Raw genomic sequence first — 127,417 nt, 5'->3', positions numbered from 1 at the left:
CCAATTATGGTTAAGTTGTCATTATTTATAATATCTTTATCATTAAAATCATAATTATAATAAATCATATATAAAATATATTTTGACCTATTTTCATTAAGAAATTTTGATATACATTTTTTAAGATGACGACATTCGTTACTCTTCTGAATTACATTATCATAAAATTATGCTAAATTATATTTAAATTATTTATTTTTACCTATTTTCATTATATAACGCTTAAAAATTTCCAAAATGACTAAGACAAATGGTCTCTTATAATTGAATTTAAATTGCTTAAGCAAACATAATGGTTATCCTTAGCCATAAAGTAAAATAATTAGTAAAGTCTAACCTTATTCTAAAAAATTAATTAAGGCTTATCTTTAGAAGGTTTAAATCGATTGATTATGTTGAAACATTCACATCTTTGTAATAAAATGATAATCCATTTTAATAAAAATGAATGAGGCATGGGCCAGGTTAATAAGCAAAATGGAAGCTAGAAATACAAATAGACGACTTAGCCATAGCCAAAAAATTAGCTAAGCCTTAGCCAAAAATAAATGGGGTAAACCTAAAAATAAATGAGCTTCTAGGCCTAAGCTGAAAAAGCTAATTCAGCCGAATACCCAACTATACAAAAAGACATAAAAATAACGAATCGAATCTAATTCGTGATAATAACATCAATAAAATATACTTTAATGCCAGGAGGACCTTTTAAACCATCTTTTCCATTGGTTCCAGGTGAACCATCTTTACCTGATTTTCCCTTTTTCCCCCGTTTACCGGGCTTTCCGTCGAATCCGGTTAATCCTGGGTCACCCTATAAAAGATAAAAATCAATCATTTATTATGCTATGCTACTTTTTTGACTTTTAAAAAATTAAAACTAATTAAATGAGAAAATGGACTCCGAGTATATTTAAATAACGCGATTTACGTCATTTCATATAATATAATTTATTTATAATAATGATAATTTTTTTCATGATTTACGGTTATAAAATTATCCATTCCGTTAAGGCCAAGGTTTCCTGGTCTTCCGACCTTTCCATCTTGCCCAGGAAGCCCATCTAATCCAGGCGCTCCTGGATAACTATCGTAACCAGATTTTCCTTGATAACCCTTATAAATATATATTGAAAAGGGGGTTTAAATATAGTTATAAATACTTTTAAAAAATTAATTAAGTTTCATAAAATAAATTGAATCTATGTAACATTTTTATAATTATCACAATTTATCGCTATTATCAGGGATATATTGAATAGGGAACTATGAGGGGCTAAGACTTTTTCAAAGTTTGAGAACCCCTTTATATTATACAGGTGACGAACAACCAAGGCCTTTTGCACTGCTTTACATTACTAAACTTAATAGGCTTGTTGTTTGGAAATAAAATATCAAAGCCTCATAGAATTTTCTTTTTAAATGGCATCCATTTTGGACTTACTTTGCATTTAAGGTTTTTGTGTGAAATTTATTAAGTTATAACTGAAGAAATAAACAAACATTATTTATTATCTCAATTAATAATTTTAATTCAAAAATTACGATTTACAAATATATTTATATTAATTTATATGAAATATATGTCAATTACTATTAAAGCAATATTTATTTTAATTTTTTTTATGACAAACGCAAATGGAAAACATCAATGCCACCATTCTAGGATCTTTATCCTCAAACGGTTTTACTACCTATATTTTTACAACAAACAGGGATAAGTCTGATTACAGATAGAGCAAATAAGATGACGGAAAAATATTCTGAAGTAGCTAAACGCTAAAGCACTATGTACCTCATTCTATTAAAAATCCATTTGCTTAAATCACATGTTAAGTTTTATGCCAAAAATATAAAAATTCATTTTAAATGAACTAGGGGTATTTGTTATGTTTGTATACTTCTGATTCTAAATGAATATTATAAAAAAAATTAATAAATTTTATTATAAAATTCGAACTTATATTGGCATTTAGAGTTCCTATAAAAAAATATCTATGTGGAAAATCATTTCAAGTCGTCATCGGAAAGGTTTATGACGTTTACAGAAAATCGTATAAAAATAATTTCGAAATTAGGGAAATTATTTAAAATACAGAGAATTATATATAATTATTGATGAGTAGGCCTAAAACGAATTATTTGTTATTTGATATTCGATGAATTTAAATAATGAGGAAAATTATTCGTATTATTCGAAATTATTCGAAATTATTTATATATAAATATTCGTAATTATTCGCAAATATTTTATTGCAAGTAAAATAAAAAAAAATTAAATTTTCCTAGTGGATATTATTTTGTTTTATTTTATTTCCTATTATCAAATAATCAAATCATAACAAGTTATATTTGCTGAAAAAGTTTAATGGAAGAAAAGGAAAAGCTTCAAAGTAAAATATAATTATTTTATTTTGATTGTTTCTCTTTAATCATTTTTGATGTTATGAACAAGTCAAAACATTTTTATAGAGTGTGCCTCTTTCCCATATTCTCGAGCTCCTGACAGATAAATAACTAAATTTTTTTTGACTAGTTCTTATTATTTGATTAGGAAAATCCTTTTCCCATTTAGTAACCTTATTTTTGGCAAATTTTAAAGACAATCTAATTCAGATTGTGCATTATAATATCTTCATCCTCTATTACATTGTCATAATCACCTCTAAAAATTATATTAATAATTAAATAAAGGAAATTTATGCTACTAAATTATTTTTATATATTAAATAAAATCTATAATGAAATACTTTCTAAAATTTTGTTATATTTTATATGCAAATATTTAAAATGTAGATATTTTAAATAGATTATAATTTTAAAAATTTTATTTTGTCATAATCACCTTCACCTCTAACTAATAAAATGATATTAATAATAAAAATAAATTTATGCTACTAAAGTATTTTTAATAAATAAAATCTATAATGAAATACTTTCTAAAATTTTGTTATATTTTATATGCAAATATTTAAAATGTAGATATTTTAAATAGATTATAATTTAAAAAATTTTATTATATCATAATCACCTTCACCTCTAATAAAATGATATTGATAATAAAAATAAATACATGATTAAATAAAGGAAATTTATGCTACTAAAGTATTTTTAATAAATAAAATCTATAATGAAATACTTTCTAAAATTTTGTTATATTTTATATGCAAATATTTAAAATGTAGATATTTTATATAGATTAAAAATTTTATTTTGTCATAATCCCTTCACCTCTAATAAAATGATATTAATAATAAAAATCAATACATTATTAAATAAAGGAAATTTATGCTACTAAAGTATTTTTGATAAATAAAATCTATAATGAAATATTTTCTAAAATTTTGTTATATTTTATATGTAAATATTTAAAATAAATTTTAAAATGTAGATATTTTATATAGATTATAATTTTAAAAATTTTATTTTTTCATTATCACCTTCACCTCTAATAAAATGATATTAATAATAAAAATAAATACATGATTAAATAAAGGAAATTTATGCTACTAAAGTATTTTTATATAATAAATAAAATCTATAATGAAATACTCTCTAAAATTTGTTATATATTATGCAAATATTTAAAATAAATTTTAAAATGTAGATATTTTAAAATTTTTATTGTATAAAAACTATTTTAAAAAATGTAATTTAACAATTACATAAAATATAAATTTAAAAAAATATATAAATAATACACTGTACTTTGATTAAAATAGTATTTCCATAAATTTTAAGAATTAATACAAAAATTATATAAAAATTATAACTAAGAATTTATTTTACAAAAATAAATATTATTTAAAACTAATATTATCATATTGCTATTTTTGATTTGAATTTATAAAGAAAGTTCTAATTTTCTCTAAGGTTTTGCTAATTCATAATGGGAATAAAAATAGTAAATTAAAATAATTTTATTTTTTAAAAAAGACCCCCCCCCCCCATGCCTATGCCACTGTTTAATTAATTTACTGTTTTTTTCTTTCAGCTTCTAATGTGTCATTAATATGGAATTTCAGGAAGGATGGTAAACTTAGATTTTATATGATATAATGTTAAAATATATTCAAAGATCAATTAGAAAATCTTGATGGAAGAAGATATGGTGAAGGACATAGTCAATCCTCAAATAGTTCAAGATCTATATCAATCTCTGATCAAACTGAACCTTTTAATGCTAGGCGGAAAAATTCTTTAATATGGAATCATTATTTCTATGATGCTAAAAAAGAAACAGCTAAATGTAAAATATGCAATGTAGAGATAATGTGCAAGAAAAAAACTACGTCAGCACTAATTAATCATAACAAAAGATTTCATCAAAAACTAAATAATACTATTAGAAACTATTTAAATGATATACCCTAAACAAATGATGATGATGTTAAGCATTATTTATTAAAATTTTTGCTAAAGTCAAATATACCTTTTAAAATTCTCGCCACTCAGGAATTCAAGTCCTTCGTTAGAGCTTTAAATCCTGAAATAAATATATGCTCAATACCGTCAATTAAACTATATATGAATGAAATTTTTAATAAAGAATTCAATAAAGTTAAAATAATTATAAATAATTTAAAATGCCAAATTAACTTTACAACTGATATAAGCCCTACTAATGTACCATTTTTAGGGTTGACCTGCCACTTTATTGATGAAAAATGAGAGATGAAATCATTGTTATTGGATATAGTTCCATTTACTGATTCGCATTCTGGTGAAAATATTTATAGAGAGTTTTCTCAAATTATAAAAAATTATAATATCGACATAAGAAAGATAGCAATTACTTGCGATAATGCTAGCTCTAACTCTACTTTCATAAAAATTCTTCGTATAAAACACCCAAATTGTGGAATTTTACATGTGCGATGTTTTGCACATGTACTCAATTTAGTAGTACAGGAAATATTTAAGAAAGTAGACAGGCAAGTATCAAAATTAACAATCATAAAGATTATTCGCAATTCTTTTACAAAGACAAATATTATGCAAGATGTGTGCTCCTCCCTACTTCCCCCTATGAAATATTTAAAATTAAAATTAGACACATCCATCAGATGGAATAGTTCTTGGTCGAAAGAGCTATTAAAATGAGAAGGGCTATTGATGAAGTTGTGACTCAGATATATGATGATATATCTGATATCGAAGAAAGAAAACTTATCGAAGTAATTTAATTTAATTTACTAATTATTATTTTTTATCAGGATGATTGGACTACTTTAATAAACATACAAAACAAATTAAAACTTTTTTTGATTTTACCGAAGATATATGTGGTGATACATATCCTACCCTAAATCTTGTCATCCCTTTCTATGTTTCTTTAATCAAACATTTAAATTCATTTGATCTCGATTTTATAAACTCTATCAGTGCGATTGAGAAAATAGAAACTTATTATAACTTAACAAATATTCACACTATAATATTAACAATACTGGATCCTAGACTAAAAATGGAATTTTTTGAGCAACTACCAACTATATATAACATAGACACGACAAATCTGTTAGAAAAATTTAAAGATGTACATAATGATTACAAAATAAAATATAATATCAAATCAAATCAACATCAGTTAACCCAATAGTACAGTCGAACATGGATAGAATTTTTAAACAAAATAACATCGCATCAGTATGTGAGGTGGAGACATATCTTAACGAAATAAGAATCAGTTCAAATAAGAGTCCCTTAGAATGGTGGAGATTGCATGGGGATCGTTTTCCTGTGTTGTCGAAAATGGCAACTGATATATTGTCAATTCAGGGATCGGCTTCATGTGAGCGGTTGTTCTCAATAGGAACAAATATGATAATGAAAAATAGAATGTCTTTGAAGGAGGAAACTATTAGAAAGACTTTATGCTTAAAAAATTGGATATTATCAAATTCGGATTTACTATAATTTTATATTTTTGTGTATTATTTTCTATTTTTATAAAATAAGATTATTGTACATTTTTAGAAAATTTTAATAAGATTTGAATATTAGATTGAAGAAATAGTTTAAATATTTTTTTATAAGCAATTCTAATTCTAAAAATCGGATATTTTGGTCAATTTGTTTGGTTAACGTTATATGAAATCATTGGGTTTTATTTCGTTTATTTTCTATAAATTTTTATATTGTAATGACAATTAGTTTAGAGAATCCTTAAAAGTGTCATCTTTAAACATCTGTAAAATTTTTTTTGCAAAATATTTTATAAGCTTTAGAAAAATTTTTGAATCGAATCGAATATTCGATGAATCGAAACGAATAATGATTTTACGAATCAATTATTCGATTCGTTTTTTTGTAGGCCTATTGATGAGTAGCTGTATGAAAGACTATGAAGTATTATTCAAACTTAAATGATATATCAACTAGAATTAATGACTAAAAATAACACGTGTAAAGGTGTTTCAAAAATGTAAAACTAATACAAAATAAAAATTCTAGTACTCAACTAACAAGTCCTTAATTCGGCATTGATCTAGAGTTAACTGATCTTATTATCTTTGAAATTTCAATGCAAAAGTACAAAAAGTGACTTTTAATAATATTAATCACAAGTTATTATTATATAAAACAGTTAAAATAATTATATAAAAATATCAATAAAGCGATAGTTTAATGAGGTTTTCCAACATGCGTAGTAAGTTTCAATTCAAAAATATTTTTTTCCAAACAATTTCTATTTCATACGAATTTATAAATATAAAATTTTATAACCTTGAGCCCTTTGGGGCCCTTTTTTCCTGGTTTACCTGGAGCTCCTCGTGGACCTTTAATACCTGGGTTTCCTTTATATCCAATAGGTCCAGGATATCCATTTTTGCCTGGCTTTCCCTGAGCTCCCGGACTGCCCCATGGACATAAATGGCAGGACCCTTAATAATTTAATTAAAAAACTTTTTTCAAAACTCCTTTTTTAAAAACGTAACAGTTATTAAAAGGAGAAAATACATTAACTAATAAAATGATTATTATTGCCATGCAAAATATAATTCATTTTCTAATTTTTGAATAAAATTACTTTTAGAAGGAACATGTGTTTGTATAATAATTACAATTATAAATATAGGAGAGGAGTTATAATGCTGTAAGCGATTTAATTCGCACAATATTTTTATCAAAAAACCTTTAAATATAAAAAATCTAAAGTTTTTATTGTTATTTAGATAAAACTGCGATAATTAATTCTAAAAAAAGGTTCAAAAAATTGCTCAAGAGAATGACTAATTAGGCTTAAAATTGATATATTATTAAATTTACTTTTATATTTATGGGAGATTGTGGAAACGTTTATTTCATTTATGCTTTTTTCCAAATATAATGTTGGGTTACTGGCATCAACGTTAAGATTATAATGATAAAAATTTTCCCTAACGTTATTGTTCTTTGCTATGTCGCGTTTTCGAATTTTATGTACAGATTCATATTCTAGTTTCGCTATTCCCTCCTTAAAATATATAAGTTTTACTTCAAAAGACTATTTATATAATTAGTACATGTAAATAATAATTGATATAATATAAATATATGTCCATAGGTGTGGCCAAGATCTTCCTGGGGGAAGGGATACTAAATTCTGCGGGGCTTCGCCCCCGAAAGCCTGACCCTAAATTATAATAAAAATTGACCACACGGTTCGGCCCCAATTTATTTAAATAGAGAAATATTTAATTTGTTTTGATTGTAAAAAAATATTCTACAAATAAAAAATATTAGCATCTTGTTTCATACAAGAATTTTAAAATATATTAATTTATTTGACAAAATGTGATGGGGCCAAGTACAAGCCGGGTGATTGGTAATTTGCAGATCATTAATAAGCATACATTTTTGGGGGACAAAAGGGGGGGGGGTAAGGAGAATATTTTTTATTAGCTTAAAATGATATTTCCAAAATTATAATAATCCGATGATAACATATGATCAAGTTTTAACGAAATTAAAATGCCTATTAAAGTAATTGGCAAAAAGTTTTTCTTATTTTGTCTTCTTTATAAGAATGCGATTTCTTAACAGCAAATACGTTCTAACCTAGTAAAGATATAAGCAGTTGATGTATACCTTGTAAATCACATCACATGCCGGATTGATAGGTTATCAACAGTAATGACAAATGATTAAATTATTAAAATAAAATTAATTTTCGAATCAAAAATTCGATTAAATTATTCGCATAATTTGATTTGAATAAAGCGAATCAGCCGCGTACGCAGGAGGGGATGACAGGGGAACAAATCTCCTCGCCCCCTCCCTCCTTAGCGAATGCCTGTGTGCCCTGAAATGGATTATTCAAATAATTCGTTGAATATTTGAATTATTACTATTATTTAAATTTATAATTTTATTCAAATCGAATAATTTACTAGCATTAGAAACAGGGACCCGAAACTAAAGTATTTTTGTGTTCCCGTTACGTTCCAGTTCCGGTCAAAAAATTGTTCCATTCCAGTTTCGTTCCACCTTTCGAAACGTTCCGGAACGTTCCTAGAAAAATATCTAAATATTTTTTAAATCTACACATTATAATTAATTTTTATTTAATCATTAAATGAATCAATTATTAAATTGAAGTAATAATATATTTTCTAAAAGATTATTGGTGTCGAAAAATAACGTTCAATACTTACCTGGTTACATGGAGTTGCTGGACAATTCATACAGGATATAATTTTTTATTTTATAGGATTCCCAGCATTCTAGCAAATTTTTTGATTTATCTAGACGATAGAAATGTTTTTATAGTTGATAGAATATACTGCTTTTTGTAAATTTTTGTTTTTCCTTTTTATAGCTGAACCTTAGAAACGTTTCCAATTCTTCATATACTTGTCCTTCTTCAGAAGATTTATCCGAATTACTTATTATAATTAAATCTTCATCCTTAAGATTTTTAATGCCCATGTCGCCAATAAATGATATAGATATATTATTTTCCTCTAGGTTCAAAGGAGATTTAAACCTAGGATCTAGATATAAGGAACAAAGTAATTAATTCATTAGCATTGTTTCTCTTTTGTTGAGAGCTGAAATCAAGTCTTGAGATAACAGGGAATAAATTTTTTGAAGTCTTATTTCACATTGATCCATTGACTTATAAAGTCATTTCGGAAAATGCTCTATTTTTGGAACTTTAAGCTTGCTTCCTTTAACAGATCTAATGAGTCCACCATTTTTCATTTTAATCTTCACCGGAGAAAAAAATTTCAGGATGTAACATTTGTAAGGATATAGAAAATAAAAAGAACTTAATATATGCACCCGTTAGATGGATTAAAAAATTTTTTAATTATAAAATAAATAAGAATTTATATATAATTTCAGGAACGTTCTGGCGAGGTTCCAGAATAACGTTCTGATTCCTTTTCATAAATTAAAGTTCTGTTCCTGGAACCTTCCGGTTTATGCCTGATTAGAACAATTCATACTTGAACAAATTATTTGAGACGAATCAATTATTCGATTCATTTTTGAATAGTACTTAACTAACCATATATGTTTTATACACATCGTATGAGGAAATCTATGGGGATTCGGATCTCTCAATTTCTAATCTTTCAATTTTAATTATTTTACTGAGGGATTTAAATTTAAAAATATCTCTTTGCCTGGAAATGTATTTTAGCATGTATAGAGTATGCCTGTTTTTTAAATAAATATCAAACTATTTTGAACTATTCTTTTTATATTTACATTTTCATATAAACAAAAAAAAATATGAAACTTTCATTTTATGACAAAATTGTCTGACATGCTGTAATATTCTATCCATTATAAATTGCTCTTTGACTATTTATTAGTTAACAAATCATAAAATAAGCAGCATATAAATATTTAGAAAATAATAATGAAGAGAATTTTACTATATCAAATATGTTGTTCACTTATATTCGATACTTTTTACACAATATGAATAGGACATTTCGCCGGACTTTTAAATTGAAAGTTTCCGCCTTTTTGTAAAAATGCTTTGTATTTGATAAGATTCTTTTAATTTTATACGTAGAAATATATTTAGAACTTATAGCAATGACATCCATCAAACATTTTATTTTATATTGTCTCAAATAATGTTTTATGTAAAAAGAGAATCAAATTTAAAATAAATTTATTATGGTTGAGAATATGAGTAATTTTTATTTGTAGGTTTGACTTAGTTTTGTAAAACGGCTCGTTTTGAGCCGATTTTAAAAAGCGGCTAACTCAATATTTCATCCAGAGAAATATTACGCAAGCCTGAAGATTTTGCTCATAGAAGAAACAAAGGTCTAAACATATAATATCGAAATCTTGAGGCTTAGGAAATATTATTCTTGATAAAATGTTGAGTTAGCCGTTTTAAAAATTCTGCTCAAAACGAGCCGTTTAACAACACTAGTTTGACCTTAAAATTAATATTTATTTTAGATTTATATTGACATATTATTTGAAGAATTTAGGAGTAAAATAAGTGATTTATTTGTAGTTTATAATTAAAATTTATAGTGTTATATTTACGTTAACACATACTTGAAGTCTCTTCATTTCTTTATAATACCATTCCAAAAATTTTAATGTATTGAGACTTTGAATTTTATGCTCATGATAGATGTCACCATATATAATACCGTTTTTCAATGCTTTAATATAGATATAGAAGCTTGATCCTGATTTCGGAATTACCCAGAGATAAAATATGAATACTTGAATTAATACTCCTAAAAGTACTCCTAAAACATTAATTATTTTCATTGTTTAATTTATTAATTGAAAAAAAATTGAAAAAAAAGAAATAGATATTTTATTTTTCACTTATTCTACCGATCAAAAACATGTTTTGAATATATAATGACCCATATAATAAAAGTATGTGCTATACTATATTTTTTTTGTGAACAAATTTTATGAAATATAATATTTGGACAATTATTTTCACCTAATTATTTTGGAGAATACATAATAAGATGACCTACAATTTTTTTTTAAATAAATATATCAGAAAACAAAAGCTGTTCTGGCTATCTGGGATGCTAAAAGTGATAATTATTAGAAAATAACCTCGATTGAGCTAAAGCATGAATTAGCACAAGTGATTATTATTTATTTTATTTTTAAAAAATATTCATAAAAGTTTAATAATTTTTATATTTAATTATCACTAACCACCCTATCCTTTATAATTTAAATACCCTTAAATTTTTAGAGACATAATTGCCGCTTTAATATATAACAAATTAATCAACGAAATTTTGTTAATATATTAAATTATTTATCCGATTATGATAAATTTTAAAATGTTTGAAAATTTTTGTGTAAAAATTCCTCTCTCTAAATATTTCAAAAAAAAATTAAATTGGGGTATTTTTATCCAGTGTCTTTTTGTCCGAGAGCATTTTCCTCTGGAGTCTTTTTGTTCAAGTGTATTTATGTCGTGGTGTAATTTTGTCCAGTCACTTTTTTCCTGGTGATTTTTTGCAGGATATTTATGTCCTTGATTCAATTTGGAAAATCTTTAACACTGAATCTGGAGGTACTTTTTACCATATTCTCCCTCGAGAATCATATTTTGATTATTGAAATGGATCTTTACCAGGTTGCGAATAAAAAAAACTATCGGTTAGGGTTTAAGGTTAGATAAAAAAAAATAGTTTATGGTTTAGGTTCATTAGCCTGATAAAGAACTGAAACCGAAAAAATATGGATTAAACAATTAGATTTACTAATATTAATTAAATCACTGAAATTAAATTAACTAAATGTGTTGCTTAAGCACTGACAACTTTTGATTCAATCTTAAACAGTTTTGAAAATGTTAATTAGAATTTTGCACTTACATTTTCAAAAATTCTGAAGAACATTCACCAAAATAAAATTATTATTTGAATCACCCGAACAAAAATGTCCAGGATAAAAAGACCCGGCTAAAAGAGTTACTAAATTTTAATAGAAATATAATCATTTGTTAAAATATTATGCGAAATCAATAAAAAAAATTAATCCCATTCTCCATTTTCTAAATTATTCACTACAGTCATAATATAAAATATTAATAATATAAATCATGCACATGTTAAAAAAAAGGAAGTAAAAGAAAAAGAAATATGGCACTTGTAGTCACTTTTTTAATTTTTATCATTGAAATCTTAATAACATGTTTGCAATATATTTCCCAATATCTTAAAAAAATAAAAATATTGCAATTGATAGTTTTCTAAATGTTATCTTCACTTAAATTTAAAATTTAGCATGTTTGCAATTTATATTTTACTCATTTGCTTCAAAAAAAACTTCAAAAAGGTTTAAAAAAGACAAATGTGACAATTATTACTTTTCTATGGTTCATCGTCACTGAAATCGTAATTAGTTCGCTATATATATTTTAATCCATTATTTCAAGAATAAAAATTTAGTAAATAATAATTTACTACAATACAAAATATAATATATTATTTAACCTAATTAAAAAAATATAATTTTAGTAAAATGATAATTTAAATTACTACTATAAGAATGTGATCCCATTTAAATTCTTTTATTTGAAAAATAATAAAAAAATTTCTTTCAAATTATGCTCTGTGCTCAACGCCTATTTTTAAATATCCTATCCCACTTAGAATTTATGAAAAAGAAATAAAAGATAATGGCAATCTTCTCTCCACAGACCTTCGCTAAATTCAGTTTTCTTCCTTATTCCTATCATTTTACATTATATTACCCTATATATTATTTAATATGGAATTTTTTTTTCTTATATAAATTTTGTGCTAACTTATAATAAATGAATCAATCAGATCTTCAAATTTTGTGATCTTCAAGGATCAATATTTTTTGTTAATAGATACCTTTGCTGTGTATATGTAATATTTTTAAGAAAATCTTTGTATATCAAATTTTATAAAACCTTTAATTTTTTTATATATAGTTTCAGATTAGAAAATGGGTCATTTTTCCTAAATACGTAATTCTTATAAATTTATATACATTTTGAATCAAATTCATATTTATGTATTTATTTTCAGCCAGGTGTTACATGCTGGTTGTGTGTATTTAATAATGCATCAGAATTTTTCTCCATAAAAATATATTTAGCAGAATTATTTTTAACTTTTAATTAAATGTAATTAAATCCCCGGCTACACGACTTATTGGTTTAGAATCCGAATCCGTTCAGGGGATTCCTGATTAACTCATATTCCAGATTAACATACCACATAATCATATACATAGGAAAATATTTTTTGAATAAAATTTAACAATATATTTTTTTTGTACCTCCCATGACCTTTTTTTAGCTATTTCAAAATTTTAGGGGGTTTGAACTCCTGCTCCCCCTAGTAAGGCTACTAGCGATGCCCATTATACGAGAACAAGTTAAGTGCCGTAATTAAGGTCAGAGATATAATTAAATTGAATCCCATCAAAGTTTTACTAGCCTATCAAAAATATTATAATAATATTATAATCTTTTCATAAAAAATATAATTATATAATTTAAAAAAAAATTTTCAAAGAGCAACCCCAGTTTTGAGATTGATCACTAGTGTTGTTAAAAAGCCTTCTGATCGAATTTTGACCTAATTAAAGTATTAGCCAAAATAATATTCTGTAAGCCTCAAGATTTATAAAATATATATGCAATCCTATATTATCTTAATAAGAATTGGTTTTTAATATCTCTGTTTTAATATCCTATTAGTTTGGAAATTGAAAATCTATATAGTACTTGTTTATAAATGCTAGAGGATGTATATATTATTTTAAATAAAGCCAAATTTTTTATTTTGCAGATGGGAACATGAAACTCCTTTTCATTAATAATGTTAAATTTCTATGGAAGCGATAGGAGATTTCGAATATAACAAAAAGGATTTGATTGGACATGGGGCCTTTGCTGTGGTTTTTAAAGGGAAAAGAAAAGTAAAATTTTTTCTCTACTCAGCATAAATATACATTTTTGATATATTAGAAAGATGAGGCTATAGTTGCAATTAAATCCATAACGAAGAAAAATTTGTCCAGATCTCATAGCTTACTCGGAAAAGAAATAAAAATATTAAAAGTTTAATTTAATATAATTATGATTATTTAATGTATTTTTTTAGCCAAACTATTTTATCATTTAACCTGACATCGAATACTTTTATGATTTATTTGTTTCTTATTTTTTTTCTTTGGTATAACTTTAAATATTTGCTAATTTAAGGGTTATTCATCATATTAAATTAAAATACTATATATTTTATTTAGTTTAAATGTTTTAGATTTGAATTTTTAAATAATTTTTAATTATATATTTATAAATTACCTTGCTTAAATTTATATATAAAAAATTGAATATACAATGGATATTTATAAAATTTAATCATAATATTTTTATATTTATCAGACCTGAGTGGTCATTCTCAAAACTGGCTCAGATTTTTTTTAGATAATTTTTTTTGGCCCAGCTTGGAATTCTTAAAATTTTCTTATCTTGAAATTTTTTTTTCAAATTATTTCTAATGGAATTTGAAAATATAATATTAAATATATTTTAAAAAAGTTAATTGACTCAGCCCAGATTTTTAATTTTTAAAATAATATGTTTTATTATCTGATCTAGGCTATGTTTCTATTTGCTTGCAGATTTCTAATTTCTATTCTACAAATTAATTATATATTTATTCACAAATGTTAAGGAATTGTCACAATTGAAGCATGAAAATGTTGTTCAGTTATTGGATTGTAAAGTATTATTATATATTTTATAAAGGAATATCTTGGTAATTTAGGAAACATCAACTCAAGTTTATTTGATAATGGAGGTATTTTTTTTTTTTTTTAAAAATAAGATTTTAATTTCTTTATCTTTTAGTTTTGCAATGGAGGGGATCTAGCAGATTATTTACAAAGTTAAATAAAAATATATTTTAAATAAAATGTTATTTATATATTTTTTCAGATAAAGGTTCACTTAGTGAAGATACTATATCTTTGTTTTTCCGTCAAGTTGGTTAGTTTTTTTTTAATATCTTTGAATTTATATTGTTGCTCTATAATTTTTTAAACCCAAATTAAGTCAATTTTATAAATCATTTTAATATAGAGCTGTGCCAATATATTGAATTGGATTAGGGCCTAATATTTACCATTTAAAAAAAATTATATGGGGCTGATATTTTCAATAAAACAATCCAATATTATCATTGCCTTTCAATATTTTATGATTACATATATTACTATATTTATTTAGCATTTTAAAAAAAAATTATAGACTGATATGTTTTAAAAAACTGATCTGATATTTTTTATTTTAATTGGTTATTTTATGATTGTATATATATTAGTGATCTGCATCGGGCCTAATTTTTCAAGCCTGGCCCTGCCCAAAATTTTTTTAAAAAAAGTTTTGACGGCCCGCCCCGAACCGAAATTTTTTAAAAATGTTTTCTGGCCTGGTCCGAACCCGAAATTTATTTTAAAAAAATTTACCAGCCAGGCCCGAATTTATTTTAATATAGAAATTAATTTTTATAATTACTTAAAATAAAAAACATATGTTATATAGCGTTTAGTTTCAATAAATTGAATCAAAAATTTTTATTTAACATAAAAAATTCAATATAAAATTGATAAATTTAAGATATATTTAATAAAATTTCCAAGGTCCAACCTGACCCGGCCCAAAATTTTTTTAAAAATATTTGGCCCGGCCCGAACCCTATTATTTTAAATAGAATTAGGCCCAAGCCTGGCCCGGGCCTAACTTTACAGATCTCTAATATATATAACCTATATTTTTTTTTATTTTATAAATAATTTCATAATAATTATATTTTTTGTAAAATGGTTAAAAAAATACTTAAAAATTATTATAATATTTTTTGTTAAATTATCGGCAGCAAGAAAAATTTTTTAAAATATCTAACAAGTCACATTAAGTTATGTTGTTAAATGGCTTGATTCAGCCAATTTTTAAAATTAGCTCAAGATTTTGGTCAAAAGTAAGGCATATTGATTTTGCCCACAGATGGCGTAAAGGTTTGGATTTATCGAAATTTAGAGACTTGGCAATAATATTTTGGTGAATATCTTGATTTGGCCATTTTTAAAAATTAGCTAAATGGAGTTGTTTAACAGCAACACATTCACTATAAACTTTGCAAATACTTTAAATGAGATTATTAATTTTTGGAAAATAAAAAAAATACAAATGATTTGTGAAAGTTAGTTGGTTTTTTAAATAAAAAATATTGATATTTTTATGATATTGATACAAAGATAGATGATAAACATAGGATCGGTATCGGGTTTATAGTAATCGGAAAATATCGGATCTGTTCTTTTGTAATCGGAAAATATCGGATTGTTTGGGGGAAAATTTGTGGATCGGCACAGCCCTAATATATAAAATTATATAATATTTTTAATTTTATTCATAATTTTTCTTAATGTTTAAAGTAACTTTTCAAAATTAACTATAATTAGTTACAAGTTACATCCTAAAGTTAACTAGTAATAATAATTATATTTTTTGAAAAAAGTAAATATAAAATTAGTTACATTTGCATTGAAAATATAATTATTGCAAGTTATTTTATAAATCATTTTATATAACTCATCATTTTAATATAATCTTATTATACAAAATAATTTTATATTTAAAAATTGTTATCAAAGGAACTTAAATAAAATACTATTTAAATGAAGAAATAAGTATGCTGAAAAAATATCACAATCAAATAAAGTGTCTATTTGTGCTGAAAAAATATAATTAACACATTATAATATATATTTTTCATAAAAATTTAAGCCTAATAAATTACCTTTTTAAAATTAAACTATTTTCAAAATTTTATTAGAACAGGTAGGCTTGTTTTTCCTCAAAGATAGGCTTCCCTACTAAGCGTTAGGAAGGCTTGATCTGATATAAATGATTTATTATAATTAATAAACATTCATTTTAAATTTAATAAACATTCATTTTAAATTTATTAAACAGTAATTTTAAATTTAGATCATATAAAGTTAATGATTATATATCAGAGACCTGCAGAGGTACCATTTGCACAGCCCGGCCTGGATTTTTTTTCTAAAGTTTTTTGCGACCTGGCTCAAGTTTTATATTTAGGCCCACTCGGATTTTTTTATAAAAATATTGAATTTTGGTATATTCATTATTAGGAAATTATTAGTGGAGTGAAAGAAATTAGTTACCGATTTTTGTGAAAAATAATGGTAACTAGTTCTTTAAAAAAGTTAAATGTATATCAGAGACCTGCAGGCTAGCCCTAAGCTCGGGTACACGGGCCCATCTAAATTTTAATTTTTTTAAATATACCCGAGCCGGGCGGGCTGTATATTTTAAAATCAAATAATCGCCATATTAGTTATAAAAATTAAAAATAAATATCATAAATTTTAAATTAGTGGTGTAACGATACCCCTTTTTGGAGGCCGATCCGATATTCCTGAATGGGTTTAATTTTTAATATACTTTTTATTAGTATAACATCTATAATTTTACTATGCCATAACATATGTCATTTAGTTATAGTTTATATTCAATTCAATTGCTATTATTGATATAATAAGTAATAACATTATAATTACTGATAAACAAATATATTATGAAATTTGAAATTAATAGTTAAAATATATATATCGAAGATTTCTTTTTAGAAATTCCAAAATTTCTAATTTATCAGAGATCAGTCTTCGGTGTCTGTCAATATCACTAGCATCACTAAAAACAGATTCTGAAGAGATTATTGAACACTTTTTAAACAGAATGCAAAAAAAATAACTATTGCAGAATGTTTATTAACTAAAAAAATTAAACATAAAAATACATTTCAATTTTATTTATAAAAATAAATGGTTTTTTAGATATAACTTTTTTAAAATTTTGTTAAAAGCACTATTTTATACCGGATCGGAAAATTTTATAATATTTGCCGATAACCGATATTTTAAAATGGGCAAAATATCGTCCCGATCCGATATAAAATATCGGTACATCCCTATTTTAAATAAATCTTATGTTCATAAAGTAGCGATTTAAAATATTAGGTTATATAGCATATGGCCCTGCCTGGATATTTTTTTAAAAAAAAATTTCAGACCTGGCCCTGTCCGGGGATTTTTTAAAAAATCTTAAGGCCCGGCCCGGCTCGGGTATGTTTAATAAAATTAAAATACGCCCCGGCCTGTGTACCCGAGCTTAGGGCCAGCCTACAGGTCTCTGATATATATTAAATTTTTGAAAAGTAATTAGTTACCATTATTTTTCACAAAATCGGTAACTAGTTTCTTTAACTGCACTAATAATAAATATACCAAAATTCAATATTTGTAATGTAAAAGAAATCGAATTATTTTAAAAAAATAATGTCTAAAAACATATTATATTTTTGTTATATTATTTGCCACGAGGAAAAAGATTTAAAATATTTAATTAGTCATCATTAACATTATACATATTTTATAGAATTTTTAAACTTTTGGGAATAAAAAACAAAAAAATACACTTAATTCTTCATAATATGTACCAAACCTTGACCATGAGAAACGGACAATTTGAAGTGTTTCTTGTTATGTCCCATGATTTCAGTTTTTTTCCATTGGTTATTTATATAGTTCAAAGGTATGTGGTAAAAAATCATCTAAATTTTGTATGAATACCAGAGAATATTGAACAGTAAAAAATTTATAGATTGGTACAGTCCTATAATTTTTTTTTCCAGGTCATGAGTTACTTTATTGAATATTTACTGATTTTATAGTAATTAAGCAAAAACCATGATTTCTGGTTTAGTTCTTGATAATATAAAGTCACTTTTTTTATAAATATTTATTTAATTATAACCAATAATTTAATTATTTTATATTTTTTAAATATATATATTTAGCTGCAGCACTAAAAGCTCTTAATGCCAAAGGAATTGTTCATAGAGATTTGAAACCACAGAACATATTATTATGTTATCAAATTGGTACCTCCAAAATGTGTCCTCATCATGCTATATTAAAAATTGGTAATAAAGTTGGGTATTTGTTAATTTCTATACAATGTTAAATGAATTTAGTCAACAAATGATTGATTTTATCACTAATATAATTGTCTCTAAAATAAAGCCTGAATAATATACAAAATAGATGTTTAATTTAATTTTTATTAAAAAAACAGTTTTGGCTTCAACACTTCTTGAAATTCTATTTACGATTATAATATTGAATAAAGGCTAATTCGACGAGATAATTGTTTTCATTATTGGTATTTGATTTGAATATCAAATTAAATGAAGATTCAACTCACCCTCTTCGCTTTAAAATTTGTATGACGGTAGTATATACACTAACTAGTAAAAATATAAAAATTTTAATTTTCAACTTAGCTTACTTCATGAAATATGGCCATCTTTAGAAACGCGGAAATTCCAAAATACACTATATTTAATTTTAAATATATCAAAATGTAATTAAGCTAAAGACATAATTTAAATTTTATTAAATAGCTCTCGAATAGCCCTTTAATTTGATATGAAATATATTATATTAAAAATAGATCTATTACTAAAAACCGGAAATGACTATAAAATTATAATTGCTCTTTTTTTCTTTCAAATTTTTTTACATACAGACATTATATTTCTTAATATAAATACAAAATTCTAGATTGGGACGAGTACTGGGCCAATAGTTATTACACTTTAAATATAATTAGTATGGCTTAAATCATATTATACTAAATATAGAGATATGTGAATAATAGCATTAATACTAAAATCCTGATTATTTTGTTTTTTTAAATATTAAAGCATTTACCAAATTGTATTGTATTATTTTAAATATAACGCAAAACGTTTTTAAACATTTTAAGGAATAAATAATAAAATTTTGTAATAAGTAATAAAGTAACAACTATGATGAGCTTAATAATCTCTTCATCCAATTTAAAAATCTATATTCGCAAAAATTTTTCTTAAATTCGAGATTTTTGACCTGGCAACTCTGTGAGTGAATGATGTAGTTTATTTTTCATTGCCGGATATTTAATTAGCTTTGTGATCGTCAGAAATATATTTTCATTTTAAATATTATTTTAATAAACAAAATAATTATATTTTTTAGCAGGCATGCCTGGAACGCATACAATGTGCATCTGCACATTTCATCAAAATTTTAAATTAATTATAATTAATTAGTTATAAATTATATAAGTTAATTGCAAACCAGCATAACTATCCATTTCCTCTCATAAAAGATTATAAACACTACGCACAAAGTCTATGCAATTCAGGTAGGCCTTGCTGTTACTTAAGGAAATGCCAAATGTGTCCCGGCACTTTGGAACTTAAAGAAAGACTAGATTTATTGCTTGATAATAATGCCATAGATTATATAACATTTAAACAATGGATGGCGGCAGACCGTACTACCCTCGAAACGTTAACTAAGTCCGCCAGCGAATTTATAGAGTATTTGATTGAAAAATTAAATATTTTAATTCCTCATGCATTTATTTTTTCGGAACAATCTTCATTTTTTAAGTCATTAATAAATTTGAAGGATGGGGAATATCTAATAATATCCGATTTTGCAGAGAACTACGCTTTTGTAGTTCAAGATTACGCTCAAGGTTTCCATTGGACTAATAATCAGGCTACACTCACCCATTTATGATTTATTACCGCAAAAGAGTTTCATCAAACATATAAGTTATAGTTACGTGGTTATATCAAATTGTCTAAAACACAATACATGTTTTTTTTTATTTATTTTAAATAAAATTAATTCTATTCTTGAAAGAAAAATTTGATAAGATTTCATTAATTTTTTATTTTTCTGATGGAGCTGTTACCTAGTATAAAAACAAAAAAAAACTTTGTATACCTCTACAACCATTATAATGATTTTAGGATCAAAGCAGAATGGCATTTTTTGCAACTCATGGCAAAACTCCTTGCGATAGTTTAGGGGGAATTGCTAAGAGGTTGGCGGCTAGAGCAAGCCTGCAACGTCCTTATGAAAATCATATACTAATTCTAGTGTTGTTAAACGGCTCATTTTGAGTCGATTTTTGAGAACGGCTAACTCGATATTTTAGCCTGAAAAATATAGCCTAAGCCTTGAGATTTCTCTAATAGATGTCCTAACCTTGGTTCCTTCTACAAGCAAAATCCTCAGGCTTAATTTATATTATTCTGGGTGAAATAGTGAGTTAAGAGCCGTTTAACAACACTAACTAATTCCTATGAATTTAGATAATTATGCGAGAATTAATATCCCGGGGATTAATTACATATTCGTCAGCAACCTTGAATATTTAAGAATGAAAACCAATCTCGAAAATGCCAAACGAATTTCGGGACACAATAATATCATTAATTTATTCCAATGGAAGGAAAAGTGAATGTGTAATTTTATTCTAATTCATTAGATTATTTAATGTATGATATTATTTTTTTAATAAATATGTTTATTACAATATTAATTTCCCATTGATATTCATGTAATATAAATAATTAGCTAAATAAAGTTATAAATATTTTTACAATTATTTTCTTTCTAAAAAAAAATAGCAAAATTTATGTGTTAAATATGACACAATGTTTACTAGTGATCTGCATAGGTTTTAGTTTTTCTAATTCGGCCCGAAAAATTTATAAAAAATATATCCGGCCCGATCCCAAACGAATTTTCCTTTTATTTGTTTCATAAATTACTATACATTTGGTATAATATAGGATTTAAGCCATACCACTTATATTTAAAGTGTAATAACTATTGGCCCAATACTCGACCCAATCTAGGATTTTGTACAAATATTAAAAAATATAATGTATCTGTAAAAAAAATTTGAAAGAAAAAAAGAGCAATTTATATTTTATAGCCAATTCCGGTTTTTGGTAATAGACTTATTTTCAATAAAATAAATTTTGTATCATATTGAAAAGCTATTCTAGAGCTATTTAATAAGATTTAAATCGTGTTTTTAGCTTAATTACTTTTTGAGTTATTTAAAATTAAATACAATGTATTTTGAAATTTTCGCGTTTCTAAAGATGACCATATCTCATGAAATAAGCCGATTTGAAAAGTAAAATTTTACATTTTAATAGTTAGTGTATAAACAAATTTTTAAAAAATCGAAGGGGGTCTGGTTGAAAATCGACTTTTTTTGTTATATGGAATGCAACTTATATAAAATAGCTATGGTTATATTATTCATGTAGAAATAATTAGTGGCGTAGCCAGGATTTATCCATGGAGTGGGTTTAAAAAAATTTTAAAATTATTCGTAATAAAAAACAATTTTTTAAATTTTTTTCGGAGGTTATGGGGGGTGGGGAGATTAACCCCAAACCCTCCCCTCCCTCTTGTCTATGCCACTGGGAAAAATTATATTTATGCTTAATTTTTATTAAAGATATAGGGTATAAAGGCTAGGTGTGGATTGGGGGTTAGTTTAATGATTATTAAATGGCTAATTATTATTCATTAATAATAAAAATTCCATGTTGCCGCCTATTTTATATATTTATAAATTAATTTATCTAGCGGACTATAAAAATCACAATAACTGTTAATCCTCCTTTATATAAAACTATCATTAATGTTTAAATTTTTAACTTTTTCTTTAAAGATTGCTCAATCAATACTCTATTCTTTCCATTTTTTATGTAACATTCGGTAAATTATTAATGAAATAATTATACAAAATTATGGACTAATTAAGAAATAATTAAAATAGGATCCTTTTCAATTTATATGCAGCTGATTTTGGGTTTGCCAGATTTTTACAAGATGGAGTTATGGCTGCAACATTATGTGGTTCTCCAATGTATATGGTAAATAATAAAATTTATATATTAGTACTAGTTAGTCGCTTTATTTATTTCATATAAACATTGTCTCAGTATTTACAATTATTATAATATGTATTTAACCATTATATTTTTTTAATATAACCCATCAAATCAACAAGTAATATGTATTTTTGATTGATCAAAATAATAACAATAATAATATATATTATTTTATTATGAAAAAAAAACAAAATATTCATTATTATTCTATTTTCAAAATATTGATATTCTTCTAATTACACACCGAAAAGAGACTAAGAAATTCAGAAGTATGCCCAGTTTATTATATTGTCATGAACAAGACAAAAAAATATTATAATTCTTTTTAATAAAAGTTTAAAAGAAATTTCTTTATAATTCCAGATAATGTCTTTACCTATGATTTAATATTTATTATCGCAACATCAGATCCCCCCACAGTATGACGGGGAGAGGGGGGGGGTTACTATTGGAGTGTCTTACAATCTTTCTTCTTGATCATTAGTTCTAGGTTTCACTTGACAAAGTTCTCTATGATTCGTTTGAAGAAGGTCTCTGCATATCGACTATCAATTGAGATACTGAGAGTTGGCCTATCAGCTACGAACTCCCGAGCCAGACCTTAGTTGATACCCGATTGTCGGTATTCATGGACCCATGATCCAATTTTGTGGCCATTGAGGAATTGTATGTTGGTCTTCCATTTTTTTGAGGGATGAACACATTGTCCCGCTGATTAACAATTTTAGCACCTCTTTTTCCTCGATCATTTGGTGCAGCTTCTTTACGGAAAGATTGAGTCTCGTCTTTTTTACTTAGTCTCTTTAGATGTGATTTTTAGTCTCCTTGATGTATGTTACTTTTATAAATATATATAAAGGTTTATGAATGAGAGTAATTCTTTATATCTTAGTAAAAATTTTATTAATTACTAATATCAAAAACATTTTATTTTCTTAAGTTAAAAAAGAATATCAATATTATGAAAATAAAATAATAATGAATGATCCTTTTTTCTTTTTTTTCACAATAAAATAATATATATAAAAAATATATTATTATTGTTATTATTATTTTGGAAAAATACATAATACTTGTTGATTGACGGGTTATGTAAAATCAAAATATAATGATCAAATCAAATACATAAAATAATTGTATATACTGCAAAACATGGTATCAAACCGAACCCACACCACAGGGCAGCAAACCCAGGTCTTTGAAAGACTCTACTAAACCCTAACTAGGTTAATGACTGAAATATCTTTTTCGCATATATAATAAATTTCTTTTACAATCACAACAAGGACTCGGTGATTGAACTACTTCTATAAAATATTATGCTAAAATCAATACGTAGCTTGTTTAAACTTTTAATTTTCTTTATTATTTTCTTTATCAATTAATAAATTTTTTTATATACAAAAGATTCCTGAATTCTAAACTTGTGTTTAATAATTTTGTTCTAAGCCAAACCTTAATCGAACCCATTTAAATAGGAGGGAGGGGGGAGTTCACCATCCTGCATATAAATCAAATTTCAACCAGATATAATATGAGGTCTCTTAATTTAAATTTGATATTTTTGCAATGTCATATACTTTTCGATTATTAACTTTTAATTTAGGCTCCGGAAGTTATAATGTCCCTTCAATATGATGCCAAAGCCGATTTATGGAGCATTGGCACAATCATGTTTCAATGCCTCACTGGAAAAGCACCATTTCAAGTTACAATAATTATAAAAATATTACATTAATCTTTAAAAAAATTTTTTTAATTTATTTATTTAAATAATTTATGCTAATTTCCAAAATTGTTAAAAGATACTTATTAAATGGATCTAGATACAGATGCATCGTCTAAAAATTTATCTAGATATAGATACAATCTTTAAAATATATCTAGATACAGATACAATTTTTATTATACTATTATATATGGTTTGCATAAACCGAAATTAGGATTTGTGAAAATGAAATGAGCTAAAATATTTATTGACTCGATATCACATTTATCAAAATATAACTAAAATATTGATTTTATATTTTAATATAATAATAATAATATATGATTAAATGATTATAAATAATTATTAGATTTCAGTAATAAAATATTTTTTTAATCGTTTATCTGTAAAGACATTTTTAGCTACATTAAAAAGTCTTTCTACCGGGGCGCTTTAAGGGATTGTGGTGTTATATTTTATGAATAACAATTTTATATCAGGATATTTTTAAAAATACTAAAATCTCGACATTCATATTTTTGAAAAAATTATTTAAAATTTATTGAGTATCAAAATTTAAATCATTATTAACAATCATATCTGCTGCTGTGGGGTACTGAAAAAAATCGATATTAAATTATTTTTTTTTACAGGTTATTTGTTTGCAATCAGATGAAGACCTTGATAAATCAACTAATCTTTATATTAATTGTATTTATTAAAAATTTTATCCATTTGTAACCATGTTCAATCAAGTTTAAAAAAAGGATGGAGCTTGCTATAATATTTCCATTTTAAAATATTCCCAATAAACCTAGAATTATTAAATATTGGTTAATTTATTATTATTAATTTACCTATCTTCAATTATTGTTGAGGCTCAAATCGGGCCGTTTAACAACACTATCTTCAATCCCTTTAAGTAAGGCATCTAGGAGTGGTAAACAAAATCTCATGTTCATTTATTTCACATACTTCAATTTGATAATCAGCTGTGAAATGGTTGATCAATGATAAGTTGTGTACGTATATTTATCTTCCTGCAATCAAGAGAACTAGCTACTGGCTTCATTAATTTAAAATAATGCTATATATATATAAATTTTATAACTTACTAAACAATATTCATGAATAAAATCACATTCAATAGATAATAACCTAGGTAGTTATTAATGAATATTTATATATAAGTTTTAATATTATATATATATAGAATTTTATATTTATAGTAGTCTTAATATTTTTTAATATATATTTAAATTATATGCTCATATGAAATAAAATAAATTTTGTAATCAAGTATATTTATTTATATATAAAAAAGCGTTAAATAAAAGTATTCAAAGAGGGATCTATTATTATTTTATTTAAAACTACTGCATCTTAATGAAAAATAATTCAACATATCTATATACAGATACTTTAAATAAATATATCTAGATACAGATACCACATTTTTATATCTAGATACTTTAACAACTGCTAATTTCTAATAATCTGTTCTTACTGTAATTACATTATAAGCAAAATAATATTATTAATCAGAAATTGCATATCCCTGACTTAGTAAACTACAATTTACATCCCATCAAAAACAATTAATTTGTTTAATAAAATATTAGCGATATTTAAAAGTGGTTATTTACAGTGCACACACTATATGTTGTTTAAATCATATTATCTATAACCAGTGGCCACTAGGATTAGAAAATTCCGAGGAATTTTCAATGCGGTAATTTTCCTAGGGAAATTTTGGGAATAACCAGGAATTTATATAAATAAATTGGAATTACTGATATTACTTAAATACAATTTTATACTATATTTTATTATATTCAAGCAACAAAAGATAATCTAAGAATATGCATTAAATGTTTAGTAAAGACATTATCAAAACTCAACTTCACTCGTACTATCATCAACCCACCATTCTGATATTTCAATTTCTGACGAACTATTTTCTTCCAAATATCTATTGTTTCTAGTTGAGTATTTGAGGACAATTGTTGATTTATTAAATCTAAGTTATGCTCAATTGATATCTACACTTCTACCTTTTTATTTCTTAACTTTTCAAAGAATGACTCAGTGGCCCCTACACTCTCTGAGCGATGGAAACAGAATACCTCCTTGAAAGTGCCCCCCCCCCCACCCACCCCCAATAAAACAGTTAAATATTTTTTGACACCCTTTAGGCACTACATGAGGTAGTAGGAATCGTTAATGAATATTTTTATAAAATTGATAAATTAGGGAAAGCAGAAATTTTTTAAGTAAACGATAATGTAAAATAAAACAATAAATTTTTCAGTCTGAATCATACATCTCAGAATCATCATATCAGAAGAAGTTAAATAATGTATTAATATAAATATTATAATAAAATTGATTTACAATTCTCAGAATCTAGCAAATCTTTAGATTCTTTAACCTCCAGGTCATGTGTAATATTATATCCCTCGTTTTAGCCATAATATAATTATTTCGAAACTTAGACATTTTTTTCAAAAACTTGGCTTGAATTTAAAAAAATTTACATATATCCTCAATATTATACATACTTAATGAATGTCTTTTCCTCCATTCCCTTTGGTGTAAAATAATGTTTGATTTAAAAATTTCATCGATTCATCATTGAATCTTTCATTAAACTGTATAATAATTAGATCAACGCGGCATAAATTGGTTTAATAGCTAAAATAAGTATTATATTTAATAATGAAAGTATATATTATACCTCTCCTTTTTGGATTGTAATATTTGAAGTCTAGAGCTTTCAAAATCAAAAGACAGATTTCTCTCTTCATAAAATCTTGGGCCTTTGAAAAACATTAACAAATTCAGGGTTATTATATTACTATTAGGATTAAAATATAATACATGCATTAATTTAGATTATACTTCTCAAATTAACCAGGCAATCTTTTGCCAATTTAAAATGATTTATTGCAAACACTATATCATACTAAATAGTTTGCAATTTTGTACAAGCCATGCTTGTTATCTACAATATTTTATCCGAAACACTAATAAGTGATAAAATAAAATCAAAATTTTCTATTCTAAAAACAATAGCACTAGCTATGGTATAATTGGCAGAATCTTCAGAATCCCCTAAATTTTTCAAAACTGCCCTCAAGGTATTTTAAGGTATAAATATTTTTAAATAGCTTTATATGATGATAGTCAGCTTCTATAAATATGAAATGAACATCTTAAATTTAAACAAATAAGATATAACTACCGAGTGTAACTATCGAGTGGTATTCTTTGCCGACAAATCGTTGCGATTTTGTCAGTTCATCACTCTCTGACATGCTTTGAGCACTGCATATTTAACACCATTGAAATACACATAATCTCGTCTAAGATTTCTAAATAGTTCTTTTATCAATTGACATAATTGAACAATGATTAAATTTAATAGATGACAATAGCACTAAATAAAAGCTGCCTTTGAGATCTCAGCTCTAATCAAAGCCTATACTCCTATGATCTTTGCACTCATGCTTTAAGCACCATCATAGCTTTGCCCAACTAAGAATTCGAGGAGTAGATTTATGGAACTATTGCATATTATATTTTTTTATTATCAAGACCAGTCTTTACCATTTTCATATACCTTACTAACAAAGCTATTGCTTCTGATTTCGAAATATCATATGTACAATCAACTATAATTAAAAAACACCTGTTAACAATCTCTTTTTTATTTTATACCCATATTTTTCATGGCTTCAATAAGAATATTTATTTTTGTTTTTTCTTCCTTCTTTTTTTAAATGGACAGGTTCCATTCTAATAATGTCTTTAAACGCCACTATTTCAAAGCTTTTTTTTATATATCGCAAAGCTTTTCTTTTCGTTAAAATTTTGCCCACCATGGCTTTTTCTTATATGGTTTGTTCATTTATCATCGCTTATATTATGTTAATTAAACATTTTTATTTTTTTGATTGATATTTTTGGGCACATTGTAAAATTGGAAAAATAATTTTATAAGACAAGAAATCTAATGGGTGTGGTAAAACAAAAATTGAATAAATTTTAAGTACCCCCCAGGGGCCACTAGATTGACCATATACGTTCTGATGAAGCACTAGTAGGATGTATTGATAAAATTCTTTGGACAATTATAGATAACGATTTTATTGTACAGAGCTCTTTCCACCATGTTATTTGATTAAAATATCTCACCCTATCCCAAATTCCAAAGTATCCTTAAAAAACCACCTTTGGCTCGATATTCGCTTAAGTTTCTAAAATCAAATTAGCATCTAATTTTAAAAAATCAGAAAGATGTCTTATTATTGAGATCCCATGATCAATCTCAATATCATCAAGGTTATCCTCCATATATCAGGCAACCAATAGATATGCAGGATTTTTTTGCAACAGAATTCTTTTCTCTTTTGAATAAATGATTTATCTTTAAACAGATTTTTTAATATTAAATATCCAGGTACTTCAGAAATGTTGCTTTGTCAGATTCAAGTAGTAATATTTCAACATATATTGGTTCAATAATTTCTAAGATCTTCTTTATTTTTTCCCCCAAAATTATCATCACTCAGAATTTGGGTAAAATAATAATATTATGGATTACCATTTCTTGTAAAATTTTTTGATTTTTAACTAAACTCTTTATCATTATTATTGCATCATTCCATAAGTGTTGGATACTTATTACCAGGGTTGGCAAGTCGGTCAATTGACAAGGAGTATTTGACCTGGTCAAATACGGTCAAATACTCTAAAATGTTATTGGTGAATAACTATATTTATTTAATGAACTAATATGTATTTAAAGCATATTTATCAATCTAATTTGTTTACAAATTATTTTAAAATATATTTGTAATCATAAAGGCATCGATTTAATTATAATTTTATATAAAAATATAGAATTTTCTTATTAAAATATTAGAATTTCAATTTGAAATATAAAAAAAAATGAATTTTTCTCATTATTAATTTGTTTGATCTAAATATATAAATAAATATATAAATTTTACTTAAGCATGGTTTGAGAAAATTACTAATTGCCAATTTATATTACATTATGTACAATTATCCAAACAAGATGGGTATCATAAATTAAATGTAATGAGCAAATATAAATATGCAAGAAAGCACTGAAAGCAGCTGTTGAAGAAGTTGGATATTTGTCCGAGAGAAATTATCAATAATATATTAAATGATATTTTGGACAAAAAATTTAAATTTTAAACTATTGATAAACATTTAACTATCTTATTGACCTTGGCTTACGTAAAAAATGAGATGCTTAATTTAGAAAACACATAATACAATCATGTCCATGATTTTATAATTTACCAACCTAAAGAAAAAATATTAAAGATAAGTTTGAAAAAGAAAGCAATCCAAATACATGTGCTCTCACTGCACTGCTGATTATTTATTGGATTCCCAATATAAGGGGAGCATCTTTAGTTTGATGAAGCATATGACATAATACAAAAATTAGTCGCTTCATAAAGAGATGATCTCAAAATATTTTATGTGAAATAATAAATTTTAGAAGTAAAAGCGGAGTATTTAATAGCCAAAATATGTGGAAACCAGTAACTTTCATAAAAAACAATCAGATTTCGGGCACAAGTTGTTGGAATGGCTTTGTTCACATTGAATATTAAGTGAAGTGTCTAAGAAATTCGATTGAAGATCTCGACAACCAGAAAATTGGTAGGAGTATATCATAACCTAAGATTGATTAAAAAATATTAAAGAAAATGATAAGATTGAATATAAATTAGAACAAGGCTCTGCCATAAAGAGCGAAACATTCATTATAGAATTTAGAAAATAATTTAACATACATACATTTTTTACTATTATATATACAACAGAATTAATATTGTCTTAAAAAACATTTATTTGAATTTGACCGGTCAAATATCGGTCAATTGACCGTATCTCATTTGACCGATCAAATGCACAACCTGCTTATTACATTGTTTCTCTTTTAGTTTTACAGAAATAAAAGAATTGCCTTTAATTTCTTTTATTAATGTTTTAGCCTTTCTTTATATTTTATTCAATGAATCTATTATATATTTAATTAATAAATTTGGTCCTTTTGTAGAACACCCAATACACTGCAAATGGGAATAGGTTTGCTTAGTTTTTAAAAATTTTAAATTGGGAATTTTGGAAATATTCCCTCTCCTATTTTCCCAGAGAATATGTTAAAGTTTAACAAACCTATTGGTCACTAAATTTTAAGTTCGATAAAAAATGTCTCAATGACTTAAAATGTATTCTTTTTTAAATCCAGACCAGGCCTAAAATTTTAAATCCCACAGGTCTCTGCTCTATATAAAAAGAAAAACTAACAAAACTTTATTTTTTTTGCATTAAAACAAAGTTTTTTTTAATTAAAGTCATTCAATTCTAGAAATACGAAGCTGAAAATAATGAAATGCAAAATATCATAAATATAACCAATAATTATGTTTTGACGGGGGGGGGGGGGTGCAAGTGAAAATATGAAATTAATTTGACTCCAGAAAATTAAGGGGAGAAATATTATCTAATATATTATTAATATTTTGTCATAAAATCAAATAATTAGGGCTGTGATGATCCTTAAAATTTTTATCAATCCTATACGATATTTATATTAAATGTCTTAAAAATATCAATATTTTTATTTAATATAAAAGCAACTAATTTTTACGGATAATAAGTATATTTTTTTTATTCTTCAAAAGTTTATCATTTCATTTAAAATTACGTAAAGACCTCCTGTAACGATTAACTACCTAACACTTAGGGATATAGAGAAGAAATCTAGGGGATCAGGTGATCATAGAAAAGTTCGAGATCCCCTACAGGGCAATGTTTATTGATGGATGTAGTTTTGTTAAACGGCTTGATTAAAAATGTTAGAGCAAGATTTCAGCCAAGATATTATTATCTATTCCTCGAAATTCTTCCATTGGGTAATTTTTTTTTGGCAAAAACCTTAAGTTAGCCGCTTTTAAAAATCGGCTATATCGAACCTTTTAACACACTAGCTGAATGTGACTTGTTAGACAATTCTAAGTCCATTTATTGCAGCATTATAACATTATTTAATACAAGTTTCCTTTTAGGTTTTTTTTAGAATGATAGCTTGTCGACCCAGAAATAAAACATCACTGCTAATATTATGCCCACCTATCAATTACTACTATCAAAAAATTAATTAATATTATTAAAAATGCGTCTATAAAATAAATAACAGCTTTATAATATTTTATGATATTAAGATTTTGATTGTGTGACTCTTTATATAATTATTTAATAAATATCTCTATAAATGCTTGCCACTAGGCTCAAAGTCCCCAAGCATTGAAAGCTTATTACGAAAAAACGCCCAATTTAAAACCAAATATTCCTTCCAGTACCTCTCATGAACTCAAGACCCTTTTATTGCGACTACTCAAGAGAAATGCTAGAGATAGAATGGAATTTGGTTTTAACTTTACATAATTTTTTATGGTTATGAAGTCATAGAGTTGATCTTAAATGGTTATGAAGTCATAGAGTTGATCATAAATGTTTTTGAGATTAGTAAGAAAGAAGTTGAATGAGTTTTAAAAAAATATCTGAATATTTTTAAATTTTTAACTTTTAAATCTCATATTCTATTTTATTTCAGACGAGTTTTTCAACGACAAATTTTTCCACCTGCCTATTACTAAACAAAGTAATAAATATTACTTTTTATAATAAAATAAGGTGCATTTTATTAAAAATTTTTATTCTTGAAGTTTATTATGAAAATCTGACTCATTCCTACTATTTTAGAGGGAATTGTTCATGAAAAATAAATTAATAAGTCCATTGATTATTATAGAAAATTTTTCACACTGTCAACATATTTTTCCCCTAGAATCTTTTAAAGGGGGAGAATATATTAATTAAAATATTCTTAGTCACATTCAAAAATTAAATTACTAATTATTTATATAGATAACAATTCAATTATTTTAATTTATATATTTCGTCAATCTTTAATATTCGATATTAGACAAGAAAGATTATTTATTTAATTCCCAGAATTATTTTGAATCGTAATACCTCAAAAAGAAAATAAAAACATAAATAATGTTATTACATTTTGCCTTAGCCTCTTCTCCTCAAACCCCTAACATGAATTCCTCAAAACCGAGAAGAAAATACCCTCATAATAGCTCTAGTCCTGACAATACCATTAACATTAGCAATCATATTATTGATAAAATCGATTACAGAGCTAACGAGAGGCGATCAAGGGAAAAACATCTTTTAACCGAAACTATAAAGAATAATGCTATGCCGGTAATCACATATTTTATTGTAAAAGTCTTAACCTTTTTTGTTGTTGAAAGAAAAATATTTTTTGGGAGATATTTATATATAATACTGATGACCAAATTTAAATATTAAAGTTAAGAGTGAGTTTAATTTATAATGATACCTTCTATTTTTATAATTAAAACATATATTTTTTTAAATATATTCATTAAATATTAATTAGAATTCTTAAAAATATTTTTTTTTCATACTTTTTAATAGAATTAAATATAGTAACTACATTAATTTAAGAATCGAATCTAAATAAAATGATTTTAAAAAGCTGCAAATAATATATCAATAACAATGTGTGACAAGAAAAATGGGAGAAGAAATAAAAACAAGTTTTGGTGCAGAATTTGACGCTGAGTTCGAATCCGTTTTCCAAATTTTTCCTACACGCCAAGTTTTAAAAATATTACCGTATAAAGACAACTTTTCGAAATCTCAAAAATGGTAAAATTTAGGTCTTTATACGGATGTATTTTAAAAAGTATCGAATAAAAATCCCTGAATATTGGTGATAGTGTTAAACTTATATTTTTTTATAAATCTACTAATTTTTATAATTTTTTATCGATTGGTTTTTGAGAAAATGGTAAAGAATTTCGTTTTGGGGGTCTTAAGTTTTCAATTTAAATCACTATCAAAATTATTAACTTTAGAAGATAAATTTTATATAATTTTGGTTCAAATATGCTCAAGATTATATATTAATTCTAATTATGTTGCAAAAGTACTCTATGCCATGAAAATTCAACCAAAATCTATAAATTAAAAAAGTCGGTACAGATATTTTCGAACTTTTTAATTTGTACACTTTTATTGAATTTTCTCTGCATAAAGCATTTTTAAAGCAAAATTAAAGTGATATTTATCTTTTTTAGTTGTATTTAGTAATATTTTATGCATTTATGATCAATTTATACCAAAATCAGATATCTGTACCCACTTTTTTAATTTGTATTCTTTTTGAATTGAGCATTTTTAAAGCAAAATTCATTTAAAATGCAATAATTGGTAATTTTTTCATATTTTATATTAATATTTATCTTTTTTAGATGAATTTAAAAATATTTGTGTTTTTAATCAATTTATATCAAAATATATGATTTTCCAATGGAGTACCTTGAACCCATAGTATGGGCAATAAATAATAATGCCAAATAACGAGTAGGAAGAAAGGAAAAGAATTATTTTTTTTCGCGCTTAATTTTTCATATTCGCGCTTTTTATAAAGCGAAGAGAACGAAAGCCACAATAAATAAATATATTAAATGTTAGCTATATTAAAAAAGATTTTATAAATAAAGGTAAATTTAAAAAATATAGGTTGTTTAAAAATTGAGTGGATTTTATAAAAAAAAATGTATAATAATAATAAGGAAGGTTTGCTGCAAAAATTAAGATATTTCTTTAGTTGTAGAAGTTATAAACCTTCAAAAAGTGCTAAAAATGACCTTTTTGGCCACTTTAACCTAAAATAAATAAAAAACCTGACGTGCTAGAAAAAAACTGACAGCGGATTTAGAATATGCATAAAAAACTGTCTTAAAACATGTTTATTTTATTTTCTCCCAAAAGATCAAGTCGAAATTTGTCACACAGTGTAATTATTCATAAATCAAATTACTATGATTTCACATCTTAAAAATTATTTCCTGTCAACGAGGAGACTATTTAAAAAATATATCTTTTGCCTAATAGAAGAAAAAAATCAAGTGAAATTATTTAGTTCTTCTGTAGTTAAAATGCACCATTATTACGTATTTCGATAAGACCATTGAATCGTAGTTAAACATATAGATAAATGATCATTTAAAATAAATTTAGCATTTTTTACTAAATTAAATTATTCCGTATTCGACTTTGAAAGCCTAAATTACCAACAATAAATTTTAGGTTTCGAATAATCGCCCTCATAGCTCATCAAACAAAACTAATTCGAATAACGAAAATACGTATAAGCGCCACTTGAGCAATGTTATGGATAAAACTATTCTATGTGAAGAAAAACAAACTTATGTAAGTTTATTATTAAGATAATTGTTATTTTTACTCGCTTTATTTTGATTCTAATTTTTATCGCATGATGCTATCTAAGTATTTTTATTTATTAAAAGATGTGTTAAAGTTTTATGTATATACCGCGCTAACTAAGGCATAGCCTAATATTAGACTTACAATTATTATTAATTCACATTATCTCTACTTGATTATTATTAAGTTCTAATAAAGATCAAATTATCAAATTCATTAAAGATCAAATTCATTAAAGTTTTGTAATTATAACAGCCACTTTATAACCTAATAAAGAGAAACTCGTTTTGTAGGAAAATGAACTTAAAACACCCTAATGTTAAACGCAAGATTGGGGAAAAGCATATTTTAGTATGATTTAACTGATATAGGGGTTATTCTGGCACTCGATGCTTTGAATATAAAGTTAGGAAAGATATTGTTACACTAGATCCAAGATGACCACTTGCCAAAAGTGTTATTCGCAAGAATGTTTTGAAAGATATTCAGCAGGTCTTAGCAGTGATATTGGGTTATTGAGGTTCAATGAATACTTTAACGGCATGGAAATTTATGAGCAATAGGCCTTAGAAAAATGGTTAGGAAATTTAAAGACTATCCTATTTCGTTAAGAAGAGCTTGAGAGCCTTGTCAGGGACTTTATAGGCGCTAAAACTAAAAAGTATGCATCTTAATTTTGGACCAGTCAATTTAGGGAGGCTATATACAGAAGGTATAATTTTTGTCTTGTTATAGGTGAGTGTCAGGTCCTGGAGGTGAAAATCGAGTTGAGCTATTGAAAGAGAGAGCGATTGGAGGTTAAAAAGCCCGAAGGGGAGGGAGGAGAGGTGCTAAGGGACTATAACAGACAATATATTTTATATTTAATTATTTTATTTTTTTTAAAATAATATTTTATCGCTAGGGAAAATATGTCAATCATCAGATAGTTGATCATGGAGGTTTATCGAAATTTAAAAATGCCTCTCCCGATCGCAAGCATTTTAATTACCATCAATTCAATGCAAGCGGTCAACGTGTTAAAAATTGCAACGATAATCTTTTTCAAAATTTCTCGAAATGTGAAAGGAGCAAAATTCCATCAGAGGAAGTGACCACAAATCTTTTAAAATCATATCCTAAACAACGCGTTCTCAATGATTCTCCTAACCAGTTTTATGAAGTATATTATTACTAATAAATAATGTAATAAGATTTATTTATTTATCTTTAAAATGAAAATCTTCTTATATACTTAAATTTAATATAATATAATCTATTAGCTCCAGATAATTTACATTTGTTCTTCTTCAAGTATTCGATTTTTTGCATTTATAAAAACTTAAACAAAATATCCTATTTATTATATTAGGATAAGCTTTTGAGAGATTACGTTGTAGTATCCGATTCTAACGGTATACCTAGCCATAATGGTAAATTTATAATTATCATCGGAATTTCTTCTTTTCTTTTTACACGATTTATTTATATTTGGAGAGCATTTTTACAATTACATATCGCTTTTTAATGATCATTATTTATATAAATAATACATTTAAACCTTCTCCAAATAAACTAGAAAAGGAATCAACAGATTAAATTTGATTCTTATTAATCACTTTTATTTTTAATTATTTAAGCCACCAATCTCATCAATAAGGCCACAAAGACAAACGTTAAGTAAAACATTAAACTTGTTTATATATTTTTATTTAATAAATTTTAACATCCAATTCTCAAAATATATGATTTTATAATTCAATTTACCATTTAAAATCTTATTACAATTTTTAAATTGATATTGTGTTTTCTTTTTTTTACCTCTTTTTTACCTCTTTTTTCTCTCATCATTTTATTTAGAACTTCTTTACCTTCTAATAATTGCGCGATTGTCGAAGATTCAGTCATAAAAGGTCATGACAAAAATACTAAAAATTACACGGAAGAAAGTAAGGACGTATTGATAAAAAAACAAGCTTTAACACACGCAAAAAAATTAATTTCTGAACCTATACCAGTTATTTCCCGGGCTATATCTTTCGAAAAAGCAATTGAAATGAAAAATAGGCAGGATAATGCACATTTAGATAAGGTTTAAACATTGAATATATTTTCTTCATTTTATTTATTTAGAAATATGATAGGTTACAATATAATTTTTTAATTAATATCTGGTGTTGACTTACTAATTATGATAATTTCGAATGTTATATAGCATTTTTATTATATTTATTTTAAAAAAACATTTGAATTTTTCAGTGTTGATTGATTACTACATAATTTAATTAATATTATTATCGAGAAACATAAATAAAAAGGCAATCCATTTTTTTAAAAATTAATTTCTCTGCATAGATTTCCGATCCTTTTGAAAAAGATGCTGGACTAAAGACTTTGAAAAAAACTACTGGTAATAATGAAATTTCTTCTCAAGTTCCATCCACACCTCCCACTTGCGCGAACTCTTTCAATAATTGCTCCTTGAAAATATCATCACTTTCTTTACCATCACGTATAAAATACACAATAATTTATTGTTATTGCCACTCTGTATATTTGCATCTTAATGCATCAATTTACTCATTACTTTTAATAATAATTAGAGATATACAGAAATCAAAATTTTTACGCCTGGCCTGGATTTTAAAATTTTCTTCTCCCTGCCCAGTGTCCAAATTTTTATTATTTTATAATCCAGCCCGAAATTTTTAAAATCTTGTTTAATTTGAATAATGTTTCAAAAAAGGAAATTAAAAATATGAGCAGTAAGTAAATGAATATTAAACGCTCATTATGTAATTTTTCAACTAATTATTTTGTAATATATATAATATAATTTATTTTTTTAAAATTGGCCTCGCCGGTTTTATATAAAAAAAAATTTTTTTTTCGACCTGACCTAGGTTTATTTTTAAATTTAGAACAGGCCCGGATCCGAGCCTGCATGTCTCCGGAAATAATAAATAGGAAGGCCAGTTACTCATTCATTAATAAAATCACTTTTTATTTATAATTGTTTTTTTAAAATGATTAATTCAGTTCAATTTAGTAATTGTATGCCGCCCTATGGTAATAATCATATTAGAACAACCTCTCCTAAAGTCACTTTTAATCATGTGAATCAATATATTTATGCACCTCAAAATAGCTCTGCCACCCACAAATATCATTCTTCATTTACACCACCTAACTCCTTAACAAGTTTTTTTTAAAATTCAATTAACTTATGTACTCAATATTATAAAAATAAATATAGTATTTTATAATGCCCCATTCAAATAATACTCATCATAATTACTCATTTTGTTTTTCAGACTCAATTTTTTTTCTTTTAATTTTATTCATTTTATATATGTTTATTTGAGAAGATCTCAAAATAGAGTATTAAATTAATATAACATTAAAAGAGTTTAAATCAATATGATTTTTTAATAGTAAACTTTACATTGTCAAAAATTTAATATAAAAAAATTACCATAATAAGATAACTTCTTTCCAATTATGAACAGAAATTGGTACAAACTTCAATTAAACACGATAAAATATGTTTTAAATTGATAGACCTTTTAATTTTTTAAAAATAAAATAACAGAGTATGCACCAAATTCTTCTCCCAATATGCCCTTTACCAATAATAATCAATTGCATTCAATAAGATCAAATACCGTCCCCGATTTCGTTTTAACCTATCAAAGTAAATTTTTTTATGTTAAAATATAATTTATCTTGTTTAGTTTTATAAATTGTATTTATATCTATAATGAAAGTTTTATTAATCGTTAAATTTTCTATTTGCTGCCCAGAGCCTTTGGCCTTAAAATGATGTGATCTAAAAGAAAACCTTGGTGTGCTTAAAAAGAATTTTAAAAATGCAAACACGGCTGAGCCAGGTTTAAAATTAAAAATGTAATAAACTTGGGATTTTTAAAAAATAAACTTAAAAGACAACATTCATTGAAAATTGCCGGATGGATTATTTAAACATTCTTTCACTTCTCATATTTTTAATTTCCCCTTGAAACCATTTACAACAAAATACGGCTCAAATTTATTTAGAAATAAATTTTGAAAACCTGGCCCATGAGATTTTTTTTTAAATTTAAGCCTAGCTATAAAACAGAAAAAATAATTTAAATCTGTGCCAGCCTTGAAAATATATACCTTAACTTGCAAGGTATCTACTATTTATTTATAAAACTGATTTTTTTTATTTTAAATATAAAACTGATTTTTTTTATTTTAAATATAAAACTAATAAATTATCAAGATAACAATATGGACAATGGAATAAATAATTTTAATGTTGACAACGGATTTTTATTTCAAAAACAATCAGCTATCCCTGGTAACACTGAATATTTTCACAGCTTTCCTCCTGATTTATCGGAAGAGACATTACTTGAAGTAATGATGAAAAATATATATAGAAACGGATTTCGTTTTTATTAATATAATATTTAAAAGACTATATGATCGAAAACCATAAAGACGGAGACATTTTTGCCTAAAAATGGGCGATAATAATTTAAATATACTATGATTAATAAATCATTAGTGTCGTTGGTTGACATTCAAATAAAATGACAATATGATTTAAGTTTTATAGATATATTTTGCTTTTCAAAATTTACCGTTTTGCCTCTTGCCTTCCTCCTAGAAATGGGCGATCGTTCCAGGTCCCTTTATTATGCATTAAACATAGAAATGCTATATTTTTTGAAAATAAATTTTACCAGCATAATTTTAAATTAAAAAGTTGATCAGTTTTCATACTACAATAAATTAAATTTAAAAAATTCTTTTCATTCGTTAGAAAGAGCACAACGAAATATTGGCCAAATTGAATTTCGTGCACGTGTTGGTGGAATGTATCATGGAAATTATAGTCTTTAAGAAATCTCCTTTCAGTGAGTATCTGATGTCCGATATTCAACCTCAGCAAAATAATTCAGTGAGTCACTTTATGTTTTTTTATTCCCATATCATAATGCTTGTTGCCGTTTTTAAAGTGTATAATTTTTTCGTTTATCTTTAATGCATTTTTTGGTTTAAAAACTAATTTAATATTTCTTTATCAGTATCTCAGTATAGGTTCTTAATTTTTTTTCTTTTCTATAAAGAGAGAAACCAAAAAGGATTGTAACGAAGACGATGTATTTAAGATGGATCTTGAAATAGTGACTTTGTATATCCACGTTTTGCAAATTTTAAGCGCTTCGTTAGATGTCGCGTCTCAAGAGATGGCTTCCAAACGGTTACAATCATCAAATGCCGTTCGATCAGGTTTTTTTTATATAATATTTCATCGACCATAATTTATAACACAAATTTTTATATATTTTGTTATATCTCCGTTTTAAAGTAAGAGCAAACCTTGATATTTTATTAAATTATTTTTTCATATTATATAAGATGTGTGGGAATGATATATATAAAAAAATAATGTTACATATCCTTTGTAAATTATAAAATAATCAATTAAGGTAAAATTTAATTTTACATATATAGTTATACTTTCCATGCACCGTTTTTATCACGACTCTTTGCTCATGTGTGAACAATCTATAGAAGTTATCAATCGTAAATACAAGATTAAAAAAGATACGCTACTTTTTCATAATTGCGAAAATGGTGAAAAAATTGTGTCTTCGTTGATGCCAGCCGAAAATTTGATTTATGAGTATTGTGTTCACTTGGTATAACATTTCACCTTTAATATCTTTCCTTTCCCTTAAAATTTTTTATTGGATTAATACAAATGGAGATTTTTTTTAATTTCAAGATATTAAAATTATCATTTTCGTGCATTTTAAATAGCTTCTTATATGCAAAAATTTTAGAAAGTGCTTTTATCTCAAATTCTTTATTATATACGATACTTTTTAAAAAAATTAGTGTCAAGCGGCGGTATTGGATGAATTATTCGGAGAATCTCATGAAGTTAATAAAATATATAATAATCAATAAAAATATATAATTCATCCTTTTTTTTTTATAGTGCTTCGAAAAATATCACAAAGCTCACATTTTGCTACATACATTGCACCAGCAAATTATGGATAATCCCGACTCCGATGATGAAAGGATTTTAAAAACCCGTAAATTGATTCGATTTACCTTTTTAAAAAATATAATATATCCTCGGACGGGGAATCAGGATTTTCTCCTTTATTCAATGATGGATGAATTGAATGAAATTCATTGTTAGGATTTGATAAAAGGTCTTTTAAAAAGGAATATATCTGATTAATGGATCTTATTAACCCTTATGACAGCAATTCATGAATCTTCCATCAAAGGGTTTTTCCAAAGAAAAATTTAGAAAATCACAACATTGGCACTTAGTGTTGAACCAATGATTGTTGTGTAGGAATATCTATCTAAAATAAATAATAAATTATAATTACAATTTAGTACTTTTATAAATAAAATAAATCTGAGACCTGCTAAAAATTATACATACAATTTAATATTTTGGTAATTAAAACAAATAAGATACCTGCAGGCCTGGGCTATATTATAAACATATGCCAGGCCTATAATAATATTTTTTTAAATATTCGTGCTTAGCAATTTCTGATTCCCATCATCAAATAAAGGTGAAATTTAATATTTATCCTTCATTGAATAAGGAAAATATTCTGAAAACCCGTTATTCTTGACTAGCTATCAGTTAGTTAAAAATAATGTTGATTATTAGTGTTTCAATTGTTAAGCGTGGGTTATCATATGAAGCTTTCTTGAGTATCATTGAAATCTTTAAAAATACACATGCTATAATTTAACTTGCTTTTCGTATATTATTATAGTACATTAGTTATTTTCTTAATCCCTCCGCTATAATTTAACTTGTTTTTCATATATTATAGTACAATAGTTATTTTCATAATCCCTCTAATAAGTTTCTTAAACTTATGTTATCTTAATTTTATTTCAAATATACCGTAAATAAAATTAAGGTCGAAATTACAAATTTTCTTATCTTTCTTTTCATCATGCTATAATTTAACTTTTTTTATATATTATAGTACATTAGTTATTTTCCTAATCCCTCTAATAAATTTCTTAAATTTATTTTATCTTAATTTTATTTCAAATATTATCATAAATAAAATTAAGGTAAATTTTATACAATCAATAAAGGAAGTTAAGAAAAATTATTACTTTAAAAGTATTTTGTAACAAGATATCTACTGGGTCTAACTGCTTACTTTGGCAAGTTGCTATTTTTTAAAATTTTAAAATAAGGTAAGTTAAAAAAATTATTACTTTGTCTAACTCCTTATTCAATTTATTTTTATTTATCAAAAAATAGAAACATTAAAATATTTTAAATATAGCAGGTTTTCATGTGAAAATGAATGATAAAATGTTATTAATAATCATGGCATGTTAGTTCTAGTATACTAAATTTCACGGGTATTAGTTCTAGTATAGTTTTCTAAATATCACGGGCGTTAGTTCTAGTCACGGCCTATAAGAAGATGTTTATGATATGTGAATTGAAAGTAAGCGCATGAATGTTTGAATTTGGTATGATATTATCATTGGACCAAATAAGCTATCATGATTTTTATTGGACGAATATTTTTTAAAAGAATACTATTGGCTAAATTTGATTTACGTTGTGACACGGCTTTTATATATCGTCGGTCTAGAATTGGAGTGCTCCACTCGACATTTTCAAAATTTTTGAGTTAGAAGAAAATAAAAACTAGATTAAAAAATATTAATTTTTGCCAAAGTTATTGTCAAAATTGATCAATAACTTTTTCTTATATTTTATTTTAAACTTTAATGTTGATTTTCTCATTTTAAACAATTGCGCAAGTGGAACACTCCAATCTAGACCGACTATATATTATAGAACATATTTAAATTTATTAAACCCATAAACGCTAGAGGGATAAAAGAAATATTGGCCTTCCTATAACAATTTAAGAATTTGCCGAGGGCCAGCTCGGTCTGAATAATTTTTTTTAAAATAGATCCTCCGTGAAAAGTTCTATTTCTTCTTGCTATGTCTTAGATACAACAAACCAAATAATATTTGATATGTTCGAAATTATGAAAATATATATACAATCATTCTTTTTAGATAAATAAAATGTTAATTTTAAAAATATATTATGAAGGAGATATGTATAAATATTTAACATATTTAAAAGTAACTCACTACTTTTGTTATTACATTTCAAAAAGTTCTATTTAGAAAAAAAAATGTTAGTTACCGTACTTTACCAACACTTTGCTATTTATGTGAAATAAACTATATTATTATTATTAAGACAATCTCCGTAATTGGATTTGAAAGTTCCAATAATAAATTCAGGGTTTATTTAGGATAGATTACTCTCTAAAAACATACCATAATTTTTTATATTTATTTATTATTTTTTTAAAGTAAAAAATAGCGTAGAAAACCGTCTATTGAACATCAGCCTACGTGCGCACGTTCCTTTAAACCCTAACGAAATTAATTGTTTTTAATGATTTGAGGATTTCATATTGCAAAATTATAAAATCAATAATTATTACGATTTATAACGGTATGTGTCCCATTTTCCCCCCTTATATTTATCTTGTTCAATTAAATATTTAATAGAATTATTTTTAGAACCTTTTAATTAGTAATTATTATTAATATTAGCTTTGTCATAAATTTATCTATACAACTAAAGTAATGTATCTTAATATATAAAAATTTACTAGTGGCAATCTTTATGTATATACATTTTTCACTTAATTTATACTGGCAGTAAGATGCGAACATTTATTATATATATATATATATATATCGTATTTTATAAAACTGCTTATATTTATTTTATAAATTATTTATATTTTAATATCTGTATTTATAAAAAAATTTTAAAATAATCAATATAATAACATTTTATTTTGGTATCAAAATCGCTGAATGATACTATTAAATTGCTTATTTTCACTTGGACTTATACTCTCAAAGATGGACATCGCTGAAGTAAAAATATAGCAATTTCTAGCTACTGTTACTTCAAACATTTATTAATTAAAAATTATCAGTTAAGGGTTTTAATTATTTTTTATCTTACATTCTTAGAGGCTAGGTTAGTTTCAACGGCCTGTATAAAAATATATAGCATCTAATATGTATTATTAAACCCATCATTTACACAATAACAATATTATAAAACATTTTTTAAAATGCTTTATCTTTTCGACAAACATTAGAGGTCGAATAAATATATAAACAGTTGAAACATATTAATTTTATATCCTTTATTAATCTAAAATACTATATATAATGTTTATAACGAAAAAAATTTAAAGCATTTATTTTTTTCAAACATTTCGTCAATTTTTTTTGGTTAGAGACCAAATTAAATAAGTTTTCCACCGGTGCGGAAGAAGATAACAATATATCGTTGTTTCGTAAAAAAATCCTTTCACGGTGGAAAATTATTAAATTGTTTTTTTTGTCTTTAATCTATATAGATATACTTTGAAGTCCTTTCACTGCTTCGTTTTATCAATGAAATTTTTATATCCAAAATAGTCATTAATATTAAATTAATGTAAGGTAAGGATCCTTATACCCGTCTAATCTACTAGCAGTAATGGATTCTTAGGGTAAATTTTTCAATCTCATTGATGCAACCTTATTTTAACAGTTACATAAAACCTATTGACCCCACTCCCCTTGAAATTCAGAATAGATTTTATAATTGCATTGCATGATATAAGATTAAATTAAAATAATGAAAAATTATTTCTTTTTTCCTCTTTTAGCATATATGAAACATGATTTTTAGATAATTCTTACTTACAAAATGTTGCCAATTTGTTAACAACTTACTCGCTTGAAAAAGCCATATACTTGAATTAACTATCGCTCAAATTCCGTAAATTTGCACATTATTCAAAAAAATCTAAATTTAATTATTTTCTTGAGAAATATGAATTCAAGATCTGTCAGGTCGTGTAGTGTTCGATCCTAAAATTTGTTGTAAGGTTAATAGAAGCCGGACAGACCACCTTGTATGCTCTAACATTTAAAAAAATAAAATATCTCCCATTTTGGCTTATATTTGAAGTAGATGTCTGCATTGGGCGGGTTTTTAGCCCGCTCGCCTAAATTTTTTAAAAAATGGGCGGTTTAAGAGAAATATTTAAACTGCTGGCGGGCGGGTTAAAAACTTTACAACTTTTATTTGTTATTTTATATCGTTAGCATTTAAAAAAATTTGCTGCCTGAAATTTCTTTTAATACCAAATTACCTCTGGGCCTAAAACGAATTATTTGATATTCGATTCGTATTTTACGAATACGAATAACACAATTATTCGATTCGAAATTTCGAATATGAATAATGAGGAAAATTATTTATATATAAATATTCGTAATTATTCGCATTTATTGCAAGTAAAATAAAAAGAAGTAATTAAATTTTCCTAGTGGATATCATTTCGTTTTATTTTATTTCCTATTATCAAATATCAAATCATAACAAGTTATATTTGCTGAAAAAGTTTAATGGAAGAAAAGGAAATGCTTCAAAGTAAAATATAATTATTTTATTTTGATTGTTTCTCTTTAATCATTTTTGATGTTATGAACAAGTCAAAACATTTTTATAGAGTGTGCCTCTTTCCCATATTCTCGAGTTCCTGGCAGATAAATAACTAAATTTTTTTGACTAGTTCTTATTATTTGATTAGGAAAATCCTTTTCCCATTTAGTAACCTTATTTTTGGCAAATTTTAAAGACAATCTAATTCAGATAGTGCATTATAATATCTTCATCCTCTATTACATTGTCATAATCACCTCTAAAAATTATATTAATAATTAAATAAAGGAAATTTATCCTACTAAAGTATTTTTAATAAATAAAATCATAATAAAATACTTTCTAAAATTTTGTTATATTTTATATGCAAAAATGACAATTAGTTTAGAGAATCCTTAAAAGTGTCATCTTTAAACATCTGTAAAATTTTTTTTGCAAAATATTTTATAAGCTTTAGAAAAATTTCGAATCGAAACGAATAATGATTTTATTATTCGTACGAATACGAATAGCGCAATAGTATTATTCGATTCGTTTTTTTGTAGGCCTACCTATAACTGAAGATGTTGTCAGAAATAATTAATTTGATAAAAAACATGTTGGATTTGATTTGAACGAAAGAATAGAAAATCTGATTTTACCCGTTTTCTTAAAGCATATTCAATTAACGATAATTAAATTATAATCGCAATGTTTAAATTAGATAGCATCCACGTCAAAATTAAAATACAACAAGAGGGAAGATATGGCTGTTACAGGGGAGAGCATTACCTATTGACAGCAAATTTAAATCCTAAAGTAACGAATTTATAAACAATTAATTTAAATTACTTTTTTTTATTTATTATTAATGGTTTCACTTTTTATTTAAATATCTCACTTGAGTAGAGGATATACTTCAAACTGATATCCTAGTTTGATAAACGATAAGAAAAGGATTTATCAAAGCTATCAAGATTAGCTAGAAAAATATTGGCAATTCCAGCAACAAGTGCTTTTCTGAACGAGAAATTAGCGTTGCTGGAAGGTTTTAGTAACAGTAAATATTAATTTTATATTACAAAAATATTTTATTAGATCAAATAAATTTCTTAATCCGAAATTTAAATGGAATATATTCTTTGCTTTATATAGCATTTTCCTATATTATAAAACTTTTTGTAGGGATGTAGCGCTGTAATTAAATTATTTTTTTTATTAAATGCTTAAAAAGAATGAAAGAATGAGCTTATATATAATGGGAGGCGTATTTTCTTATAAATAAAGGGCGGATGGGTAAAGATTTTATATTAAAGGGCGGGCGGGTTATATTTTTTAAAAATATAGGACGAGGGGGGGGGGCTTATGGGCTTAAAACCCGCGCATTGCAGACTTCTAATTTGAAGTATCTCCCTGCTTTAAATAGGCGTTTTTCAATTATGGCTTTGATTGTTCTGCCAATTTTATTTTGAGTATAATTATAGATTTTGTCAATTCTCAGCGTCTACATGAATGGGGGAGGGGGGGGGGGGCTAGGAACAGTTTGAATCAAATTTTTATTGAGTAGGTATAGGCACCTTTAAAAGGGGTAGGATAAATTTATTGGGGGATTATCTAATAAATTTTCAGATGAAATAGGACAAAATATATTGCTGTAAAAATTAATACTTTTATTATAAACCTATTATAATACAATGATATTGCTGATCATCAATCCAATATATATTGCGAGGAAATCAAATTGACATTATTTTCAAAATAAAACTTTCCGCTATCCTTTTAAATGTAATTTAAAAGGGTTAGACATTCTCAGCAAACTCATATTTATGACAAAATGCTATAATAATGAATTCATTAAAAATTAGGGAGTTTTGAATATATGATCTAAAAAATAACTCTTTGTAGAGCTAAAATAATTTAAGTTATTATTTTTAAAATTTATGAAGGGAGTACCAGTATAATTAAAAAGGTGTAATTAATAATGGAAAACATGCGGGGATTTTTGAGGGGGGGGGGGTAGTCATAGATTTTTGAGGGGGTTTTTATCCAGTGAAAATCCTCTTATGTAGACGCTGCTTATTCCTAAGGTTACTCGTTTTCAGCTGGGTCATGAGTTTGTTCGAAGCTTATCATCTTATTAAACTTAATGCATTCTGAAAATTTCCATTCATGAGATTGGAGTTTATTATTCAAGAAGGTAAATTAATATCACTTAAATATTGGTTTCTTTTGTTCGGTGAACACTTTTTGTAAAATATATTTATCAATCAACAATATAAGAATACTCCCTATATGATATCTGCACCCGTGGGGCAGGTCATGCAAACTTTGATAAAAACTATTTATTAATCCCCAATATAAGAAATGAAATTTTCGTTAGATTGCTAAATATCGATATAATATGTATTTTCAAATCCCTATCAGATTGCAAGGTCTGTGATGAGGCATGCAAATTTTGATAAAATCTATATTACTACCTATAATAAATCAACCTTGCGTTAGAATGCTCAAATTTCGATATAATATATATTTCATACTCCCTGTAAGATATTTACAAAACCCCTGGTCTGCAAGCCGGACCATACAAATTTAAAAATTATAACAGTGGGCTGGACAATTTGTACATAAAAAGCAATAACAACGATGAGCTTATTTTAAGAGTTGGGGTTTGCCAGTTTGTATTTTATTTTAATTATAAAATACATATAACAAATCTTGACTAGTTCAAATTTGTATTTTGATGATAAATACAGATACCTAACATAAATATTAACCATTCACTGCATCTAAGCCATACTCCAGATTTATTCTTATAGAAGGAAATTTCAGTGAAAAAGAATTAAAATTCCAAATATTTTCTATAAAAAATTATTATACTAAATCTACTCCAAATAAAATACTAAATTTACAAAAAATAAATAAGTTATTTATAATATGATCCAATTTCAAATACCAGATATCAACATAAATGATTTATAAAACCTTTTTTATAGAAAATGATAGCCATATAGTAAAGAGTCAAACTCATAATTCATATTAGTTTTTCCATAGATTTTCCATATAAATTATAAATACTCAAAAGTAATAACAAAATTCTCTACAATTCCTAAGATAGGTATTCTAAACATGCTGGAATACACTTAAGGTAAAATCATATTTTTAAAATTAAAAAAAACGATCTAAATTTAAAAAATAACACATTGACGCTAAAATATACACTACTATTTTCTATATGATACTTAAAAGTACAATGAAATAAAATGTTTATTATTATTTTACCAGGGTTTTTGCAGTTTTTACTCTGGTATCGGAATAAAATAGATAAATATTAACAAAAGTAAAGCAGATTCATAAACTATAAGTGGTCCCAAGCTAAATAGCATTTTATTTTATAGCTAACTGCTACTGATGACAATTATTAACCTGAAAATTATATTCAACTATAATATATATAAAAATCACAGCAAATTTAGCCAATAGTATTCTTTTAAAAAATATTCGTCCAATAAAAATCTTCCAAGTGTTATGCCATTCTATCATGTGATTATAGATTTTAATTGAATAAATATTTCTGTATGCTCAAGGTCAAGATGTCTCAGATTTAGATAAATTATCAATAAATGAAAATCTATCAAATTAAACAATATAGCCTAGCCATTCGTCAGAGGATAAATATTTAAATTTTCACAGTATCAATGTTTGAATTATCAAATATATTTTCTTACAATAAAGATCTTATTGAAAAATGGATCCATGTCATGAGAAGATGCGAACTTACTCAAAACTCTGGAGAACAATGTAATTTTGCAACTTGATAAATGGAATTGTTATCATGGAAGCAGATTTTGGTTTTGTTATTTAATACAACTCAATTGCCGTTAGCATATGATATTTTTAAAATTTTGCCATTTATTAACATATTGGTTATCGTATATGATATTCCATGTTATGTATGGAACTTTCAACTGAATATCTCTTATCTTTTCTGAAGATTTGGCCTTTCTACATGCATTCCATAATTCTGTATATTTTCTCACTTCATAATTGTTGAATGTATGTTATTCATATAACTTATAATAATATTTTTGATTAAATGTATAATCTTTTTGTTTAACTTATAAATAAATTGTCTATGATTGAAGTATGTCTTAAATTTTATTTTATATTTTGTACTTAAGTAATAAATCATTTATTTGGAATTAGTTTGAAAAATTTCTTTTTGAAGATATGGCTATGCCTGATAAAAAAAACCAAGGCCCATACAACTTTCATATTCTAATTGTATTTTTAAATGCATTATGACTTTTTATATATTTTATTTCAGTTCTCAACTACCAAAATTATTATGGTCTTTGGTGGGTTTGAGAAAATTTTCCCAAGTGCTTGGACCTGGCGTGGGAATTTTTTTAATATTATATATTAGGTTTAGATGTAATATTTAACACAGAATATTTATATGGCTCACAGGTAAAAGCTAATTTAAATATATTTTTACTCAAAAAATAGTATTCACTTCACTCTTAGTCTAAATGGGTTGGTAATGGTCTGAAGTAGGGGTGAGCAAGGTTAAAAGAATAAAAAATAGATATGGTTTTTAGAGATTTAACTATCTCCAGGCTTGGGAAAAAATTTTGAAAATTAGTTTAGGTTGGCCAGATTGAGAATTTTTTTTTATAAGATTTTTATGGGTTGGGCTGGGCTTAAAAAATATTTTTAAAAATATATTGGGCTGGACTTATGGATTTTTCAAAATTATTATCAGCTTGGACGCTTGGAATTTTTTTATTATTAACTATGGGTCAGACATTGTCCTAAGACAAATTTTTTGCAGGCCTGGGCTCGGCTTGATCAAAAATTCAAGGCCCATAAAATCTGATTTTGATTCTATTTTTAAATTCATTATGATTTTTTAAATATTTTATTTCAGTTCTCAACTACCAAAATTATGATTTTTCATTGGGGTTGGAAGAATTTTTTAAAATTATTATGTTGTACCTTGCTTGGAATTCTTTTAATTTTAAATATTGGGCATAGGTGATCAGTAATATTTTACAAATAATATTGATATTATCTAGTAAAAGCTTTAAATATATTTTGTCTCAAACCATAGTATTTACACTAAGTTTTAATGAATTGAACCTGGCCTGAAAAAGGGGGGGGGGGGGTAAAGATAAAAAGAATAAGGATATTATTTTCAAAAAACAGGTAACAATTATCATAAAAGTAAGGAGAAAATTCTCATTCCCCATCATTTTTGATTAAGAGTAATCAACCCGGTCTTATTTGTTTTAGTTTCCAAAAATATTATATATTTTATATAATACTTAATAAAGTTTCAATAAATTATTTGTAATTATAAATAAACCATTTTTGAATATGCCGACATTTTTCAACCGACACGTTTCCTCTATATAAATTTATTTTAAAATTCTGGGGCACATCTTTATACTTAACGAATGGGTAAATTATTTTCATAAAAATTGTATTTAATTTCGACGATCTGATTTGTTATACATATTTATACAATATTATTTTGAATTGTTTAATAGCTATTTTAATGTGTTATGAAATAAGTACTTGAAAATTTATATTTTAGGATAAAATTGAAAAATATATTTTTACATATTAATTCGGAACACGGACATGTGTCTGCATAATTAGTTTATAGATGATATCGATGAGATATCCTTTTCATTTAGCAAATATCAACATTTAAAATTTAATTAATTTTGTAAAATTGAGATATATTTTAAGTGTAAGTTTATTTCATATTATAGGCATATCCAGGATATTCATAGGGAGAAATTTATAGGTGTGTTGCCTCGTATTATTTTCGGGTCATAGATTAACGTTTAGCCGGACTTTGTTGGGGTCACATTTCTCTTTATATCATATTAATTTTTGATTAATAGATAACTTTTTATGTTTTTTTCTGAAAAATAAAATTATAATAATTTTTATTATTTACATATTCTTTAAAAAAATAATAAGTAGCTTTAATAGTATTATTGTTAGTTTAGTTTTCTTGTTTTAAAATGCCTTAATAGAATGTTATCAATCTAAATCCACATTTAAAATACTCTTTGGATAAACAATAAAAATTTTTATATAGACTAAAAATAAAAATCTGAATCAACCATTTTTATTGAAGGTTACAGGCAGAGATGTGAACCCGGACCCTGAACCCTCCTGGACCCTCGTATTTTGGCTGAACCCGGACCCGGACCCTTTTAAAAAGTGGAGGGTCCAAGGGTTTAGGGTGTTAAAAATTTTAAAGCAAGGGATGTTGTAAAATATTTAAGAACTCCCACAATTGTTAGAATATTAAAATCCATGAAAATGTAAATGGCAATTTTAGATTGCACAACACGTTGGTCCTCTATGTGTATGATGCTAGAGCGATTATTAAGTTTGAAAGATTTCTGTAATGATTTTATCATAGGAGCATGTGAAATCATTTTGTCAGAAGATGATTGGAATCAAGTAAAAGAGCTTACTAGTGTGCTGGTTCCTTTAAAAATAACAACATTAAGAGTGCAAGCTGAACAATTATGTTTATCGGATTTTTATGGCATATGGTTAAGATGTCGATTAGAGTTAGGGAGATTAACAAGTTATTTTTCAAATGAAGTATTAGAAAATACGAAAATAAGAGAGCAACAATATTTACAAAATAGTGTTGTATATGCTTCGATATATTTAGACCCGCGATATCAGGTTTTATTAAGTAGTGAGCAAAAACAAATGGCTATAGACCATCTAGAAGATTTATGTTATACCCAAAACTCTATTATTTACAATACATTGGTGGTTACAACAATATCTAATGGTTGTAGCGATAACAATGATAATGATAACGATATTGATGATCTGGAAATTTTACTATTAGATAGAGAAAAAAAAATTAAATTATCATCTGATAGAAAGGAGCAAAAAATATCTATTGTATCTTTAATAGAAAAGTTCTCGGAAGTTATGAGAATTAATAGAGATGCAAACATTTTAAAATTCTGGGAGGAAAATTCTTCAATATATCCAGAATTATATACCTTTTCTAGAATCGTCATGGCTGTACCGGCGACACAAGTACAATAATTTATGTATTATAAAAATGACTATCCATCTTAGGTAAGCGTAGAACGTGGATTTTCATCGTTGACTAATTTACGTGGAAATCTGAAGAATGATATTTTAGAAGGTATCATGATTGTGCGATTGAATAAAATATTTAAAATATAAATTATCTCATTTCGAATTATAAATGTGTATATATTGAAGTATAATAAAAAATGAATGAAAAAAAGTCTTATTTTGAGTCATTATTTTTATGTTTCCTCTGAACCCGGACCCGAACCCTGGACCCGGGTCCTTTTTAAATTTATTACCGGACCCGAACCCTTTTTTTTGTCGAAGGGTTCACATCCCTGGTTACAGGTCAGTTCCGTCCCTAATTTTTAGGATGGAGCGCGGCTATATCTTTGGACAGGATATCAAAAATTCAATGGAGAGACGAGTTCGCACCTGTCCCCAATATTCTCATCTCTTGTGTTTTTTAATAGAAAATATATTTATTTTTTTAACATTATCATTAAAATTAATATATTATTTATTATATAAGAAATAATAAATTATAATATAGTTCTTTTGTATTCTAGTGACCATTTTTGGCCCAGAAATTCTGTTAAGATAGTTTAAACTTTTATTTTGAAAATTATTTTAGTTTATTCTAAATGACTTATTTATAAATAAGATCATTATCTATCTTTCTTCTATTTCTATAAGATCATTCTCGTTAACTTTTTTTTTCATTTAAAAAGTGCGCGAAGACATTATAAAAAACATAATATTAATAAATTATACTCATTTTTCAAAAAAATGTTAGGCATGAATTTTTAATAAAATTTTTACCTATAAAAATTAAAATTGTTATAATATTTTTTATAATTTTAAATTATAAGAAAATTTTTCATCTTTTTTTGAAATACGATACGCGTCCTCAAAGCGTTGGTTACGGTTCATCTTAATTATATTATAGCAAAAACGGGGCACTTCCCAGCGGATGGAAGTTCATCACCTCTTATTTGTATGTCAAATAAATTTAATAAAACAACTTTCTTAATGATCTAAAAGTTAGAATATTAATTTTTTATATAAAAAAAATTATAATATTCTTCAAAATCAAATATGCATTTTAACATTTAAATATTGTTTGGTTTATAATTTATTTTAAAATTAAATATTTGTCATCTGTCGCTCAACAATATTATATTTCAAATCAATAAAAAAAAATCCAGAAAATAGATCGTCGAAATATTCAAAAATTTATAATTATTTTTAAATTCGATATTTATAAAATTATGAAATTATTTTGATTCCATTTCAACAAAACTCTATAGTTTTAAACTTAAAGGTATTCACCTGACTTTCTTCTATTAGTTATATAAGAAGGTAATAATTTTTTTTCAACATATAATTATTTAAATTATTATATAAAATAAAACTTTCGAGATTTATTCTCTTAATCAACACCAAAAAAAATATCGAATTAAATCTATTTCATTTATACACTTTAATCCAAAAAATGTGAAAGTTTAGTAGCCAGAAAACATTCGATGTATGCGAACCCATTATTTTATTTTATATAAAGCCATAATTTGTAAATAATATTTAATACTTTAATGAACAAACGTATTATAATAATCAAAAAATTAGAGATATCAAATTCAAGTTTTCAGTAGTTTATCAAACATTATCGAAAAACTTTGAAGACACACTTTAGTAAAATAAAACACTTTCAATGATTATATTATACAGCAACCCTGAATGCAGAGCAGTGATCTAACTTTATCGCTATTTTTTTATTTAGCCCGAAGGCTTATTTTTTTTAGTGAGCTTAAGGCCATGCCAAAGAGGAGCATTTGAATTTAGCGTGTGGTCGCGGTTAAATAAAATACTAAAGCTGGAAATATATAGTTATAAATTTACAAAGTAGTTTTAAATACATTTTATATCACACCTATTTAAAATATTAGAATATTTAGAAATTAATACAACTATACTAAGCAGATGATAAATTTAATAATTCTATAATATTATGCGCTCAAGCGCTAGAAGGCTTAGGTATGGCCTTAGCCTAATACGCATCATTTTCCTCTATAAAAACGAAAGGATGATTTACTTAATTGCATTTAATTGCTAAGTTGTTTCTATATTATCATCCCCCACTGCAGCACAAACACCTACTATTAGTGTTTAACCTCCTTGCGTAATCAAGGGAATGAAAGCAGGATCTATACCGTCAATGGCTTAACTTCTAGATCATTTAACCTGTTCTTAATTTGTTGATTGAGGGACAGTTGCTTTTGTAAGTTGGAACCTGAAAGGCATGAAAGCCAAATAAGAAAAACTTTTTCCAGTGCTCTGGGGATTTAAAATTGGTTAGAAGGTTATTAATAGTTTTACTATATGATTTAGCCGCAAGAAGCCTGGCTCCCCGGGGAATTCTTGAGATAATATGAGATTTAGGTAAATTTGTAAATTCATCGGAGAAAGAGGGTATTGGTAACTCATTAGAAGTACAGGGTGAGTCCTCAACAGATAAATTATTAATTGTGGTGAGAGCTGGAATATACGAAGGGGATGTTAATGTTAAATGCAATAGATATATGGAGGGGGAATAGGATCTGTGAAAGACTGATCTGATAAATGACACCAGTTACCACTTTTACCGTGCTTCCTTAGGGTTCCGTTTTTGTTGATTAAGGTATGTAGCCCACAGTTTGGACATTTTTTTTCTAATTTGGATATGTGTAGAAGGGAACATTTATATTTATAGGGGGAGGGGCAAGGGGGGAAAGGGAATTAAAAATTTTTGTGTTATTGTTTTTCTTAGATAAGATGAATATATAAAAAAAAAATTAAAAATAAGAAGAAAAAAAAGGACTCGAAATATTATTATATAAAAGAATAAATATTACAATCAAGTTATCTCTTTAAATAAGAACTTGAAGATTTTGAACTGATCATTTTACATTAAGCAAGGATAAAATTAGTTTATTGAATATATGATGTTATTAAAGCATTTATTTCAGAATCAGATGATGAAATAACAACATCCATGCTTACACGAATCTACAAAAATAAATAATAATATTCAAATTAATAAACTAAGGAGAGAAATAATGGGTGGTCTAAAAATTCAAATGTGGTGGATTAATTTTTATTTTCAAATGAATTAAAAATAAGATTTTTTAAAATTGAACGAACGTAAAAAACGAAGTCGTTCGTCAAAACAAGGAACGCATTCACGTTTAAAGTTCGTCAAACATAAAAAGAATTTCGTTCATCATTTTTTCCAAAAAACTAACTTCGTTACAATATTACAAATACTAATTATTTAAAAACTTATAATATTTAAAGATCGTTATTACTACTATATTTATTAGCCATCCATTGGGTAAAATAAAACTTGTCTTGAATTGAAAATAAATACACTAGGACAGATATATAGCTAGTTTGTATAATATCTAACTCGTTTGCAAACCAACTAAATTTATATATTAGATATTACTTTATAAATGGCTAAAGTAATGTTTTATTATAAATTATTTTATTTATAAATTGATTTTAAGTTATAAAATCTTTATATATACATAATTCTAATAAGTTTAAAAGTAAGACAGGCTGAAACGGATCTTAGAGGCTTAAACCAACCCGATATAATACGAATCGAACTTATAAACATACTTACTTTTATATTCTTCTGAATTACAACGTAAACTAAACCGATATTTGCTACGGTTTGAATCCCCTCCTAAGTTTTGAAGCCGTTTTAACAGTGTTGTAATTAGTATGCTCTTTTTTTGTAGCTTTATCAATAGTGCGATGGAAGCTAGCTTTACCTAATTTAACTACTTTTAAATTATTTATATATATTCGTGGTTTATCCTTTATTTTAAAATAACACATAAAAAATATATAATGATCATTAAGTTTAAACATAATATAACTAAAATATAAAATTAACATGTAAAATTTAAAAAGTGGTGGGGGGGGGTTAATCATCTATGATTTAGTTGATTAAGCTAAGCATACATAATTAGGTTTGAGGTTAACTATTTCTAATGATATTCTTTGTCTAAAATATAGGTCTTCATTTCTCGCGATTTTCTCTAATTGACCTATGTCTTTAAAGAGGCTCTTCGGGGTTGCAGATGACTGGTACGTGGATATAATTTGATAAGTAAATTATATATTTAACAATTTTTAAATTCTGGATTATTTTTTGCATCCTTCAATACATGAGAAATCACAGATTAAGATTTTCTCTCTATCATGCGTGACGACTACACTCGGGAATTAGATTGGAAAGTTATAAGATACTGGGAACATTGATATTAGATATTATTAGTTTGAATTTATAATGCCTGTTTACAGGATTACTATCATAGTGGAAAAAATTCACTGTCAAGCTGTTATCATCAATTTGACATTTGTGTGTCTATACCATATGGTAGAGAAATAAGCATATTAAGCCTGTTACATATGACATAACTAACTGAGTTCTTCATTATTCAGTTCAAATTTGAAATTTTTGGATGGAATAATTTCTAAGAATTTATATCTCAGATCTTTAATAAAGTGGGGATCTTGCCCAAAATAAAAGTCTTAAAACAATATATATCGTTTTTTGAAGATTAGCAAAGCGGTAGCTCGCAGATCCCTGTGAATTCAATTTATTTTCAGTTTGAACCTGCCCAAACTTTTTATTTATATTTAAGCCAGATCCTGTCCTGCCTGAATCTTTATTTTAAGGGACCTGGCCCGCTTTATAAAGGAAGCAGTAGTGGATTAAAAGTAACTTTAATTGCGATCATTTTTTAAGAAAAGTACAGTTTTAAAAAATTAACTTTGAAAGTAGGGTTAAGCATATATCTAATTTCTAATTGATTTCATGTTTCAAATTTATTAGCTATCTATTCATGATTATCTGTAGTGATATAGAATTACTATGAAATATTATTTTTATATATATATATAAATATATAGGGGAAACCGGGGATTGTTCTCAAATAATTTTAAAATCAATAAACTTTGATATTTAAAATTTAAACCATAAATATATTTTAATAAGATGCTTAAATGGTTCTTAAATTGTTTTGCAGAAATATACTCATGAATTTTAAATGCAAATTTAAATTTTAACACTCAAAGGTTATTTTTTAATTTTTTACATTTTTACCAATAATTTTTTTTTATAAAAGTTCAGACTTAATTTCAATTTAGTAATCTAAATTTTATCATGAATAATATTGACAACATTTATGGAAATTTAATATCTTAAAATTTTATTTAATTAAATGCGAAGTGGTTTTAAGTGACAACAAGTTCTTTCTGGTAAATTTAACAATTTAATTTATTTTCATTTATTTACTTAGGATTAATATTTTTATATCAAATTTTAAAATATACATAAAATTAAAGAAGCGCTATGGCACGCAACATGTAAGGGTAATAGGTACCCCGAGTGTTTTTCATAATTCTAAAATTTTCATTTTTTAAAAAATTTTTATTAATAAAAGAACTAAAAGATTTTTTCTTAAATATTAATTATTTTTCCGGTCATCCCTATTGCATTTCTTATCTGAATTTTTCCTAACCGAGGGTATTAAGGATTCTTTTTTATGGAAACTGGTTTGTTTCCAAACATTCAAAAAAAAATGATTAAATATTTTTTTATTTACTTTAAATTTTTGTTATTTAAAAAGTTTTTATCACCTTTATAAAAATTTCCAGTTAATAATTTTATAAATATCACACAATTTAAAATTATTTTAAGGAAAATAACAACTATTTAATAAAATCAGTTTCCGAAATCAGTTTATTCTTACAGCCTCATCCATAAATATATAAATAAAATTTTTAATAAAGAGTACAATAAGTTAATATTAAATCCTTTAAGAATTCTGATCTTCGTAAAATATTTATACATGTCGAAACTAACATTTTCAATTTTCTGTTTTCATTTATATAATTAAAAGTTTTAATTATAAATATAAATTTTCATTTGTCAAAATGTCATAAAACGGTAACCACCATTTAAATTTTATTGAATAAGAGAAAAATTTAATACCTTATTAAAATTCTAAATTGAATTTATTTTATAGTCCATATATAACTTTTCGAGAAACCAATTAATGACTATCTTTATTACGATTTTAAATTTTATATTCAGAAATTTTTATTACTCGATAATTTAAGTATTGTGTCGTAAGTTTTTCTAGAATAACTATTTATCCAAAATTCCACGTAAGGTTCGGTTTTTTTTAATTTAAAGAAAAACCTAATTCTATAAGGAATATTTTCCAGATATGGATAGTACTTACCTTATAAATTTCAGAAATTAAAAATTAATTTTTAAAAATATCAACTTATTTTGAATAGCAGGTATGGTTCAGAGGGTTTAAAGTTTTGACTGAGCAACAAATTATTTCAGGTTCAACTTTTCGGAAACTAACCTCTTGGGCGATATTGGGTTAAGATTAAGATAAAATTTGGTTTTGGTCGTTGTTTTGTAAATTTCTTTATATTTATATTTATAAAAAATCCAGTTGAATCGCCAACACAAAAAAGTAACCGAATTATAATTCAAATAAAAACAGTTATTTCACTTTTTTCATAAAATGCCTAATTTTTAAAAATATAATTTATTACAGTCTAATTAAAAAATCCTAAAAATATTTGCCCGAAAGCAGCAGTCTGAATATGAAATTTAAACTTGGCATATTTGCAATATTGACCATATAAAAATAAAATAATTTATAGATATAAGCAAAAATTAAAATACTTTAGAAAATTTCATAGATGTCACGTTTGAAATATTTCTTATCTGGCTATGAGATACTTTATACCTTCGCCTTTTTATATCAGTTATCGTTTTTATATAATGGCACAAGCCTTTTGAGGTGTTTCAGTTAGAAATAAAAGATGAGTAGTGGATACTATAATTGTACCCTGGGTTTCCCTTACTAGATAGATTTATAAGTGTTTGAGTTATTTTTTTTCGGGAGTAATGACTTTTTATCATTAGAATTAGCTCTATTATAATATTGCCAAGAATTACAAATACTAAAAATGGCCAAAGGCCCTAATTTTTTTTAAAACTTTTATTATTTTAGAAATTATTTCATAATTGTGATATTCAATCCTAATTTTTAGTGGTATTGATACCCTCCCGCCCTCCCCACCGAAAAAATAGAATAAGAAAAATATATAACAATATTTTTTAGGCCACATATGAGGGATACTTATATTTCTTATTTTCCCAAAGATAAGTTAATTCTTTTGTGAAATAAATGACCTCGATATATGGCATGCGACCGGATGTGGCACATTATTTACATTCTTGATTGTTACGCCACTGACTTAATTTATATTTATTATATACTATAATATAATTTTATCGAGTTATATATAATTATCATATTCTGTTACAGAATTCTCAAAAAATTAAATTCTGTTAATATTTAAATAATGTGTGTAAATGTAAGAAAAATATTCTTTGATTAAATATATAAAATAAAAATTAGTTCACAGATTTATCTATAATTATATTCTATAAAACTTAAAAACATCAGATCTAGTAATTTAATACTCGTAAATGATTTTTTTTAATTTCAATTAGTAAATATTTTATTAACTGTTATTTTATTGATTACAAAAAACCCACTCTGTAATGTTTTCGAATCTGGCAATAATTATATAATTTAATTTATTCTAGATTATTCTAGGAATAAAAAATATCGCTTTTTTGGAGAAAAAACAAATTAAAAAAATAAACGTTGTTTTTTCTTTTTACCTTTGTTTATTTTACTATTGTAATTCTCATAGAAAATATATTCTACCAACGTTTTTTTTTATTTTCCTTGCTTTTTATATTTAAAAAAGATTTGGTTTTATCTTTTTTTCGTTTTTTTACATCCCTAGTTTATTCATTCTGAACAGATAATAATAAAAAGTTATTGAATTCTTATAATTGAAACTGTATTTGGTTAATTAATATGATTTTTTATTATAAGTGCAAATCAGGGCCGTGCTTAGGGAATGGCAGCGGAGGCGATCACTCTTACCCACCAAATTTTTCGAATATTGAGTCCGCCCAAATTTAAAAAATTAATTTTAGAATTACTTTCAAAATTTTTCCCAACCTATTAAACTAATTAGAATTAATATTAAAATTTTAAAGTCCATTAATTTTTAAATTCATTAATTTTAATAACATAGCCTAACGTTTTTTAAATTATTTTTAAAGTAATTAATATTTATAAAGAACTTTGACATCCGAATTAATTATTAATTTCTATAATGTTTTTAACAAAAACATTCGTATAACCATCTATTGTATTCTTCTATTTTTGTTCTATTATACTATACACTGGTGTAAGATTACAGTGTAATCCGCACATATTAAAGAAATTTTTTTAGGGCACCACCAATGTTTTTACTTTGGGCCATAGGGACACCCAAAAAATGCAAACAAAAATAGAAATATTTACTCTTTTTAAACATGTCTAAAGGTTACCAAAACCAAATATATCACATTCTTTAGCAATGAGGGAAGAAAATAATAGGGCTAAAATCTAATTCTTTCTCATTTTATAATAACCATTATGCTCATAAACTCAATTTTTGCTAGTAAATACATCTGCAGCTATCCCTCAAAGTGCTTATTTTTTTTCTATCATTTTACAAACTATTCATAATTTCTTTTTCTCATCATTAGTTCACAATAATGGGTTGATAGAAGTTTAAGAAAATATTATATTGGGGAAAAAAATTAACTGAGGCTCCATGTGCTAGTAGGTAGAGCTGTAAAATAAAAAACCATCAAGGGAGTAAAGTATAGCTAGCTAATTTATTATGTTTTGATTATTTCTTTTATTTTTGAATATTTTATGGTGATATATGGAATGGAAATTGCTCTTCAGAAATCATTAGTTAGCCTGGGTTTTGTAGTTGCGACAATCAAATCCCTGCAATCTTACCCTTGACTTGATAAGAAGTGATAAAAATATTTTCAAATTTTATGACCACAGTCTCGTAAAAAATCATCTTTGAAATGTACTGATCATTTTTTGATTCCACTGATATTTATAATTCCTATATTGATAATAAAAGACGTTTATAATATAAAATTTTGAAAAAATTTTGTCGGAATTAAACAATTTTCTGATATAAAGTATTAACAAAGCATTAGACGAGAATAATCTTATTCACCTAATTTTATGTTTGACAATATTATATTTAGATAAATTAATAAACTTTTATAAATTGTCTTCTAATATATATTTATTTTAAAAAATCATTTAGAAGAAAATAAAAACAATGTAATCCCTTCTTGAAACTCTTCCAAAATTAAGGTTTCCTGATATCTGTTTACTAGAACATATTTACCTGATTGACAATTGAAAAAGAATTGTTATGTTCACTAGTTGTTATAATGAGCATTCATTATTAAATGATATTTCAATTGATTATATATCCAGGATTGTCCCAAGTGAGGGGGGGGGGGATTAATAAATTTATGGGGGCTTCGTTTCCCAGACCCCCTATTGGCCAACATTCGGTCTGCTTTTGCCCAACCTTCGGCAGGGCTTCTTTAGTCTATATATATAACGATAAAATATTTTCCTAAGAAAGGAGGTAGTTTTAATTAAAAATAACTTACTATTATTATTATTTAAAATGTAAGATATTGGTTACCAATTTATTAAATTATTATTTTGATTCTTTCATTTTATTCATAATACATAACATCAGTCAAAATGAAATCAGGGAAAAATATATATATAAGGATAATAATAATATCTCCATAAATATTAGGTGGCTAAACCTTAACCAGATATTATATTATATCATATCAAATATATAAAATCATTATACGAATAATTAACCAATAAGGTAAATCATGATATATTACATTAAAAACATAAATATACATTTTTATTATATTAATATTAAAAAATATATATAAAATCGACTAATAAGGATATTTACTGTGGTGTAAGCAATTAGATTGATAGCAATTAAATAAAAATCAAACAAAAATAATTTGACAATTTATATAGCATTGGCTTCGGTTTTAGAACGAACAATAGCAGTCGTTTAGTTAGCACAACAATATATACTATTTTTAGAATGGGGCTTAATGATAAAGAAAGTGATAATTTTTTGGACTATAAATTATTATCCACGTTTGATATAGTCGTCTTAGTATTCGTCTAATCACTAAAGTTCAATTATTAATTAATTTTTTAAGTGAGAAGGTGACATAAATTGTAACTTCCATAAAGGATGCAAAATGGTATTTGATTATTTTAGATAATGTTCGATCTATATTTAGCATCAAAAGCAAATGATGTCAGTGATATGGAAGTGACTAAAAATTTCGTTGAAGTTTTAAAACCTTTGCAGGATTTAATAGTAGTATTTGCCCTTGTACATAACAGAAGTTTTAAACAGGCTCGATAATTTATCAATAAGCATACAAAATTATTGTGGTTAAGGTTACTCTAAATGAACCAATATGAGTCATCTATAAAGTAATTTATACTGGAATTTTGGAAATGAATCGAAGAGAATTTTTTTTACCTTACGATTAACATAGCCTCAATTTGTCAGTTTGTTACCTTATCTCTAATTTCCGTAGAAAATTTTATTGCTACTTCTTTAGATTTCGAAGATATTATATCATCCTTCACAAACAAAAAAGCAAGGAATATTTTCTAGCAATATCGTATAATAAATTAGTTAATAATTAAATATTGTATTTGATTGTGAATATATAGCCATTTAAATTCATATATGTAAAATAGCAATTTATGTGATAACCCGATAAATATTTAATAGAAGATCGTGTTTTCTATATTTTTTTAGTTTTAAAAATATTGCTATAAACTAATCGAACCTGATTTTAAATTGGGCCACCCAAAATATTCTAGCCCCGAGCCGCCAAAAATCTAAGCACAACCCAGGTACAATTGATATTTCGAAGCTTACAGGAGTAGCCAAGGAATGTTCCCCACCTTCCAAATATTGATATCTTCATACTTATTATCTTAAGCTAATCAAAATTTTCTCCAACATCCTTCTCCCACAGGGTCTAGAGGGCAAGTTTGAAGCAGGAATTTTTTACGGGATGGGGGAGGGGATATTTTTTAAAATTAGAATAGTTTTTTTGGAACATAATTATTACAACTAATCATATAAAAGTTATTAGCCAATTATATTTTGAAAAATGACAATTTCGCACACAAAATAAAAATATTGGAAATTAAAAAAAATATTTATGGCGAATATAATATTGTCAAAAAATATTTTGGATATATAAACCTAAATTTAGAATTAAACATTATATGATGTAAAAAGTTAATCAAAATATGGTCATAAATGGAAATTTTTTCTTCTATGCGATTGTGCCAATTTTTCAATAGGTTGTTCAGTATTGGGAATTAAATCTCTAAATGTAATAAAATCAAATGAATTATTATTAAAACTATTAGCAGAGCTAGTCCATTCAATCGATTTTCTGATGTTTTTTAAAAATTTTTACAAAAATGAAAGAAGCCATATCATTTTTTTTAAAACTATATTTCATAAAATTGTTGTATAAATTTATTAACATAATCCAATGCAAAAGAAATCGTCTGGTATTGAATCAAATAATTTATCAGCTTCAGATGAAATATGTGGTTCAGATTATTCTGATATTTCTTGAAGGGCAATCAAAATAAATTTATCTAGATCCAAAAGCTGTAACGTCTATCTTGTCAGGCATGCTTTTTGTTTCTTGTAGCATAGGAAGTCTTAGAAATAATTTTATTCAGCAAGTTCAGTCTTTCTGAACATTTCATACACTCTATAAATTTTGCATAGTCAGAGTTATTAGTAGAGATAAATTAAATTTTAATTGGTTGATAAAATTTTTACCCCAGGCGCGTACGCAGGAATTTGGTCTGGGGGGGGATAATAAAATTTTTTAAGAAATATTATTGTTTTTTAAAAATATCAAGCATAAATTTATTAGGACTAATAACTATTTCTAATACACAATTTTAAATTAATGTGAATTATAAAAAAATTATATGTAAAGAATCACTTAAATGACCCAAAATAGAAATTTAAATTTTTTGAGCCTTTACACAAAAAGTTTCTTAGGAATAATTGCATTTTGTATGTTATACATTTACAATGTAAAATATAATCTTCGTTGTGATTGAGCTAATTTTTCAATTATCTCATCCTTGCTTGTCGTCAAATGCCTATGAATATTCAAAAGATCCAAACCTTTCAATCTACTTTCAGATGTTGTACATCTTGGTATGTTTTTCAGAGATTTGCAGGCCAGGTCCCCGGGCCGGACAATATTTTTATTTTTTTAAATATACCCGGGCCGGGCCAGAAATTTTTTTAAAAAAACACCCAGGCCGGGCCTGAATTATTTAAAAAAACACCCAATCCGGGCTATATTTTTTAAAATAGCCTATATTTGAAATCGTTATTATTAGCTATAAAAATCAAAAATAAATATAATTTATTTTTAAAAAATCTGGGCCGGGCCTGAAAATTTTATTTAAAAAAAAGCCGGGCCGGGCCTGAAAATTTTTTAAAAAAAGCCGAGTCGGGCCTAAAAGTTTTTTTAAATAAAGCCTGGGCGGGCCTGAAAATTTTTTTAAAAAAACCTAGGCCGGGCCGTAAAAAATCTTTAAAAAAAATCCGGGCCGTGCCCTGCAAATGGTACTTCTACAGGCCTCTGTTATTCTTCTTAAAAAAGAGAATGTTCTCTCTTTAGTTTACTAATGGGAAGAGTTTATAAACCCTTTTAATACATTGGGAATTTAATCTAAAATGTGTTTGAAATAATGCAGAGCATCCATAGCATTTTTTGGGACTATATCAACCATAGTTAATCTTATAAACATAGTTATTCAGCTAGTAAGGCATCATAAGATAATTTAACATCTTCATAATAAAAATCTAACAAATATTTTTTTTTCTGTCACCATCTAAAAAAGGTTAGGAAGGATTTTGTGGAAGTTATTTGCAGATTAGTAAGTGCTGCATGATGAAATAAAAATTTATTTATTTGGGTTATAGATGTATCTGTATTTAAGATATACTCTTCTACTGATCCTATATTAATGTTTTAACGATGAGCTTGCCTTGCTACAAGTCGAGGGAGACAAATATTAAACACGTATAGCTCTGCTTTGACTCAACAATAAAATATAAAATATGAAATTCTTTATCAACATTAGCCCTAATTTCCTTGAGTTCTGATAAAATGCTCTCCGCTATTCTCATCTTCTTAATCAAGTCAGTCATGTTTTTGAAAAGTAATACTTAAAATAGTTGTATAATTAAATAATACATTCTAATGAGAAATAAAATTAGGAATAAGAATTGAATCCAATAATTTTCTTGCTTCTGAGGAAATATTCCTTTCAGGCCATTGTGATATTTCAGTAATAGCAAATAATTGGCTCTTCTAACTCCTTAAAAGCTGTTATTGATGGCAGAGACTCTATCTCGTTGGACAAGGTTGTAATTACATTTTCCCTGTTGGACAAGAAGTTTCAGAAATAATTATTATTTGACTAGATATTTGAAAATGGTAGATAAATATTACGCCACTAATTTGAAAATAATAAGTAAATATTACGCCGGAAAACTTGAAATCAAAATTAATTGGTAAAATAAAATGAGATAATAAATGTAATTAAATATATATTTAATATGAGATACGAATAAATATTAACAAATATAAATTAATATAAACAATAATATTTTAAAAAAATATATCCGGTATCTGCATTTTTTGGCTTTGGGGGAGGGGGGGGATTTGTCCCCCTGCCCCCCCCCGCTGCGTACGCCAATGTTTTACCCATTAAGATTTAGAAAAATGTAAGAAAATCTATTTTAAATTTTTAATGGATTAAATTATAATACAATGTTTTAATTTTTTTTACCGAATAAAGTTTATTGATACACAAGGTAGATAAATTTAAATTAATTTTAACTTTTTGTTAAAATAAAATAGAATATAACCTATTTGAAATAGAATATTTGGAATTAACAAAAACCTTTTATATATTTTTTTACGATTTTTCTATGGGGGGGGGGGCCTTCACTGTCTACTTACTTGGAGGGGAGTGTTAAATATATATAATATGTCACAAAAATTAATTGTATAAAAGAAAAATATGTAAAAGTGTAAGAATCTATAAAATATATTTTTTTAAAATCAATAATTATTCATTGAAGCATTTACTAAATTAATAGTGATACTTATACAATGAAAATTATCAGTCATTTATTTATTTTAGATATAGCAAACACAACAGAAAATTAAAAAATAAAATATTATATATATAATATAAATAATATAAATAAATGTATAAGAATATTATATTAGAATACTGCAGGTCGGCGGTAATATTATCAATAAAAGATAGATCAGGTCCGTGCCCTAAAAAAAATAAATATTATATTTCCACCTATTCTTCCTTTTATGCCTAATTAAATATCATAATTATGAAATAAATTTACAAAATAAGAAAAAACAATATCGGTTATGGACTAGTCGGGTTTTACAGCGATATACCTATCCAAGCAAAAGAATAAGATCACTTCTGAAGGATGACAAGATAAGTAATGGCAATCAGATTAGGGGTGGATATATTTCAACCCTATAAATATCAGAAGTGTGAAGCACAATTTGATCAAAAAAAGATCCTTCGTTTTGTTGTTTAAAAAATATAAATATACGAGGCAGCAAATAATGACTGCAACACAACCTAATCGCGATATTCCTTAATCACAACATCGGGTTTGGGTATACACTCCCATGAGATAAAGGTTTGTCAAAGAATTTGATTAATTGATAAACATATATTAAATCCTCACAAATAAATAATTATTAAATTAATATAATAAATAAACAATAGTTAAATTTAATATTCGTTTTCTATTAGAAATTACCTGAACTCTTTAAATAAGCATTTAGTACAATCAAATTGTGTATACTATTAAAAGAAACATCTCGTTTTGAAATCTTAAAAATTCCCAAATTTGGCACTCGTTTTTTAATGAAATTTTATATTTTATTAAAGAATATATTGAACCTATTATTCTCATTTTTTTTTAGAATTTGATAAAATTTTTGAGAAATTTAAGGTAAAATCTGACAAAAAATAACTCAAGGTCGATTTTTTTCTCCAAAAATGGGCTAGATAGGTTTATATCATTTTGAGGCTAGTCTTTTTTCAAAATTTTTATAACAGAAAATATTACCAAACAAACTTGACTATTGAACGCCTTTTATTATGATCCATAAAAATCAAACCATAATTTTCTGATTTCAAAATGTTATCAAGAAAAAGTTCTTATGATAATATTATGCCATAAGGAAAGAAATTAAAATGCAACAAATTTGATAATTAATTCTCTAGAGAAAAGATGGAATATTCTCCCAGTTAAACAAGCTTTAAGGTGACTTAAAATGAATTTATATTCATAAAACCTATGATCTAAATTAGTGATTGTTAAACGGCTCCATTTGAGCCTATTTTTAAAAATGGCTAACACAATATTTTTTGCTAATAGATGTCCAAACATTTATGCTATCTCTCGAGGTGAAGGCAGTATTTTTCTACCTAAAATATCGAGTTAGCCGTTACTAAAAATCGGCTTAAATCGTGACGATTAACAAAGTAACCTAAATCTACCTTATTATCAATTTGGAACGAATCAAAGACTTTGGTTTATAAAAATAGATTACAACCTTTTATCTTTAGACAAACTTTAGGAAAAAATTCGTAAAGTTTGACTCTTAATTTTGGAAAAAAAAACAAGTTGGCTTTTGATCAGTGAGCCCGTTTTTGTAAAAAAATAATTGAGTCTCGAGTTATTTTGTGTCAAATTTTGGTTTTCTTTATCTCAATTTCTAAAAAAATTACTTACTAAAAATTTTGAGTACATTAAGTTTAATATATTATTTAATAAAATATAAAATTTTATAAAAACGATGACACGTTTTAGTACGCTACCCTTTTTACATATATTTTAAATATTTTGTAATCTATTATAAGGGTAACATTTTTACCTAATAGATTAACAAAAAAATTGATTTTATAATTTTATTTTTTTTAAATTTTTTAATTATAAAATTAAAGAATTATATCAAACTTTAAAAAAAATAAAGCTTATTATAGTAAGAATTTTAAAAAATACAAACATAAATTAATAAATATTTTTATAATTTATTAATTTTTAAATATATCGTATAATTTATTAATTTTAAATAAATCAAATATTATAATTCATTAATTTTTAATAACTCAAATATTAATTAAAATATTATTAAAGACAAAAAATGTATAAATAAACAATTTTTATTAAAAAATATATTTGTTTAAAGAAATTAACCTGTATTAATTTAATTATAAAATAAATGAATTTTGATATTTTTAATATTATATAGAAAATATAGTTAGATAAATATAATTTAGAAAAATTGTTAAATTAATATAATCTGTATAATTTTTTAATTATAATTTATATATATGTTATATGTAGAAAATATAGTTAGATAATTTAATCTGTATAATTTTTTAATTTGTGGAATAAAAAAATGACAATCAAATTTTTCATAGAAAACACAGGTAGATAGTTATAATCTATCTTTTAATTCAAAAATAAAATGCTATACAATAAATTTTTTATACAAGTATAAAATTAAAGTTTTTATAAGTATAAAATTTAAGCTTATTAAATAAATAGATATGTATTGTTTTTTAATTAAAAGTAAATTACATGTGGAGAGGAATCACCCCCCCCCCCATCTCATTTTGCTTGTTCTCATAAATATCATTTTAATCTAATAACCTCCCTCCCCCACCCCTCTCCCCTAAAAATATATACAATATATCACTATAAAGAAGAATTTGAAATAATAGTAAAAGTTGATAACTTTTAAAAATAACGACTATATTTCAAAATTTTTAGAAAAAAAGCATTTTTATAAAAAAAAAGTAAACCCTCAAAATTAATTTATAAAAATATAATATCGCTGAAGGCCTATAATAAGTGATCCTAAAGACCTCCAATAAAATTTATGGGGGAGAAACCCCCATCTAATAGTGCCCCCCCCCCCGCCCTACCAAAATCCTGTTTATATCTATGTTTAGCTTATTAGTAATTTAGATATAACCTGTATATTTTTTTAAATTTAAAAATAAATGTATAGAAAATGTGTAGTTTATAAAATTCAATATATCGTTATTTTTTGTTTAAAATAATAACTAAAAAAGGTGTTTCAATGTGCCTTAGTTGGCAATTTACCCTGATCGGTTTTGACAAGCCCCACTTTTCTGGCGACACTAAAATTCAAATATCAAAAAAAACTTAAAATTTTTAGTAAAATTCATCATTTGTAATAAGGATATACAAAACCCGCCCAATACAAAAACCCAAACATACTTGGCCCGGCCTGATTTCAAAAAAAAAATGGGCCGGGCTGTGGAATTTTTTTAAAAATTATATGGGCTGGACTGGACAATTTGTACATAAAATATAAGGGCAGGGTCTCTCAAATGATCTTATTTTAGCCAAGGCTTCTAAGGATTTTTGCAAAATCCTTTCTATTAGGTCCCTATTCTATTTTAAAATACTTATTATTTGGTTTTATTTTAAAATATCTATATTTAATTAACGCCTAGAAGAAATTATATTTTAGAATATTAAAATTATTAGGACAAATTAGAAGGCTTCTACCAATGCTGATATTAGACCATTTGCAAAACATTGGTCTTTATTATTTAATAAATAAACCTACAAGATAATAAAATATAGGCTCATCCTTCGGACGCCATTTGAAGGTGCTGCTTTTTACATGCAACTTCCAAGGACTAGGGCCGGAAGCGACAGAGGCCCGGCTAATAACTTTTTTTATTCTCTAGTTCCAATATTTTTACTTGCATATCCGATTTTATATGTACAAGTCAAATTTTATTTATCCTATATGTCTTATTTTATGTATAGTATACGTCTTATTTTATTTATAGTATATGTAGAATTTAATGTGGAATATTTTGTGCAATTATCTTACAATAAAGGAAAATGATACTGCTGAAATTTTCTAGGGGCCACGACCTTCCAAACACCTATTCCTGATTTAGCCTATGCCTATTCCCGTATAATGTGTTATATTATGTTTTTTTTAAAGGTTAAACTTTTATTGTATCAATCAAAGCTTAAATTAACCATGAAATTTTTCAATGTGCATAAAATTATTTCTGTTTATGTAACATCAGTAGAACGTTTATCTTTTTGAATATTCCAATTCTTAGATTGTTTTTCATATTTGTTAGAAGCATTTAATAATATTCAATATCAATAATATATTTTATAGTCGATTTATATAAGATATAAGATTGAATTATAAAAATTCAATATAATTTAAGTAAACATTATACAGCTATCAACAATTGTTTTTTTTATGTTTAACTCTTTTGATATTATTTTTTAATAATATTTTTTTTTAAATTGGGATTTTTCATCTTTAATTCCATTTTTAGAAAATAAAATAAATTTAGATATTATTTCTTTCAAAAATTGATAGCAAATTTGGGTTTATTTCGTGATCAATTAATTTATATCTAAAATTTCACAAAATATTCAAGATATAATTATTATGATAATTTTTTTTATATATTTTTTTTATAATTAAGACATAATCGAAAATAAAAATATAATCAATGATTTCTATAAAGCCTGCAGAAATTTTACATAATCAGAGCAGATAGATATTATAAAATATATTGTCCCGTATTATTTAATTATTCTATTGATTCTATCTATTTAAACAGCCCATGATTACAAAACAAGTATAATCAATTTTTAAAAAATTCTATGCTTAGCCAGTTCAAAGTTATAAAAATTTAAATAATTTTCATATTTCTAAGAATTTATCAGTCCATTGTTAAGGCAAGGCACCTATTATATCTTGTTTTGCTTTAATATTACTTTTATAATATTTTAGTAGTTTTTAAAAGGTTTTCTTTACTGAGGTTTAAAAAATTGGAGATAAGTTGATTTGATTAGATTACAATTTTTATGAATTAACATAGTTTATAGACCCGGGACTTCTATTACGAGGAGAGGGGATATGATGCCCGATATTCATTGAAATTGGAGGGTGGTAGATAATTATGAAGACGCTAATAAAATTTGTAGGAGGTGGGAGGGGGAGAGATTATTTGGGTTTCCTTTAATTGTTAATTTTGATTTGGTAGGATTCCCTCCTAGTGAGAGAGTAGGGTAAAAAAAATTGGAGGGGAGGAAGGGTAGAAGTCCCTGTTTATATAAAATCTAATTTTATCTTTAACTATTCAAATAAAATAGATAATGATGTGATAAATTTTCCATAAAAAGTATCTCGCCTGTTAATTACTCTTTATCAAATGATTCAAATATGTTATTTCTTTAAGATCCTCTTGGACACATTTTATCCCCTTTTAAGAACCTGCCCAACTTTAGATATTTTATGGCTGGAAATCGCTCTATTTTTTAAAATTTGACCCTTATGAATGAAGGTAGTCTAAATATGAGGAGCGTAAGATGCTTAAAAGATCTCTCATGTTTTTTTTTCAACTCGTTAATTTATGCAATTTATATTTATTATATTGATTCCTAGTCGAAAAATAAAATTTATTTTGGCAATAAACTCGTGCGTTAGAGGATTTTTTTAAATTATGTACTTTACAACTTATTTCCAGTACTCTAGACCTAGTCATAATCTGACGTATTAAAGCATTGATACGACCTGTAGATCTTGATATAAATATTTTAGGGATTGATAAGCCAGAGACTAAATGCAGATCATAAAATTTATTGAAAAATATGAGATCAAAATAATATTTAATAATTAATTTAACTTCATAATTTTCTCAATTTCTATTTTTCAACCTAGATATAATTAACAATAAGGACGTTTATATGATATACTTCGCCCTACTTTTTTATAGACATAAAAAAATATAAGTAGTAATAGCTATCAAATTGGTTTTATCTCATTTTTTTCCAAAGTAATATTTCATATATTGGATTTAATAGAATTAAATAAAGAGTATCTTTTTGAAATTTTCTTCTGATATAATATTTTTTAAGCTAGAAAAATGTTGTCTCTCTTTAGACATTTATTAATAAAAGTAGGTTCCTCAATTCTTTGGCTTAGCTTTCTTTATCACTATACATATTAATCATTAGATTATTTGAAAAGTCTTCTTCTAATATTTTTGATTCAATATTCAATATCGATTTCTAAATTTTAGTATTTAAGCTAGAATAAATCCACCATACAATTTAAAAAATATATTTCAGAAGGTTATTATTATAATATATAAATAGAAATTATCAAAGAAGATTTGATATGAAACCAGTGGTCTCACTAGCCATTACAATCTCAAGAGGCTCAATTTTTTTTTTATTAAATTGATTTTTTTATATAACATATTAATTCAAAATTTTCAGGGAGCTCGAGTTCTTATGCCCCCCCCCCCAGTGACGCAACTATAAGACTAAGATCTAACATCTCACACAATTTGCAATTTTTTGATATTATTTTTTCGAAAATATTGCAATAAAATCCTTTTTCATTACCATATAAATGCAGCAAATGTCATACTGATGATGACAATATGACGCTTCATCCTTTATATTACAATCGTAATCGGTCGGCAAGTCCAACATTCAAGGTGCAATTAAATCATATCTCTTGCACTTAGGTCAGCTGGTTCTCCTACCTCATTGGAGCCTTCTGATCTCTTTCCCAATTGTAGGCGTCTTGATGGAGTTACACGAATTCCATGGTCACAAGGAAAGTTTCTAATATGGGATTTTTCTTGTTTGGACACGAACTCCCCTGCCAATTTTAACAAGGATGCTCTGAACAGAGCTCAAAATTTTAAGATCCCAAATACAGCGCTGATTCATCTAATTACATATTCGCACCAATCATCTGCTCCACTTTAACAACATATGGTGATTTGGCTAAAATGTTATAAAGATTGCCGCCTAATCAGGAAAAATTCTGGAGAACGCGAAGGCTTTTAATTAAGACAGAGGATTGCAAACTATTCTTAAGGGTAATTATGTTTGTTTTATAAATTCGATTTCTCCTGAAGATTAGAGGAAGAGGATTGAATAACTGCTGCACCTGGTATTTCTAAATTAAAAATTGTAATGACGAACTTTGAATTTAGGCCTTTTAATACTTATGCTCTCTCAAATATTGTTATCATGTTTAAGTTGGTAATTGTTCTATTTTTAGTTGACTAAAAAGGAGCTAAACCTTGTTTTTATACGAAAACTCTCACTTCAGCCTCGATTATTTTCTTTAAAAATATAGCTCCACTTTAAGAAAGCAAAAATAAATGAGCAATGCTTAGTGTATTTTTCCCAGCAAGCGTAGATTGAGCCGATTTTTAGCCAAATATCGAACTATAATTATAAGAAATATAAAGTTTTTAAAAAACCTTATTTGGTGTAAAATAAATTATAGTAACCTCTGCATGTTTCTTACTTCTTGTAAAAGTTTATGATTTATTCATTTCCTTTCTATCGATATTAATTATATTATTCGCATATAGTGTTGTTAATCGCTAAATATAGTTACTCACAGACGACTAACTAATAATTATAGTCGAAAAATTGACTAAAATCTTTAGACACTAGTCGCTTAAGACTAAAATTATTATTATTATTTTTATTTATTTTTATTATATTTATTTTATTGTAGGTTAAAAATCTACCTTATTTTTCTATTTATATAACAATAATTTAAAAAATTTACAAAATATTAGATTCGGTGCCAGCAGGTGCTAAAAATAAACAAATTCAAAATTAAAATAAATATAATAGAAATAAAATTATAAGCAAATTCACTATATTAGTCGTTAAAGTTTTTAGTTGATTTCCTCGATAGTCGGAAGAAGTCTACTAATTAATAACACTATTCGCACATATCAACGAATAGGTCATATTGATCTTTTCATTAATGAATAAATAAAATATCTCCAGGGGAGAAGCTCGAACAAACGATAATGGTGTTTTAATACTATAAATCGCGAATTTTACTGATATTTAATGGGATATATTCTAAATCGCTAAAAATCGGAAATTTCTCTTATATCTCCTAGAAGATTTTTAAAGTAAATTTGAAATTAATATTAATAGATGCTAAAGTTTAAATACTTGCATTTAAGTTGAGTTATCAGAAATTACAAAAAATAATGGAAATATTATCATTGCCCCCAATTTGATTACCAATTTAAGAATATGGACGATACTTCCTTCATTTTTAGAGATTTTTTTAAAATCTCAACTAAAATACGAGTGTTTATTCTATTAATATTAATTAATTTACTTTAAAATTTTCTAAGATATATAAGCGAGATTCCTAATTTTTAGCGATTTGTGTATTAGCGATTTAGAACGGAAAACTATTTAATGTATGGCCTGTGCAATTTACATAGATTTTTCTAAATTCTTCATTATGAAGACTCCTTTGTAAGGCATATATATTTATACAAACTAAATCTAGCCATCATAACAATGGCCTTTGTATTTCTTTATGCCTAAAGAATATCTAAGTAACGAAATATTTTTTTTTAAATTTAAATACGACTGATTTTATAGGTCTTATATAGTTTTTTTGTAACCAATATTATAGCGAGAATTTTCAATCTTATTCTAAATTAATTTCTGTTTTAATATTGCACAAATTTCGAATCTTCTTTATACTACTTCAACACCATAACTTGTATCAAAAGTTATAAATATGATATTATACTGATGCAATGCTTGATCATAAATTGCAATTTTGCTTTCAAAGTAATCGCAATTATAAATTTTCCTTTATTATCTTCTATGAAAACACATAATCATAATAAATACATAGGAAATTAAATTTTCATGAAACATTCTTAATTCCTTTTTCCAATTGTAAAATCCATAGTAAAGAGGTCAGTTTGCAGTTATAAATAAAATTATAAATAATCACTCAATTTTTACTTATTTATTTCTTAACAGAAAGCTCAAGAAATAAATATTTTAGACTTAGCCTGCTTTTTTAGAAAAATTTATTTTCAAGCCCGGCCCGGATTTTTAAAAATTTTTATTTTTGAGCTGGGCACAGCCTGGGATTTTTTATAAAAATATTTGATCATTTTTTTGGACCGCCCCGAATTTTTAAAATTTTGTATAATTTTAGTTAATTTTTTTGAAAATTGTTTTAAAGCGAAATTGAAAATATAAACAGTAAATAAATATTACAGACATATAAATGGTTTTTCACTGATTAATAAATATTATCATTATTTTTTTCTAAGAAATATAACTTTTTATCAAAAGGGAAGTAAAAAGGATATACAATATACATATAAAAATAACAAGTCGGGGATTACAAAAATATTTTTAAAAAAATATAGCACATATAAAGAACATTTTAAAAAACGGAGCTATATGAAACCAATAGCAATCAATTGATATGACGAATGACCTTCGTAATGACTTGTTTTAGGTAGAAGGCGTATCGATCGCACCTAATAATGTGATGATTTAAGGAATTTCTCACCAAAAATGGAATAAATATTGCTTTCAATATCCGTGTATTTATTTATTTATTTTCAGAATTCGGCTGAACTAAAAAGACATTTAATAAATTTACACCGAAATATCAATGCATATGTAATCCAAGCAACTTGAAAACCAAGAGACTAAGATATTAGACTCATACCACCTGTTCTTCTGTTTTTGCTTGAGAATAAATGGTTTGGCTCTAAAAAAATTTGGAAATCATTTATAAAATAAGATTATTGATGTTTTTGTGCCTTGGGAAGTGGCCTTTCGCATATTTACAGAGTAAAGAAGTGTCCTAGAAAATCTAAGGAACAATTTATAAATTTTTTAGGAAGCTATATGCGCACAAGACGAAGCGAAAGAGCCATGTGTATTCTCATTAAAAAGGAGAAGACCTAGATTTCTACTTGGAATTGCTGATAATTATTTGAAGCCCCATTTACAATTCAGAATAATTTACTTGGGGCATTGTTCCTATAAATCACCTGATAAGAGGATTGTCTCGGTCCGGTTTTTTAATTTTTTTTATAATTCCCTAACCCTCCAATTTTTAAAATCATATTAATTTTTGGCCCGTTTCAGACTGGGTTCAAATCCGGGCCTGTAGGTTTCTGTTTTTTATATATATGCTTTTTTGAAAGTTTTAAAAATAAAAAAAATAGGGTTTGTTTAAAAAATAGATAGTTGAAATTAAACTAGAAGTTAAATGTTTTTTTTGGTATAGAGTAAACACAAATTGTAATTTAATTTAAAACATTGGTATTCACTTCGGTTTAAGATATGAGATCGAGAACTAATTTTTTTAGGAATGAAAGCATAATTATTTATTTATTAATCTATTTTTAAAAGTTTACCTTACCCATTTTAAAAAAAGGATCATGATACTAAGCTAAAATTTATTTTAGGTATTAAATTAATAACGTGACTAACCCAGTCTTATATATAAAATCGGAAATTAAATATTTAAATAACGATTATATATTATATTTATAAATATAATTTCCTTTTGCTTTTTGCTTTTTGCTTTTTGGTTTTAATTATAATTCTATTCCATCTATCTATCATACCAGAAATCGAATTTCACATTTTTTTCAAATTATCGAAGACATCGTTAAATATAGGCTTTAATAAAAAATGTCCATAAAATATAAACAAAACAATAGGTCATAAAATTCATAAATAATTAACGATTTTATCTTGTAGATTTTGATTCGCTATTTCTTGAAAATTTTTATAAAAATAAATAGATTTTTACGAATAAATTTGTGATTCTGAACTCGAGGGTCTACAAATTTTGTTTTTCTAATTCTTACTTTTTGTTAACTCTAATCTTCTTTGATACAATTGTCCCTATAACATTTGCATCAAATATAGATAAACCATCGAAAATTATAAACAGTTTTTTACCTAGTTATAGGCTATTATTTTTATAGCTTTAGGCGATAGCTTACTACTTATTAGGTAGCTTTAAGCGATAGCTCTTTTTTTTAAATATTATTTTCGCTACTTTTAAACACATCAGAGACCTGCGGACTTGGATCAAAATCTGATTATAAGCATTTTTTTCAAAACCGGATGGGCCTATGAAACTTTTTTTTCAACATCCCGGATTGAGCCTTAAAATATTAACCCGGTCCGGGCCAAAAATTATAAAACCCGAGGCGGAATATTTTACAATTTAATAACATTATAATAAAAAAATATATAATATATTTAAAAATTTATCATAGAATGACATATCACATCCATTCACTTCTCATATTTCCATTTCAAAAATATTTAAATTTCTCGACTTAACTAATTTTTAAAGGAAAAGAAAAATTGTTTTCAAATTATTCACTATAATTATTATTTTTTAGGCAAATCACGCAATTTATTTGCCCTTACATACTCTACTATTCTATGTAAATAATATAGTTATTAATTCAAGAGACTAATTTATAATTTTTAGTCAAAAATTACATAAAATATTAAAGAGAAATAATTAATTACTATTAGTGTTGTTAAACTGCTCGTTTTGGTCCCATTAAAAACGACTAATTTTATCCAGAAAAATATTATGCAAGTCTAAGATTTTGCTCATAGATGGCACAAAAGTGTGGACATTTGTTATCTCGAAGTTAGGTAATATTTTTCTGGCGAAAATATTGAGTTAGCCGTTTTAAAAAATCGGCTCAAATAGAGCCGTTTAACCCTACTGGTTACTAATGAAACAATTTAATATAATAATCAAATCCAACTAATATTACTGGTTATTTTTTTAATATAGTTTATTAAATTTTATCATTTATTAGGAAATAACTTACAATAAACCAACCACATTATTTTAATTTGTCTTTAAGACATTCACTCAGGGACGGACTGAGAGGCTAGAGGCCTTATGGGACATTTAAAAAACCACATAGTTGTGGGGCTTCCCACCATAAACCCCGATTTTATTTGAAATCTACTCTTCTAATATTAAAATTTAAAAGAAATCTTATCTTTTTAATATTTATGTCCATTTAAAAGATTTACTCGTTCTTTGAGTTGAATAAATTATTCAAGTTAATTTATAAACTTGCCAATCCGTCTTTAATAAAGAAATGATTTAAGATAATCTTCCATATATTAGATTTATTAAGTTTAATTTTATAGTATATTTCTTATTTTTTCATGTAATATATTTACTAAATCTTTTCTGTTTTATATACATTTGCTTTATTTTATATTATGGTAAAGGCTGCTTCTGGCAAATAACGGGGAATAATAAATGTGGGGAATCAGAAAATGCTATATCGGTAACTCACTGAATCACGGGGAAATTTTTAACATTATTTTTTTTTTATTTAGTTTTTTTAATTAAAAAAAATTTTTTTTTATTGTTTAGTCTGGTAGAATGAAGTCATATTTTAATTTTAACAATTTAACTATAAATTGTCTAATTTGGTATTTTATTTGAGCGATACAATTTTATAAAATTATAATAACTGAAAACAATATTATATATAAGAGTATCAATTAAATCATATTTAATTTTATGGGTCATTCACCAAAGTGCTTACTTTTAAATCTAAAAATAACTATTTCTTTTTTGAAATATTAACCTTTTTCCACAAAATTTTTTATTCCAATAAGTTGATTAATTATTTAGTATTTGATTTAATAATAGTCCTAACTATTTTATTGTTTGTAATTTATGCGATACAATTTTAATAAGATTATAATAACTGAAAACAATATTATATACAGTGTTTTTAAATATACTCAATTTTATTGTAAAATTAATGAATTATGATAAAAATTTCCAACAAATTGCAGATGATCATTTATTTTTTTTTAAAAAAAAATAATATTTAAAAAAAAATAATAATATTAAAAAAAATAATAATATTAAAAAAAATAATAATATTAAAAAAAATAAATTAAAAAAAAAAATCAAACATTTCCCCGTGATTCAGTGAGTAACCGAATTATATAAAAGCTCAGGTATATTTTTATAATATTAAAATAAAAAAACCAAATATAAAAATATAGTGTTGTAAACGAACGCGTTCGTGAACGAAGTTCGTTTTTTTGAAAAAAGGTGATGAACGGCGTTCCTTTTTTTGACGAACTTTGAACGTGAACGCGTTCCTTTTCTTTGATGAACGCGTTCAATTTTACGTTCGTTCAATTTTAAAAACACTTTTTATTTTTATTTATTTGAAAAATTAATATTAATCCGCATTTTTTAACAAAAAAGTCTTATATTTTTATTTATTTGAAAAATTAATATTTAATCCAATTTTTTAACAAAAAAGTCTTATATTTTTTAATCAGCTGTTTTTACTTTTTCCTTTTTCATATTGCAATTAACGTACCATAGTGCTACTGCTAGAGAAAATAAGATTAAAGTTTATTAATTTGAATATTTTATATTTTAATTTAATAGATTAGCATTTGCATGGATATAAATATTTCATCATCAGATTCTGAACAAAATTCAATATTAGATGAATTAGAATTACCATAGCCCAAATATCAAAAATATTTTACTGTTTTAAAATTAATTCCGAGATATCCTTTTTTTTTGACGAGGAAGAAGAGGGCAGATTGGAGGATGATAACATAGCTCAATTTTTTGAAACAATGGATAAAACATTAAATGTTTTTAATAAATTCCCCCTTTTAAAAGAATTGTTTATCAAGTATAACACCGCAATCCCTTCATCTGCCCTTGTTGAGCGAGTTTTTAGTATAGCTAACGCTGTATTAAATGACAAGCGTTCATGCCTATCAGATGAAAATTTTGAAAAGCAATTATTATTAAAAATTAATAAGAAAATTTTTTTATAAATTTATTTTTTTATAGCTCTATTATATTGTATTTATAATTATATTATCAAAATAAAACTATTATTTTTTATCATGGCTAATATATTGTGTTGAAAAATATAAGGCATTTATTTATATTAAATTAAATTTTTAAACATAAAATTTTGAACGTATGAACGCGTTCATGAACTTGAACGCGTTCCTTTTTTTGAATTTGAACGTGAACGCGTTCGATTTTTGTCAATGAACGTTGAACGCGAACGCGTTCGATTTTTTTAAAAATGTTTAGAGCACATAAAAATATAATATAATATTTTTTTAAAAAAAGTGAAATAAGTATAGAGTTGTTAATGCAATGGTGTTTAGCTTTGTCCAATAATAACATTGAGCAGGACTCTAAACCGATAGCATTTCACTAAACCTCGCATCTGCCGCTAAAGGTTTGGCTTTAAAAAATTGGAGCATAGGACACAAAACGAGATAATTTTCTTTTTATATATATACTATAAATATTGCATTTATATGTTAGCGGCAATGTGTTTTTTCCCACCAATGGGTTATTTTTACAACTTTAAATCATTTTTGGAGTGCGTTTTTTTAATTTAAAAATTTGATTTTACCGGAAATGTATTTCAGCATGTTTATACCTATCTTATGAGTTGTAGATAATTTTATCTAAGCTATGGGAAAACTATTAAATTATAATAAGTTCGAAAGTTCATGGCAAAATTGTCTGATATTCATAGGGTAGATATTCCAAATTGGTGGAATACATTTCTGGTAAAATCAAATGTTTAAACTTATAAAAACGCGCTCAAAAAACTATTCAAAATTGAAACTATAACATATTGTCGGAAAAAAATGCGGCTATAATATATATTTATATAAATTAATTAATATTTACTTGCGGCTATTCATTTTAAGACAATAATTACACAAATAAAATGCCTTACCTATTTGATTCCATGGATCCACATTTTAAGAACCAATGAAAATAGGGAAATAATTTTATTATTCGACTATTGAGGGCTAAATATTTATATCTAATTTCCTTTTATTTCTTTATTGCGCTTATAATTCCACCAGAAAATTAAATTTATTTTTAATAAATGAATACATATTTAGATTTTATACCAATTTTTTTTTAAATATATCCTTTTTAAGGCCCAAAAATTCTTTCCTAAAGACTCCAAAATAATTTTAAAAATCTCGAGGGCATGGGATATTTTCCCACTATGCTCACTGGCCAGTCCATCTCTGCCTTTATTTTATTGTTCGAGGTATATATAAAATAGTTATTAATTTGTAGACTAATTATTATATTTTGATTTTTAGTCTATCAAACTTACAAAATAATCTATATACGCTTCAAAAAAATAATAAGGGCTAAATATTTATATCTAATTTCCTTTTATTTCTTTATTGCGCTTATAATTCCACCAGAAAATTAAATTTATTTTTAATAAATGAATACATATTTAGATTTTATACCAATTTTTTTTTAAATATATCCTTTTTAAGGCCCAAAAATTCTTTCCTAAAGACTCCAAAATAATTTTAAAAATCTCGAGGGCATGGGATATTTTCCCACTATGCTCACTGGCCAGTCCATCTCTGCCTTTATTTTATTGTTCGAGGTATATATAAAATAGTTATTAATTTGTAGACTAATTATTATATTTTGATTTTTAGTCTATCAAACTTACAAAATAATCTATATACGCTTCAAAAAAATAATAAAATATTTTTTCTATTGTTATTTCAAAGAATATTTATCAAATTTAAAATCAGAGATTTGTTGTCCGGTGTTTTATATATCATTTCTCCGGGTTATAGCTATGCTTTCGAACAGACCAGGACAAGTTTTGCAGATCTCTGATATCTATGTTATAAAATTAAATTAAAAACGATCTCTAGTGATCATGATAACAAAAATAACGCCTTATAAAATGCCATTTTACTATCTCTTAAATAAATAAAAACAATTTTTAAGGATTTCTTAAAGAAAATAAATTATATAGACCTGCAGAGGTACCATTTGCACGGCCCTGATTCTCTTAAAAATATTACATTTATTTTTAACTAATAAAGGCGATTTAAAATATACTGCCTGGCCATGGTATTTTTTAAAAAAAATTTAAGCCCGACCCGTGTATATTTAAAAAATCAACTCCGTGCCGGGTTAAGGGCCGCAGGTCTCTAATAATTATACCATTTTAGGGCCCCTTTTGAATATACACTCCCGTCTTCGGATGCTATGCAAGTCTTTTATAATTATATGCATTAAACCCATAAAATCTTAAAACCTCTGTAAGTTAAAAAATATTGGCCTCTACCAATTCTGTTTTTTTACAATGAGAAAAATATATATTATTAAAAGGTTATTATAATTATGATAATAAATATTTCATCCTCATTATAAAAAACTAAAATCTTTAAAAACTATTAATATATAGTATTTTCTGACAAAAAATTAGATTCATTTTTTATAAAATGACTAAGGTTAAAAAAAAATTAAGAATTCCTAAAGAAAGGATCAATTAAATTTATAATTTTTAAAAGAATTATTAATATACCTTTATTTAAGCAATCCAAAATATTCTCTTTGAAGTCTTAATTAATGATAGAGGTTTTTTTTGTTTTTGAATTTAATTTAAACATGTTTCATAACATAATCAATTATGGTAAGTGATATAGTGTGGGAGAAGAAGAAAAAATAAGCCTTATTAATTATTTATACACTATTATAATTAAATCAGTCGAAGATGGAACCTAAGTAGTAAGTAACACGGAGTAAAAACAGAATAAATTTCACTTCTAAAATTGCTAATATAATAATTTAAAATAAAAAGAACAGAAATCTGCGAGAGTTCTAGAGAGTTTTACAATATATTTGCAAAATCCTATAATCCATTTTAATCATTACTTACAAACTTTATCGTTAATTAAATTTTGATCAAATAATATTTTTTTGTTAAACTGCTTTAAAAAACACATATGGTCAAATACTCTAAAATGTTATTTTAAAATCTTTATGTTTAAAAGGAGAGAGACACCTCTTTTGAGTTTTAAATTATAAAGCTATTCTATGATTATATTTTTTTTATAAATTTAAATTTAATGCAAATTTTTAATTAATCAAAACTACTGCCAAATTTAATATTATGTTTTTTATAAAATATAGAAATATTTGTTGGTTTTAATTTAATCTCAAAATGAAAATATTTGTTGACTTTAATTCGATCGCTCGACAGAAGAAAAACGATGATAATGCTTAGAAACTTAAATTGATCAAACCATAGGAAGAAAAATCAGAAAAATAATTTTATAAAATTAATTTTCAAGTAAAAAAAAGAAGAATATTTGAACTTTTTTTTAGATCTAGGTCTGATCTTTGTCCGATATTTTGATAGAAATCTCAAACTAATATTTTATTCCCTATTTTAATGTTATGTATTAATTTAGCGGTAATGGTTTTACTTTATTTAAATTTATGCTATACAATAATATCAATCATAGACAGGCGCGTACGCAGAAATTTGGTCTGGGTGGGGATAATAAAATTTTTTAAGAAATATTATTGTTTTTTAAAAATATCAAGCATTAATTTATTAGGACTAATAACTATTTCTAATACACAATTTTAAATTAATGTGAATTATAAAAAAATTATATATGAAGAATCACTTAAATAACCCAAAATAGAAATTTGAACTTTTTAAGCCTTTACACAAAAAGTTTCTTAGGAATAATTGCATTTTGTATGTTATATATTTACAATGTAAAATCCAATCAATTTTCAATTATCTCATCCTTGCTTGTCGTCAAATGCCTATGAATATTCAAAAGATCCAAACCTTTCAATCTACTTTCAGATGTTGTACTTCTTGGTATGTTTTTCAGAGACCTGCAAGCCCGGCCCCCGGGCCGGACAGTATTTTAATTTTTTTAAATATACCCGGGCCGGGCCCGAATTTTTTTTAATAAAACACCCAAGCCGGACCTGAATTATTTAAAAAAACACCCAATCCGGGCTGTATTTTTAAAACAGCCTATATTTGAAATCGTTATTATTAGCTATAAAAATCAAAAATAAATATAATTTATTTTAAAAAAATCCGGGCCGGGCCTGAAAATTTTATTTAAAAAAAAGCCGGGCCCGGCCTGAAAATTTTTTAAAAAAAACCGAGTCGGGCCTAAAATTTTGAAAATTTTTTTAAAAAAACCCAGGCCGGGCCGTAAAAAATCTTTAAAAAAAATCCGGGCCGTGCCCTGCAAATGGTACTTCTGCAGGCCTCTGTTATTCTTCTTAAAAAAGAGAATGTTCTCTCATATAAACCCTTTTAATACATTGAGAATTTAATCTAAAATGTGTTTGAAAAATGCAGAGCATCCATAGCATTTTTTGGGACTATATCAACCATAGTTAATCTTATAAACATAGTTATTCAGCTAGTAAGGCATCATAAGATACTTTAACATCTTCATAATAAAAATCTAACAAATATTTTTTTTTCTATCACCATCTGAAAAAGGTTGGGAAGGCTTTTGTGGAAGTAATATTTGCAGATTAGTAAGTGCTGCATGATAAATTAAAAATTCATTTATTTGGGTTATAAATGTATCTGTATTTAAGATATACTCTTCTACTGATCCTATATTAATGTTTTAACGATGAGCTTACCTTGCTACAAGTCGAGGGAGACAAATATTAAACACGTATAGCTCTGCTTTTGACTCAACAATAAAATATGAAATTCTTCATCAACATTAGCCCTAATTTCCTTGAGTTCTGATAAAATTCTCTCCGCTATTCTCATCTTCTTAATTAAGTCAATGTCATGTTTTTGAAAAGTAATACTTAAAATAGTTGTATAATTAAATAATACATTCCAATGAGAAATAAAATTTGGAATAAGCATTGAATCCAATAATTTTCTTGCTTCTGAGGAAATATTTCTTTCAGGCCATTGTGATATTTCAGTAATAGCAAATAATTGACTCTTCTAACTCCTTAAAAGCTGTTACTGCTTGATGGCAGAGACTCTATCTCGTTGGACAAGGTTGCAATTTCTTTTTCCCTGTTGGACAAGAAGTTTCAGAAATAATTATTATTTGACTAGAAATTTGAAAATGGTAGATAAATATTACGCCACTATAAATTTGAAAATAATAATTAAATATTACGCCGGAAAACTTGAAATCGAAATTAATTGATAAAATAACTTAGTAGATAAATGTGATAATAAATGTAATTAAATATATATTTAATATGAGATATGAATAAATAAAATATTAACAAATATAAATTAATATAAACAATAATATTTTTGAAAAATATATCCGGCATCTGCATTTTTTGGTTTGGGGAAGGGGGGTGGCACCCCCCCTCCCGCCATACGCCAATGATCATAGATAACTATGATTGATATATGTATAATCTTAAATAATCAATTTTAATACTCTTTATTTTAAGAATAATTAAATAATATTTCCAACATCTTTTTATAATTATTTCGAACCACGGATCGGACCTATATTTTATTAACAATATTTCCAATTCTGTCCGGGGACGGGCCTGTCTTGCGGGACTCTAAATCAACTTAAAATATGAATTATAAATATTTTTATATACAATATATTTATAGTAAAATAAAATAATTTGTAGATTGATTATAAGTAGTATTCTTAGTATAACTTTTTTAAAAAATTTTAATTCTCTGTTAAATGCATGAAACAAAATTTTCTCCTTGCGCGGAGTTCCATTCTGGTAATTTTCAAGAAATTATAGATTGTTCCGGTTTAGATATTCATATCGGTTCTTTTCGTTTCACTTTTTTTTATTAGTTTTGGATTTAAAAAAATTTATCATGATATGTATATTAATTTAATAAACCCCTTAAATCTAATATTTTATAAGCCAAACATAATTTAAAGCAAATAAGTTGAATTTCTTTTCTTTTAATATATATAAACATGAATAAGAAATAACAAATTTGTACTATTTTTTTTATTGAATTTAGAACGAATAATGAAATATATTGTATTTATATAAATATATAAATATTTCAAATTATGTTATGTTCAATTAAAAATAAATACAATACTTAAAACCGTCACGAACAGGTTCAACCCCGTTCCAAAGTTTTTAGAAATTTAGCTTTCTCCTGTTGAGCTTTTTTAAAAATAAAGTTTCGGATATGATTACGGTTCAAAAAATTATAATGGTTTTTTTCTGTTTCGCGGTTGGGTTTGGTTCAACACCTGTATGAATATTCTCCCCATAATTTTTCTAAATAAAAATGAATTTTAAGGAATAAAATTATTTTATGTTCCTTTTTGTTTTTAGAACATTCATTTTTTTAAAATAATTTTATTTAGTTTTGAATGGATATTAAAAAAAATAATTAAATAATGATTATCGCAAAAAAAATATTTTCTATAAATTATTGAATATATAATTTTAAAAAAACATTTTAAATTTGCGGAAATATATTTAAGAAAATTTATTATTTGAAAATTTTTTATTCAATTTCCCCCCAAAATACATTTTAATTAAATATTTAAGCAAAATACAATCCATTTCTAAATAATATTAATATTTTAGGAAATTATAAAAAAATAATTATTTTTAATAAACCTCTAGTTCTACTAATATATATTTTATTGATCATTATTTATATTTAAGTCTTTTCAATAAAGAAAAAAGATTACAATCTTAAATATATATTGATATTTTGAAAGGAAAAAATAATATTATAACAAGTTAATAAAACTAAATGCATGAAAGATATTCAATTTCGGGATAAAAAAAATGGCCCGTTAATAAAATAATAAATAAGGATTTAACATAAATGAATTATGTTCACCATATTGATTTAAATATGTGGTTCTTCTTTATTTCCCTTTATATTTAAAGTTAAAACACCATTAAGATATAAATTTTCTTCTATCTTAATTAATTTTAATTTTTTTTTTCTTAGATGTGTAGATATAACCTTTTCACGGAATTCGATGATTTCAGAATTATTTCTCTATAAGAGTGCAAGGAATTATATCTTAAATTTTTTTAGATGCATTTCTGCGCTCATTTAAGACATTCTTAGAATTATGGAAACATTCGAATTATTCAGATCAATTACCTTAGGCTCGGTCATATGTTTGATGAACTTGTGGATGTTTGTAGGAAATTCTTTAGTGATTTTAGTTATCTTGATTTATCCGAAACTACGCACTACGCGGAATTATATGATTCTTTCCTTAGCTTTTGCCGATTTGTTAATAAGTTTGACCGTAGTTCCCTTTTCAAGCTTGAATTTAATTCTACGCAAATGGCTTTTTTCACAGGCTTATTGTAAGGTAAATTACATTTTAAAAAAATAATTTGTATTTTATAATATATTATACTATAACTAAATCGGTAAATATAATATAACCTAACTACATATATATATTTAAATTCATATTACAAAGGTCTACGTTTCATTAGACTTTTTGCTAAGCACGGCGAGTATATTAAATCTTTGTTTGATAGCCATAGAACAATATATAGAAGTCACCAAACCTTGGGTAAAACTTTCTTTTTCAAAAAATGTCAGAATAGTGACATATTTATCAATATTACTTGTTTGGATTGTTTCAATAACAATATCATGGGGAGTGGTACAAATTGTTGATACACTCTTAACAAAGAATACTCAAACCGACAACGTTAATTCTATCGTAAAAAGACATATAATCGTGCCTAATATAAATTCTTTGAATTATACCAATTACATTTTAAACGATTTAGTTCCAATCAATTATACAAAAAATGAATCTTATGACGACACTCTGGAAATTGTATACAATACCGTTAGGAGCAATCATCATTTTATTCCAATTCTTAAGCATATTAATCACAATGTTAGTCTAAAGGAATGCCATTTTGATAAATATCACACTTTAAAAAACGGGTCTATATCCAAAATGATAAGTAAATATTTTTACTTAAAAAATGTGTCTCAATTTCATTCTAATAAACTCCCTTTAAGAGTTAAACGGTGTAAATATTTTCTAAACTATGTAAATTATATTCAATCACATTTGAATTTTGGGCAACATAAACTTGTTTACACAGATACCACTACCGAAATTCCTCAAAAATTTCAACCATCGTTAATATATCATTGGAACAAGAATAAAAGTAGTTCAGCAAATAATAATCTAGCTATTGAACAATGTTCATATTTATCGCATATATCACCTTCTTTCGCACTATGGACCACTGTATTAACATTCGTAGTTCCAATGTCTGTCATCTTTTTTGCTTACTATCATATTTTTGCAATCGTACGGCAAAGAGCTATAAAAGCTCGCCTCAATTTAAGTCGGTATAACAAAGCGATGACATTTGGATTATCGAAAGTACGATTCTTTAATTCACTTTTTTTTTGAATAATGTTTTGTTTTTTTTTCCTACAGGTGCACAAAAATGAACACGCGATAAAAGAATCAGAGATGGACTCTGATTCCTCTAACGTTTTCAGCACTTTGAGTAATCATAAGCCAAGCCATGAAAACACACTATCTGTGATAAATAAATTGACTAATCTGTCAGAAAATAAAAGTAATGGTTTTAATGAAACAACTATCCCCAAGATGATCAATGGCGATATCTCTAAGCCATCACATAAAAATTTCCCAATTTCATCTAATGCGAATAATATCTCGAATCAATTTCCAACTAGCTCGTCTACAAATAAAAGCCTTGAATTAACTAAGCCATTAGTAGTAAACGCTATATCTTCTAAAGCCAATAAAAAGGAGTTAATCAATTTGAAAAAAAAATCAATTAGCCTAAAAAAAAATAGTAACAAAGAGCGGAAGGCCATAAAAATGCTGGGTATTATTATTGGAAGTTTTACAATTTGTTGGGTTCCTTATTTTACTATGTACGTTATGGACCCATATTGCAACCATTGTATGCCTATATCACTATTCACATTTGCTACATGGCTAGGCTATTTTAACTCTTGTTTGAATCCTGCCATTTATGCCACTTATAATATTCAGTTTAGAAAAGCTTTTAAAGACATACTATGTTTCAGGGTATTAATTTAAAATATATATTTTATCTTCAATATACTTTAATTTTTATTAATCTTTTTAATGGTGATTATTATAATATTTGATATTCTAACATCTTTTGATATTTATTTTATACTTGTATCCTTAATCAGTTATTTATATTTTCTTAAGAAATTCAAGTGAAATGAACAATTACGAGATGAGACAATGATGGTAATATAAATTTTATAATTTAATAATTATAAAAGCACCTTTACAATTGAAAATAATAATATTTGAATCGATAAATTTACAAAATGCAAGCCGTTGTTTAAAATTATACACATACAGCATCATATCTAATTATATTAATATAGATAGTATATTATAAGTGTTACATTTGATTCATATCATTAATTAAAATACGGAACATGTAGGGGAAGATGGTAGTCATAAAATTTGGAGCGCCGGCTAGCTCGGGGTTAGGATTAAGAGGAATTTTTGACCATTGTAGAGGAATCACTAAAAATAGGAGTAACTAAAAATAAGATGCGACACATGTCAATATAAAATCTATCCTTTATTTTAGAGTGGTCCGGAGATATATGAGCCTTAAGGACTGTTGATGCAGAAAATCTAAAATAAAAATTCACACTATGTTATAAAACATATCAAAAAGAATCTTTCATTTATTTTCCAATATAAGCCAAAGTACCACATTACTGCAATAGTAAAAATGTTAAATTTAATCAAACGTTCAAATTAATACAGAAGAATAATTATCATTTAAATAATTAAAGTTGACATAAAATAAGTGGAAATTTAAAATGGTTATCCACAAACAATCTAATCCTTTTATCTTTATCGATTATGTGTGCTAATATTCTTAGCCAATTATACATCGAAAATCGGCGATCGTTATGTGTTCTTTTTTTAAACTAATCCGGTGTCTTCGAATTGGTGTAACCCACTTAGCTACACATTTTTATATAAATATTTTAATTAAAATACCGCGTTTTTTACCATTTATTTCACGGTTTACTCATTATTTAGTTTCCTTTTTCTTTGAATATTTATGCAGTTTTACAATAGAGCGAATATAAATTAGGTATAAAATTTTTCAAAATATTATATGTATTAAGTTCGTGAAATTTCCCCCCCCCCCACACTTTGAATTTTTAATGGTTTATCTATTGAACCGAATTGTGCCGTTTTCAGTTCAATTTGTATCGTTTTCAGTTCAATTTGTACCACCTTTTTGAGATATTTGAAGAACAAAACATGGGACCAACTTCAGTGCAGCCCCCCATTTTGAATTTAAACGTATATTGCAATTTTGGCATCTTTAAATTTTTAAAACAGAATCGATTTGTATCATAACGTTTCAAACTCGATTTGTACCATCATCGTTTTCATTTCCAAAAGATTTTTTATTTTTACCGGGCAAAAAGAACTTCAACAGAAACATAACAATTCAGGATATAAATATTAATTGTTGGCCTTAACCTGGACGTTTTGGATGACGCTATACTCGAAAGCCTAGATTAAATAAAATAATAAAGCCCTCATGATTACCCTTAGCTTTCAATAACTAAACTTCAAAATTAGAAATTTAATTAAGAGCAAAATATTCTTCCCCCATCCTATACCTATTTATGACCAAAGACAAAATCTGTGCCCTTGGGCTACCAATAGATGACTCAATTATTATCCAAACATTCCTAGAAAAAAACCTCAATAAAAACAAAGCAAAATATTCTTAAATCAAACATTCCTAAAATTTTTTAATGCTTCATATCATCATTCCATAAATTCTCCAAGATTACTAAATTAAAATCATATTCATATTGAGGGGTATTTTTATTCTAAATTTTGTCAAAAATAATTGATCTACGCTCTCCTTTATCCATATCAATCGTATTATTCACATCATCTTCTATCGGTATCCGAGAACTCATTTATATTATAATCAAACCAACTGAGAATTCGTTACTCAATCTTGATTTATTTAGTTGGTTTGCAAATGTAGTAGAGGAAACAAATTATCCAATGCCCAGTTCGCATAGGGATTGAGATGTAGCTATACTTTCACGTTCCGTTGACTATTTACACTCGAGTAACAATACAAAGTAGCTTAAAAACCTCCCTTTATTGGTTATATTATAGATAAGACTGGTTATGAATGGCTAGAGGCCTATCTAAGCAAAACAATAAGATTTGTTCAGACAGATGCCGAATTTAGATATGCAAAGGCAATCAGGCTAGGAACGGAAATATTTAGATCCTATGAATGTCAAAGATGTGGAGCACAAGTTAACCAAAGGCAAGACATCTTCTCCATGGTCTTTTTAATATATAAATATTAAGAAAATTATTCTGGCTACTGAGCTAGTATTCCAACACGGAACAGCATAATTTTTCAATCATTAATAACATTCAAAGGGATATATATATAATGAATGCTTGGGATCAAGACAAACTTAAGTATTGGGACTTTACTTATAGATACATTTTCATTACCCTCTATAAAATTCAATCCACTTTGCATTGCTAAGAAAAAAAAGCCTAAGATATTACTATATATCCGTCGATATAATATTCATCCCATTAGTTGTATCAACATCCTGTTCTTTTGGAAATGAGACAAAATTATAAATCAAAAGAGCCCTAAATCTACAATCTTAAGAGCACTTAAGTAAATCATCTCCAATTGGGGGGGGGGGGATATAGACATCCAGAGTGGGGTAGGGTTAGTCTAAAGTATTATTATACATTATTTATAGATTTAAACAAAAATGACCTACAAAAGGATTCTAATTTATTAATGGATATTTATTTTGATTTTAAGATTAAATCTTAAATCATTCACTCACTTTAGTATTATAAACGCTCGTGGCTAAATTTTTAGAATACGATAGTAACAAATAGTTGATTATCCCATAATATTTTTTTATTATTGCTAGCATGAATAATGATGCTTGAAAAAGTTATAGTTAGGATTTTGTTCGGAGGTCACATGGTGGTTCATTACGATTTTTTTTAACATTTTATAAACGCTCAGACTGTCTCCTAGGTCGGCTCAATTTGGATACTTAATTGCTTTTTAGAATAGGCTAAAAAGTATTTGATCAAGGACACCCTCTTTTTGTTTATATTAAGTATTTGGTGGCATAGCTATTTTTCGCATTTCATTCTCGTTTTTTCCCCATTTTTTTTTTGTTTACCTGAAAAAGTTTTAATTAGAATTTTGTTGGAAGGTCACAAATGGTGGCTCATTACAAATTTTTTTTATTAACATTATAGAGTTAATAACGTTCAACATATCAACATATAGCATTGGCAAATAGATGGCGAAAAATATCATAAGAACTCAATCGCCTTATTCCTCGATATACCATGCTGTAGATTTTTATTAATTACATCCGAACATATTGTAAAGAATGGCTCCAGATGAGTTTTAAAATAGTAGCGAAATTGTTTGATTTTTGAGAGAGAAAACATTTTAAAAGCGAATATTTGATACCAAATTGGAAAGAGGAAATGAGCATTAATTTATTTATTAATAATACTTCCAGTAATTAAAAGTTAAAAAAAAAATAATTTATACTTTTAATTGCCTTATATCTCTCTACAATTTGCAGAATAGAAGTCATTAGAACGATAACGAGTCAAAAATAAATTCACCTGTTGAGTTTACATTGTAATTCAAAAATTATTACAATATTTTTTTAAAAAGTCAAATAGATTGCATTTAAAAAAAATAAATTTATCATATTTTAGCTATAATTTTATTTTATTATAAAAATAACAATGAATAACGGTTTAAATGATTTATTTTAAAGTTCCTTTTAAATAACTAGTCTTTTATTCTAATAATCGAATGACTTGGTATGGATTGCTGAATCGAAAATTATACTAACATGCCATTGAGAAATTAACTTTAGAAGAATTAATATACTCTAGTCTGCCAAAATTCTTAAAGAATTTTACCTTAAGTCAATACTAATGAAAATACAGTTTTAAGCAACATATAATACAATATTAAATAACTTCATACCAAAATTGAGTTCTTTTTGAAATGATTGTTCAAAAATCATTTATAAACCAAATGAGGACTTTCTTTTACTTAAGTAAAGTAATTAACAATCCCTTTTTTAATTTAATTGACTTCAAATTGCTATTCTTCTATAATTTATCATATACAATATTTATTTATTATTAGGTACATATCTGATGTTACAATTTCTTCCAACAACCGATCTATGAAACTTAATTACAAAATGAAATGAATTATTTACAATATTTATAACTTTTTCATCTTTGTAAATATGATTAAATTCTAAAAAATTATTTTACTTTATAATTTTTTATCATAAATGTTGCCGTTTCACATACTCTATGATTATTATATGTTTTGTCATTCCATTGATTATTATAAATATAGGTTCGATTTGTAAAACTTTGAAAATAATCACTTTTCTATTATAGTAATAATTTGTTTGGATAAACAGAATAATTTAAGAAATTTGATTTTTCAAGTTACTATAAATATTTTTTGAAGATTTTTGAGTTTTGAGCAAATATTAAACCCTGTTTAGAAAAATATACATTAAAGTAGAATATTATAAATTTCTTAAAATTTAAAACATAGGTAAAATATTACAAAAAAAATGTGTTGGGGTGGGATTATATAATCAGTAAAAACGGCTCAAAAGGTTTGAATTTTTTTAAAACAAGTTTAACACTTATTTCAACCATATATATTAAATCTTTTTTTTTATAATGGAGTCCCAAAAAGGATTCATAATTATTTTTAAAATATCTATTTGAATATGTCGAAGATATAAAAATTCCTAGGGATCATTTGTAAAACTTATTTGTTTTCCAAAATTTGAAAATAATAGGTTTAAAAAAATGTTTTAGTTAAAATTATGGGAGTTAATAGATAATTGGTATTTTAACAGCATAACCCGTGTCTACTTCCTTTAGAATCTAAGGTAATCACGGTTGTATAATGTCGCACTCTAGACGACAACTAATGACAAATTTAATTTGTTAATTTGATAAAAGATTGATATTTAACTAGAATTTTTCAAACTATTCATGTCCTTCGATTGTTTCACCGTTCTGTAAAATTCCAAAAGTGTGTTTTAAAAGATTGAAGTATTAAAATAAATAATTTTTATCGATACAATTTGTATTAAAATGCAACAAAGGATAGGAATAGCTTATCAATCTACCCTATTTCTAATTTAGGAACTTAAACCCTTTCCAATGAAATGATGTGCCATACATAGACTTTTATATATAGTACATAACAACACTGTTTATTAATATATTAAAATACGATTCGAGTGTGGACCATTATAGTCAATAAACATGGAAATATATAAGTTGGATTTATTATTTTTACTTTAATTATTAATATATTTATTTGATTGAAGTTATTAATTGTGGGTTGAATTTAGAGAAATCATGCATATATTGATTTTTTATTCAACAATTATCCAATCATCATATCAAAATATAGGATAACATTCTAATTTGAATAAAAACAGATATATTGTCATGAAATTTATAAAGAAAGATATTGAAATTATTCAGCAATTATAAATTGTAGGTTTTGTTAGAATTATTAATGATGTTATTTGATATATGGTGATTGATTATTGTTAAATAATAAATCAATATATGCACGATTCTTCAAATTTAATTCATAAAATGATATTTTAATTTGAAAAATATATTACTAACCAAGGTGAATCAAATTTACGTGTTAATTATAATCATCCACATTAGAGATGGCCACCGCTGATTTCAATTTGGCCCCACTTCAAATAACCAACACTTAAAAACAACTTTTATAATATAATCTATAAAATCGAATTTTTAACGATTATTTTTTTTATTTATGATTTTACAAACAACTAATATCGAACAAGTTTGAACAAAAGTAGCTATCGAGCTTTAAAGAACACTTTTGGTGTGTTCTAGAATGCCTCTTATGGCATAAAGCAATTGAGTAATTATATCGTTGAATTGCTTATTTTTGACAAAAATTTTAGCAAAGCGGATTATCATTTTAATTTTTACTACATTCCCAATTAATGTTATTTTTATAGCTGGTAAAAGAATAAATCATGCCAATATTAATATAGTCTTTAGAAGCAACTCTCTTATCATTTTTCCTAAAATATTTTTAAATGGAATTAATTTCCATTTTATTTTTACTACACTACAAATTGTTTCCGAAAATAAATAATAAAAAAAATTAAGCCAATTATTAATATAATTTTTATCCACAAAAAAATAAACATTGGGAAACCAAATATAAAACTATTTTTTTAAAAAAAATAATAAAAAAGAAACAATAATTAGTTTTTAATGAAATGTTTTGTTTGATAATTTAAAAATATCCTATATCTGTTAAAATTTTTATATGAATAAATTGATTATTGAAGAAAAGCTCCCAACGCTAACTTTAGAAAATTTGTAAAATAATCAAAACCTTTAATTAAATTTGGCCATAACTAGAGGTCTGCAATGTGTTGGATTTTATCCAGGGGATAAAGTGGGCGGGCGGGTAGGCGGAAATATTTTAAACATTGGGCGGGTAAGTGGGCGATAGGTAAATTTTAAAGATGGTAAAATGAATAGAACAGACTAGTTATTAATAATTATTTTTTTTATTTCATTATATTACATATTATATAATTTTAAGTAAAAATATATATTAAAAAAAATGAATAAAGAGCTAAAGCAACCATTAAATATTTTTTTTAAATAAATGAAAGAGGAGGGGAGGGGTGGATTTAAAAAAAATAAAGGACGGGTGGTGGAGTTGTTAAAAAACCGATTCGGGTCGATTTTAAAGAATGGTTCAATTAAGATGAAACCAAAAGAATATTATGTAAGCCTGGAGATTTTTCTCATAGATGGCAGAAAAGTTTAGACTATTCGCCAAATGACGAACATAAATCTTAATCGGCCCGTTTTAAAAATTGTTCCAAATCGTGCTTTTTGACAAAACTAGCTGGCGGGTAAAACCCTTCCATGCCGACTTCTAACTCCAACAACTTCAAATGCAAGGTATAGATTTTTATCTATAGAAAATAAAAACTCATAGAAATAGAATGAGTCATTGTGTCTGAAAACAAAATATTTTAAAAGAATTAAATATAACAATAACTTTTATAATTAGAAGCCATTTAACTAAAAAAAACAAAGATATATTCTTCTAATTCATGCAATAATACATTGTAAGGTGTTACAGACATTTGAAAAAACTGATTGCTTCTCTAGTAATAAAGATTTGATATTATTAAACTATACTATATTATATTATATTTGTATTGTTCAAATATGTGATCTTTGCATTTTTTTATATTAGTTAAGTCATTATTATGCATTATTCAATATTATTCTGATTTAAAAATAAAGCATAAATAAATTATAATTTGACTAATCAGACCAATGACATCAGACACATAAATATTTTATTTTCCTATTTCAAAATGACAGATAGGTGTCAGAAAACGTTACATAAACTTAAATTCTTATAGATAGTAAATTTATTATTTTTGATATGATATGAATACAAGTTTAGCAGATAAGTTAAATAGTCAAGATAAATTAATTAAAAATTACGAATTGAAAATTAAAAGTAAGTTATGAAATTTAATTTCACAATATATATGATATTTTATAGATTTGATTGAAGCTTATAAAAAATTGAATGAGGAAAAGGATATGCTAAATAAATCAATTGAAATATTTAATCCAGATACATTAATGTTATATATTAATGGAGGCATTAAAGATTCTAATATAAATAAAGAAAATATTAAAATAAAGATCTTAGATTTATATAAGGTTGTATCAACATTATCCACTGATAAATCAAAATTAGAGTTATCATTAATTGAAAATAAGAAGAAATTTTTGGTAAAATATTAAATAAAAAATTATATTATCTATTAAAAATTAGTTGAAAAACTTGCCCAATTATGAAAATGAAATCTGTGATATGAAAAATAAATTACAAAATATTTTAAAGCAAAATAATGTTTTAAATCAAAAACTATTTTCAGCAGAGGCAATGATAATTGAAAAAATATTTGAGCATGATAATTTTATGTCACTTATTAACAAAGATTTTGAAGAAAGAAATATATCTCTTAAACAAGATTTATTGGTTTTCTTTTTTATAAATATATTTATTTTATCATAAATGCATTAATTTGTACATCATTTTATACCTGGGATCTTCCGTGCCAAATCTATCAAAAAAACCTGATTTTCTTGGGATTTTAGTGAAAATTTATATATATATTAAGGTAAACTTTACTAAGATAATGTTCATATTTTAATATTCTATCTTATTTTTTTTGAGATATCAAAGGTCAAAATGAAAAATGCTATTTTTATGCTTATTGATATTTTTATTCAATTAAACCTTTACTAAAATCTAACTAATATTGAATAATATTTTTATTATCAATGTATACATTCTATTTAAAAATATTATTAGATGAGCCTAATTACGATAAACTTCAAACTAAACTCATTTATTATTGCAATAAAAGTGAACTTGACATAGATTCAAAAGAAAAATTATCCATTGATAAAATGATAGTCCCTTTCAAAGGGCAATGTGAATTTAAACAATATATTCACTCAAAATTACATAAATGGGGAATTAAAATTTTTGCTTTATGTGGATCATCTAGAATGCTATATGATTTCGAGATATATTTAGGAAAATTCACAAATATAAAAAACTTTGATGGGAATTAGTGGGAATATCGTTTTTCGACTATTTGAAAATGTTTTGCCACATAAATATTATAAAATTTATATGGATAACTTTTTTTCTTTATATAATTTAGCAGTTGCTTTCAAATATAATGACTTTATGTCAGGGTAATTCCATACCGAATCGATAACTTTTTGGCCCAATCTTTTTAATTTCTATAAAATTTTGTATACTGAGAGAATATCATTTGAAAGCCTCGAATCCAAAATTTTAGCCTCCTAGTACTCATAGTTCCAGAGATATCAATGGTCAAAAGTGCCAAAAATGACCTTTTTTCGAAAAATACGATTTTTTGAAACTGAGATAAATTAAAAAATAATGATTTTAAAAATATAAGTTATATGTCATTTTGTAACTCTATTAATTCCCTTTTATTAAATATTAAGGATTTTTTTGAAATAACATTGTTGCGGTTTTTATTTCTGTTATAAATTTTAAACATAAAAATTCGAGGTGTTTCGCTTTCCAAATTTTTTTAAATTTAATATTTTCTTATTCTCTAACCTTATATCTATTCATAAAAAAATTTAAACTTGGGACTGCCATTTTTAGTTATTACGATTTAAAAAATCAAAAAATAAATATTTTTTTCAAAAATAGATGGCGCTCCTTTATAAAATAACGTGTTTTGTTATAATTATTATTTTTAAAACTTTTTTTCACTTTTAAACATAAATAATAAGATTTTCCAGAATTAATATCATGAAATGAGATTATTTAGCTGCGGTTATAATCATTTTTTTTTATAAAAAATTTCGAAAAATTATTTTATAAATTTTAAAGATATAATAGATAAATTAAAATTCATGAAAGATATTACCTATTTTTGGTTTTTCATTAAATTTATTTTTTTTTACGCCATAAAAATTTCGTTTTGCGAAATTATATGTACGCCCAGTAGCCGTTGATGGGCTAACTATTGTTAAAATATTATTTTTTGGTATGAAAAGGATATTTTGTGCAGCTGGATAAACAAAAGAATTTGCTGGTCCTTTAGGGTGAAGAAATTTAATTTTCACTTCATCTCTAATTACATTCACTTCTTGTACAAATCCTAACCACCAATCGTTTTCATATACAAATGTTACATATCCTCTAATCTCATCGATTATCAGATCCTCAATCAAATATCTTCACGTGGTTATATTGGCATTCGTTGCAGTCACCAAAATAACAGGTGGGTAACGGGGGATTGCAAATCATTCTGCCTATAACATCTCTATAAGTTGTTAATGTATCCTCAACATTTTTAGTCAATGTTGCTAATTCACAGCTTAAAATCATGAGTTTAATATTCTGATGTATGATAAACGCATACACTATGTGTTCCGCTAGCCCCTGCTAAAATACAATTTTTTGGTCTTAAGCTAGAAAATTTCGAAAATCCAATTGTTAAGTTTGAATTACTCGCCTTAAAATGATTATATAATTCTTTCAAATTATTAATAACTAACCTTTTTTGACGTTTACTCGTTCCCCCTTTTCATTGATAGATATGCAATCTTTTTTTCCTGGTAATACCTACTAACTTTATCAATGCAAAAAAAATTTTTAAACAATATCAACTGTTTTTTGATTGAGATATTTTGCAGGCTTTCAATTTGGAGTTGAAAGATTCCCCTTTTCTTCTAAAATGATTTTGGAATTATATGCCATATGATATGTAGCGTCGAATGTCGTTTTTATTTTATTTGCGCTCCAATTAGGAGGCAGAATGGTCAGCAATTGATATTTTTTATTTTTAGATAAATTAGGATATATTGTAATTTCATGTTATTGAGTTTATCATTATTATCTTTCGTATCCGAATCTGGATTGTTAATTATTATATCTGTAATCGCTTTTGTTATTTTTGCTGCCTTTTTTTGGATAATTTTTTTCGGTTAGTTTTTTTTCTTAATATGAGATATTCCTATTTCATTTAAAGTTATATTGATTTTATCTATTGATGTTGATGCTGTTATTTACATATTCACTATCAGAATTTATATTTTCGATATTTTTTTGTGATAACCTTTTACGGCAGTTATCACAAATATAATGTTCCGTCTCAATGTTTGGATATTGTGTCATCCACGTCATGACTTTGCGCAGGTTCTTTTTATAATTAAAGTGTTTAGATTCTTTAAAAGGATTCACGCATTTATACATTATAAATAATTTTAGCTTTTATCTTTCAACAATTAATTATTATATTTCCTTGTATGCGATATCGGAATTTTAACTATCTTTTTAGGTAATTTAATCATTTATTATAAAAACTAATTTTTTCAAGTTATCAATATAGCAATAATAATAAGTAGTGATCTGCATCGAGCCTAATTTTTCAAGCCCGGCCGAATTTATTTAAATATAGGAATAAATTTTTATAATTACTCAAAATAAAAGACATATGTTATATGTCGTTTAGTTTCAATAAATAAAATCAAATATTTTTATTTTACATAAAAAATTCAATATAAAATTGATAAATTTTTATATATTTAAAAAAGTTTCCAAGGTCCGACCCGACCCGGCCCGAATTTTTTTTCAAAATATTAGCCCGGCCCGAACCCGATTATTTTGAATAGAATTAGGCCCAAAGCCCGCCCGGGCCGGGCCTAACTTTGCAAATCTCTAATAATAAGTAAGCCTATTAAACGATCTATATAATATTTTTTGTAATGCTGGAAAATCTTATTATTTATGTTTAAAAGTGAAAAAAAGTATAAAAAAAATAATATTTATAACAAAATACGTTATTTTATAAAGGAGCGCCATCTATTTTTGAAAAAAATATTTATTTTTTGATTTTTTAAATCGTAATAACTAAAAAACCCATGGCTGCCCCAAGTTTAAATTTTTTTATGAATAGATATAAGGTTAGAAAATTAGAAAATATTAAATTCAAAAAAATTTGGAAAGCGAAACTCCTGGAATTTTTATGTTTAAAATTTATAACGTAAATAAAAACCGCAACAATATTATTACAAAAAAATCTTTAATATTTAATAAAAGGCCTTTAATAGAGTTACCAAATGACATTGACTTATATTTTTAAAATCATTATTTTTTAACTTATCTCAATTTTAAAAAATCGTATTTTTTGAAAAAGGTTATTTTTGGCACTTTTGACCATTGATATCTCTGGAACTATGAGTACTAGGAAGCTAAAATTATGGATTCGATGATTTCAAATGATGTTCTCTCAGCATACAAAATTTTTATCGAAATTAAAAAGGTCTGGCCGAAATGTTATCGATTTGGTATGGAATTACCCGTCAGGGACCCTTAGATCTAATCGATTATTAGCATGCCATCTGATTGATGACAAAATCCTAAAGAAAAAAGGAAGAGTGTCTTTTGATTATAAGGTGGATTTTTATAAATTATAATTTGCATATAGTTTGATAAATCAGTTATCACCATATCATCATTTATGGGTATAAATCCCATATCACAAACAAGAAGATGATCTGTACCTGATAAATCTTTTCTCAATGTCGGAATTCCGGCTATAAGACTATATTGGTGGTATGGAGGGAGGTGGATCTCCAGGATATGTTGAATGAACTCTACAGAACTGACATAAAATGGAAGTGATTTTTATATGCGAGTTTTCTTTCATTTATTAGATTCCTGTGTAGTGAATTTATGGTTGCTCTATAGACGCCACATGAAACAGAAAAATAGTAAACCAGTATCTCTTTTAGTTTTTAAGGTCAGATAGCTAAAGGATTGATGATGGTTTGAGGAAAATGATAAAAAAGAAGGTTGACCTACTTTGAAGATTAAAAAAGAAGGAAATTGAATAGTTTTCATCCAATCACAGATATTAGATTTGATAAAACAGCGCATTAGCCATCGGCTGTTAGCAGACTAAATGCAAGAACTGCACCAATGGTTATTCCAGACTCGAATATATAAAATGTAAAATATCTCTGTTTAAATAAAAATCACAATTGTTTTATTTCTTATCATTCAAAATAAATTGTATATTTTTTACATATGAATATCACAATGATGACAAATGCCAACATTTCATAATTCTATATATATATACACTTTTTTAAATAAAAACCGTTAAAAATTGTTTAACTCTGTTTTAGAAAAAAAAATTTTGTTAATGAGAAATATGTAGTGTGTGTAAAGATTAAGGCTCTTATATCTCTAAGCTATAGCTATGGCTTGTTAAAATTTGATTTGACAACAAATCAGGCATGGTCCATTAAAATTTTACCAAAAGTCCAATCCATTATTTTCTGCCCATTACATTTTTAATGCTTACTTCTTATTTTTTCCCAATGTCAATTAAGGCTCTTATATCTCTACTCTATAGCTGGTTCTATAACAATCTTTTGTACCAAAAAATCAAAATATTAATGCCCAGGTTGGCCCATAGAATTTTACGAAATGTCCAATTTGGCTATGATTTTCTATAAAATAGGGAATATATTTTTTTATTTATAAATTTAATTTAGTTAATAAGTTCTTAAAATGAAAAGAAAAGATCGCTGTTGTGCAAAAATATTTATCAAATTTATAATCAGAGATTTGAAAATCCCAGCTTGATTTTTATTGTATTAATTGTCGCCTGGCCCATTAATTTTTTATATAAAAATTTGCATACATACATAGTCCGTATTTATTTATCAGCCTATCCTGTTATATTTTTAAATTTGGGCCACACCACAAAAATACATAATTAAAATATTTAAAAAAAACACTTTATTTTGACATCAGAATCATTATTTATAATTCTATAGATATAAATAAAAATAATTTAATTATAAGCGTAAAAATAGGTCATTTTTCTACTTTAATCCTTGATAACGTCAAAAATATAGAGCTAGGATGAGAAAATTTAAAAATTTGTGCAACATTTCTATCAGATCCCAAGGTATTGGGATAATTGTGAATTATAATTTTAAAAATATTTTATTAAAATTAATTTTATATTGAAATTTTAAACGTATATATATAGCTTTATTAATTATATGTCTTATCCGAATCTAATTAATATTGAAAAATGTCACTATGAAATTGCAAAAGGCCGGTATGTTTGAAAAATGAAACAAAATGACCAAAAAAGTTCTAAATAAAAAAATTTTCTTAACCAAATATATAATAAATGGGGTATTAATAGTATTTTATATTGCTTGTCTTGAACGCCATCTAAAATGGCGGAATGGGGCATTTAGTAAAATATTAGGCTTTGACATTGATTATAAATAGGAATGTACCGATATTTTTTATCGAATCGGGTCTATATTCACCTTTTTATAAATATCGGGTATTGGCCGATATTATAAAAAAATTCCTATCCGATAAAATGGCGTCTTAATTTTTAAAATAGTAATATCAAATTTCTATATTTGCTTATTATTTATTATATAAAAAGATATATGTTATTATATCGTAATTTATTAATAAAAATATTTTATGTATTTGTAATTTATAATCTAAAAAATATTTTCTTGCTAAGTTTTGTGGGGCAAAGTTAAATCGAAAATAAGTTATCAAAACTCATCTAGCAAGAATGTATTTTTTAGATTATAAATTACAAACAAAATGAATAAAAATTTGTTTAAAAGATTTTTTATTGTACACATAAATTAAAATTACAAAATATACACTTCATTAACATATTTAAAAAAATAATGGAGAATTTTAGAATAACCCCTTATCTATATAAATATAAATATAAATTTCTGAATAACATCTCATAAGATAGGAAAATTTCTGATTCAACCATCATCATATATAAGTGAAATTCATTATTCACCCATCATTGAATAAGAAAATTCTGATTATCAGCTAGTTAATTTTTAATAATGAGTCTTCAAGGATCCCTAAAATATATGTAAACATAAGGCATGGTCATAAAATGCATAATTTTTTTTGTTATTTATGCCAAAATAATCATGGATTAATATTTCCTCCATATATACACTTCACCTTTCTTTATTTCCTTGTGTTCGACAATTTCTTGAAATGTTTGAAGCATTAAAATCCTTATTTCCTTCTATTAACAATTCAGCACTTATAAATTTTGTGCAATGATTTAAATAAAGCATATCTGTGGTTTGCTCATTCCTTTAGTTCAAATAAGTCAGATGAGAATTAAAATATTATTGAAATTAGAGACCTTCATGCACCTTAATTTATTCATCAGGCCCAGTCCATGTTTGATAAGAAAACCCAAGACCATCCTAGGTTTCAAAAATTTTGCTTATGCCCATATCCAAAAATTTAATTTATTGTTTTAAATGAAAATAAACAATATTTCAGTGTATTTAGGCCATCAATTTGTTTTCATTACTGAAATTTATCTATATTAGAAGAAAAAAAAATACAATATATTTTTAAGTTAGTAACAGTTTAATAAGCTAAATTTAAATAAAAAATTTTTAGACCCAAAAAGCTATTAAATTTTTATATCAAAATCCCAGGCCTGACCCAAGTGCGTTAGAAAATATATTATACCTGGCAGCCCATGGGTCGCAAGCCACCCCATGAAGATTTCTGATGATTTTAAATCATTAAAATATTTGTTAGCAGTAAGAAAAAATTTTAAAAAAATCCATTAAAAGTAAAAGCAATATTTGAAACAAATGTTTAAAATGGACAAAAAAAATTAAATAGGTGCAATGAAGATAATTTATTAAATGTATAAAGACCTAGCATTTTATATTTTGCTCTTTAGTCCGAACTCTAAATTGGAATGTTTCCAATAGAAATTAAAAATATTCACAAGTAGTCAGATTTAGAGTGTATAGATTTTAAAAAAATAAAAATGTTTCTTTAAATGAGTCAAAGTTGTTCAACCAATTTTGCAACTTTAAATTGTTATAAAATCTGATGTGTTAAATATGCATTGCATAATATGCTCTTCACCAAAAATTGGTCTGATTTTTCTTATATTCCAATCCTTAAACAATATAGTGAACTGCTATTATAGCAAGCTTCATTCTATATCAGCTCATAATGCCAAAGTTAAAAGAATCTTTTCTTTAATCAATAGTCAAATGGGTGGAATAAATTAGGCAGAATGAATTCTACAAAAGCCAAATATATTATGGAAAATATAGAATTAAAAAAATATGATTTGCGAGATATGTGAATTTAACTAATAAAGAAATAATTTGATTTATCAATTTGAACAAATTTTTTACATTTAAACGCAATCGTTTTTGTCCTTCTCACTTATAATTTCGTATAAAATCTTAAATTTCTTTGAAACCAATTTTAAAAGACTTAATAAGTCCAAAACCTAAATCTGCTTCCATGATAACAATTCCATTGATTTACCGAGTTGCAAATTACACACTTATGATATTTCATAAAAGTGATAATTCATAAAGCATGGATTTTAATTTAACAACTCACAGAATTATAAACATTTAGCTGGTATAAATTATGCATAAAAATTACATTATTAAAAGATATATAATTGTATAAAATTTAAATTTTTACAAGATTGTGGGATTGGATCCTTCCTTAAAAGCTTTTATTAATGGAAGACAATATTTCTTAATTTGATAAATTTCCATTTATTGATAAATTATCTAAATCTGAGGCATCCTGACCTTGAGTATACAATGTGAAATATTTATTAAAATAAAAACATCTATAACATAATTTCCAATATCTAATGTCTTCTGGTGAGGTATCATATGGGTATTATATAAAATTTCCATTAAAAATAAAATATATAATCTAGCATCACATGATATAAATTACTATTGGCTTAACATTTGTATGATGATTTTTATTGAACAAATATATTTTAAAAGAATACTATTGGCTAAATTTGATTGACGTTTTTTGAAGATTATTATAATAGATGGTAGTTAAATTATAGATGTTATTATATGAGATGAGTAGATGCATGTATGCATTAAAAATTAACGATTAGTATATTACAGAATACAAAATCAGATATGATATCCAATCGGTAATCGGCCGATATAAATTTAATATCGGATCGACCTCCAAAATTAATATCGGTACACCCCTTGTTATAAGTATAATTTTTTTTACTTAGCATGGGAGAAAATGTTGTTTATAGTCAAGTTTATCAGGAAAACGATTTGTTTAAAGACATTTAATCAGCGCCTTTAACAACTAATTCGAAAAATATTTTGTCAAAATGAGTTAAATCTAGTTATTTAATTGCCTTGTGCCTTAGAATGCACTCTATAGTAGAGATCTGCAAAGTTAGGCCCGGCCCGTACCCTGCCCTAGTCCGGCCCGGCCCGAACGGGCCTCGGGCCTAATTCTATTTAAAATAATCGGGGAGGGGCGGGCCGGGCCTAATATTTTTAAAAAAATTTCGGGGCGGGCCGGGCCTAATATTTTTAAAAAAATTTCGGGCCGGGTCGAGTCGGACTATGGAAATTTTACTAAATATATCTAAATTTATCAATTTTATATTGAATTTTTATGTTAAAAATTTATGATTTAAATTATTGAAACTAAACGCTATATAACATATGTCTTTTATTTTAAGTAATTATAAAAACTAATTTCTATATTTAAATAAATTCGGGCCGGGCCGGTAAATTTTTTAAAAATAAATTTCGGGCCGGGCCGACAAAATTTTTTTAAAAAAATTTCGAGCCGGGCCGGGCTTGAAAAATTAGGCCCAATGCTGATCACTACTCTATAGCACCAAAAAAAGATAAAATTTCGCTGACATCGACAACTTTTTGTAAAATCGTTAAACATAATTAAAGATTTTATTATCATTTACTAAAATTAAAGTGAATTCAGTAAATTTTTTAATTTATCTAAGCATGTTTATTTGTTCACCTTTGTTGAATTTACTTGTATAGGTCCTAATTCTGATCATTTAGTCATAATTTCATGAATAGCACTTCATCCCACATTTAGTAGCGTTTTTTAGGACCAATTATAATAGTTAGAAAAATGATCGACTGATAAGCTTTTTCTATCCCTGGTTGAAATTTCGTTCATTAAGTTGAAGCCTCGATCATCTTCTGCATTGCTAATGCAAATTGTATTTGCAGTTTTTTTCAATAGTTTGGGTATGGATGTTTTCTATTTGATTTGATAAATTTTTTAATATAATTTTGAAAATCATTTCAAATTTTAATAGTTTGGATAACTGTTTTCATTTTTCTTCCCCTTTTCTCCGGGGAGATTTTATTTCTTCTATTGGAGAAAATGTTGCGTGGCCAATAACTTTTTTTAGCAATTTATTGCGTAATAAAAGTGAAATTTAATTAAAATTGACGCCATTTTTTAGTAGCTCAATCATTCTTTAACCCTGTTAGATCGTTTCATTAATTCATCAGCTTTTAATAAATTAATCGATCTCGATTTTAAGGTGTAAACTGATCCGATATTTTCATTGTTTTTGTTTATTTTATGACTTATATAATATTTTTTATTTATACATAATTTCATATAAATTAATAGAAGGAACCAAAATTAGATTTATTTATAATGTAAAAAATTATTTTGAAATATAGTAAAAAAAAAATTTATTTTTTATTATATCTGCAACCAAAAAGGAATTAAAACTAACGAGTCATATTCGGTTACTGTAACGGCTAGATTTACCCTATATTTAAAAACGCCAAACTCAAAATTTAGCGAAAAGTAAATTACTCAGACTTGGAGATTTTATTCACAGTCGGGGCTTAGGTAATAATATATTTTGACTAAAATATTGATTTTTTATAACATTGGTTCAAAGACATAAATCGATCTAAATATCGGATCCGTTTTGTAGTATCGTATCGGTGAGAAATTTATGAATCGACACTTGCCTAGTTGCGGATAGGTATAAATCTCAGTAGCAATGGAGGAAATTTATTTAATTCTTATTAGATTGTTGATATATGATGTTTATCAAAAATTTCCTTAAATGTGTTTGATGCAAATAGCAATATTAAAATCACCCAGTACTGAAGTCTCTGATTGAGGCAGTACCAGATTATGGTATTAGAGAATTTCTGTAGAATTTGGTTGATATATTCCAAATTTTTCAAGTATTACTTTGAAAGCAGAATGCAATTAAATTATTTTTAAATATTTTTCATTGAAATTATATTGTTCCAAACAAAATATGAGAGAATTATAGATAGAGTTGGTTGGCTATTGTTTTGTCATATATACTTGTTGAACATCGGATTTTATATATTTTTCAAAATTACATTTTACCAACCTGTTCGAAAACTGATTTGCTTCTAATTAACAACCCCTTTGCCAGGCATTAGAAAAATTTGGCAACTGGTATGAATTGGTTCCAACCCAGCTCTGCATTTAATTTAAAATAAATATGTTGGGACGGAAGTTATTTAAGAGATGATGACATAGCTACATCTAAATCTAATTTGTATGATAAAATACTTTATCTGTCAAAATAATATTAAAAAAATAGAAATTAACACTTGTATCTCGTCGCCGCGGTGATCTGACAGAATACCGCATTTTTAACTAAATATTTAAAATGTATATAGAAGGAATCTTAAATTATCCGGTACATTTATTTTATTTTTGAAATAAATGGGAGGATTTTTATCCATTATTTCATAACCCAGCTTCACTTATATATTTTTAATAAATTATTATCCGCATGAAGTTTTTTAAAAATAAATTATAATATATTTATATTGCAAGGCAAAAGAAAAAAGAATTCAAAAATTGGAGACTGATATTCAACAAATGTCAGAAATTACAGCAAATTTTGAAAACAAAAAATTAAATTACATTGATAAAATTAAAACTTTGGAGGTAAATTAATATTATGATTTTAAGTTTTATTTTGCTTTTTCTAATATAGTCATTAGTCATTATTATGATATATAAATTTTTATATATTACTAAACTTTTTGCCTTAGCCTGATCTTTGGCTGGAGGGAATAGAAAATGACTCTTCATTCGGGTAGGAGAGGAGGGTGGCCTTCGGCCGGCTGACGGATGGGATGGGAATATTAGTGAAATAGTTTTCATATTTTTTTTTATCTAGAGATGTCTTTGACTCTTTTGATTGACATTCTAAGGCTATGCTTCAATAATATAGATTAAAATATGATATGATAATTTTATTCATATAAATTCTTGAGTTATAGAAAGAAAGCAGGATCCGAACCTAAGCCAGTATTAACCTTTGTTATTTACCTAACCTAAAATTTTGTCACCCAAGCCTGGACCGAACCTCTAAAACGGTGAACCGATTCGAACTTTTTGATATACCAACTTTTTAACGATTATTTAAATTAGGGTTGTGCCGATTGGCTTTTTTTTAAAAATATTGGATCTGGCCAATATTTCATAAACTGATTCGATGTGATATTTTTGTTTTTCATTTTAGATTATATATATAATTATATATTTTTTATTTTATACATAATTTAATAATAATAAATTAATAAAGGGAACCAAAATTCAATTTATTTGTAATGTTTAAAAAATATATTTTAAAAGATAGTTAGCTAAAAATTTGGTAGAGCTATTATGCTACCGTTTGAAGAAGAAAATAATATCCAGTGGCACAAATAATTTGGGCCCGATCCGATTATTCGATAAAAAACAAAAAATGAGGCAAAATGTTGGGTTCGAGGACGGGACAAATGGAATCCTTCATAACGATTACATTAGGAAACGTGATCGAATTTTGAGAAATTTCTTGCTTAGATATTATATTTACCTTTAGAAATTTTTTATTTTATAACATAATGCAAAATTGTTTTTAATATAAAATATTAAGTTATAATTTTTTTAATCTTACCACTTTCACTTTGAATTTATATAAAATAACCACATATCACTTATTGATTGTGGCCCGTTTTATATTCAGATAAACATAATTCCAAAAAACTTTAGGATTATACCCAAGGTAATTGTTAATGAAAAGAAAAATAATCGGGATAATCCGTTAAAATCCCGGAAGACAAAAGACAAAAAATAATGATCTTATTTATACGAATAATAGTAATATGATTTAAAGTTCTCAGGTTGAATCCTGAACTATAATTATAAATAAAGATAATTTCCTTAATTTTTTTATAATAATCTATCAATTAAATTTTTCATCTTTTTTGCATTACGAAAGAAGATTGATATTTTTCTTTTATTTTTATAAAAATAATAATCGTATAAAGCTGTGACATTTTTTTGTCATTATCAGCAATAAGAAAAGGATTTGAACATATCTAACGAGTAACATTCAACTGTGTTGTTAAATTTTACCAGATTTTTGAAAACGACTAACTCAAGATTTCAGCCAAAATAAAAATACTCAAGTTTGGAAATTTTGCTCGGAGATGACAGATTGGCTCATAATTTACCTGTTTTTAAAAATCGCCGTTTAGTTATAAATATTCCCCATTTTTAAATAATATGATTAACTTTGGGGGAATAAAATCATTCGTGAAAATTAGTTGGCATTATATAATGTTAGTTAAGATAGATGATGAATAAAAATCAATCAATATTGGATCAGTATTAATCAGATTGGTTTTAAAGTAATATCAGATCGAATAGGTGGGTTTTGGATCGGCACAGCCCTAATTTGTATCAATTTTGATTGATCAGTATCAATAGTTATTTTTAGATATTTTTAAGTTAGCATAAAGAAATATCTTTGACCATCAAATTTATTCTTTTTTTTTATGCACATAATTAACAGAAAAGTATATTCGAAATATTTTAATTGCATATGTATTTCACCTAATTGATATTATTATTTAAGAACCTCTTTATCTGAACCTATGCGGTTCAATTTTCGAATACACCATATAAAGTTTTAGAGCATAAATTGATTTTTTAACTTGGCTCATTTTTATGCATCATTTTTTTTGAATTTTTTTTAAATGAAAAAGACACCTATAAGAGCAAGCCTGCTTAGAACCCTCTAAGCTTAAGCGGGAAAAAGGTAGGCTAGATAATTATGTTGATAAAACTTGCCCTTTTATTGTCTTTATGTAAATCACATTAATTCTAATCTAGGCTGACGATTCATCATTAAGATTCATTTAAAAATGTACATGGGGGAGACCGGGGATGGTTGTGACATTTTTCGTTCAAACCTTAAAATATCAACAGACTAATCTGAATAAGTAAAACATCTTCTGAAGCCCATAAGTATAGGCTATTTGAAATAATTATATATTTTTTAAAGACTATATTTTTTTAAAAAATTGAATTAAAAATTTTTTTTTGTCATAATCATGATAGACTGACTGTGACACACATATATGATAGTTGGGACACTCATGAAACAGAGGTCTAAATTTATTTAAAATCAGTAATCTAGTAAGACTAGCACTAGAGACTATAACACATTTGATTTTATTGATAATATTGTAATTCATAATAACTATATAAAAAGCAAAATTTAGGAAATTTATTTTGGTAAAAATAAAAAATGTTTTTAAACATAAACATAGTGAAATGAGTATTTATTACATTTATTGTACATAAAACAATTATCAAATTTGGCACAACTTTCGTGTGCCCATCCAATACAACCCATGCATTGGTACTAATCTTCCTTTTCATAATTTTTTTTATATTTTTTGTGACATATAATGCAAATATTTTCTTTTATTTTTTAATATTTTTAGTTAATCTAGTCTTCTTTTCATTTCCTATGTTATTAAGAGGTAATATAAGTTTTTTTGAGATTTTGTCTCTACTTTTTTTATTATTTATTTTTGATAATAGGATCTTCTTAAAGGGTGAAGAATTTCAGATTTTTTACTTCTTTTGTTGTCTATATTTCTCATAAGTTTAAGAAGTGGATATATATAATATCAAATAAATTATCTTATTTATATTGATTTATATCATTATAATTTTGAAAAGTTGTGACTCTGACTGAGGCGTAAAAATTATTTTCTAATTTTAAAGTGTTCGAAATATTTAATGGTTCTGGTGTTGATTTTTCTAATGTTGTCTGACTATTGTCTTTAAAAATTATAGGTAAATAATCCATATTTTCAAATATATCAGAATTATAAGGATATATGCCCGTTTCCACAAAAAATTTTATAATGTTTTTGTTAGGGCGAGTGGTAGTATATTTTTTTACTACTTTAGAAATGTCATAAACATTAAATAATTTATTTGAATTACTGCGCATCCAGTAGCCTACGGAGTTAATATAATATTTTTTTAATGGCCCAAAAATGCACCTGTCAAGGGGTTGCATTTTTTGAGTGGTATGTTCACAAAAAGTCATAAATTTTTGAAGGGGCTTTTCAGGTAGTGGTCTCACTTGATCCACGAAATGTTCTAAATAATCCATAAATTCCGTTTCTTGCATTTAACCTGACCCATTTGAACGGCCTATACAACCATTAGGTTCATCTCTTTTAAAATGTTCAAAAACTTTTTTCTTGGGAAAAGGAACATAGGCGGTTTGACATTTCCTGCAGAATGGTTACTAGAGTTCCTCTTTCAGCAGATGTTATAGCTGCAACTTGCTTTTGACCTTTCTGGGCTATTATTTTACTGAAATTTTGTATAGTTATTAATCCACTTTCATCCATATTGTATATTGCTGATGGTGGCAGCTTATATTTATCAAGAATATCTTTGTAGGGGCTAAAAAATAAATCCACACCAGATTTATTAAGCTAGAGGCCCTAGTCAATCTTATAGCTTCTGGAGATCATATAGATAATTGTGAATTTCTTTTCATAAAGCAAGAGAACCAATCATCGCCCGTCATTTTAAAGTCATTCCAATTGGGTGGAATTTTCTTATTATATATTACTGCTACTTGATAAACCAATTCTTTAACCTAATGCATAATAATATACAAATTAAATGATTTATAACAAAAGTTTAAATGGTGAGAAATATAATTATCACTATGAGATCATTGTGATAATGTTCTCAGCATTTAAAATGATATCATTATTCACAATACTATATTAATAATAAAATGTTCATTTCATACTTAAAGTTTATTAATTTGTTTATAAATTCTCATTGTGAAATGTTCTCATCATTTAAATTAATATCATTATTCACAATACTAAATTAATAATAAAATGTTCATTTTATACTTAAAAATTATTAACTTGTTTATAGATTATTATTGTGATGATGAATCCTATGATCATTATTATAATGTTTAAAAATTATTAAACACATCATAGAAAATGCTTAATTTTTAATGACATGTAGGATAACATAAAAAGTTATCAAGCAAACAAAATGATAATCAGAAATTTTATTCAATCGACTGTTATGGCATAATAGTTATTGATAATTTATCAAATAGTATAATGTTTTTAAACATCAGCTACATTATATGTAATGAAATATGAAAAAACTTCAGAATGTTTAGAAAAGAGATCAAATTGATAATGAATATTTTATTATTAATTTAGTATTGTGAATAATGATATTATTTTAAATGGTGAGAAATCCCAGGATAAGAATAAATAAATTTCATTAAGCTTATAAAGGACTGGAATATAATTTTAACTTTAAACATTGCATATAAAATATTAAATTAAAATCTAGTAATTAGCTGATCTGTTTTTTTTGGTAAGTCCATAAAAATTTTAGAGTATTTTAATATGTTCCTCCACTTTAATAAAACATTTATGATTTAAATAGCCCATTGTAGGTAGGGCTGGGAACCAATATTAAAAACCCAATATAAACAAAATATTGTATTGGTATTGGGTCTAAAATATTGGTATTGGTTTAAACAATATTTTCTATTTCTTGTATTGGTATTGGTTTATATTGGTATTGGTTTAAATTCAAATTACTAATTAAAAGAATAGAAATAGTGATTATAAAACTCTTAATTTCTAGTTTTAAATAAACATGGAAAAAAAAATCATGAAGCATTACCATAAAAACAAGGCTAAGAACCAACTCCCAAAATTTTACTAAATCCAAATTCTTTTTTTAAACTAATATATTTTTGAAATCAACAAACCAATCAAATAATAAACGTATATTTTGAAACTTTTTATTTAGCACAAAGAATATAGCAAAATGAATACACTAAAAATGTAACATAATTGTCTATTTATATAAAATATAGTGCAAAAGATTGTAATATAAAGAAAAAAATTTATGTATTTAAGAAGAATCCTTCATGCGCATCCAACTTTTTAAGCACAGGCAAGCTTGGATAGTATGCTCATCTAGTGAACAACGTTGATCTGTTATAAGATACCTTCCTTCTGAAAAAGCCCTTTCAGAGCTAGATGAAGAAGCTGTAATTGCAAGATAATCTCTGGCAATTTTTGATAATATTGGATATCTATTTTTATTTAATTTCCACCAGTCTAATGGATTTGTATCATTATAAATTGTGGCTTCCTCCACATATTTGCTTATTTCTAAGTTATTATTGTTGTGACTAGGTTTAAATATATTGTCAAAAAAGGATAATTTTTTGTTATTTTGTGTTTCATTTGTAGGTTCAGCTGAATTGTAATTATTTGTTTTATAAATATTATATTCATTGGTTAGACATCCAATAAGAGTTTCTATACTATTATGCTTTAATAAGTGACTTGATAGTTTGGGTCAATCATTGTTGAGATAATATATAGGTGTTTATTAAAATTATAGTATTTATTAAGTTTTGTCAAGGCAGCTAATGAAGCTTTCTTTAAAATCACATTAGGATTATTATCATAACTCTCAACGTGCTCAAAAATACTGGAATATAAAGGAATGATTGTTGAAACTGATGGAGTATTAGCACATGAGGCCATCTCTGTAGCAAAATTAAATGGTTCTAAAAATTCTCGGTATATTTCAATATTATTCCAAGCTAAGGCACTAATATAATATTCTTCATTAGTATTTTGTTGATGATTGGTATATATTGTGAGATAAGGTTTAAGCAATATAGCCCTTTCGAGCATTTGGTACGTTGAATTCCAACGTGTTGGTATATCCAAAATAGGGTGAGGAAATTTTAAATTTGGATTTTTTTCAAGATATGTTTTTTCAAGTTTATTAAATTTAGATATAGAAAGTTTAAAAATTTTTTAAAAATTTCTTATTTTTTTTAAAGTTGGATTTAGAGGTTCCAATGCAGCCATGACAGATAAATGGATAATATGGCAAAAACATTTGCACACATTACAAAATTGTCTTTTAGTTTTAAAATTTTTAAAAATGCTAAATTATTACTAGCATTATCTAATGTAATACAAAAAAAATCAATTTCAAATTTTACTTTTAATACAGAATTAAAAATATTATAAATATTAATAGCATTATGTGCTGATTTAAAAGGAATAAAATCTAATAAATGATTAATTAATTTAAAATCATTATCAATATAATGAATGGTTATGCCCATAAAGGGTATTTTATTTGGAGAGGACCAAATGTCCATTGTTAAAGAAAATTTAGAAGTAATTTTAGAAAGTACAGATTTTAAATTGATAAAAGAACTATGATAATGTTTCATAATTTCTTTTTTAAGTGTTTTTCTAGAAATTAATGTTAATGAGGGGTTGCAAAAGCTTATTAAATTTTTAAATGACTTATTTTCAACCATTGAAAAGGCTAAATTATTTTGAATAAAAAAGTCCATAATTAAATTATTTAAATTAGCTTTATTATTTACATTATTAATTAAAAATGATTTTATGGTGTTAATTTTTTTACTGCCATTATTTATTTGTTCACATTTCTTATATAAAGTTGTGGATGGATTTAAGATGTGTCCATAATCCTGAGGTTCCAAAATTGGGAATAGATAATTCTTTTTTACATTTATTACAAATAGCCTTTTTTTGTTATCACAACTAGTATAAAATTCCCAGATTTTTGCTGTATTTCGTCTTTTATTAGATATCGTTGATTCTTCTTGTTCATTATCGCTATTATTATTAGTATCAACATCATTATCTATATTTATTAACTCGATTTGGTTTTCATTCATTATAATATCCTAAATGAATTAATAGATAAAATTGATAGATATCATATAGAAAACTTACTTCCATAATAAAAATAAACTATAATTATAAATAACACCAATATTGATATCACAGGAATATTTGGAAGAAATAACAGATGTAATATGTTTATGAATGAAAGTAAAAAAATATACCACGATATAATTATCCACGATAAAACCAAATAATTTTATGTATTTATCTATTTTAAATTTTTAATATTGGTATTGGTTAAAATTGTATTTAAACATTATTTCAAAACCAATATATTTAGGTAATTGGTATTGGTAATGGTTGTAAAAACAATACCAATATTTAATTATATATTGGTTTATATTGGTATTGGTATTGTAAACCAATATTATATTGGTATTGGTCCCACCCCTAATTGTAGGTATTGTATAATTTTCATTTTCTACTTTTTTGATAAATATCTAGCTTAGGGATGTACCGATATTTTATATCGGATTGGGCGATATTTCACCCATTTTAATATATCGGTTATCGGCAAATATAAAGTTTTCCGATCCGATAAAAAATTGGTGTTTTTAACAAAAATAAAATATTATAAAATTTCAAAAAAACTAAAAAACCATTTATTTTTATAAACAAAATCGTAATCCATTTTATGTTTAATATTTTTAATAGTAATAATTAGTTAAAAACATTCTGCCATATTGTTATTTTTTTTCGCATTCTGTTTATAAAATGTGCAATAATCTCTTCAGAATCTGTTTTTAGTGGAGCTAGTGATATTTACAGTCCCCATCACCGCAGACTGACCTCTGATAAATTGGAAATTTTGGTATTTCTAAAAAGAAATCTTCGATATATTAATTTAAATATTTATTTCAAATTTCATAATATATTTGTTTATTACTTATTATGTAAATAGGTTAATGTTATTATTTATTATATAAATAAGTGATTTTTTAATAAAAATATTTTATAAGATGTTATACAAATAAAAAGTATATTAAAACCATTGGTATCTTTACAGAATACAAAATTAGATAAGATATCGGATCGGTAATCGGCCGATATCAATTTAATATCGGGAATATCCGATCGGATTAACCTCCAAAAAGTGGTATCGGTACACCCCTCTAGCTATATTTGATTTTGGAATACCTTAATCTTACCTGTAAGTAATGATAACTTTCTGATTGAGGTTGTTGGATATATATTTAAAGCATTTTCATAATCTTCTGTACAGAAGATTTTCCTATCCTTTTTATTGTATTCATCATCACTAGTAAATGATAAAATAAGCTAAAATGGCTTGTCCCAACTATACTATGACTGAGCTCACTAACTTTATAAATATCATCCAAAATCATTTCATGTTTATATATTTTGAAAGCTTGTCAGATTAAAAAATAAGGTTGTAGTTTTCCTAAAATCTATTAAGATTTTTAAAGTTCTATTTATAAATATAAACGATAAAGTTTGCAAATATTTTTTATTACTTTTGGTATGCCAAAACACATTTTCTTCTGTAAAAATTAAAACACTAAATATTTTTCAAATCTTTTTAGCAAATCAAGTATGACGTTATATGTTAGGTTCAAATTTCCAGTTTTATAAAATAATAGCTCAAATTATAATTGGAGTGACCTAACGTTCCCTTGTCTTCAATGTACTCCGATTTCCCCTACTCCGCCATTGAAAGGTATAAAATTTATGCGTAAAAGCATTTAGACGAAATCCTTTCAATAGTGCTTATTACAACTGATTTAATAACTATTTATATATAAATTTATAGTCTAGGTTCGCATTAATGCCATTGCTTCACGCACAAATACAAAATTTAACTATGCAATTTTTAAAAATAATAGATATCTCTAATTATCTTATATTTTATATTCTAAATTTTTTATTTTTTACTGCTTTAGAATGAACTGAAGGAATTTAAACAGAATAAAATTATCTCACAATCTACAGGGATGATAGAATCATCAGCCAATAATAAAACTATTCATTTACTCAAGTTTAAAATGATTCATAGGGAAATTTTAAAGAGCAAAGAGCAAGTTAATTATTATATAATTTCTATTATAATTCTCTAAGAAAATTTTATTTGTGAAGGCCTATTATAACCTTAATGGTCACCACCTTCATTCCATTTATTATCCATTTCCATGTATATATAATAAAAATGTTCAATCACATTAATCATTTTAAAATAATTTTCGTTAATATCTTTGCCTCAATTTGATAATACTATTGTTATGAAATCGATTGAAAAAACTTGGGTCAGCCTCGATACGCGAATCCATTTCGGCTAAGAACTCTGCTAAGCCGTTTTGGAGGCAGCTCGAGCGAATCTATTTATTAACACTTTATATGTAATAAAATTTCGTTTTTTTAAAAAAATTTACATTTTTATCCATTATAATAGACAGGGACCATCAAGCAAGATTTGGAATATATTAAAACCTCGATAAATAAATATATAATGGACCAATCCTTATTATCACGTCTGTTAATTTCTAAATTGCCGATACTGAAAAATGTTATATATTTTTTATTTATCAGATAATATTATATCATTTAAAGCTCCCTGAATCGAATCATAATTTTACAGAAAATATCGAAAATAGGTCTGGTCCTTAATCAATAGATCCTTAAATATGTGTATTTTTTTATTTATATAACAAGATAGCCAATCCACAAATATCGTTCGAGAAAGTACCACTTGTGCCAGTAAAATCCTGACATCTCATAAACCTGCTGAATTGGGTTTATCTGATGGAAATGAGAATTATAATAATAAAAACAAACGTTTATTCGATAAAGATATGGCAATTCAAACGATACTAACTGGAGAAAACTGCAAAGATTTTGACAAACACTCAAATAATTGCACAAAGGGTAGAAAATCATCTACTATAGAATCAATTTTCATGGAAGATAATGAAACAAAGCACAAGAGGTTACTTAAAGAGCCCCCAGGAAACTACGATCACTTATATTATTTCCAACACGAATCAAAAAGCAAAGAAAATATGTTAAAATTTCTTAAAAAAAAGTTGGTAGCCGCTGAAGAAAAAAACAGGCTGATGGAGCGAAATTATATTAATGCGGAATACATGTACCAAGAACAATTGAAGTTTTTGAAGCGAGAAATGAGACAAATAGAAACATATCAAAATTTAGAAAATTTAATTAAAAAAGATGCTGTCAAAACTAAATCCCTACAACTTCCCATTTCGCCAATCGAAAATTATGTAACATTTGACTCTACATCTGATATAATATGCGATATCGGTACCTCTTCACCCGTGTTAATTTATTTACGTAATCTTTTCTTAAATTATTTGAAATGTGAAAACAAGGATGTTAAAGCTAAGAAGTCCATGATCAGAGCAATTTGTACGATTTTAAAGTTTAACTCTAGCGAAATATCTCAAATTAAAATTTTGTAAATATTAAATAATTCGTGAGGCATTTATTATAGATGTTATAAAGCCTATATTTTTTCATTATTATAAATATACAATCTACTTATATTTTTGGAATTATATTTATTTATCTCAATTTTATTTTGTTATGATTATAATTGAATAAAGTTTATTTGTTTTAGTCAAACAGACGCATGAGCAGGAATTTTATTTTAAGGTAAAAGAGGGGAGATAATTTTTTTATTAAAAAATATCTAATTTTTTTGATACATAAATTTATCAAAACTAATCATAGGCGTATCTATGATTTTCCTTTATTAGGTGAAGTTTTGGAGGTCTTTAGGTCCACTTATTGTTGATTTTTAGTTTGGCTAGATGTTATATTTATATAAAAACAATTGGTTTTTGGTTAATTCCATGACAAATCGATCAGTGATTAGGACGACGATTTTAAAAATGTATGAAACTTGGTATGAAGGTTAAATAGATTGTATATTTTATACAAATTAAAATTTAATCATCTAGCTTAAATTTATCTCGAGTTATGAACCTTCAAAGTTCGATGAGAGCCTTTTCCTCTTTTAAAGAATATAAAATTACTCAAAATATTTTTTGGTCTAACATAACAAATTATATATCATTTTGTAGCCCTTAAAATTCTCCTTAAGAAAATGCAAAAAATGAGTTTCATCGTTTTAAACGTCCTTTTATAATTGATTTTTGTTCCTTAAATTATAAAAAACTAAATATAATTTAAATTATTATTTTCTCCATAAATATTTTTGCTTATATATTTAAGTATATTGGTAATCAGTGAGTTTTATCTTTTCATATTAGGTCCTTCTCAAATTATTTTTGTTTTACCAGGAAATACAATGACACTGAAGATATTTTTAAAATAATTTTTGCATTATATATCAAGGACCCGCAGACCCTGGCCATTTTTCTATTGACCTCGGAATTATAAATTTATTGAGATCAGGTAGCGAGGGGTCTAAGCCCCCCTCATATTTTATTTTGATTTTTAGCCTCCTTTCCAAATTTTGAGGAGGGGCTGAGCTCCCTCAAAAATTTTAATATTTTTTTCAAAAGTATTAAATTTGAATCCTTTTCTACTTATTATTATAAATATTGAAATTTTTATAATAGTCAAAAATCTTTTTCATATTTTTTTTATATTTATAAGTCCCTGCCGTTTCCGCTTTATTTAAAGTATAGAATATGGCTCCCTTTTTGACAGGTTTGTGAAAACTATTAGCCTCGATTGGTTTAAACTTAAAGGTTGCTCAATATTTAAAAAAAAATATACTTTTGCCTTAAGGTTTAGCAAATTTTTTCGACTGTTATTTAGTCGATTTAACAATACCACTGACATGATATCGTAAAATTTTAAAAAATCTTTTAAATAAATTTAAATTCGAATAAGTAAGTTGTTAGGAATCAATTTGTTTTGAAAGAAATAATAAATTGTGATATATCAAATTCTTTCTGTCAGTTTACTATTTTGATTGATGATATTCAGAAAAAATTTTGCAAATACATGACAGAAAATTTATTGGATACAAACCTCCAAGATTTATTCCTAACCCCCTGAAAAAAATTTGCCTACAGGCTAGGAATAATAATAATTGGTAATAGTCAACTGGTTGTTACCAGCGTCTACATGACAGGTTTTTCACTGAATGCAAACCTTCAAAAACCTATGCCTACCCCCCCCCCCTAAAAAATCCTCGCCGCCTTCGACGGCGATGTTCCACTATTTTTAATTTCACCTTTTTAATTGTAATGATACTCTTTCAGAAAATTCGACATTTTGTGAATATAACGGAGTTTTTTTAGATAATAAATTCAATTATAACCCCTATCATTTGTAATGAATTCATTATTATAGCATAATGAGCTTGATGAAAATGTCTAAACCTTTTAAATTACATTTGAAAGGCTAGCAAGTTATGTTTGGAAATTAATGTCTATGATTGTTTGCAATATATAGATTTGGTTGATGAATTGTATTATAAGAGGTCTATAATAAAAGTATTAATTTTTACAGCAATTTGTCCTATTTGATCTCAAAGTTTAATAAATACCCCCCCCCCCTCCCAAAAATAATATTTTTTTTATCTTACCCCCATCAAAGCCACCTACCCCCTTTCTCAAAAAATAGGATGCGATGCCCCCCCCGTTCATGTAGACGCTGGATGTTACTAACCATATTTTAAATATTAGCTACGAGCTTGTATATCTTAAACTGTTCTAAAATGTTATCTGTTAATGAATGATAAATATACCTAAAACGAATTATTTTTATTCGAATCGTATTTTACGAATGCGAATAATTATTCGAATTCGAATAATAAATATATATTATTCGTCGAATAATTTTTTATCTATTATTCGATCCAATTATTCGAATATAATAAATAGTATTCATCCTTCTTTTTTTTACATAATTATTTATAAAACAAACATTTTACATTATTCTTTAATGTTAACTCCAGAACTTAATAGTAATGTTAAAATTTAATTAGTAAATTCATTTATTTGATCGTATGTTCGGGCTAAATTTGCTTGCGCTAATGAATTTATAGCATTGATTAAGAAGTAGGCGACAAATATTATTACAATTAACTGGGTAAATATATCTTCATACTTGTTTATATCCTGAATGATGCGTATATCATCTCGAAATGTGTATCTCTGGATATGGCCTTGTAAATATAAACAAACCCTTAATCCAATTTTCGGAATTTTTTTAATATAACAAAATAAATTTGGTAAATATTTATCGCTCATAATCATTATTATGATTAAGGATTGACATTGAGATTTAATAAACGCTTTTCCAATTATGATAGCTAGAAAAAATTTCCAAAAAGGCATCAAACCATGACCGCTTGCTAAGCCAGCAAAGTCAAAGAATGGATTAGGTATGGATGCAAATGCTAATATGCCCATGAATCCTAAATAATCGACCAATAATTGAGTCATTTTTTTTATAGTAAATTTTTCATTTACCCTGCATTTGGGATTCATTTTGTTAACGTAAGGTAATTCTTTTATTTGGTTTTGGAGCAAACTAGGTGATTCATTTATGTTCTTTTCCTTGTCTAAATATATATAACTATTAACAGTATCACATTCTATAAATTTTTCGAATGTTTTTGATAATCGTTTCTTTTTATATATAGCTTCTGTCAATCTAGCATTTCTCCCTAAAAATAAAAAAATTTACATATATTGGTGGTTAAATTAATACCCAAAAAATAAGCTGGAAGTTCACCGATCGCTGTTCCAAAACCCCATATAAGTACTTCTTTATACACTTTCGAATAAATGTTGAAAATACTTATCTTTTTAGAAAATAAATTCATCCAAAGAAGCCATTTAATCTTTGGGCACCATATTTTATCCGGGTATGGTGGGCTAGGAAAATTCAAACTCTGACACTTATGCGCTGCTATCGTAACATTTGCTAGAAATGGACCTGGTTTAATGTAATTAACAAAAATTAATTTACGATTAATATTTAAAAAATCAAATTTTGATGCAAGATCTCACATTGTAAAATATACAAAAATACGAATCGAATAGCATTATTTGTTCGATATGTATTTTTGAATCGAATAATTTCATACTGATTCGATTCGAAAATTAAATTTTTAAAAATATTTTCAAAAATGAAAAGTTGGATTATTAAAATTTAAAAAAGTGATTTATGAATATTGAAAAAAAAAGTAAAAAAATAAAAGTTCCGCAAGGAACATGATAAATATTTATGAATAATTTTGAATATTTACGAATAATTTTAAATAATCTTATCCAATAAAATATTTATTTTAGTTTATAATATAAAAATACAAAAATAAATTAGAAATTGTTAAACAAAATTCTTTTAATTCAAGAATTTTTAAAGCACACACGTGGAATTATGATACAATTTATTATAATTTTAATAAATTTTTTAGATAAATGTAAAAATGTTTTCTAATAAGTCAATTCACAACTTTTTATTTTTAAAAAAATTTGAGGTATAGGCGGAAAAACTCAAACAATATCACAAGAAAAATTCAAAGGTCTATATTTTGAGATATATTTATACGTGGGATAAGCACATCTTGTTTAAATTATTCATCAAAGAAATATAGTTTACTCACGATTCTCATAAAAACATAATGTGACATTAAATTTTTATTAAATGGATTAAAAGTGAACATTATTTTTTTGAGTATGGACTAGTTTTTCAACTCAGTCATCAACAAGGCAATTGCACGATTTTTAGCTCTATAATCTGTTTTATTTTTGCGATAGAGAACTTCACAACCATATAATTATTTTCAGAAAAATATTTTATATAAAAATAAATATTATTCTAAACCCAACCATATTATTTAGTCCAAAGCCCCTGGACTTAGCCCAAACAAAGTTTTATTAAAATCAAACAGATACTTTTGCCAGATTATTAGCCCTAAGTTATCAATTTGATTTTACTAATGGATAACTTCGCATATAATATCAAATTCAATGCTTTTCAGAAAAAAAATATATTAATTAATAAATATAAACTAGCCCTAACTCGCATTAGATCTTAGCCTACGACTATTTTGAATATAATTGAGCAGATATTGAAAAGTCAAATTTAAACTATCATATTTAATTATAAAATAAATATATTACTTTTTAAATGAATGTTTATCTCTAAAAATATCTCAAGGGCTTTTCCAAGGTTTTTTTATAATACCCCTTGGAGGTAATCTTTCTTCAATGACCTCACTCTGCAATAAACCTTAAACAGAGCAAAACTTCTCATAATTTTGCTTTATAAACAGCGTTACTCGAAAATTGGAGTGGTCCATTTGACTTTTTTTGAGATGATTGAGTTAGTTTAATAGCACATATTTTCAATTTCTTGGAACGATATACCAAGATAAAAACTATCCAGAATAATTAAATTTTAAAAATCCAGCGGGCCATAAATTAATTCAAAAGTTTCAAAAAATATGGGTCTGTATTAAAATATAATACCTGCCTTGAAATTTTCACCTCTGCAGGTCCTATATAGATAGGCCTTTCTATTCTCAAAAGATAATTTTCCTTTTTCAATATAAATTAAAATTAAACTATTTAAGATTAAATAATGTAACTGTGATCGAAAAGCATGTTATAAGAATTTACTATTTTTATGAGCATGGCGACTAAGTCTTTAATAGTTTACAAGTATATTAATATATTATAAGTTAATAAATTGGAATCGTTTTCTCTCTAATCTTGTAAAATTACAATATTCATCTCTACCTTATTTTTCAAAATAAGGTAGATTCCGAATGTGCCATTAAATTAGAGCGATTAGATTTTGAATTGCCTCAAAACACTTGGTTAAAATATCTAATCTTTTTACTCCACTCTTAAACCCTCGTTAGCCTTAGCTAACAAGGCCTTCCTCTATCTTCTGCCTGGCCGAAAACCGTCTAAGGTGAAATCATAGTTAATAAATATAATTTGTTAAACTATTTTATAAACTTTAGCTATTAAATTGCGCCCCATCGAATGTTATATAAATTCCGCTTAAATGGATACCATTGATTCCGCAAATTTAATATTGTCAATGTAAAAATAAATAAAATTCTATAGTAATCGTTAAATGGCAAATTAGATTTTTTGTAGAGTGAAAGAAATAACTCTAGGACCAATTAAATCAAAACTATGCGAATATTGAATAAATGAATTATGGATGTTATGGACATCGGTATTCTGCAGGGGTACCAATTTCTCGGCCCAGCCAAGTCCGGATTTATAAAAAAAATTTAGTCCGGCCTAGAACATTTTTCAAAAAATAACCAAAACATGGACCTGTTCAGGTTTTATATTTTCAGGCTCTGCTCGAGTATTTCTTTAATATTTTGCCCAGCTCAACCCCGATCTATTTCTAAAAAAATTATTTCCAGTCGAGCTTAAGGCCAGGCCGGACCTGCAGTTTTCTGGTCTAAATTCTTAAAATTTATTTAAATCCTATATTTTATATCCTTTATATATAATGCTTGATTAAAAACGGCGGTTTGGAAGTAATAATATTAGGACAAAATTTCACGATTACAGCATTAAAAAAATGGCATGTTAAAAATGCCCCTATTTGTCTACAATTGATCAAATCCTCTTAGTAAAATTAAGCTGAATTAATGGTGGATGTGATGCACGTAATCTGATCAAGTTTATAATATCTTTTAATAAGATAAATATTTATTTAAAATATTAATAATTCTTAGAGATTATCCATAGAATTAGAATTATAGATTTTATATCAACTCAGAAAAATTTACCTCTTAAAAGATTAATCAACTATTAAATAGCGCCCACTAATTCAATTAGGCCTCTATTATTAAGCATGCATCGCTCATGTAATACGACACACATCGCTAGGTATTTTTTTAAGGCAAGCAAATAATGGGTAAAATTTATTATCTATAGCGATGGTATTCATTTCATCTATCGCGCTGTCATAAATTTCACCTATTATTTGCTTGATTTTAAAAATTATCGATACGTGTCACATCACTTGAGCGATATTCGCTTGCTATAAATGAGTCGATTACATTGCTTAAATTACAAAGTAAACAATACGGTACAATTTAGCGATTATCATCGCACCGCTTAATCATCATAGTTGCGCTTACTATAGGTGGCCTTAGGCCTCGTATGCACGTCGTGTTCTTAAATTACAAACTACGATGTTAAATTATACAGAAAGGCTATCGTTTAGACATGAAAATTGCATACCAAAACGTGGCCTTAGTTTAGCTATTTAATTTTGAAAATTTTTGTATTCACAGGAATTTTAAGGAAGGGTGGCCAGGGCCTTTTGATAGGTTTTAATCCCCATAATCTTTATTAAATGGTTTTAACTTAATTTTTTAGGGCCTATGATCAGGGTATATTTTTTTAAATTTTCTGAATTTTTTTTATATCAGTTATTATCTTTAATGATTATTTATTTAATTTTTAGGAAAGTAGGGGAGGGCGGGGGAAGTGTAAGGAAGTAATTTCTATTATTTAAAATGATACTTACAACAATTTGCTAAGAAAATTTTCCCGCTCCCTCCCCCTAAGTTACTTCAATATATATATTTATAAGAAAGCATTACAACTATTAACTTACCCAAATATAATATAAATGTATGTAGTCCTGTGCCTATCCCTATGGATGACAAAATTCCCAATCCAAACCAAGACAGGTAATAATAAGATGTTTTATAAATTTTATCAATATATTTGTGATCACTCTTTAAAAATATGGCCAACAAAATTAATGAAGATAAAAGAATTATAGCAGATTTATCTTTAAACTTTAAAAGCCAAGTCGTCAAATTTTGAATCTGTATTAGAATTTCCGCCATAAAAAAATTTAAAGTAATCAGTGGCTTCTTCCATAGAACGAGCTCTGATATATTCGGCTTTATTATATCAGAATCGACAATTTTGACTCTTGATTTTTTTGCATCAGGATTATATTTTTGAGCAAGAGTTTTAATTTGTTCATTTTCTGAAAATATTAACGTTGGTAAACTCGAAATATATGTAGAAAATAATTTTGTCCTACAGGAAAAGGCATCAAACATCGTGTTTAAGAAACTAATTGACATTTTATTGGTTATTTAATTAATATATTTTGTTATTAAAAACATTGAATTCTAAAACTATATTTAAATCATAAGCTTGCGAATTCTATTATTTAAATTTATTTAATTATGTTATTATAAAATGTTTAGTGTTTATTAAGTTAATAACAAGAACTCTTTTCAACTTCCAATGAGAAGTAATGAT

At 25.7% G+C, this 127,417-nt stretch overlaps 3 protein-coding genes and 1 long non-coding RNA gene across 5 annotated transcripts; 3 read left to right on the top strand and 1 right to left on the bottom strand.

The window, feature by feature from the left end:
* Positions 1–693: 693 nt before the first annotated feature.
* LOC135927875 (uncharacterized) lies at positions 694–6,744 on the bottom strand. Its single transcript, XR_010572199.1, has 3 exons — positions 6,727–6,744; positions 985–1,113; positions 694–811 (listed from the first exon to the last, which is right to left on the bottom strand). It is a non-coding gene; the product is annotated as an uncharacterized LOC135927875 (long non-coding RNA).
* A 7,001-nt stretch (positions 6,745–13,745) lies between these two features.
* LOC135929130 (serine/threonine-protein kinase unc-51-like) lies at positions 13,746–43,685 on the top strand. Of its 2 annotated transcripts, XM_065465645.1 has the most exons (27): positions 13,746–13,902; positions 13,952–14,044; positions 14,664–14,714; positions 14,757–14,789; positions 14,840–14,876; positions 14,927–14,977; positions 18,876–19,001; positions 22,744–22,817; positions 24,442–24,543; positions 31,882–32,023; positions 32,210–32,257; positions 32,681–32,871; positions 34,789–34,911; positions 35,831–36,088; positions 36,278–36,338; positions 36,546–36,585; positions 36,766–36,997; positions 37,261–37,417; positions 37,945–38,106; positions 38,498–38,599; positions 39,173–39,309; positions 39,719–39,856; positions 40,026–40,188; positions 40,414–40,601; positions 40,801–40,845; positions 40,904–41,003; positions 43,310–43,685. In XM_065465645.1, exons 1-27 carry the CDS (start codon positions 13,816–13,818, stop codon positions 43,393–43,395), a joined length of 3,027 nt encoding a protein of 1,008 aa, XP_065321717.1. In that variant the 5' UTR covers positions 13,746–13,815; the 3' UTR covers positions 43,396–43,685. The 2 variants fall into 2 exon arrangements, with proteins under 2 accessions (XP_065321717.1, XP_065321718.1); XM_065465646.1 differs by lacking the exons at positions 37,945–38,106; positions 38,498–38,599.
* Positions 43,686–51,782: 8,097 nt separating this feature from the next.
* Positions 51,783–90,019, top strand: LOC135928713 (uncharacterized). The gene is made up of 6 exons (XM_065465169.1): positions 51,783–52,523; positions 52,566–52,635; positions 87,526–87,788; positions 87,903–88,835; positions 88,893–89,519; positions 89,915–90,019. Exons 1-6 carry the CDS (start codon positions 51,783–51,785, stop codon positions 90,017–90,019), a joined length of 2,739 nt encoding a protein of 912 aa, XP_065321241.1.
* Positions 90,020–97,067: 7,048 nt separating this feature from the next.
* On the top strand, positions 97,068–119,665 carry LOC135928712 (uncharacterized). The gene is made up of 8 exons (XM_065465168.1): positions 97,068–97,140; positions 97,186–97,421; positions 97,465–97,671; positions 108,922–109,035; positions 118,094–118,231; positions 118,600–118,713; positions 118,758–118,801; positions 118,864–119,665. Exons 1-8 carry the CDS (start codon positions 97,068–97,070, stop codon positions 119,624–119,626), a joined length of 1,689 nt encoding a protein of 562 aa, XP_065321240.1. The 3' UTR covers positions 119,627–119,665.
* The last annotated feature ends 7,752 nt before the right edge of the window (positions 119,666–127,417 follow it).

This window comes from Gordionus sp. m RMFG-2023, chromosome 4 (assembly GCF_954871325.1).
Source record: "Gordionus sp. m RMFG-2023 chromosome 4, tfGorSpeb1-WG-v2, whole genome shotgun sequence".
In the NCBI taxonomy this organism is placed as follows: Eukaryota; Metazoa; Nematomorpha; class Gordioida; order Chordodea; family Parachordodidae; genus Gordionus; species Gordionus sp. m RMFG-2023.
The sequence above is the reverse complement of the archived record's forward strand: the minus strand, read 5'-3'. Positions and strand labels throughout refer to the sequence as shown.

What these genes read in the sequence shown, in the direction of transcription:
- LOC135928712 (XM_065465168.1), top strand. Translation starts at nt 97,068, where the DNA reads ATGAATACAAGTTTAGCAGATAAGTTAAATAGTCAAGATAAATTAATT. An exon ending in CTCTTAAACAAGATTTATTG is followed by an intron (nt 97,672 to 108,921) that starts GTTTTCTTTTTT and finishes TTATATTGCAAG; the next exon opens with GCAAAAGAAAAAAGAATTCA. An exon ending in ATAAAATTAAAACTTTGGAG is followed by an intron (nt 109,036 to 118,093) that starts GTAAATTAATAT and finishes TTACTGCTTTAG; the next exon opens with AATGAACTGAAGGAATTTAA.
- LOC135929130 (XM_065465645.1), top strand. Translation starts at nt 13,816, where the DNA reads ATGGAAGCGATAGGAGATTTCGAATATAACAAAAAGGATTTGATTGGA. An exon ending in AAGTTTATTTGATAATGGAG is followed by an intron (nt 14,790 to 14,839) that starts GTATTTTTTTTT and finishes TTTATCTTTTAG; the next exon opens with TTTTGCAATGGAGGGGATCT. An exon ending in ATGAGTATTGTGTTCACTTG is followed by an intron (nt 40,602 to 40,800) that starts GTATAACATTTC and finishes TAAAAAAATTAG; the next exon opens with TGTCAAGCGGCGGTATTGGA.
- LOC135928713 (XM_065465169.1), top strand. Translation starts at nt 51,783, where the DNA reads ATGGCAATTTTAGATTGCACAACACGTTGGTCCTCTATGTGTATGATG. An exon ending in TTTCACAGGCTTATTGTAAG is followed by an intron (nt 87,789 to 87,902) that starts GTAAATTACATT and finishes CATATTACAAAG; the next exon opens with GTCTACGTTTCATTAGACTT. An exon ending in AAGACATACTATGTTTCAGG is followed by an intron (nt 89,520 to 89,914) that starts GTATTAATTTAA and finishes CGGAACATGTAG; the next exon opens with GGGAAGATGGTAGTCATAAA.